This window comes from Papio anubis, chromosome 14 (genome assembly GCF_008728515.1).
Source record: "Papio anubis isolate 15944 chromosome 14, Panubis1.0, whole genome shotgun sequence".
In the NCBI taxonomy this organism is placed as follows: Eukaryota; Metazoa; Chordata; class Mammalia; order Primates; family Cercopithecidae; genus Papio; species Papio anubis.
Window position 1 is genome coordinate 43,979,100 of NC_044989.1, and position 122,904 is coordinate 44,102,003.

General features: G+C 42.7%; 4 protein-coding genes across 14 annotated transcripts in view; 3 read left to right on the forward strand and 1 right to left on the reverse strand.

The window, feature by feature from the left end:
- Positions 1-19,240, forward strand: part of PLEKHH2 (pleckstrin homology, MyTH4 and FERM domain containing H2) — a 124,969-nt gene extending 105,729 nt beyond the window's left edge. For all 3 annotated transcript variants that reach the window (XM_021924790.2, XM_021924791.2, XM_021924792.2), the window contains 6 exons: positions 3,827-3,968; positions 8,751-8,896; positions 10,252-10,381; positions 13,607-13,693; positions 15,476-15,613; positions 16,659-19,240. In XM_021924790.2, coding sequence (XP_021780482.2) covers positions 3,827-3,968; positions 8,751-8,896; positions 10,252-10,381; positions 13,607-13,693; positions 15,476-15,613; positions 16,659-16,844 — 829 coding nt within the window. In that variant the 3' untranslated portion in view covers positions 16,845-19,240. The remainder of the gene's footprint in view (positions 1-3,826; positions 3,969-8,750; positions 8,897-10,251; positions 10,382-13,606; positions 13,694-15,475; positions 15,614-16,658) is intronic.
- A 4,946-nt stretch (positions 19,241-24,186) lies between these two features.
- Positions 24,187-64,124, forward strand: DYNC2LI1 (dynein cytoplasmic 2 light intermediate chain 1). 4 transcript variants are annotated; one of them, XM_021924797.2, is made up of 14 exons: positions 24,187-24,305; positions 26,909-27,026; positions 33,644-33,678; positions 37,555-37,624; positions 40,008-40,096; positions 44,881-45,067; positions 46,310-46,378; positions 47,480-47,557; positions 51,605-51,681; positions 52,662-52,732; positions 55,670-55,767; positions 56,175-56,267; positions 61,888-62,031; positions 63,549-63,563. In XM_021924797.2, exons 1-13 carry the CDS (start codon positions 24,298-24,300, stop codon positions 62,014-62,016), a joined length of 1,122 nt encoding a protein of 373 aa, XP_021780489.2. In that variant the 5' UTR covers positions 24,187-24,297; the 3' UTR covers positions 62,017-62,031; positions 63,549-63,563. The 4 variants fall into 4 exon arrangements, with proteins under 4 accessions (XP_021780489.2, XP_031510987.1, XP_021780488.2 ...); XM_031655127.1 differs by lacking the exon at positions 61,888-62,031 and having other exon boundaries at positions 63,549-64,124; XM_021924796.2 differs by lacking the exon at positions 63,549-63,563 and having other exon boundaries at positions 61,888-63,117.
- Positions 64,125-64,246: 122 nt separating this feature from the next.
- ABCG5 (ATP binding cassette subfamily G member 5) lies at positions 64,247-90,036 on the reverse strand. 3 transcript variants are annotated; one of them, XM_021924794.2, is made up of 14 exons: positions 89,741-89,989; positions 89,036-89,157; positions 83,677-83,813; positions 83,500-83,598; positions 79,610-79,742; positions 77,996-78,135; positions 76,501-76,630; positions 75,830-76,043; positions 75,524-75,729; positions 74,073-74,211; positions 71,211-71,396; positions 66,418-66,485; positions 65,819-65,931; positions 64,247-64,716 (listed from the first exon to the last, which is right to left on the reverse strand). In XM_021924794.2, the coding sequence occupies exons 1-13, from the start codon at positions 89,881-89,883 to the stop codon at positions 65,852-65,854; spliced, it is 1,797 nt and encodes a 598-aa protein (XP_021780486.2). In that variant the 5' UTR covers positions 89,884-89,989; the 3' UTR covers positions 64,247-64,716; positions 65,819-65,851. The 3 variants fall into 3 exon arrangements, with proteins under 3 accessions (XP_021780486.2, XP_021780487.1, XP_021780485.1); XM_021924795.2 differs by lacking the exon at positions 66,418-66,485 and having other exon boundaries at positions 89,741-90,036; XM_021924793.1 differs by lacking the exons at positions 66,418-66,485; positions 83,500-83,598.
- Positions 90,014-114,109, forward strand: ABCG8 (ATP binding cassette subfamily G member 8). Of its 4 annotated transcripts, none has more exons than XM_003908572.5 (13): positions 90,014-90,307; positions 95,892-95,993; positions 97,520-97,676; positions 103,582-103,820; positions 104,349-104,481; positions 104,594-104,863; positions 108,309-108,471; positions 108,556-108,639; positions 110,113-110,312; positions 110,725-110,801; positions 111,451-111,718; positions 113,197-113,330; positions 113,415-114,109. In XM_003908572.5, exons 1-13 carry the CDS (start codon positions 90,245-90,247, stop codon positions 113,550-113,552), a joined length of 2,028 nt encoding a protein of 675 aa, XP_003908621.2. In that variant the 5' UTR covers positions 90,014-90,244; the 3' UTR covers positions 113,553-114,109. The 4 variants fall into 4 exon arrangements, with proteins under 4 accessions (XP_003908621.2, XP_009182373.2, XP_009182374.2 ...); XM_009184109.4 differs by having other exon boundaries at positions 108,559-108,639; XM_009184110.4 differs by having other exon boundaries at positions 95,892-95,972.
- The last annotated feature ends 8,795 nt before the right edge of the window (positions 114,110-122,904 follow it).

The following is a 122,904-nucleotide window of genomic DNA, read 5'->3' on the forward strand; positions in this document are numbered from 1 at the left end:
CACACAGCCAAGGACCTGATTCTTCATCTGCCAAGCATCATGGTAATAAACAAAGCTAAAATATCAATCCTCTTTATCATGGAATTTTAAATTGATACTTAGCAAGTGATAGAATTTTAATGATTTAGATTCAGGTATGAAAGATCTAATTAATCGGTTTTGAACTTGTTCTCATAGACAATCGTTGGCAACTAACATTTAAATTCTATTCACAGTTAAGCTTCTTATTTAATTTGATTTCTCACTGTGTTTTTGAAGTTGTAAGAGCCATGGCATGTTTTTAACAAAACTGGCCACAGCCAAGAAGTTTAAGCCAAGAAATGGAGTTTATCCCATTTCTCCTAGCTATGTTCACACTAAAAAAAATTGCAGGATCAAGAGACTTTCATGTGGACTGGGCATGGTGACTCACGCCTGTAATCCCAGCACTTTGGGATCCGAGGTGGGCGGATCACCTGAGGTCAGGAGTTCAAGACCAGCCTGGTCAACATGGTGAAACCTTGTCTCTACTAAAAATACAAAAATTAGCTGGGCGTGGTGGCATGTGCCTGTAGTCCCAGCTACATGGCAGGCTGGGGCAGGAGAATCGCAGGAACCCAGGAGGCAGAGGTTGCGGTGAGCCAAGATCATGCCACTGCACTCCAGTCTGGGTTGTAACAGAGCAGGACTCCATCTCAAAAAAGAAAAGAGACTCTCGTGATTCCAGAGAACTCTGGAGAATACTACTACTAGTACTACTAGTACTACTAACCTGCATTTGTTGAACATTTACCTAACATCAGGCCCTATTCTGAACTCTTTGTATGCATTCTTATATAATCCTTACAACTCTTTGAGGTTCTATTATTATTTCCATCTCACAGATGAGGTAACTGAAGCTTTAGAGAGTTAAGTCACTTGCCTAAGACTATGAAAGGGAATTCTTCAGGCTTTTTTGGCAAATTCCTGTACTTAGCAATTCTCACATACCATTTATTTGTCCATTCGTGCCATCTACCAGTGCCAAGCCTTGTTTGAAGCCTTGGGAATTCCAAGGTGAATAGAGTTTCCTTACCCTTTAGAATCTTCCAGTTTATAGGGAGAGGCAGACATGAACTCTTAGAAGTGCAATCAATGCTATAACAGGAAGAATGTAGCACAGGAGTGAAGAACATGGGCTGGAGACAGGCTGCCTGGGTTAGAATCCTGGCTCTACCACTTACTATGTGGCCCTGAGCAAGTCACTTAACATCTCTGTGCCTCAGGTACCCTGTATGTGAAATGGAGGTCAAAATGATTCCCACCTCTAGGGTTGTCTGAAGGATTAAATGTTGGCAATTGTAAAGCACTTGGTTCAGAGCCTGCCACATAGTAAATGCTTTGTAGATATTTGTCATTACCATGAATATGACGTGCATGTACAAGAGGTTGTAGGGACATAGAGGAAGACTGCAGAGTGGTGACTTCTGAGCAGATGACTGGAGGTTGGATGCCACTGAGGCAGGAAGAGAACAATTGCAGTTTTACTAGAGTATAACCAGTAGACATGGTGGACTGAGGAGTGAAGGAAGGGTGAACGGAGAGAGATTGCAGGCTGTCCCCACAGTAAGTTTACAAGAGGATGGGAAGGGGAACAGTAGGAAATAAATGCTCTGAAGAATGAATATGGATCCAGTTGAGGGCAAACAAAAGGATTACCCAGCGGCGCTGAGAGTCCTGCTGAATTTGGAAGCAGTGTGTTTGTTTAATGGTACTGGTCCACAGTGATGTGATTTCCATCCCACAGTATTCAGCTTTCTGGGTGTGCAGTGAGGAGGTGGAGATTTGGGAATACCCCTGCGAGCTAATCCAAGCCTTGCCTGCTGTCATAGAAGCCCATTCTGTCTGCTCCAAGCCTCTTTAGGATTTGGAAGCAGCTGAAAGCTGGCCATACTGTGAGAGGCTTAGATCACATTCCTGTAGTGCCTTTCCTATTCAAGCTCCACGGATTTGATATTTATGACTTCTTGGTCATTTTTGTTCCTCTTCAAATTCTCCCCAAATCCCTGGATAGCTGTTGGAGCCCAAACTGTTTCATTAGGGATTTGAGTCAATGGTTCATGTCCAATATAGTTTTTCTCTGTTTTTTTATTGTTATTATATTTATTTATTATTTATTTATTTATTTTTGCTAATAACGCTTCCTTTTTCCCTCTCAGGCTCAATCGTGTTGCCTGCCGGGAATAACAGAAAATGCACTTAAGCTCTTCTTGCCTGTAGCCATTTGGTTCTTTTTCTCCCCTTAGCTGTATTATGAAACCTTCCAGTGCTAACACTTAGCTAAACTCTAGTGGGTTACAGTGATGAGTATGATATACTTCCTAACTTCCAGTAGGGAAAATAAGCTATGCATACCAATGTAAGCATGCCAGAAGGGAAGGCTTTCATCTTAAATGTTCTTCTCTTTGTTTTATATGACTTTTCTGATATCACTTTGGATTTGGCATCTGTTTCTGTTGCCCAGCCGTATTCTACTACCAGTTTAACAATATAATCCTGCATTATTTGTCATGGTGTAGTCATCGTAGATTAAAATGGAGCTTAGGATGTTTCTGATTTGTAAACCGGGTAGAGAGGAAAGAATGAATAGCGTCATGGGGTAGGAGGAGCTTTACAAAGTACACCCACCCATGCTTGCCCAGAGATTCAGACCTGCTGCCCTCCCCTTCCCTGCTATTTGAGAGAATTACTGGGAGAGATATTGTAAATGATAGGGGTGTGTCCTCTCCCCTAAGTGTGTAGGGGGAAAAAAGGCTGAAAATGCAAAGTTATAGCCAATTGAGCACACACCTAACAGCTAGTGTATCTAAATCTCTCTTTTCCAGCCTCTGTGTTGTCATGGCAGGATTCAGGTATGTCAAGATGTTGCTCACCCACCCCAATGTCACAGCGTTTAGAGCCCTTACAGCACCTGTGCCTGATCTGCAGCCTGAAGTCAGAGCCCCACAAATCTCACATATGAACAAATGACACAGTCAATATATCGAGTTACTGATTGGATGAAGACCTCCCTAGGCAGACAAAGCCATGTTGTGTTTCAGCGAGTCATAGTGATAACATGTAAACTATTTTTGAGCCCCTAAAGCTGCTTATCAGATTGTGGCCAGAAAGTCAAAACACATTTACATATATAAATATTATCTTTTAGATTCCCAGAGAAAACTCGCCTTTTCCCCTCCCCTTGTTTGATGTTGATTTGGGGGTGATTTTGAGTTGAAACCTTCACTTCCTTTTCCGTGCTGTGTCCAAGGTATTCAGGAAGGATCATGAGGGTTTTGAAGACTGGGTTTACACAGCCCATTGAAATAAAGGCCTGTATCATACATTCCTTGCAAGAGAGGGCATATTTAATTTCGCTTGATGCCTTAGGTCCTTCCTCAGGAACATTTAAGGATTTGGTATTTCAAGGCCTAAAAAATTGCTTCATCCCTTTACTTCTACTTATGTATTTTTATTAAATTTAAAGTGGATTTCTTATAAGCACCATATAGTTGGGTTTTATATTTTATCCACTCTGACAATCTCTGTCTTTTCATTGGTATATTTAGACAATTGACATTTAACGTGATTCAACCTCACCTCCAGCAGTTCCTCAACCTCAACCTCAAAGCAGTTTTTTCTTATTTTGCTGGAAGTACTAAATAGAACAGAAACAGAAGTCAGTGACAGGAATAGTCTAAGTTCATACCACTTACAGTACTGTGTTAAAACAACCCCATCTCAGTCCCCTGGATTTATCTTTACTTTATTCCTTTGTAAGAATATAATTTAATGAGAAATTTACTCTTTTTTTTTTTTTTTTTTACAGACTATATTTCTCAGTGCAAGCTCGTGGAGAGACTGATAGAGAAAAGTTGCTGTTAATGTATCAGACAAATGATCAAATCATAAATGGACTTTTTCCTCTGAACAAGGATCTGGCATTAGAAATGGCAGCTCTTTTAGCTCAGGTAACTTCCATGTTATATAGAGTTATATATTGAAATAATAAGATACTAATTTCTACATTGAATTAAATGTAAAACAATACACTTCGGTAACTCTTTACATTCATTTTGCTATGATTAGCACCTTAAAAATTACAGGCACTATAATTACAGTTAGCCTCTAAAGTGCTGACGGTTGCAATGACATAGAATGAGACAGTATTCCATAAAGAGAACCCAGTTTCTTAATTATGTTGAAAATATATCTCTAGGCTTTGTATTTAATAAAGGAATTGGAATGTAGAGCTGTGGGCTTGAAGATGTCATGCTGAAATCGCTTGGTAATCTAACAGGAATAAGACCTTGAAAAGGCTAGAGCACTTTCTTTTATTTACCTATTATATTAGTTATGATTAAGTTCAACCTTCTACACACACACACACACACACACACACATACACACACATATTAATACTGACTTAATCAGAAGTATATTTAGCGCTCACAGAGAGAGAGAGGCATCCTGGCACCTCTATGAAACCATTAGGGGCATGGGCTTTATCCTCTTCTCTCTTCTGCTGTCCCTAGGGTGTCATCATCATGGTCCTGGGAGTCTGCCAGAGCTCCAGCTAACGTCAGTGTTCCAGGCCTCAGGGTGGGGGAAGGGCTGAAAAGGGCATGCCCTCCCGCACTTGAGAAAACTTCTCAGCAGTTGCATAGAACCCTTCCATTCATGTCTCTCCCATCAGAATTTAGTCACATGGCCTTGCCTACTACCTACCAGGGAGTCTGGGGAATGTGGTCTCAGCGGGGTGGCAGTGTGCCCAGCTAAATTTAAGGTTTTTCTTAAGAAGAAGGAGAGAACGGTCATAAGATGCAACCCATAGTCTCAACCACACCTGAGTCTTTGCCTAGGTTAATTAAGGAAAATGTTAAAGCAACTCTGTGATATGGCATCTGGACCAAAGCTTAGATTCCCCAGGGTCTTTGGTCTATGGCTCCTCACACTACACTCTGTCCCAGGACATCTCAATCATTCTTTTTATTTTAGGCACCACCTATGCCAAGGTTTCCCAGATCTTTTCTCTTTAGTTTGTAGTTCTTTTATGGTCTCCTTAAAGTCAGTATTTTTTTTTTTTTTTTTTTTGAGACGGAGTTTCCCTCTTTTGCCCAAGCTGGAGTGAAGTGGCACGATCTCGGCTCACTGTAACCTCCATCTCCCAGGTTCAAGGGATTCTCCTGCCTCAGCCTCCCTAGTAGCTGGGATTATATGTACCCACCACCATGCTCTGCTAATTTTTGTATTTTTAGTAGAGACGGAGTTTCACCGTGTTGGCCAGGCTGGTCTCGAACTCCTGACCTCAAGTGATCCACCTGCCTCGGCCTCCCAAAGTGCTAGGATTACAGGCATGAGCCACCACGCCCAGCCAAAATCAGCATATTGAAAACCAAACTAATTATCGTCCCTCCTCTGTGTTCACACTCTGTTTCCTATTTATGATACTGCCTCCACCCGGTCCCACAAGCAAACTTCAAACCCAGGAATTATCATGACTCTTCCCTCACTTTGGCCCTTTCCCACCAGTCACCACATCCTGCGAATGTGAATTCTTAGGGATGTTTTACTCGGTTCTCTCCTCTGTATGCTGACTTCTGTTGCTAAGGTTCGGATCATTGTCTCACACTGCCTGCTGTCCTACAGCAGGCTCCTAAGTAGTGTGCCTTTCTGTGGTCTCTTCCCTCACAAATTTATCCTTCACACAAATGCTAGAATTTTTTCCACTTATCTATTGCTACATAACAAATGACTCCAAAACTCAGCTACTTAAGACAGTAATTTGGGCAGGGATGTGAAGGGACATGTGTGTCTCTGCTTCAGGTGGTATCAGCTGACATAACCTGAGAGCCAGTTGTCGTTCTATGGCTGAGGGCTGGAATTATTTGAAGGCTCCTTCACTCATGTCTGGTGGCTGATTGATGCTGGCTGGTTGTGGGGACTTCTGCTGGGACTGTCAGCTGGAGCACCTTACACGTGGTCTCTTCATGTATATGACTGCTTGTGCTTCCTCCAAGAATGGTGAATGGGTGACAGTAACAACGTCCCAGAAGAAAGACAAGAAGTGGAAGCTGCTGTTTTCTTAAGGGCTGAGCCTGGAAATGGGCACAGTGTCACCTGTGCATGGAGCTTTACTAGGCAGCACTAGTAACTGGGATAGAGATACAGCAAAAATGTGAATCTAGCTCTGTCATTCCTTTTTTACATGCAAGGACTTTCACGATCTGAACTCTGCCTGCCTCTCCAACCTCAACTTTCCCTTAATACTCCCTACCTTGAGCTTCATGCTCCAGTAAAGTATAAACTGTGATTCCATACACAACTCCCTGCCTTGTGTGTGGTGCACTTTTTCTTGCCTCTTATGATTGACTAGTTTGTCTCCTTTACCTAGATCATCTCTACCCCATCCCTTCACCTGTTAACTTCACCTGTTAACTTTCTGAATCCTGTCTTGGAGGGTTAAATGTCCCTCTTGGGGTTTCTGTAATGTTCTATTGCTGTCCTGACCTCAGTGGTTTATAATCATTGATTTATCTTTCTGCTTTGCACTACTGACTGCAGCCTCCCTGAGGCCAGGGCTGTTCATGTTCATCTTTGTCGCTAGCACAGCCTTACACACAGTTCCTTCTCCATAACTGTTCTTAGAGGAATGAATACTTGATAATTTAGTTGACTTTTTTAAAAAAATTTTTTGTGGAGATGGGGTCTTGCTATGTTACCCAGGCTTGTCTTGAACTCCTGGGCTTAAGCAATCCTCCCACCTCAGCCTCCCAAAGTGTTGGGATTACAGGCATGAGCCAATGCACCCAGCTTCCTTTTTTTTTTTTTTTTTGGTAACTATTCTTTGTTAGACTGTCGTATCCTTGGAGATTGAATCCGATGTCAGGTTTCCCAGGTAGCTGTGGTGAATGCTGCTTGGTGATAGATGGGAACAATGCATAGCTTGCTCTGAGGCAAGGATTTCAGCATGGTTGAAGAGCTGGTGGACAGCTTTCATTTGGAATGAAGAAATTTGGAAGGATACTTGACTAAGTAGGAGATGATGGGGATTGATAGAAAAAAGGAAAAATGAAGAATGGGAGCTGAAAAGCAAAATCAACCCAAGTAACCAGCAAGTAAGAAACTGGGTCAAAGAACCTAGGACATTGTAAGAATAGGCTGTAAGCGCAAAGCTCAGCTGAGGACTTTAGACAGTAACTGATCAGATTAAGAACTGGAAAAGAGGAGCCCCAGGGTGGGAGTCTCAGAGGCTGGTTGTGCTAGGGAATAGGGCCCATTCGAGATGCAGACCTGGGGCTTTCTATGAGACCATTCCAGTTTTGATGGAACCTTTGATCCACTTTTTGGGGAATGCTGTAGGTAATGATGTGAATGATCAGTAGGATATTCACCTGAATGTCCCCTATCCTGTCTTCCTCCCTAACCCTCTTTGATATCTACATACCTACATGGCTCTACAAGTCACCTAACACAGTTTAGCACAAGTATTTATGCCTCAGTCTTCTCTACTAGATAATAAACTCTTTGAGGGTGGGGCTATGCTCAGCATTTTCCTTTCTCACATCACTTAGCACAGTGCGTGACTTACAGTGCGGACTCAGAATGGGTTTGTTTGAAGGGATGAATTGGTGAGTTCATGGAGAGATGGATGGGTGGATAGTTAGATGGGTGGATTGAGGATGGCATCTGTGCAGCCTATTAGTAGAAATGAAAGCTGAACATTCTTTCATTAAGGGATAAAGGGGAATGAAGGACTCTATTCCCAGGATTAATGCTAGTAGAATGACAGTATGAACACAATAACATGGAGAAAATCTAGGAACAAAGTAATGAGAATATGGTTCTTGCTCCCATTACATTCAGGAGAGACCCTCAAAAAAGTCCAACTAATAGTTTTTTGAAATTTCTTATAACTTTTTTTTTTTTTTTTTTTTTTTTTTTGAGATGGAGTCTTGCTCTGTCACCCAGGCTGGGCAGTGGCACGATCTCAGCTCACCGCAACCTCCGCCTCCTGGGTTCAAGCGATTCTTCTGCCTCAGCCTCCCGAGTAGCTGGGATTACAGGTGCCCACCACCATGCCCATCAATTGCCTTTTATTTTTAACATCCATTTCATCTTATTATCAGCAATTAAAATAGTGCCTTAAAAATGAAAAATTGTCCTTGTGTTACAGACAATAACAAAGTAGTGGCTTTTAGCAAGTACTACTAAATGGTGATAGTAAACTAGGAAGGTTAATGTAGAAATGGAAGGCAAATGTTTAAATTACAGATTTTTTTCAAAATTAGAATTCAGGCCAGGTGGTGGCTCACGCTTGTAATCTCAACACTTTGGTAAGACAAGGCAGGCGGATCACTTGAGGTCAGGAGTTCGAGACCAGCCTGGCCAACATGGTGAAACCCCGTGTCTACTAAAAGCCCCAAAATTAGCCGGGCATGGTGGTACACACCTGTAGTCCCAGCAATTCAGGAGGCTGAGGCAGGAGAATCACTTGAATCTGGGAGGAAGAGGTGGCAGTAAGCCTGGGTGACAGAGCGAGACTCCATCTCAAAAAAAAAAAAAAAATTAGAATTCAAATGTAATTTATAAAAATTCCTACATGTGATTATAAATTTCATAATCACATAATCATGACAAATAGATTTATGTATTATGTGTTAAAAAAGAATGTTTAGGAAAAATAAAACTAACTGATTTTCTGTCTTAAAACTCTTTTTGATATATTTTCACTTTTTTGGATTTCCAATTAGGTAGAGATTGGAGATTTTGAAAGACCTTTCTCAACTCCAGCAGGGCATGTTACCCATCAGTGCAAAGCGAATCAAACTCTAAAGCAAGTCATAGAGAAATTTTATCCTAAAAGGTATAGAGATGGCTGTTCTGAAGAGCAGTTAAGGTAAGGACATCTTTGTAACTCTTTAGAGGGTAGGGTCTTGCGAGTTTTTTGGTCATATTTTTCTGTTCAAATTTTAAAGGTGAAAAACATTTTGACAGTTTTCTCAAGATTTTTTTAATACTATTCAGCACAGGAGATTATAGATATTTTTATTTAAGATAAGCCCAGAAGCTTTAGAATCTATATTTAAACTTTCTTTAATTATTAAAGAAAAAAAAAGCCTTCTTTAATTATTAAAGAAAAAAAAAAAAGCCTTTAGATGTAGTTTTCAGTTGATCTTTTTCATTCTTTTCCCTGATAATGAATAAGAGAAAAAAACTGGCCAATAATATGTTTAATTTTATGAAGTGCCTACCAAAAAATCATATATTGTGTATTCTATTATGAATAAATTGAAATAAAAATAAACTATCTTCTTACATAAGACTTTTTAATATAAAAGTTTCTAATTTACCTCAATTTGGAGTTTCAGTTTCAGAGAATATATAAAGAAAAGGTGATTAGATTTAAAAATAGAGGCAAACCCAGTTTATCATGAGCTTTTCCAAAATAGGAACATTTAAGATTAGCCTTTTATCTATGTAGAATGAGTGGTTGCCTTTGTGATTTGATCTGACAAGTTTCACCTTGCATCTAACATCTCTCCAAGCCAGGGGTGGTAGGACCTAAAATTCTACCATCAGGGATTCATCTTTGGGCTCTACGAGTTGTATTTTTTTTTTTTTTTTTAGACGGAGTTTTGCTGTGTCACTCAGGCTGGAATGCAATGGGGCGATCTCGGCTCACTGCAATCTCTGCCTCCCAGGTTAAAGTAATTCTCCCTCCTCGGCCTCCCGAGTAGCTGGAATTACAGGCACCTGCCATTATGCCTGGCTTGTTTTTGTATTTTTAGTAGAGATGGGGTTTCACCATGTTGGCCAGGCTGGTCTTGAACACCTGACCCCAGGTGATCCGCCAGCCTCAGCCTCCCAATGTGCTGGTATTACAGACGTGAGCTACTGCACCTGGCCTGTACTTTTGTTTTAAAATGAAAATATTCCCATGAGAAGTTATCTTTTAAACTAATTTACACTAAGTTTTGATGGTAGATATTCAGATTTTAAAAATGGATCTGCTGGGGGTACCTAGTTCATGCTGAAAATATGGATAGTATGAGAATTTGGTGAAAGGAATATTCCAGAAAGGACAAGTGGTGGACAGTGTGTGATAAGAGCCACAAAATCTTTACCCGGGTTATGCATAGGGGTCACAGTTATGCTTAAGATTGGCTCAAGGAGAGTTTTATCTTAAGATTATGACACACTGTTTATGTTTTTGCTTTAGTGTTTTTGTTTTTGTTCTTTTCTTTTTTTTAGGCAGCTTTGCCAGCGACTCTCAACCAGATGGATGGCCCTCCGGGGACACAGTGCTGCTGACTGTGTGCGCATTTATTTGACAGTAGCCAGGAAGTGGCCGTTCTTTGGTGCCAAGTTGTTTCTTGCAAAAGTAAGAAAGAATGGGAGAGAGATTTACCCCAGACTTAGTATATTTGGCTTCTGTAAAAAATGAAGAAATATCCAATAATGTAAAGAAAACAATGAAGAGACACTAGGGAAAGGGCACAAAAGCTTCTCTATCTTTTCCTGTCTGCCCAACTTTTCCCACCCTAAATCATTTCTTGGACTCATTAGCTAATCATGAGTTCTAAACCACAGCTCAACTCTGCATTCTTCTGTTCATTCATTCATCCATGCACACCTTTACTCTGTCACTCATTTGCTCATTTATTTAGTATTTACTAAATAGTTCTGTTTGCTAAACATTGATCTAAGCTCTAGGGATACATAACCTATTGTTTCAGATGGATTGTACATGAACTTCCAGGACTATTTTACTTTGTGTAGTCTGTAGTGCAGCAGGCCTGTAAACAAACCACTGTATGGCAAATATCACGATGAGTCACATGAACAGAATGCTGCAGGAACACTGAGGAAGGAGACCCACCCTGCCCAGGGATGGCCAGCCCTTTCCCCAAGGGAAAAATTGTGCCTTTTGATTCCTTTTCTTTCTGTTGAACCATGTCTCTTTGTACTTTCTCAGGCTCTTAAGATAACATCTTGCCTTGTGTTACATTTTTCTGTGTGTTTGTTTTATCCTCACTATTAAATTGCATGCTCCTTGAAAGTATACACTCACTGATCCTAAAATCTTCCTCTGGTACCTACCGTAGTGCTTTGCACATAATTAATAATTATCACTTAATAAATATTTGCTGAATAGCTGTGCAACTTTGGGCAAGTCAGGTTACCTCTCTGGACCTCACTTTTCCTCATCTGTTAATGAAATACTTAGACTAGAAAAGTAAAATCTAAGGTATCTTCGAACTCTGATTCTATGAGTGACTATATTATTGATAGGTGAGAATTAATTTTTTTCTAGTGGAACTGAAAGCTGTATATTAATTAAGAAAAAGACGATAAAGTTAGTATTCTTAAACATCTATAAAATTAATGTTCTTATAGGGAGTTGAATATATATTTTTTAAAATTACAAGGAATAGATTTGAACTGTAGAGCAGCATGGATTTTAATTCTAACTTCAGCATTGGAAATAATATTAAATACCCTTTTCTGTTCTGATAATATGTGCTTGCTGGCACAAAATTTATTAAATAATAATATTGCTTTTCAAATTACATGACAGGCATCTTTTTTGCTCACTTTTCTTTCTTTATAACAAGCGACACTTCCTTTGTTGCTTCATGGCATCCTGTTTTCTGTGTGTGTGGTGAAATTTACCCTTTAATTTTTTTTTTTTTTTTTTTTTTTGAGACGGAGTCTCATTCTGTCACCTAGACTGGAGTGCAGTGGCACGATCTTGGCTCACTGCAACCTCTGCCTCCCAGGTTCAAGCGATTCTCGTGCCTCAGCCTCCCAAGTAGCTGGGATTACAGGTGCACACCACCACACTTAGCTAATTTTTATATTTTTGGTAGAGACAGGGTTTCACCATTTTGGCCAGACTAGTCTCGAACTCCTGATCTCAAGTGACCCACTCGCCTCAGCCTCCCAAAGTGCTGGGATTACAGGCGTGAGCCACTACACCTGGCCCATTGTAACTATTTTTAAGTGTATAGTTCTGTGGCATTAAGTACATTCTCATTGTTGTGTTGCTGTCACCACCATTCATCTCAGAACCTTTTTATTTTCCCAAACTGAAACTGTACCCATTAAATGCTAACTCTCCAGTCTTCCCTCCTCTTCCCAGCCCCTGGCAACCTCCACTCTACTTTCTGTCTCTATGCATTTGACTACTTTATGAACTTCATGTAAGAGAAATAATATAATACTTGTGCTTTTGTTATTGGCTTATTTCACTTAGTATAATGTCCTCAAGGTTCATCCATGTTGTAGCATGTGTCAAAATTTCCTTCCCTTTTGAGGCAGAATAACATTCCACTGTATGTATAGATATACCACATTTTGTTTACCATTCACCTGTCAGTGGACACTAGAGTTGAAGGGCATCCTTTTGAATTGAATTCTTCCCTATCCTTTGCAAATCAACCCTCAGTAGACAGTTTCTAACTCAGGGTTTTGTATATATGAGATGCTAACAAGTTTTATTATATAAAATAACCCAACATTCATCCCAGTTTTATATCTATAGTCTTGACATTATTTTGTAAAATTTAAGAGAAATAGTTAAGATTTTTTTTAGGATTTCATTTGTTAATGGAACCAAACAAGCATCATTAATTGCTCAAAATCATTTATGGGTTTCAGTGGTAGGAGGTTCTTTTTATTAATATAATTTCATAGCTTTTTTTTTTCTATGAGAACCAGGAGTAGCTTTTACCTTTTTTTTTTTTTTAGATGGAGTCTCACTTTGTCACACAGGCTGGAGTGCAGTGGCACTATCTCAGCTCACTGCAACCTGCGCCTCCCAGGTTCAAGCTGTTCTCCTGTCTCAGCCTCCCAAGTAGCTGGGATTACAGGCGTGCACCACTGTGCCCAGCTGATTTTTATGTCTTTGGCAGAGATGGGGTTTCGTCATGTTGCACAGGCTGGTCTCGAACTCCTGGCCTCAAATGATTCACTCACCTCGGCTTCCCAAGGTGCTAAGATTACAGGCATGCGCCACCACACCCAGCCAATTTCATAGCTTTTACAATGAAAAATTTGGTGGAAATTTTCATATTTCTCATTACTATTTATCACACAGTTTCATATTTTCTTTTTATTGTGTTTTTATTACACATTGAATATCAGATTTAATGAACTTTCAGGAAAGGTGTGCAATTATAATAATAATCCTTTACCTTGTAATAGCACTACACAATTTATCAAGCACAGCAGTATATTTTGCTTCATTAGGATTTTGGTCATCATGGACACCCTAAAAGCCTTGTTGACTATTAATGTCTTAACGCAGAAGAAAATTAAAATATGAACATTATTGTTCCTGTGCTAAAGATGAGGAAATTGAGCCACAAAGAGATTCAGTAGTTTGTCCAAAGGCACACATTAATGGCCGGTTTGGGTCTCAAAGCTAGGTCTCCTAATACCACATTCACTCTTTGCTCCAGTATACCACCCTGCCTCTTTCCTAGGAGAGATTTTTAATAAGTTTTTGTTGTTTAATGGCAAATGTTACATGACATTTAGACTGAAAAAAAATCTGTAATTTTGCTTAGCATTTATAATATAGTGTATTTTCACCTCTTCATAGCCCATAACTCCATCATCACTTGGAAGTACTTTCATGTGGCTGGCTGTAAATGAGGATGGTTTAAACCTCTTAGAATACAACTCCATGGTAAGTTTAAACGCTCAAGTTTTGCATTAAGTCAACTGTTTCCATTGCTCAGTGTACCATAAACAGAAGGTAATGATATCTTAATCTGATTTTTCTCTTACACAGAAAACATTCTTCCTAATACTATGTCATGAACAGTCATTTTACAAATACAGCTATGATTGTAATTTAACCTTTTAAAACAAGATAAGACAGTGTATGAGAAAAATCTTGATAGCGTGACTATATTGTGATCATGGTTATATTCGTGAAATGATTATATTTTTAAAAGTGTTAAGAAGATTGTTTCCTGTGTAAAATAAAAATCTGTAAGAAATCATTAAAGTGGGAACTTTAATAACCAAAGTTTAAGTTCACTTTCACTAAGGCTTCTTTAATAATTTGTATAATTTTCCATAATGTCATATACATAGCGTCTTAGCACTTTCCACATAGTTTAAAGTCAAACTATGATTTCTATATATGTTCATTTATTTACCTGAATTTTACATTTTTTATCATATTTCATGTGTCTAATTGTTTAATACAATTTTATTCTCTTTTTTGTTTAATCTGGTGGGCAGGAATTACTACATTCACCAGGCAGGTCTAATCATGTGGCTATAATCAGAGATCACTGAAAATTTTCTGGAAACCAAACTATCCTTTTGTGTTATAGTTACTGTTTCCCCTTATAATTGCTTAAAAAACAAACACACACACATTTTTTTTCAAAGGGTTATATTTTCTGAGTGCCTTTTAGTTCTTGAATGGATAACTTGAAGGTATTATAAAACCAGTGACTTAAAGTAAAAAAAAAAAAACCTATACACCGGTATTGAGTTACCTTAGTTCAGGAAACCAGCTCCCTAGCTCGCAGGAGGTAGCCAGACAGGCCGGGAAGCACACACAGGTAGGTTGCAGGTCCGAGGCATTCAGTCCTGGAATGGTCTGCTCAGTCTTGCAAGGTAATCATTAGATATGCAGAATCCTTTCAGGCTGTATATTAGTTACATTTTATTGATTTATTGATTTTTTTTTTGAGGCAGGGTCTCATTCTGTCGCCCAGACTGAAGTGCAGTGGTGTGATCACCGCTCCCTGCAACCTTGACCTCCTGGGCTCAAGCAGTTCTACTGCCTCAGCCTCACAAGTGGCTAGGACCACAGGCATGCACCACCATGCCCGGCTAATATTTTTTATTTTTTCATAGAAACAAGGTCTCCCTATGTTGCCCAGGCTGAGCTCAAGTGATCCTCGCACCTCAGCCTCAGGTGTGAGCCATCAGGCCCAGCCTAAGTTACATTTTTACATTGTTTTGGAAACACATTAGAAAAAAATATTTGCTGCATATGTGACAAAGGGTTAATATATGATACTGTTTCTGTTTATAGATTTCAAAATCCATCTATCAGGGTAGATTTACCAATATTTGACCGTTTTGACCATGAAAAGTATCAGTAATATGGCTTAACCTAACATATATATAAGAGATATATGAAAGGGCATGTAAAAAATATTAACAGTGGCTTTCCACTAGATGCTGGAGTATAGATGCTTTTTTTTTTTTCTTATATTTTCTCATTTTTCTTCAGTGACTTGTTTCGGACTCAACATTGTAAAGGTAGATGATGCCTAAATAAAATTAGTACCACTACTATCTATTTTGGATCATAATAGATTTTATTTTAGAAATAATTTTGTATTATACCATAATTGATGAATATCTGCATTTTAATGGAGCTATATTATTATTTTTCGTCTCTCTTTGGAAGTAACATATTTACTTTTTCTTCTCTTTAAAGAGGTTAATAGTCAGCTATGTGTACAAGAGTCTAATGACCTTTGGAGGCTATCAAGATGATTTTATGGTAGTCATTAACAATACACATTCAAAGGACACACCAACAGAGAAATTACTTTTTGCCATGGCAAAACCCAAGGTGAGTAGGAGCCTTTTTGCCAACTTTTTTGTGCTAGTTGTTTTCACTTAATCTTAGCCAAAAGTCCAAAAAGCAATGCTAGTTGTTTTCATACTAAAACATTTATTCAGCAAAGACTACGTTCCAGATGGGAAAACAGACGTTATTTATAGTCAAACAAACATGGGTCCAACTTACATCATCTTTCCGAGCCCTGGTTTCTTTGTCTAAAAATATGGTAACATACTCCCTCCTTCTTTTGGCTTAGAAATTAAATGAAGGAAGTTTGTAGAGTACTTAGCCCAGTGCCAGGTATATAGAAGATTCCAAATAAATGGTTGTGGCATTAAGTTATCGCTGTCTGGTACTTTATGCACATTATCTTATTCACTTGTGGTTGTTTGCTTTATGGACTCATTAGAGGAAAGACCGGGGTTTTATAATTAAAACATACTTGCTCCTTTATGACTTTTAACAAACTATGTAGTTTTAACATCTCTAAGTAAAAGCAATAAATAAATGGATTACATTCTAACATGCAATTCTAATTGAAAGTGATTTTCCTAAAACTTTAACTGTCTTAATGTTATCCAATAAAAGAAATTACTTCTTCAGAATCTGAAGCTTTTTTAAAAAAATAGATGTCTTTCTTAATTAAGCCTATACTTAAGTGAAAGCAGCTAACCAGTAAGTGCAGATCAGGGAACTCAGTCTTTAGTGAAAATAGAGAGTTCCTATGACACTAACTTTCTTAATTCATATATTCACGAACGTGGCTTTATGATAATTTGATAGAGCTGTACTACTGACTGTCACATTTCCTAAGATTGCCACTCAATGTGGTTGTTTTTGAGATTCACTCTTTCTGCTGGTTTAAGTGATGAAAAAATGTGTGGCTGCCTTGATGGTGCTGGACATGTAAGCACTTCATTGTTTGATCTAGAGAGAAGGGAATTCTGGTAGCCTGGGCACTTGCAAATGGAGCTCACCTGTGGCCAACACTGTGCTCTTCTGGAAGTGATGAGAACTTCTCAGGAGCATAACAATTCTGTTTTCCTTGTTTTAGATTCTTGAAATTACTCTTTTGATCGCCAGTTACATAAACAACTTCCATCAGCAAAAGGCAGCATTTCACCACCTCTCTGCTCCAGCACTGCTCTCAGCCCAGACCCGGGGACCCCAAGCCAGAATGATGGGAAGCCAGCCTCTTCTGTCAAGCAGCAGACCGACCAAAGGCCCCACCTTACTCTGAAAGCCAGGGAGCCTGAACGTTCACTCCTTGTCCTCCATGCTGTGGCTGTATCAGCTCCCTACAAGTTCCTTTACACCTGGCAGCATGGCAGCCACACACCGGTATTCCAAACTTTAACAATGAAGGGGGTTAGTCTCTTTTATTTGATTCTTAAATATTCAAATAAATATTAACAGTAAAACATAAACACAAAATTTGCCAACACACTGATTTTCTCATAGAGTAAATGAGTAAGAATTCATCATTTTTTCCATCTCCCTTCTCCCTTGTCATCAGACACATTGTGCAATGTGGCTTTTCTTTTCTTTTCTTTTCTTCCCCTTTTTAATATTCTGGCAATCTTTAGAAAGGGAGATTCCAAACTCTCATCTGGTAAACCAGTTGATTATTTGGAAATGTTCACTGCCAAAATAGTAAGTACTATAATTAAATGTGCTTTTAATTAGTGATATAGTGTTTGGAAAGGAGTAGAACATGCAGAATAAGAAACAGCTGCAGAGTGGTGTGAGGCGTCCATTTTCAGAACAGGTGCAATACATCTTCCGGCTCTATGAATCATTATATGAGAAAGCAGGGTAACGTTAGGTAACCTGAGCCTCCTGTGTGGTATTAGAAAGTATACCCTGTCACCTTTTCAGATCACTGGAGTGTAAAATTTAAAACAAGGTGGTGATTCCTGACATTCCTTGACTGTTCGTGCTGCCCAGGTTCACAAGAATATTGCCCACATTTCACTGTATTTGGTGCTGGGTCATCTTGACCTTGCTTTATTAATAATATCTTTAAAAACAAAGACAATCCTTAAAGCTTTCCCCCTCACACATTACCTTCTAATTATAGTTTGAAAATAGATTCCCCACACATACATACATATGTATATACAGATAGGGTCTTGCTATGTTGCCCAGACTGGCTTTGAACTTCTGGCCTCAAGCAATCCTGTCTCCTCAGCCTCCCAAAGTACTAGGATTACAAGTGTGAGCCACCACACCTGGCTCCAGAAATATTTCATTTTATTTTTTTGAGGCAGGGTCTCACTCTGGTTGCCCAGGCTGGAGTGCAGTGGGGCCATCATAGCTCACTGCAGCCTCGACCTTCCGGGATCAAGCAATCCCACTTCAGCCTCTTGAATAGCTGGGACTAGAAGCATGCACCACCATGCCCAGCTAATTTTTGTATTTTTAGTAGAGACAGGATCTCCCTATGTTGTCCGGGCTGGGTCTCAAACTCCTGGGTTCAAGCAATCCTCCCACCTCAGCCTCCCAAAGTGCTGGGATTACAGGCATGAGCCACCGTGCCCAGCCTCAAAAATATTTTTTAAAAGAAAAGAGAAAATAATTCTTCTGTCAAAGGAGGTTAAATTTTAGTTGATAGAGTACTTAAGTGCATTACTTTATTAGGTTATGTAAGTGGTCAGTGTATTCCAGTATGTGTCACAACAATGTAGTTCATATTCGAGATAAAAATGAAACTGTGATAAGACATGAAAATTATATTATTAAAATGTTCAATTGTAATGGTAATCATGAGTATACTTAATTTTATTTATGTATAGAATATTTGTATTTATTTTTTGGACATATATTTATCACTTTGTCATTTTTTTAAACCAATTTGAGAAATGTTAGCTGCTGAATTAATTTGTTGGCCAAGACGTCATATTTTCTTCTTTGCTGCTTTCTCCCTGTGGCAATGTACTGTTCTCACATTAAGTCTTTAAAAAATGTTCCATACTGTATTAGCATCCTTAGAAAGGACAGAGCTAAGAAGTACATTGCTCAAAAAAATATTGTACTTTATTGATAATGACCAAAAAGAATATTTTTTAAACCCCATCAAAATAGATTTCCATTGACTGTTTCCCCTACATCTTTTGAGCCACAGTCACCCATTGAATAAGCACATTTGTTTTTGAGAATAAACTGGTAACCAATTTATGATGACTCTCAGAAACCTTTTGGCTGGGATACAGTAGAGTATCTAAGTTCCCAGACAGCCATCTCATAATTAGTTGGTGAGCCAGAGGCTCGACAGAGCTGTTACTTATGTGTGAGGGCTTTATTCTCATGCAGTAGTTTATTCATCATTTGGTAAGCCCCTCCCCACAATCTTCTAATTTAAACAGGTAGTGAAGGCTTAGCTTAAACTGAGTAGTACTTTAGACTAGGCATTTATTTTTGATAGAGCAGAGATAAAATATTTTGATGGAAGGAAATCAATTTTCTGTAACTGATGATGTGAAAATTTTATTTTCTGGGAAATTATATAGCCATTCAAAAATTCAAAGTATGTTATTATGATTGGTTACAAGAGAATAATGTTACACGTTTAATTGTAATATTTGTCTCCTATCATTTTCTTCCCTTTCAATCATAATAAATGATTTACAAAACCCATTTTGAGCATTACCTTTTGAATAATCTTCAAGAAATACCTAATGTTTTCATTGTCAAAGCTGAGGTGTAGTACTAGTGAAAATGGTAGTTATTACCTCCTTCTCTTGCATTCATGCTTTGTCTTCAGTGTTGCTGTGTTTTATCCATATAAAAGAAAGCTGTTTTGGCAAATTGTAATTTTAATCCATATGTGTGCATATTGATACACAATATATAAATAGGTAAATAGATAGAAATATTGGTTCTCCCATGATTTCATATTTCATATAGGTGAGTTGAATGGACTATGTTCCAAAAATTTGTTTTAAATGTTCTGGACTGTGTGTGTGTGTGTGTGTGTGTGTGTGCCCTTAAAATCAAATACTATCATAGCTTAGAAATGAATTTAACTCTCAATTTACAAGAGAAGTTAGTCACAACTTATAAAGACCCTCTATTTCAAAAATGTGTTTAATAGTTTGCTGTTTGGATTTTTTTTTTCATAAAAGAAATACATGTGCTTACCTGCCAATTTAATAAAAATACACAGTGGTTAAGTTCCTAGAACAATACATTTAACCCTTAATTGCACCTGAAGCATGATCCTGAAGAAGTAACCACCATGGATAACCATGTTTCTCTAGAAAAAGGCTTTACCTGTTGGTGGGATGCCAAGAACATATTTCCCCCACCCACTCCCCCGCCCCGAGCAGCTGATTTCTAGGAAGGGGAGGCTCCAGTAATTTGAAAATTGAGGAAGAGAAGTGACAAGCAGGAAGAAGTGGACAGAGCAGTTTCCCTGCTGCCCACCTGATTTATGCAGAAATGACATCTCCTCTCACATTTCCCCCCAATCTCTTTTCCCTAAAAGAAGAAAGGGATGGCCGGGCATGGTGGCTCATGCCTGTAATCCCAGCACTTTGGGAGGCCGAGGCGGGTGGATCACAAGGTCAGGATCTGGTCAAAAAAAAAAAAAGAAAATGATGTTGGCAAAGCACAGGAGTATCTGAGATTACAGGCACCTGCCACCACGCCCCCCTAATTTTTTTTTTTTTTTCTTTTTTTTGAGACACAGTCTTGCTTTGTCGCCCAGGCTGGAGTGCAGTGGCGCCATCTCGGCTCACTGTAAGCTCCACCTCCCGGGTTCACCCCATTCTCCTGCCTCAGCCTCCCAAGTAGCTGGGACTACAGGCTCCCGCCACCTTGCCCCGCTAATTTTTTGTAGTTTTAGTAGAGATGGGGTTTCACCATGTTGGTCAGGCTGGTCTCCTGACTTCAGATGATCTGCCTACCTTGGCCTCCCAAAGTGCTGGGATTACAGGCATGAGCCACCGTGCCCGGCCTGCCAACATCATTTTCTAATAAACAGAGTAGGGGTGGGAGAGGAAGGGCATCTCTTTCTGAACGTGCTGCTAGGTTATATTGTGGTTTTATGAAAATCAAATTACTCTTCTTTAACAGTGGCAGTGGCAAGAGAAGGCTAATTCCCTCTCTCACTATGTGGCTCTAATGAATTCCCAGGAGTTCCTAGGAACTGAATATTGGGTAATACCAGAGGAAATGGCTTAGAGGTTATTCTTGAGTTTCTAGAAAATGCTATCAAACTCCAATAAGAGTTGCCTTTTATGAGAGAAAAGTTAACAGAAAGTGTAACCTTAGAAAAGCTTGTGGAGAGTTCTTAGGTTTTGGATCATGTACAGATTATAAGATGTTCCCCTCAGGGATAGGGTATCATCAACACCGCTTTCATGTTCTGACTATTCTACCGAAACTTCTTCACATGAGGTTGTCACTGACCACTTAACTGCCAAGTCCAGCAGACCCCAAATGGTCCAACTATCTGCTGGGTGATATCTCAAACTCACCATGTCCTCTAAACCTGCTTCTCCTGCTCTGTGCCCCTCAAAATTGGTTAAGAGGATCACCAGTTCATCAATCAAGAAAGAAACATTGACTTTTCTCCCTCTTACCAACGTCTTATTCTCTACTGCCTAGTAATTGTATTAGATAGAACTCTTTTTGCTGTAAATTCCAAAATTCAACTTGAACCAGCTTAGACAAAAATGAGAAGTTGTATTACAAGGATATTAGGATGTCTCATATAATCAAAGAGTAAGCTGAACAACCAAGCCATAAGAAAGGTGAGGACACAGGTAAGCCTTAGGGACAACTAGAACCATGAGACATATGCCAGCGCTTTCTCTTCATATTGATGTGTGTCTGCTACTGTGTGCTCACTAACTACAAAATAATTAATTTAGCACAAAATATGCTAATTTCTTCTAGAGGTGGAGTGACTTGCTTTTCCCAATTCTAGTTTGAAAAATTTCAGGGAAGGACTGGGATTAACCCAGCTCATGTTAGGTGTTTACTCTGAACCACCCCAAACGTACTCATCATTAGGAGAATGCTTAAGTAAATTATGAAAAATCTATGTAGTAAAATATTCTGCAACAATCAAAGTTATGTTTATGATGCATTTTAAAAATTTGATATGGTGCATTTTTAAAATTTGATATGGGGAAATACATGTTAAAATCAGGATGTTAATTAACTTTACAATTGATCTCAACTTTGTAAGGAAAAAGATTAGAATGAAACATATCAAATGTATTTCCAAAATACCTAACAATGATTACTTCCGGCTTATGCTTATTTTACCCTCTTAATTTTCTGTGCATACCTTTTTTCCCCTACAATTAGCTGATATAACTTTGAAAACAAGGGAAAAAAAATTCAAACTCTGCCTGTCACTTTCCTAGCTATTGTTAATAGCCTCCACATGGTCTTTACATGCCAAAATATCCTTCACGCAGCTGCAAAAAATTATCTCATGAAACTCATGTCTAATCATGGCACACTCCTATTTTTCAACCCTATTTGGTTTCTCATAACCAACACAGTAAAGTTTAGACTACAGTATCCTTCACAGTAGCCCCATCTACCTGCCCAGTTTGCTTTTCCACTGTAGCTCCACCACGTACTTTATATGATCTCACCCCAAACTATTCAGTTTCCCAGATACATCCTGCACACTCCTTTACCCTTCTGCACTGTTGCTCATTCCAACCAGAAAGGAGCATAAAATGGTCTCCTTCTCCTTCCATTCTTACCTTAAGAACAATCTTCACCTACCCAGGAAGGTCACTTTCTTTGCCCGAGTATGAAGGCCTCAAGAGGAATGAGGGAAGAAAGGGGAACTCACCTGCTCAGTCAGACCAACTGAATCAACCCTGAATCAGTGCTGCTGATCAGGGCCCAGCCAGATCACCTTCACTTTCCTTGTTACCAAGCTCCCTCCTTCAAACACCTCTCCCAGTTATTCAAACAAGTGTAATTTTGAAGTGCTAGTACTGAGTACTGTGCCCAGTACATAGCAAGCACTTGGCAAAAATGTTAGCTGTCGTTATTGCTATCAATATCAACAGGGCTTTCTAACTAGCATGCAAAAGTATTCTGAAGTTCTAGAACCCAAATCATTACAATTCATTACAATCTGTCCCATATCAGTTTGTGAGCTTAAAGGCTGGCTTAGCACCAGGCTATAGCTGCTGATTCAATGACAGATGTATAAGCCTCCTTTGAAAAAATCATCCTTTCTTCGGTGAGCTCTACTCCCATTAATTCCCTTCCTATGTGCAACTTAGTGTTCTTTGTATCTCCAAAATATACCTAGATGTTGGGAAGATTTTGTTCCTAATGACTCTATCTGAAATAAACACCCTTTTATCAATGATCAGCCTGGTTTCCAGGAATGTGTTCCTTGTGTTTCTTTGTTCAAAGTTACTGACCAGCAGCTTATCACACAATAATAACAAGCATTAAGCAGTTACAATGTGTCAGACACACACGTAAGTTATGTTTTACCTATATTTATCTCATTTAAGATTCACAATCTTTCCCACTTTACAGGATCAGAAATTCAGTGATTTACCTGATGTGGCAATGTGGCAACTTAGCCAGCGTGGCTGAGTCGGAACTTGAACCTAGGTCCATCTCACTCCAAAGCCCATGTGCTTGAACACCACACCATAGAAATCAAGCTGAATAGCAGAGGATTGGAGGGAGGGTATCTCCTTCAAATATTCAGGGTGTCTTAGGCTAGAAAGCGTAGGTCTACTCAGCATTCAACACAGACCAAATACTATCAGTGCCATGAATATTTCACCATTTCCTTCAGGCATAATTAGTCACTTGCCCTAATGCAATTTTTGTACCGCTATACAATAGCTTAGATCACTCGCTTCCTTGGGTGCTTATAATTAGCAGAGTATGTCTTTCTTAAAGGTAGCGATCTTTTCTTACTCATCTCTTTATTCCTTATTCTGTGTAGCATAGGGCCTTGCATATTCAGTGATTGTTATTTATTTCAATGTTCGTTATTTATTTGGACACTCCTGGAGATCTATATAGAGACCACAAAGTTCCAAAAGAAAATAATCTACATTCATAAAGTAAACGAAGTATGTAGGAGATGCACTTGCTTCATTAATTTTTAATAAATACACAATGTGCTATTGAATAAAACTTGAAACAACTAAGCATCTAGAAAGTTGGAAAATATTAAAATTACAGGCTTTATTTTAAATTTTAAAGTGCGAATGTTCCTTGCTTCTAGTAAATTACTAGAAAACAGCTCAAGAGATTGTTACTCCTCTATTCCTAAATCATGGGGATTGGGAAGAAAAAGGTGAAAGATGAGAGAGAGCAAAAACCCCTGGCATATAGTTGATACTCAGTAAAAAAATTTTAAAATAAAAGAACATTTCCCGCCCAGAAACAATTGCTTTTAGATCCCAGGCTTGTGACCCCTTATCATCTCGTTCTGGGAGGTAACAAGGGGTTACTAACTTGGGATCTAAAAGCAGTCCTAAGGCTTGAGCCTGAGAATGAGATGGAACAGGACTCCTGAGAACTACATTTCCCATGATGCCCCTCTCCCCCACGCAACCGCGGCCGCGACGCAGCTCCCATGGCAACCCAGAAGGCCTCACTCACAGACTCCTTGCGTAGCTCGCCGCCTGATTCTAGGCCGGTTTCTCCTCCGAGCCCGTGACGTTTGCTGCAGCCCGGCCACGATGCCCAGGTATTCCCTGAACTCGGCTTGCGAGGGAAGGCTGCTGAGAGTATTCCTGGCGAGAGAAGCCCAGGCGGGACCAGCTGTTGGAAGACTGAGGGGGTGGCCTGCTTGCCACCCGGGTCTGCGTGGTCGGGGACCTAGGAACCAGCCTTGAGCATAAAGATTCTGCCGCAAACAGGAAAGAAAGTTCCCGAGGTAGAAAAGTAAGAGATTTGGAAAGATCAGCAACTCCACCCATTCAATGATTGAATAAAAGTTTCTTGCAGGCCAGAGACTACTTCCGGAGCAGGACATTCGGAGATGAGCTAGACCGCAAGGGCCTCCCCTCCGTTGCGGGGCTTCGCAGTAATAAGCAAGGGGAAACTTGGAAGGCATTGTGGAAAGTATAACATCACATTGAAGGGGGGAAACGGGAGAGGGTTTGTAAATTATATTCTAGCTCTTCAATTCTATGATATTCATTTTAATTACCCGTTCTCAAGATATTCCTAAACCTTCTCTCAGCAATTTATAAGCACGTCAGGGAGAGGGGTCAGGGAGTGCATCACAGAGCAGGATAAATCTTTTTCTCTCCTTGGGATAGTGTGGAAAATTGTCAGCTTTCCATCACGGGATAATTGGTTACAGTTATAAAGCTATGGTTATACTTAGGATTTCCGCAGGTGACATGGCTGACTGCAGCACCTCCGTCTCTCCTGTCTGCTGGGTATTTGGAAAGCAGATCCTCACGTTTTGAAAGAATGTTGTGTAAATGAAGAGCAAACAGGCCCAAACTGAATTCTGAAGGCTCACCTGTGAAATAAATGCATGAATTTTAGTGCAAACATTTAAGGACTCCTGTTTTGACCCTTTTTCTTTATTACTGGTTCTTGAATAGTAATAATTACAAGCCCTCAATAATTTTTGTAATTGTATAGGCCATGCCCTAAACAAATACATATTTTAACAATTATGACAATCTTATAAAACTGGTATTCTTATTTATTGGCATTTTAGCGATAGAGAAACAATTGAGCTTGGGGAATAGTACAGAGGATTGCATATATTAGGTTCTCAATAAATATTTCTTTAATTAATAAAGGAATGAAGGACTTAAAGAGGTTAGGTAATTTTCCCAAGTTCACATACATAGGAAGTAGCAGAATCAGGCTAGGACCCATCAGGTCTTGCCCATGGTTAGTTTTTAGTTTTAATATTCCATTTTCACTTAGGCTTTAATATATATATGATTTTATTGTGTAAAGTTATATGTCTGTGTAAAGAAATGAATGAAAGGATGGTTTTCAAAATGTTTGTGGTTTTAGGGGTTTTTTTTCCTTTAGAGTTTTTTTTTGTTTGTTTGTTTGTTTTTTTTTTTTTTTTTTGAGACACGGTCTTGCTGTGTCACCCAGGCTGGAGTGCAGTGATGTGATCATGCTCGCTGCAGCCTCGACCTCCGGGTCTCAGGCAGTCCTCCTGCCTCAGCGTCCCTAGTAGCTGGGACCACGAGTGTCTGTCGCCACACCCAGCTAATTTCTTTTCTTTTTTTTTTTTGAGACAGAGTCTTGCTCTGTTGCCCAGGCTGGAGTGCAGTGGCACGATCTTAGCTCACTACAACATCCACCTCCCGGGTTCAAGTGATTCTCATGCCTCAGCCTCCTGAGTAGCTGGAATTACAGGCACCCGCCACCATACCTGGCTAATTTTTTTTTTTTTTTTTTTTGTATTTTTAGTAGAGATGGGGTTTTACCATGTTGGCCAGGCTGGTCTTGAACTCCTGACCTCAAGTGATCCACCCACCTTGGCCTCCTAAAGTGCTGGATTACAGTTGTGAACCACCGCTCCCAGCCGCAGTCAATTTTTTTTGTTTTCTTTTGTTTTCTTTTTTTATACTTTAAGTTCTAGGGTGCATGTGCACAACATGCAGGTTTGTTACATATATATACGTGTGCCATGTTGGTTTGCTGCACCCATTAATTAATCATTTACATTAGGTATTTCTCCTAATGCTATCTGTCCCCCATGCTAATTATTATTATTATTATTATTATTATTATTATTATTATTTGTAGAGATGGGGTCTCCCTATATTGCCTGGGCTGATCTCAAGTGATCCTCCTGCCTCAGCCTCCCATATACTTTTATATTAAAAAAAAAAAGATTTTTTACCCCAAAACATAATTTAAAAAACAAAAAAGAAATGTTTCAGGGAGAAAAGATTATTTGATACACTGGTTTTGTACTTTTCTCATCTTCCTAGGTGACTTAAATGTTTGTGGTTTTCAAGTTGTATGTTCCCAAAAGTCTTTGTACTTCCATGTGTGTCTGAGAAGCTAACATACACAGCTATGAACCTTAGGGGAAGCCCCAAATAAGACAGCCTCAAATCCTGGAGATAAAGGCTCTGCTTATCAGTTTCAGCATTTTTCAAAGAACTAGTTCAAAGCAACAAAAGAAAAACAAAATCATAGCATGACTAATCCTCAGATGTTTTACCAGATTATTGTTCCTCAGAAAATAATGTTCATTTATTTCATAAATTATACTGAAATAAAATTTCTCTGAGCTTGAAATAAATATTTGAAAGAATTCTTTTTCCCTCAGTTTTGTTTTTTCTGCCTCTCATGTAGTGAAACTCTCTGGGAAATTGCAAAAGCTGAAGTGGAAAAAAGAGGAATCAATGGAAGTGAAGGTGATGGAGCTGAAATTGGAGAAAAATCTGTTTTCTTCATTGGCAGTAAAAATGGGGTAATGCTTTCTTTTTTTCAATTATTGTGATGATTTAACAACCATTGGTAAAACATCTTTTAATACTTTGATTAAAATGTAGATACTTCAACCAGATGACCAATCTGGTTTAGCATGAATTAGAAAGTGCTTGTTATTAATCTAGGAAAAACTATAATAGTAAACAAAATTTTAGAAAAATATATTTAAACTATTTTTTATTTCATGATTTGAAAATATTCAGATCTTCTACCATAATTGAGTATAAAAGCTTGGATTCATTTAAATATCTAAGTCAGTCTCTAAATCAGTAAGTCAGTATCTTAATAATTTTATATTTTAGATTGTTACTTTTAGAAATCTCATTAAAGGAATAATTGAACTATGTCAGTGATATTTGTTACAGGGTTATTAATTGTTTTGAAAAATGTGGGGAAAATATGGCAGCATTTCCATTGGCCTCTGATTGGTAGGAAGAGACCCTCCCCACTTGCTATAAGTCTCTGTTTTCCTTCGCCAAGCGTACAGAAGGGCTTGCAAGTGGCCCCACAGAGCAGGAACGTATGCATCATATCTTCATGCAACTTTGCCTGGCCCACAAAGTTCCTGCCAGGAAGGCAAAATGGCTGGTGACACAAAAAGGTCAAGACTTGCCAGATGCAAGATGCTGAAATTCATGTAGTGCCCTAGCTCATTTCTGTGTGGGTTTCAAATTCCTGTTCATTTTCTGTGCTACATGCTTCCACTTAAGCGCATTGACAAATACGAAACTTTCAGAAACTAAACTCTGTATCAGCAAGGTTACATGTTCACTGGGTAACATCAGTTCCCAGGCAGCCTGAGCACCCATCTTGTCTCCAGATGAGTCCCAGAAGGCCCTCCCTGCACAACTGGACACCCTCCATTGGGGGGTTTTATATACGACGTTAAGATCACATTTATTGGGAGAAATACTTACACAACCATGAAAAAGGTTTTAGTGATATAAGAATATAATCTGAACTGAAAAAGCAGGACATAAATGTCATACATAATATGATCCCAATTATACAAATATGTAAATAAAAAATTCTAATAAAAGTTAGAAATATGGATAGTAAAATTTTAATCACTTAATGTTTTTATTTTGTTTTTAATTTCTTTATTTTCCAGAGTTTTCATATTGGCCCACTTTTTAAAATTCCAACTTAATTCTTTAAAATAAAATTATCATAGAGCATTTCTATTTTAAAATTTTAATCCAACTATATAAGTATATAGTACATAACACATATTATTTCTTTTTTTTGAGACAGGGTCTTGCTCTGGTTGCCCAGGCTGGAGTGCAGTGGCGCGATCTCCGTGCACTGCAGCTTTGACTTCCCTGGCTCAGGTGATTTTCCCTCAAACAACTGGGATTACAGGCATGCGCCACCATGCCCGGCTAATTTTTCATATTTTTAATAGAGATGGGGTTTCACTACGTTGCCCAGGCTGATCTCGAACTCCTGGACTCAAGCAATCCGCCCATCTCAGCCTCCCAGAGTGCTGGGATTACAGGTGTGAGCCACCGTGCCCAGCTACGTGTTATTCCATGAGTTTACTATTACGATGTGTGTGCTTTTCATATTAGGCGTAGTATTAACAGTTTCCTACATTTTATCTTACTCTGCCATGTAGATACATACATGGATTTAAATAAATGAGTAAATAACTAGTACTAGTCTTACGGTACAAATAAATTTCTATTACAGAAAACATTCTGTACACAGAATATTAGATAGAATGGCTTCTACTAATGGTACTGGTTACTGACTCCAGCATACAAATGTTCACATACAAAATACCACTACTAGTATCCTCTTAGCGCTCTCTATAACAGTTATCCTTAACTCCTTTGTAGTCATGATACCCTGTTTTTGTCTTGTTTTGTTTGTTTTTTTGTTACTTGTGAAACCACCCCTTTTTTTTGATGGCAATATGCGGCATATACAAGCTGTTTTTCATTTTTAGTAACAAAAGTAATTTTGTGTCTGATGATTTGGGAACTCCCTTAGGATACCTAAAACTTTTGAGGATATTGTTCTTTAAAAAGTTTGTGATTCTGCTGAGTGTGGTAGCTAATGGTTGTAATCCCAGGACTTTTGGGAGGCTGAGGCAGATGGATTGCTTGAGCCCAGGAGTTCGAGACCAACCTGGGCAACATGGCAAAACCCAGTGTCTACAGAAATAAAAATAAAAAAATTAGCCAGGTGTGGTGGCGCTCACCTGTATGTAGTCCCAGCTACTCGGAAGGCTGAGGCAAGAGGATCACTTGAGCCCAGGAGGTCAAGGCTGCAGTGAGCCACTGTGATTGTGCCACTGCACTCTAGCCTGAGCAACAGAGGGAGACCTTGTTTCAAAAAAGAAAGAAAAAAGTATCTGATTCTGCTTCATGGAGAACGTTATTTTGGAAGATAAAGAGAAGCAATTAATGCTTCTGTTGTTCAATTAATAGTAATCACCCTTTACCAAAGAAGCCAGCTGTCCTGCTGCCTTATCTTTACTCCTTCCAACCAGCTGTTCGTCCATTCGGTTGACGTTGAACGAACATCTTTTATATCTAAGCATCCTGCTAGACACTGTGGAAACAGGAATGAAAGGCATTCTCTACTGGGAAGGAACTTGTGTATCAGGACTTGTACACCAACAATGACAATACCATGAGACAAATGCTACGGTGGAAAACAGAGAGGGCACTTTACTCACCCCAGAAAGTTGGGAGACTAGGAAATTCTCCTGAAGAGAGTGGTGGCTAAAGCTTGAAGGGTGAGAAGTAAGGAAAGAGAAGTAATTCAGGTGAAGAGTGTGGAGTATTCTAAGATGATCAAGAAAAATGTATGAAACAGATATTCCAACAAATGGGAGAGAGATCATACTAGAGGAATGTAACAGCATTGCCAGTCATTGTTGACTGCCATTTTCATGATGGGTGTTAGTTTGATACTAGTCTGCCCAGCGTACATGGATTTTCTCCACCATCACTCACTTGCATGGGTGCAGGCATGGAGGAGGAAGGTGATTACCTGGGGCTGTCTTTGCTGACTGGGTACAATGCAAAGTGAGGGAGCTCAGGGGATGGCTGATAATTACCAGAGATGGTTATGATGGTAAACTATGGGCTCTGAGATGGAAAAGGAGAAAAGCGAAGGTAGGAAGAGGCTGATGGAGTAGGAGCGACTGTTGGTTGGGGGAAGAGGGGTATCAATGGACATTTGAAACCTTTCACTAAGGCCAAGGAATTATTACTGTGGGGATTCCTGAAGTAGTGGTTAGAGAATGTGGTGTTTGTATATGTGATTTTGGAAGCAGTGCAGTTTCCAGTGAAACTGGAAAGCTTCAAGATGTAACCTTGGAAGTGACTGTGGCAGAAATAGAGTGAGGGAAAAGGCCTCCATTGGGAGGCAAATGCACTGAGAGGTCCGGATGTCAGGTGGATTGCCAAGACCCATGTGGATGTGAAGAAGATTCATGACAGTAGCTGAGAAGGCAAGGGAGATTGTGAGCCAGAAGAGATGACAGCAACCCTGGTGGTAAACTGATAGGAGCCTCTGAGGTTTTTGCAAGAGGAAGGAGGTGGAGTAGTTGTTTGTAGGTGGCACTGGGGAACAAGGAGGACCCTAAAGTATGTAAGGTTGTGAGAATAAATAGCCTCGTTTAACAAGGCTGCAGAGGAAGGGGTCCAAGGTAAGTCATATTTTAGTTAAGGCCAACAGGTGGAGAGAATATTCTGAAAAGGCTGAGATATCAGGGAGTTTGCCAGTCATGGAGTTGAAATCATAGAGTGGAAGGATTTTAGAGGAAGGGAGGACAGAAGGGGATTATTGGGCAAGATTAAGGGATGTGTAGAGAGTTAGGAAATTCAGAGTTCCAGGGATAATGGGTCGTCAGTGGAGAGGGCTGGACATCTGGGGTGATTGAGACAATGGGAGGGAAGATGGGATTCATTTTGATGGTCTCTAAGCGAACTTGTACTAGGTCATTGTTTCTTGAATTAGGAAACCTACAAGACTATGGCGACATTCTCAGGGGACTACAGTGTACTAATGAGTTTTTAAATCTTGGGTTGTAATTTTGATGATAATCTTAAACTTGATTTCAGTTCCCAGATTAGTTTATGTTAATTTGGAATTGTTACCATATAGTACTATACATTTATATGAAATTATAATAAAGGTGATTTAAGGCCAGGCATGGTGGCTCAAGCCTATAATCCCAGCACCTTGGGAGGCCAAGGTGTTCAAGACCAGCCTGGTCAACATAGTGAAACCCCGTCTCTGCTAAAAATATAAAAAATTAGCTGCACATGGTGGTGCATACTGGTAATCCCAACTACTCTGGAGGCTAAGGCATGAGTATCACTTGAACCCAGAGGGGGAGGTTGCAGTAAGCCAATATGGCACCACTGCACTCCAGCCTAAGCAACAGAGGGAGACTCTGTCTCAAAAAAAAAGAGGGAGGAGTGATTTAAATCAGTACTAGTGTACCATGAAAATTTGAGGAAATTGGCTAGATATTATTTAAAATTCCTTCCAATTCTTATTCTACTTTCTTGTAGAGTACATTACTTTTTAGGTAATGTAGCCCTTATTAATTTAAAACTTTTACAGCATACTACATATGATACAAGTATAGGAAAATTAGAAAATCTTGATTTTCTTCTTTTTTTTTGGTTTTGAGATAGAGTCTTGCTCTGTTGCCCAGACTCAAGTGCAGTGGTGTGATCTCAGCTCACTGCAAGCTCCGCCTCCTGGGTTCACGCCATTTGCCCAGACTCAAGTGCAGTGGTGTGATCTCAGCTCACTGCAAGCTCCGCCTCCCGGGTTCACGCCATTCTCCTGCCTCAGTCTCCAGAGTAGCTGGGACTACAGGTGCCCACCATCACACCCAGCTAACTTTTTTGTATTTTAAGTAGAGATGGGTTTCACCATGTTAGCCAGGATCTCCTGACCTCGTGATCCACCCATCTTGGCCTTCCAAAGTGTTGGGATTACAGGCGTGAGCCACCACGCCTGGCAGAAAATCCTGATTTTCTTAAAAACATTAATTACCTGCAAATCCATCAGCTAGAAGTAATCATTATTAACATAGTGATGTCCCTCTACATTTATTTGTGTGTTTCTTTCTCTGTGTGTGTGTGTGTGTGTGTGTGTGTGTACTTCAAGGAAGCAGGAAAAGTATTTTTTAATTGAAAACAGAGTCATGCTGATCTATTATGAATGTCTTACTATGTCAGTAAGTATATTTCTACATTGTCATTCCTAATAGCTGTATATTATTCTATTATATGGATTACCATAATTAATTTAGCCAGTCCCCTAACTGGGGACATGTAGGTTGTTTTTAGTTTTTCAGTTTGATGTAACACTAGCCAATAAACATCCTTCAATAATAGCATTTTTATATTGTACAATTCCAGTTATTTTTTAATATATCTCATTACAAAAAAATTTATTCAATTTGATCATATTCCAGATATAATGTGGAATAATTATCTTTTTTGTCAAAAACTATGGGTTTTTTAGTAAAAACAAAAACACATATAATAAGTGTTCTGTGTTTTTGGCAATCCAGAGTTTTCCAAATTATTTTCTTGGGTGGAGCTCTCCCTGCTGTTTCTCTTTTATCTGTTTCCTTGCAAGGGGTATTTTGTTTAAAAAAAAAAAAAAAAAAGGGTTTTACTGTTTTTAAAAAATGATATAAACCACTGAGCTAGTCCCTGGCTAAGCTGTGAAGTTAAGTTGCATGACTAGTGGTAGGAATTAGGCCAGAACCTGTATTTCCTTACTCCTAAAAAGAAACTTGGGACCGGGCGTGGTCGCTCACGCCTGTAATCCCAGCACTTTGGGAGGCTGAGGTGGGCAGATCAGATGAGGCCAGGAGTTCAAGACCAGCCTGGCCACCATGGCAAAACCCTGTCTCTACTAAAAATACAAAAATTACCCAGGCATGGTGGCGTGCACCTGTAATCCCAGCTACTCGAGAGTGTGAGGCACGAGAATCACTGGAGCCCAGGAGGCAGAGGTTGCAGTGAGCCAAGATCATGCCACTGCACTCCAGCCTCGGCAACAGAGTGAGACTCTGTCTCAAAAATAAAATAAAATAAAATAAAAATAAACAGAACTTGTAATAAGTACATCCTCTGGACTTAAATTACTCTAATGCAGTATCTGAATTGCTTACTTTGAACATATTTACAATGTATCCTTTATTTGTATGTTACCTTTTTCTTTATTTCCACTTCAACAATTGGAATTAAAACATTTTGAAAGACACTAAACATCAGCTTAACCAGTAATTAACATTGATGAGTAGAGAAAAATTTTAAGACAGTTGCCAAGTTGACCACTTAAGTGAGGTATGATTTGCTAGTGTTTGTCATCTGTGGGACTTTATAATTATAATAATAGCAGTGTAGTTACACTGTGATGGAAAGTTGACAGTTAACTTTTTCCACTTATCAAACTTCAGAACAATTCTGAAAGTTTCTAGTTTTTAGTTTCCAGGTAATTTATCATTCAATTGATTAAAAATCTATTTTGGGTCACAATTATGAACAATAATACAATTTTTACATATGAATGACATTAACACAGTATTCCTTCTTCTTTAATTTCCAGGGAAAGACTACTATTATTCTAAGGTGTCTTGACAGGTAAGTGTCATGTTAACCTCTAAACTACGGTTATGCTTATTCTAGTTGTACAGGGCAAGTTAGATCTAAAAGACATAAGGAAGGGGAACGATTTTAAGACCCAAATAAAATATTTAATTCTTAGCAAATCCTTAGTATAACCTTTAAGCGTGCCTTTAAAGATAAAACTGCCGGGCGCAGTGGCTCAAGCCTGTAATCCCAGCACTTTGGGAGGCTGAGACGGGCGGATCACGAGGTCAGGAGATCGAGACCATCCTGGCTAACTTGGTGAAACCCCGTCTCTACTAAAAAATACAAAAAACTAGCCGGGCGAGGTGGCGGGCGCCTGTAGTCCCAGCTACTCGGGAGGCTGAGGCAGGAGAATGGCGTGAACCCGGGAGGCGGAGCTTGCAGTGAGCTGAGATCCGGCCACTGCACTCCAGCCTGGGTGACAGAGCGAGACTCTGTCTCAAAAAAAAAAAAAAAAAGATAAAACTAACAATAAGCCAAAAATTATTTGAGACTAATACTGGATTTCCCTATTTGAGGGAGAAATGCTACTGTAATGACCCAGCCTATAATAGTATTTACCCTCTTTTTGGCTATGCTACTCTGGTATTTAAATTATTTTTATTCTACCTAATCTACAGTTATTTGAACATTCATTGTAAGCTTTAGTTGCTCAGGGGTACATTTTTGAAGCATAGTGTTGGTCCTCAAACTGGATATTTTATCATTTCTTTTATATATTTGCTAACGTATGCTGTAGAAGCAGGCCATCAGATTAAGATTTAGGATTATGATTGGTAGATGTTGCAGGAAGCTGATGAGGAAAGCCTTCAATCATTTTTGGAAGATATTTCTCTGTTCCCTTCATTTGAATACATATATCTTATAACTTCTCCAAAAATCATCAAAAGAGATGGAATTTGGTGTTAAGGTCGCATTAAAGAAACATCACTCATTTGAAAAATATTATTAAAGGATACAAATAATAAATTCCTGCTTTGGTGTAATTCCTTTCACCAACAATATTGTTTCTCGGAGGAACTATCAACAGTAACACCTGTTTTATCTTTCCATCTCCAGGAATCATGGGTCTTTTTAGACCACATTTAGATGTTTCCTGTCATAAACAGATCATCTAATACAACACCAGCTTAGGATAAAATACTACAAAATAGTACATTGAGTTGAAAAGTATTAATTTCTTTCTTTTTTTTTTTTTTTTTTGAGACGGAGTTTCGCTCTTGTTGCCCAGGCTGGAGTGCAATGGTGCCATCTCGGCTCACTGCGACGTCTGCCTCCTGGGTTCAAGTGATTTTCCTGCCTCAGCCTCTCGAGTAGCTGGGATTACAAGCATGTGCCACCACACCCAGCTAATTTTATATTTTTAGTAGAGACAGGGTTTATCCATGTTGGTCAGGCTGGTCTTGAACTCACAACCTCAGGTGATCCACCTGCCTCGGCCTCCCAAAGTACTGGGATTACAGGCGTGAGCCACCACGCCCAGCCCTGAAAAGTATTAATTTCAATTCCTCAGTAGTCTACTTAGGAAAAGGTTAATTTTCTAAACTATAGGTTAAATATCAGATCTTATAAATTTTGTCTTAAAAGTAGCATTTTGCTTGATAAAATTTCTATCTTTCAGAAAATATAACCAAACATTACTCTCTATATAATGTATTCAAAAGATATATGCAGGGGTGATATTCAAAATATTTAATAAACATAATTATGTAAGTCACAAATTTAAAAATCATTTCTCTTTCTTCTCCAATCTGAGGATAGATATGGGGTCGGGCGCAGTGGCTCATGCCTGTAATCCTAGCACTTTGGGAGGGCAAGGCAAGCAGATCTCGAACTCAGGAGTTCAAGACCAGCCTGGCCAACATAGTGAGAACTCGTCTGTACCGAAAGATACAAAAATTAGCTGGGCGTGGTGGTGCACACCTGTAGTCTCAGCTCCTCAGGAAGCTGAGGTGGGAGGATTACTTGAGCCTGAGAGGTTGAGGCTGCAGTGAGCTGTGATCACGCCACTGCATTCTAGCCTGCATGACAGAGTGAGACCCTGTCTCAATAAAATAAAATAAGAAAGTAAAATAAAGATATGTACCAATATAATTTGGCCTTAAAAAGGAAGGAAATTCTGTCACATGCTACAACTTGGATGAAGCTTGAGGGCATTATGCTAAGTGAAATAAGCCAGAAACAGAAAAAACAAATATTGGGCTGGGTGTGGTGGCTAACACCTGTAATCCCAGCATTCTGAGAGGCCAAGGCGGGCAGATCACTTGAGGTCAGGAGTTCGAGATCAGCCTGACCAACGTAGTGAAACCTCATCTCTACTAAAAATAAAAAAATTAGGCAAGCATGGTGGTGGGCCCCTGTAATCCCAGCTCCTTGGGAGACTGAGGCACGGGAATCACTTGAACCTGGGAGGGGGAGGTTGCAGTGAGCCAAGATCGTGCCACTGCAAAAAAAAAAAAAACAAAACAAAAATACATATGTGTGTGTGTGTGTATATATATATAGTATGATTCCACTTATATATCTAGAATAATCAAACTCATAGAAACAAAAAGAATGGTGGTTACCAAGAACTGGGGGAAGGGAAAACGAGAAGTTGTTTAATGGGTATGGAGTTTCAGTTTTGTGAGATGGAAAAGTTCTCAATATTACTGAATTGTACACTTAAAAATAGGTAAGATAAATTTTATTTTATGTGTTATTTACCATAATAAAAAGTTAAATATATATATATACACCATAAAACTGCTTACCAGCAATATAAGCTATAGTATAAATAATTCAACAAATTGTTTTAATATTTTCCTAATCATTACTGATTTTAAGGACTTGTTGATATAATTTATTAACTATCACTATCTAAATGATGCCTATATTTGAGCTGTGATTTAAGATAAAGAACTGCTAGAGAACTGCATTAAAGTCTTGCATTGTTTTTGTTTTCTTGAGACAGGGTCTTTCTCTGTCACCCAGGCTGGAGTGCAGTGGCATGATCTTGGCTTATTGCAGCCTCAACCTCCCAGGCTCAAGTGATTCTCTCACCTCAGCCTCCTGAGTAGTTGGGACTACAGGCATGTACTACCCTTTTTTGTAGAGACAGAGTTTTGCCATGTTGCCCAGGCTAGTCTTGAACTTGTGGACTAAAGCAATTTACCTGCCTCAGCCTCCCAAAGTGCTAGGGTTACAGGCATGAGCCACCATGCCTGGCCAAGTCTTGCATTGATGTTGTAATGTGACAGTCATTAGATTCCTAGCTCCTCACATCATGGCTGAATATAAACCCAGTGTCACTTTGGGAGGCCAAACAGATGGATCATGAGGTCAGGAGATCGAGGGCATCCTAGCTAACATAGTGAAACCCCGTCTCTACTAAAAAAATACAAAAAAGCAGGAGAATGACGTGCACCTGGGAGGCAGAGCTTGCAGTGAGCCGAGATCACGCCCCTGCACTCCAGCCTGGGCGACAAAGCGAGACTCCGTCTCAAAAAAAAAAAAAAACAAAAAACCCAGTGTCAGTACTTCCTGCATGGCCTGGATGTGGAGATCTTGTGCCCTTCCTGCATGGCCTGGATGTGGAGATCTTGTGCCCAGCATGGCCATCCACACTGCTAGCCTCAACTCATTCTCTACGTGCCCCAGCAGTGCCTTTAGGGGCTACCACATTATGCATGCGCCGTTAAAATCCACTAAGATGGTGTTTTGCAGGTTTATTTCTTTTGTATATATAATTTATCTCAATGCTATTATACAAGGTAACTTCTCTACTAATAAAGTTTTTAAGAGGAAAGAAAAATGAATCAGGTAAGATGGTAGCATAAGAAACTAATACCACCTACAATGATGATACTATCTGCCTTTATTTTACAGAGATGAGCCACCAAAACCAACCTTAGCTTTGGAATATACATATGGAAGAAGAGCAAAAGGGCACAACACAGTAAGTGTCTTTTAAAGTGACATTGCTGTGCCCATAGATGGGAAAGTAATACTGCTAACTTTGTTTTACATTTTCCATCTTATCTGTAATCAATAAACATATCCAGTTGTACACTTCATAGCTGTCTGCCATTAAACTTGAAATGCAGTGTGGCAGATAGAAGCCAACCCAAACTGTGAAAAGATTTTAGCCTTCTCATGTATTATGTCTTAAAATGCTATAATAAGATACCTTTTTAACTTTATTGTACAGTTCATGAGAATAGTGTTGTGAGTTACTTTCGGTCTCTCAAAAATCTGCTAAAATATAGGTTTGACCTGTGGAATATTTATGAAACTATACTGTTTAAAATCTAAATTACTAGCACTTAAAAATGCATCTTGAAGTTGATAGTACCAGTTGAGATCGTATGCCCTACTTGATTATAATCCTATTTTCACTTGTTTTAATGTCTCTTTAGAGGAACATTATAAACTCTTCAGGATAGAAGGAGGGTTTATAGTATATGTTGGCAGGGGGAGGGGTGGGGAATTCCTAAATAGAATCTTTTTGGAGTTGTCACCTGAAAAGAGGTCATTTCTTAAATAAAGTTAAGTGTGTAGAAGGACAATCTAGAATGGAGCATCCCGCTACTCCCCTAACAAAGGCACATTTTTATACACTGACTTAGTCCAAATGTTTGCTCATTAGTAGACAGTATATAAAGAGATAAAACTTCCTATCGTTGCTTCCAGGATTCACCAACGAAAGTGGGTTATTAAAACTGAAATTTAAAGAAAAAAACATAATATATGGAGGTACAGGAGAACTTCATTTTTGTGACTCACTTGAATTTTGACACGAGTAATAAGCCTAGAAATGTAATTATGCTTTTCATTGGAAACTTGGAGACAGCTCTCATAAGCTTAACCATTGAGAAGAGCTCTAAAAACTTCCCTTTATCAAATTGTGAATTGAGGGAGATTTTCCAGTGAATAATTATTTTCCCCACAAAAATTAATGATTCAGATATGAACAGCCAAACAATTGTAGAGATTGCAAAATGAAATTTTGTCAAAAATCCAAAATAATATATATTCATCTAAAACTTATTTTATTGACATTCTGTCTCTTCCAGGTTCATGGGAGTAGATACATAAAAACTTGTGTGATTTTTTTTTTCCTAAACTTTGTACTGTCAAGTGGGATATTTCCATATTCATTCTGGAAGCATCATATCTTTCTCAGATTTAATTCCCTAAGAGTCCTAAATAGAAGTATTTTGTCAGCTCCTCACACAATTTCAGTGACCTGAAGGGTCTTCAGTGTCAGGACAGAAGCAGAAATGCCATTAGCCAACAATCTAGGAACGTCTTATGGAATAGATGGTCCTATTTCTTTTCTTTTCTTTTTCTTTCTGAGACAAGGTCTCACTCTGTCACCCAGGCTGGAGTACAGTGGCAGGATCATAGCTCATGGCAGCCTCAAACTCCTGGGCTCAAAGAATCCTCCCGCATTAACCTCCCAAGTAAACTGTCCCCACAAATTCACTACAAGCATGCACCACCACACTCAGCTAATTTAAAAAGATTGTTTATAGTGATGGAGTCTCACTGTGTTGGCCAGACTGACCTTGAACTCCTGGCTTCAAGTGATCCTCCAGCCTTGGTCTCCCAAAGTGTTGGGGTTTACAGGTGTGAACCACTGCACCCAACCCTAGATGATCTTATTTCTGAACTTCTTGGCTGCCTAGCCCTGTCAGTTTCCTATTATTTTGAGGGTCCTATAAAAAAGAGAAGCTATTGTTTGATCTCTTGTTCCCCCACCTACCATGTATTATTGTCAGTGGTAGCCTGTCAGATTCTCCACAGGAATCAGGAACAAATCGTCTGCTTATACTTTTGCTCAAGTAATCTTGATCCGCAGCCAGGACTGCCATTTGTTCGTCCCTTTTCTTTATGCCTTACGTGTGTCTAATTCATTCTGCGAGCTTCTGTCTTCCTAAACAGGAATGTTTTCCTATTCACCTGTTTTATTTCTGTCTAGAATTATAAATGTTTTCCAAAAAATAATACCAAATTTGCTCAACGGGTTAATTTTTATCTAAAATCTGTGTAAGTGTATGCCACATATGTTATTTACAAGATTGACACACTGTTTATTGTATTACTAGAATTAAGGCATTTGTGTACACATATAGACAATTCTGAATATTTCATCATTTTTCTTTAAAAATAGGTGCTTTGGTGCATTTTGAGGGATGGAATAAAGGAAAAAATTTTGACTGCCAAGAAAGGGTTGATTAAAGACTACAATATTTTATATGTATAATTATTACTGGCAAGTGCTAATGACATGTAAGAAGTACTTAAAATTCAAAAAATCAAAAATTTTTGTTTTTCAGCCAAAAGATATTGCTCACTTTTGGGAACTGGGTGGAGGAACCTCTTTATTGGACTTAATCAGCGTACCCATCACAAGTGACACCTTACGGTAAGTGAGCCAGCTCCAGGAAAAGCTGTAAGTACACAGGAGTGTCCCTAGGAGAAATATGAGTTGGCTTTTCTCAGTCAGAATTTTGGGGCACAGTTTTATGTTGCTGACGGCTTATGCCCACTTCCTTTCTAAATGCCTAAATTGTAATGCTTTCAAAGAAGTTTTAAAAGAACCAAGATTTTGACCTGTGCTGAACTGAGATAGCTGACATTCCTCCTAGTAACATATTTTCCAAGCTGAAAACAGACAAAAAAAAAAAAAAATACATCAAATTACACTTGGGCAATGAATTCATTTTGTAAAAATAAATTTGAAAAGCTTAATTCTTTTCATTATCCATCTCAGTATGAGTTAATTCGGCTCTGAGTTTTTTTCTTCAGCTGAGTATTATAAGCTACCTTTGAATTTAATGCTAATTTACATCCTTGAAGCTTCATTTAAAGGAAGACTATATGTCGGAGAAGAGAGAAAGTCTCTCCGTTTGCTGACCTTAGAGAAATAGAACTTAGGGGAAACCTCAAAATGCTTGAGTGATGTTTTCCTGACAGTGACTCCCACGTGTTGGCCAAATGTGTGGAAAATTGTGACATTTCTTACAATGTTCCTGGGAACTGGTCTTAGCTAAGAAAAACATATTTTTTTAATCTGAAGTATTTTGTTCTTAGAGTTTAACATAAAACATTGCTGCTGCCTGGATCAAATACAAAGGGCTTGACAATTAGTTGTTACATGTTGGTCATTAAGCTCCTTGGAGGATGGAATTATTTCTTGTTAATGGGACTGTTGTTTTTCTAGAACTGGCTGGATACAGTTGGCTTTATTTTGTCTTTTTTTCCCTTTTAATGAAATATGATTTACTTTCTTTCACTTATTACAAAAGTAATATATGCTCATATAGAAAACTTGTAAAAATACTGAAAGATACAAAGAAAGTAAAAGGAACCAGAATCACATTAAAAAATAACCACTTTAACATGTTGAGGTATTTCTTTCAGCCTTTTCAATGTCTGTAAATAGACTTTGTACAGGTGTGGGATATTTTATATACATATTTAGATCTTGCTTTTCCACTTTTAAACACTTTTCCCTATGATATTATTTTTCAGAAACATGGAATTTTACAGTTAGATAGTTTTTCATTTGTCTCTCTTTAATGGAGACAAATAAGTGAAGCTGCGTGGGAATAGTGCTTAGTGGTGTGGTTGAGAAGAGATGGTGAGGGGCCAGGTGCGGTGACTCAGGCCTGTAATCTCAGCACTTTGAGAGGCCAAAGCTAGAGGATCACTTGAGGTCTGGAGTTCAAGACCAGCCTGGGCAACATAGTGAGACCCCATCTCTACAAAAAAAGTTAAAAAATAAAATTAGCTAGGCATCATAGCATGCCTCTGTAGTCCCAGCTACACAGGCGGCTGAGGCAGGAGGATTGCATGAGTCAGGGAGTTTGAGGCTGCAGTAAGCTATGATCATACCACTGTACTCCAGCCTGAGTGACAGAGTGAGACATTGTCTCTTTAAAAAAGAGAGAGAGAGAGAGGGAGATAGTAAGGGGAGGAGGAGCTTCCAGTTAGAGTGGCCAGAGGCTGAAAGGGTGAAAATACAGTAGCTGGCTCTTACCTGGGTCGGAAGTTGGCTCCTATTCAGCTGATTTGTTATATTACCTCTCTCCCCTTCTCAAAGCCCAAAAGGTTTTGGCCTGCTGGGATTGTGGAAATTCTAGGTTCTGCAGGAAGCCAGATCATCCCGAGGGTTAATACCTCATTTGTGAGGTCTTGGTCTTCCTTTCCCTGGAGCCCCAGGACAGCTGGGACCTGCTTTAGGAAAGAGGAAGGGTCAGGGTTATGATCAACAGAGGGAAAGGGAGCCGTAGGCTTGGGTCTAAAGTAGGTTGCTGAGTGGTTAAATAATTCATGGAAAACATTTCATTCTTCATGTGGTTGCTAATCTCAAAGTGTTTTTGACTGGAATTCGTTTGACACATAATTTCCTTGTGTTGGATGAAGTCCCACAACTTGAGAAAACAATATTGCCAAATACTGTTAGATACTGTTTATCTCTGAAATAATCGCTTATAGAATTATAAATGCATTGAACATTTCCACAGACTTCAGACAATTGGTAATAGAACATTTCCTGTAGTCTGAATCTCTGTTTTAAGAGTTTATTAAAAAAAATTTGGGGCTATCATTTGCTATGAAATAGGTAAAAAGTAACAAAAGTATTTCCAAATATACTGTAAACAAAAATTTTAATCTTAGAAAAATTTGAGTAATTTAGTTTTCTTTCACTTAAAATAATTTTTCACTTGAAAAAAATAATAAATTTTACGTTATATCCATTTCATCACAATGAAAAAATGTTAAATCATAGTTGAAACATAACCATACCAAAACCCTAAAAATAAAATTAGTACAATTAAAAATGTATATGTTATTTTTACAGTTAAGCAAAACTGTTTATGAGCTTATTAAAATGACATAAATATAATTGCCTAGACCATGTAATAACGCAATTAATTTTTAGAAAATTTGATAATTAATGTATAAAAGACCACTTTCTGAATTTAGACCAACAGAATTGTTACTGTTTTGCTTGAATTATACAAAATAGCCTGTTTACTTGAACTAAACAAAATAATTAAATAACATTATAATTTTGTGCTATGTCTTCTAGTAGAATGTTTGCTGTGTTGATCAAGGATATATTGGTTATATTGGAGATAATCCTAAACCATCAAGGATTATGGTTCTACATACTTACTGTAACCATTTTTTAAAATACTCCTAGATTTATATATGTTTAGTTTTTATTGTGGTAAAATATACATAGCATAAAATTTTAGTCATTTTTAACTGTGCAGTTCAGTAACATTAAGTATATTCTCATCACCATCCATCTCCAGAACTTTTTAATCTTCTCGAACTGAAACTCTTTACCTATTAAACAATAACTCCTTATTTTTCCCTCCCCAGCTCCTGGCAACCCTCGTCCCTACTGCCTGTCTCTATGAATTTGACCACTCCAGTACCTCATATAAATGAAATCATTCATTATTTGTCCTTTTGTTATTTATTTGTATCGTATAGCATAATGTCTTCAGGGTTCATCCATGTTGTAGTATGTGTTAGGATTTCCCTCACTTCTAAGGCTAAATAATGTTCCATTGTGTAAACAAATAACCACAGGTTAGTTATCCATTAATCCATGCAGGAACATTTGGGTTGTTTCCATCTTTTGACTATTGTGAGTAATGCTGGTATGAACACTGTGTACACTATCTGTTTAAATCTCTTCCTTCAGTTCTTTTGGGTATAGACTCAGAAGTGGAATTGCTGGATCATCTGGTAATTCTATGGTGAATTTTTTGAGGAATCACTATACTATTTTCCACAGCGGCTGCACCATTTTACATTCCCATAAGCAATGTACAGGGGTTCTAATTTCTCTGTATCCTCACTAATACTTGTTATTTTCTCATTTAAAAAAATGTTTTAGGCCAGGAGCGGTGGTTCACACCTGTAATCCCAACACTTTGGGAGGCTCCGGTGAGTGGATCACCTGAGGTCAGGAGTTCGACACCAGCCTGGGCAACATGGTGAAACCCCGTCCCTACTAAAAATATGAAAATTAACTGGACGTGGTAGTGCACACCTGTAACCCCAGCTACTCGAGAGGCAGAGGCAGGAGAATCGCTTGAACCCAGGAGGCAGAGGTTGCAGTGAGCTGAAATTATACCAATGTACTCCAGCCTGGACGATAGAGACTCCTCCACCAAAAAAAAAAAAAAAAAAGTTTTGATAGTAGCTAGCCTAATGGATAGGAAGTTGGACATCTTTTCATGTGTTAATTGGCCATCTGTATACCTTCTCTGGAGAAATGTCTGTTTGAGTCTTTTGTCTTTTTTTTTTTTTTTTTTTTTTTTTTTTAATGTAGTTGAGATGGGGGTCTCGCTATGTTGCCCAGGCTGGTCTTGAACTCCTGGCCTCAAGCGATCCTCCTGCCTTAGCTTTCCAAAGCTCTAGAATTACAGACATGAGCCACCATCCCTGGCCTCTTTGCCCATTTTTGAACGGGAATGTTTGTTTTCGTTGCTGAGTTTAGGTTTATGTTTGATGTGCATGAACAGAATACAAGTGCATATGGTGATGGTGGTGGTGTATCTGGTGGTCAGGAGTGTGCTTTCAGAGAGACAGAATGTTATTGCAGAAAAACATGTAACTTTGGATCTAAATACCAGTTCTACAATTTACTAATTATGTAAATCTGCACCTTAGACTTCTTCTAATCTATGAAATGGACATTATAACATCTTCTGGAGAGGGTTATTGTGGAGATTAACTAGGTAGTTCCCTAGCAAGGTCCACCCATAAATCTATTTTCTTCTCCTTTACCTGATTATTGTGTTATTGTTTTTACTTCTTTTATTATTTTTGCTTCCCTTTTTTGGAGCACACAGTAAAACTGGATGTAAACATGGCATTGTCGGCTCAAATGCTTGCAGCTTCTCTCTTTGAACTAAACTACTTTTAGTTCGAACAGAAACTTAGTTCCACTATTGTAGCACTTAAATATCACTAGAGGAAAGTATTGGAATAAATAAGGCTATGACTTTGGTTTTTTGTTTTTTGTTTTGTTTTGTGTTTTGGGGTCTTAGAATAATGCTATGGGGTTTTTTTCCCCCTTTAAGGTATATTTTCGTTATTCTTTGATAAATTTCAGTACATTAGGGTTTCAAAATGGTAATTATTTTGAGTCTTTTTTGAAAAATGTTTTTATTTCTTTAGGACGTTTTCTCTTGTTCTCGTTCTGGATCTTTCAAAACCTAATGATCTTTGGCCCACCATGGAAAATCTCTTGCAAGCCACAAAAAGCCATGTAGACAAAGTGATAATGAAACTGGGAAAGACAAATCCTAAAGCAGTTTCTGAAATGAGACAGAAGATCTGGAATAATATGCAGAAGGATCATCCTGTGAGTTGCTGTTTGGGATTATTACTGGACTCCTTAGTCCCGTATATAGTTAATGATAACATCACAAACAACTTCTTTAGATTTTTATGCATGGCTTGAAATTCATTTGATGTAGATGAACCTGCTTACTGGAAAATTACAGCAATTTATTAAAACCTCAGTAAGAGCAAAACAAGAAAGAAGATTCCTTATATCTTCTTGTTAGACATCTTCTGTGATTGTTATGGCGTATTACACCAATCAGAGAAATAGAATTTTAAAGTAGTGGTTTGATATTGATTTTATAATCTCTGTAAAAATGAAGATAAAAAGCCAGATTGTACAAAAGTCACCTGAGAAAGACTAGATGAAGCTACAACTTTAAGCAAGAGGTAGAGTTTTAATAGCCTTCACCATCACTCTGTATTTTACATTCATTTGTTTCTGTCACTTATTCAGGATCTTTTTATCATCTGACAGCTAATTATATTATAAAGTTGCTATGATAGTAACACAGGTTCCTCAAATACAATCATAAATATCAGCATCTGGAAAACTAAGAGCAGCATTTTATATTATCCAGAGTTTATAAGAAAGTGTAGCCAGGTGCGGTGGCTCATGCTTACAATCCCAGCACTTTGGGAGGCTGAGGCGGGCAGATCACGACGTCAAGAGATCAAGGCCATCCTGGCCAACATGGTGAAACCCCATCTCTGCTAAAAATACTAAAATTAGCCGGGTGTGGTGGTGTGTGCCTATAGTCCCAGCTACTCAGGAGGCTGAGGCATGAGAATCGCTTGAACCTGGGAAGCGGAAGTTGCAGTGAGCCAAGATCGCACCACTGCACTCCAGCCTGACGACAGAGTGAGACTCCTCCTCAAAAAAAAAAAAAAGGAAGAAAGTGTTTTACATAGGAAATAATGAAACAAAACAAATCTATGATGAATAAATGCTATTCCAACAAACAGTTAACATAAAATAGAAAAAAAAACCAGGAAGGTAATATATAAGGAAATAAAAGGGTAGAAAAAGGAAAATAATAAATATCATAGTAATTTAGGGAATTGCCATTTCTAGTTTTACACTTATGAAATATAGCTTAGGAAGTGAAAGTTAAATATTGGAACAAATTCTATGTCAAGCAAATTAAGTAAACATCTATGAAGAGACTGAAAATGGAATGGTTTTGGAAGTAAATAGAAATTGCTAAGCACCTAGCATTAAAGAATTATAATAAATCAATGAAATATGTTTATTAAACAGGATCGTGAATTAATTGACCCATTTCCAGTACCTCTGGTCATAATTGGAAGTAAATATGATATTTTTCAGGTAAGCTCTTCCACTTCTAGCTGAGTTTGTTGTACATACATGGCTGTGCTTTTTATGAGGGAGGTACAAAAATGATGTCAACATAAGAAAAATAATTATTGAAGGAATAGATTAGTAAATCATACATCTTAAAGATTTTGGAAAAGAAGACATAGTTGGGACAGAAAAACATAGGTAAAGAAAATAAATGCAGTGATTAGAATGGGGATAAGGCAGATTTAAAAAACGAATCCTGCCGTGCACAGTGGTTTATGCCAGTAGTCCCAGCACTTTGGGAGGCTGAAGGGGGAGGATCACTTGAGCCCAGGAATTTGAGGTTACAGTGAGCTGTAGTCACACCACTGTACGTCCAGCCTGGGTTACACAGTGAGACACTGTCTCTTTTTTTTTTTTTTTTTTTCTTTTCTTTTTTTTTGAGACGGAGTCTCGCTCTGCCGCCCGGGCTGGAGTGCAGTGGCAGGATCTCGGCTCACTGCAAGCTCCGCCTCCCGGGTTCACGCCATTCTCCTGCCTCAGCCTCAGGAGTAGCTGGGACTACAGGCGTCCGCCACCTCGCCCGGCTAGTTTTTTGTATTTTTTTTAGTAGAGACGGGGTTTCACCGTGTTCGCCAGGATGGTCTCGATCTCCTGACCTCGTGATCCGCCCGCCTCGGCCTCCCAAAGTGCTGGGATTACAGGCTTGAGCCACCGCGCCCGGCCGACACTGTCTCTTAAAAAAAAAAAAAAAAAAGTCTTCAACCCAGTCACTGGGGAATAGGACTTACTTCTCAACTTTTAAATTGAAGAAAGTAGAAAATTAGTTCCTTCTTATCTTTGCTTGTCAGAGAATCATTAGGGTATTCCACACTATGAAATGTGCTCTTATATCTAAATTCTGTTGAGCTAAGTATTTAAACAAAGAAAGATCTGATAGCTGAAGCTTTAAGAAGGCTGCAGCTATTGTTCAACTCTCTATGAAACAAATATCAAGGTAATGGAATACTATTCCTGAAGGTGAGTTTAAAAAAATAAGAAATAATCTATTTCTACATTTAATAATTTGAATCTTCCTGCTATAGATATTTGGTTATCTTGACTTTTTTTAATAACATATTTCTACAGGATTTTGAGTCTGAGAAGAGAAAAGTAATATGCAAGACACTTCGATTTGTTGCACATTATTATGGAGCATCATTAATGGTTTGTACATTTCTTGTCCTTTGGGCTTGGACAGTACCAAATTTGAGGAAATTAGCAACTTGATGCACAACTACGAGGAATAAATGCTTTTGCTAATGCACATGGTCCCATTGCTCTCCCACTGCTGAAGACCTCTCCTTACAGAGCGTTTGATAGTGCATCTGTTGAACATGTGCTACTAGTTGGTCTCCCCCTTCTTTGGAACAAAAGTTCTAAATTGTTTATATCCATAAATCCCAACCAAGTTTAAAGAGACAAGTTGATTATCTATTTATTCGTTTTTGGTATCCCCTTAAGAATTAGAATCTGTATTCCCTTAAAAGAAAAACAAAAAATAACTCTAACAGTGTGTGTACGGGGGATGAGGGCTCTTTTAAAAAGTACTGTTTGTTGTAAAAGTTAAAAACATGAAATCTGAAGTCATGTGCCCTGGGTTCGAATCTCAGGGTGACCATTTATTAGACGTGTGATCTTAGGCAAGTCACTTAATTTCACTTAAGCCTCATTGTCCTCCAGGGTAAAATGGAGGAAAATAGTATCTTCTTCATAGGGTTGTGAGGATTCAAAGAGGGAGTACGTGTGAAATGCTTAGCACAGGGCCTAGAACAGAATATTACTCAATAAATGTTGGTTTTTATAATCACTGTTATTATCTCCCATAGCAGGACTAAACTTCACTAAATGTCCTTTAATGCTATAAAATATAACAACTTTTTTTTTTTTTTTTTTTTTTGAGACAGTCTCACTCCGTCACCCAGGCTGGAGTGCAATAGTGTGGTCTTGGCTCTCTGCCTCCCGGGTTCAAGCGATTCTCCTGCCTCAGCCTCCTGAGTAGCTGGGACTACGGGCGTGTGCCACCATGCCCGGCTAATTTTTTGTATATTTAGTAGAGACGGGGTTTCACTGTGTTGGCCAGGCTGGTCTCGAACTTGTGACCTCGTGATCTGCCCTCCTCAGCCTCCCGAAGTGCTGAGATTACAAGCGTGAGCCACCGTGCCTGGCCAAAACATTTTTATTTAAACAATTTCCAGCTGGGTGCAGTGGCTCACGCCTGTAATCCCAACACTTTGGGAGGCTGAGGCGAGAGGATCATTTGAGCTCAGGAGTTTGAGACCAGCCTGGGCAACATGGCAAGAACCTGTGTCTACAAAAAATTTTAAAAATTAGCTGGCCATGGTGGCACACACCGGTTGTCTCAGCTACTTGGGAGGCTGAGGTGGGAGGATCATGTGAGCTCGGGAGGTCAAAGCTGCAGTGAACCATTATCACACCACTGCACTCCAGACTGGGCTTGTCTCAAAAAAAAAAAATTTCCTTTACATTTGAATAATTATTTAATGGTCTCTTTTTTCCTCCAAATTAAAGCACTCAGAGGAACCTAGAGACAACATGGTCTAGCCCCTTGCCTTCATGGCTAGACTATTTTGACTGAAAGTAATATTTACAAAGTATGTATTCTCAGCTTTTATACCTTTCAAAACATTATACATACATTTCATTACGTATTTTCTTAAAAATGATCACCTTTTATGTTTGAATTGTATTTGCTTACGTATTAGGTTGACACGGTACTTTGGGAAATGTTCTTCTTTACTATTTTGAGAGGATATGGGGAATTTAAAGTGAATGACTCATCCAGGGTACAGAGGTAAAGATCTTGCAGTTACTTATTTTTGCCACTAGAGAGGGTCACACATTTACTTCTGGCTATCAAGTTAGCTGAGGGAAATCCCTATATTTCTTTAGGAACAGATTACATTTGATGGAGGGCCCAGTCTGGTCTCACGGGTACAAATTTAGATGAAGTCAGGTCATTGCAGGCCACAGCAAGCCTGGGATTCACTGTGGCCCAGGAGATGGAACAAGATCAGGGACCAGGGAATGACTTTGAGAAGGGCTTCATCTCAGCTTTCAGTAAGCCCAAAGGAACAGGGTTTGGGTTAGTGGAGTACTTCTGGACCACCAAAGGAACCATAAGGCCTTTCAGGAAGAATGTAGCCAAAGTGATCAAAGCCCCATCTTTCAGTTTCACGTCTCCTCTTACCCTCTGCCCCATTTAAGGAAGAAAGTTGGGTACTGCTTTGCAAAATTCCATGATATTTAGCAGGGTTTTTTTCCCAACACTATAGTTGATCCTATACAGTGCAGTTGAGAATATTGATTCAACATTATGAACAACCTAATTAAGTTAATAAAAACAAAACACAGGCCAGGCGTGGTAGCTCTTGCCTCTAATCTCAGCACTTGGAGGGTGAGGTGGAAAGACCACTTGAGGCCAGGAGTTCAAGACCAGCCTGGGCAACAAAATGAGACCTTGTCTTGACCAAAAAAAAAAAAAAAAAATTTAATTAGCCAGTCATTAGCATCATAGTGCATGCCTGTGGTCCTAGCTACTCAGGAGGCTGAGGCAGGAGGATTGCCTGAGCCTGGCAGTTCAAGGCTGCAGTGAGTTGTCATCACACTGCTGCACTCTAGCCCGGGCAACAGAGCAAGACCCCATCTCTTAAAAAACCAATATGCTCCTCACCCCCCAAAGAGAACAGGAGAAGACTGGTAAGTAGAACCAGATTCAGAGGAGAGCCATCAGGATGGCAGGGACTTAAAATTATTATATATGAGGACCAGTAGAATATCACCTAAAATGCGATAACTCTCTTATATAGTTGAAGGAATGTTCCATAGAAAAGTGACTAACTTCATTCTTTGCTATTCTAAAGTCCATAAAAAGGAATCAATAGAGTTTACTCAAAATATGAAAGCACTTTCTAATACTACCATTTTCTGAAAACAGAATGAATTATTTGGGGAGATGAGTTCCCAGGTATTGAGTTTGTTTAAGCAGAAGGCTTACAGGTCTTTGTGAAGGGTGTTTCAGAAGTGGTTGATGCAGCAGATGGAGGAGTTGGGTTAGAAAACTTCTAATGTTCTCCCAGCCCTATGTTCTGTGAAATATGTTTGTGATTAGGTTTTTCCTTTCTCATAAAGAAAATAAAATTAAACAGAGCAGTTATATTTCTAAAATTCAGTTAAAGTTTTCTATATGTATTTTTAAACATGGCCTCAGTAGAAGCATTACAATTATTTCAATGCTTTCGTTTAAATAAATGTATCAGATCTTATATATACACATGAGTATTCTCATTTGAATACTTTCTCTGAGAGCATTAAGAACTTTCTGTTCTTAATCCAGAATGAGGCTTATCTTGTGGAATTGCCATTGGAACCATAACGCTGATGTCTTTGCTTCATAATTAGATTTCATTTCAGTTCAAAATTGTTCTTCTCATTTCCATACCTCTTAGTCATTTTGACTTGGCTGTGAATGACTTTTGGTATCTACAGAAATCCAATCTAGTTTTTAAAGATTTGTAGAGTAACCATATGTCCTGGTATTCATCTGATGTCACAGCTTAATGATTAATAGTACCCAACCCTTTTCATTCTCTGAAATGTTCTGGTTATGGTTTCCCTAGTTATATGCCAGCATTGAAAATATTCAGTAGCTTAGGCACCAAAAGCAATTTAAAAAGAAGTTTAAAAATTACTTTAGTGAGTATCAGCATCATTAGACCAGTCTGCAGTCCCACAGTGACTGTTTGGAAGGCAGCAATACACCCTTGGATGTGAAAGCTACTTTTGAGGTATACCTCTCGTTTTCTAACCAACCCAACTGCATTTTGGAAAATTTTCTTTTAGACCATAATGAGTATGTTTACACACATACAGCCCATAAACATACATTCATATATACATTTTAAAGAAATTATTTGACAGTGATTTTGATCCATTTGTGTGAGTAGCTGAAATGATTAGTACATAAACACAAATCCTTTCCACATCATGTACTCATTAAGTTTGAAGAACAAGTTAAAGTTACCAAGATTTCTTTATTCAGGTTTTGTTTTGTCTACTCAAACAAAAGTATTTGTTGGGCAACTAAAGAGTGATTCTCTTTGCAATCTGTATTTGTTCAAAGCCATATTTATTTTACCTGTTTCTGTGATTGGAAAATAGAGCATATAATTTGTTCTCCTGATTTGTTTAAAGTTTACCAGTAAATCAGAAGCTCTATTACTAAAAATACGTGGAGTTATCAACCAGTTGGCATTTGGCATTGACAAAAGGTACTGCTAAGATACTTTTTATATCATTTATTGAGTGATTGATTTAGCCAATGTTGTCTCATCTGATTATTGTTCTACTCAGTCTGTTGTGTCTTGACCAGGAAAGTGACCTCGATGGCTAGTCTTAAAGGGATAATTTCTTTTTTTTTTTTTTTTTTTTGAGACAGAGTCTCGCTGTGTCACCCAGGCTGGAGTGCAGTGGCGTGATCTCGGCTCACTGCAAGCTCCGCCTCCCGGGTTTACGCCATTCTCCTGCCTCAGCCTCCGAGTAGCTGGGACTACAGGCGCACGCCACCATGCCTGGCTAGTTTTTTGTATTTTTAGTAGAGACGGGGTTTCACCATTTTAGCCATGATGGTCTCGATCTCCTGACCTCGTGATCCACCCGCCTCAGCCTCCCAAAGTGCTGGGATTACAGGCTTGAGCCACCGCACCCGGCCAGGGATAATTTCTTTTTAAAATTATTTTTATTATTATTTATTTTGTCATGATTCAACATAAAGGGGATAATTTCATATTATTTCCTGCTTCTTATATTCTTTAAATATTTCTCAAATTTTGCAACCAAAATGTTACATAACATTTAGTTTGAGGCTGGAATAAAATAATGATAATATTATACTTGCTCCCTGATTTATTTTACTTCCTTTCCCACACTTTGGTAGCTTCCCTCTATTATTACTTTCTTTTATTGATTTGAAATGGAATTGAAAATTTTGGTATGTATCTTCTTAGCCTTGCTACTTCTCTTAGTTTCAATTTAAGGTAATAGGGTCTGTCACTTTTTTCCTATAAAATGTTTATTTATGCTATATTTTAATTTTTGAAATCACTTAAATTGATAGTCATTCACTTGGGGCAATGCTCTCAGTAGTGGCTAAATGTAAAACTAGTCCATAATATTGCTGTCATGTTTATGGGAGAGCGTGGCAGCAAATTTAATGGCTAAACTAATTTAGAATCTTTTTTTCTCTACGTAGCAAATCAATATGTGTGGATCAGAATAAACCACTGTTTATCACAGCAGGATTGGATTCTTTCAGTCAAATAGGTTAGTGAACTTATTAAGGTTGTTCAATCTTTTTTTAATTGCTTATTGATTTTATCCTACTCCATGTTCACTTTGTCTCCAACATACTCCTATTTCTGGTTTCATTATCATTGCTGTTATTTCCTGTGTGTTTGTTTATATGCCCAGTATTAATGTAACATGCATCACATTGACATGTTTGTGATGGAAGGGATGTCACCACATAAGAGACTGATTTCTCATTTCTGATCTCTATTCCACTGAAAAACAAATTGCATGTATTTTCTTTCCCCCACTGATTTCCAGGTACTTTTAAATTTTAGCTCCTTGGATTTAAGGAAGCTAGGAGCATAGAGTAGTGAGGAAATTCAAAGCTACATATTACGGGCAATTAGCAAGTATATGAGAGATTGAAAAGTAAGTCAAAAAGAACACGTTTGTAACAATTAGGTATGATTTGATTTTTTGTTATGAAATAGCATGCCTCATCTAATGGAATGTATTTCGTAAACTCATAGACTCTACAGGCTTCTGAATCAAAAGGAAGTTTAAGAGTTTATATCTCAAGCCCCTTACCTTCCCACAGAAACTGTTTTCATTGTGAAGCTCTTTGAATCTCACACTTCTTTATCCTCTGCAGGTGGCATAGTTTGCTTTTAACACTCTAATGGGCAGTAGGGGTTTTGTTTTGTTTTGTTTTGTTTGTATTCCCCATCCTCTATTAGTCTTACAAGCTAAAGGTGACTTGACTTCAAATATAGAATCTTTGTAATGAGATTATAGATTAATTGGAATGGAAGGAATGGAGGTGATTTTGCTTAATGAATGGTCATGGAGTCTGATGTTTATGATTATCATTAATGCCAACTTAATTCCAGTAGCAGTGAGAATCACTATTGTACTGATAGATAATGCTGATGGAATTCTTTTGCCTCTATGAATAGTTGGAGGCCAGAAGAGAGTTCATAATTACTGAATTTTGAAATCATGGAGCTTAGATCTCATCAGAATTAAAAACTTTTGCTCTGTGAAAGCCCATGTGAAGAAGATGAATAGACATGCCACAGTCTGGGAGAAAAGAATTTCAAACCACATACATAACAGAGGACTAGTGTTTAGAATATATGAACTCAACGGAAAAATAAACAATCCATTTAGAAAGTGGGCAAAAGACATAAGCAGACATTTCATTTCAGAGAGGACATAAAAATAGCAAAGCAGCACATAAAAAAGTGTTTAATATCGTTAGTTGTTAGGGAAATGCAAATTGAAATCACAATGAAATATCAGTATACACTTAACAGAATACCTTAAATAAAAAACAGTGACACCACCAAATACTGGCAAAGATGCAGAGAAACCAGATCTCTCATACATTGCTGGTGGGAGTGTAAAATGGTACAGCCACTCTAGAAAACAGTTTAACAGTTTCTTATGAAACTAAACCTGCAACTACCATATGACCTAAATATTGTGCTGTTGGGCGTTTATCCAGGATAAATGAAAACTTAAATTTCACACAAAAAATCTCTAGGCATATGTTCACAGCAGCTTTATGTGTAGTAGTCAAAACCTAGAAACAGCCCAGAAGTTGTTCAGCAGGTGAATGACTAAACAAACCGTGGTACATCTGTACCAGAGAAAACTGCTCAGCCACACAAAGGAACAAATGACTGATACACATAGCCTGGGTGAATCTCCAGGGAATCATGCTGAGTGAAAAGCAGCCAATTATAAAAGATTACATACAGTGTGATTCTATTTATAAAAAATTTTGAAATGAAAAACATTTTAGAAATGGAGGCAGATTAGTGGTGGTCAGAGGGTAGGGATAGGACTATGGATGGGGAGACGAGGGGAGGGCTCAGGAAGGAGGAGGTTATGTCTATAAAAGGGCAACACAGGATCCTTGTGCTAGTGGAATTAAGTTGGCATCTTGACTGTGGTAGCAAATACATGAACCTATGCAGGTGATAAAATTGTATAGAACTTAATATACACACAGACACACAAAGGAATACAAGTAAAACTTGGCAAAGCTGAATAACATCAGTGGAGCGTATCAATGCTTTTCCCACCAAAGTGGCAAGGATGTCCTGGAAGATTACCAGCAAAACAGTTTTGGTGAACAATAGATGTTGGAAATAGAAAGAATGGGAAATATCCAGTTACAAATTGTAAATGGCAGCAAAGTTTTAAATTTTTCAAATTAAATTGTACAAGTAATACATAAAGATATCTCCTTGTAAAAAGGTAAAAGAGTATATACAAGGAGCAAATCTGTGTTCTTTCCAATTTCCTGTGCCTTTACACATGTGTATATAGTGTAGAAAAAACTGTTTGCTTTAAACATAATTATATGTTCAGTCTATATCATTTTGGAATTTCCCTTTTTTATTAAATATACTTTATTATTCAATACCTTTTTATTCAATATACCAATATACCTTAGTAGTTTTTCCATGTTAATGCTACATATGGATCTATTTCTTATTTTAACTGTTGGATAGTGTTACAGAGCATGGGTGTGCATAGTAATTAATGCACTATTCACCACTGATGAATATTTTGGTTGTAGGTCAATTTATTCAGTGATAACAAATGATGCTGCAGTGTGAAATCCTTAATACAGTACCAGTTTGCAGGTGTTTCTAGGGCAAACACTACCAAGAACTGGAATTACTGGTTAATAGGATGTAGATACAGGTATAGATACAGGGTGTGGAGAATGAGAGTTACAGTTTACCAATTACTCTTTGACTCCTCTTCTTTCAGTATTAGAATCTGTCCCAGTGACCTTGCTGTGCTGGGTAGGGTAAATTTTAATGGTGACTATATTAAGGAGAGGGAAAATGAGTGATCTGAGATGTATACCTTTGTTAGTGTCATTTCTTTTATTGGCAGAATTTGTAATATTTTAATCAATGCAGTCATTTGAAGTAAAACTTGCTATTTTAGGATCTCCTCCTATTCCTGAAAATGACATTGGAAAGCTTCATGCCCACTCACCAATGGAGTTGTGGAAAAAAGTGTATGAAAAGCTCTTTCCACCAAAGGTACATATTTCTAATTTTTTAAAAGCAAGATTTTTAGCACCATCTAACAGTTATAGGAAATGTGCCAAAGGGCCTATTATGATAACTTTCTTTTTATCTCTTCTGCTCAAAAATCAATTAAACATTGCTGAAAATGTAAATAGGCACTATGGTGATTAAAAAAAAAGTCAGACATGGTTCCTGCTCCACTTTCAAAGATAGTTATCTGGTTGTTAGAGAAGGGAGAGACAACTGAAAGGGGACCTGGTGGAATTGGAAGCGGGCCTCAGTGGTGATGAAAAAAGCTTGAAAGATCATAGAGAGCCTTTGTGGTAGGCTGAGGAATGGGAGCTTGGTTTATTAGGCAGATGGTAGCCATTGAATTTTGGGTTATGGGCATGAAGTGATTTGGAGATTTGTAATTTCAGAGTATTAACACACTGAAAAATATCAAGGACCCTGCAAGAGATCCTCAGTATGCTGAAAGTGAAGTCGATGAGATGAGAATTCAGAAGGATCAGGTATTATCTTAAACATTTACTTAATTTCATCTGAAGGTTTTTCTTGTTGTTGTGGTTGTTGTTTTGAGATGGAGTCTCACTCTGTTGCCCAGCATGGAGTGCAGTGGCGCAATCTTGGCTCACTGCAAGCTCCACCTGCCGGGTTCATGCCATTCTCCTGCCTCAGTCTCCCGAGTAGCTGGGACTACAGGTGCCCACCAGCATGCCTGGCTAATTTTTTTTTTTTTTTGTATTTTTAGTAGAGACGGGGTTTCACCATGTTAGCCAGGATGGTCTCAATCTCTTGACCTCGTGATCCGCCCACCTTGGCCTCCCAAAGTGCTGGGGTTACAAGTGTGAGCCACCGCACCCGGCCTTATCTGAAGTTTTATCACAAAACCTGGAGTGCCTTGGGAATTCCTTACATTTTTCTCAATGTATTTACTTAGTGTTTCTTTTTTACTGTTAAAATTATTTAAGTAGTACATCTATTTAAATAACACACTAATAGTATACTGTAGAAAAAAATAAAAATTTGATATGAATAAAGAAAAATTTTTAAATCACCTGTCATCCCACCACCCAGACGTGACTTGATGTTCACATAAACCTTTTTGATTTTCTAGTTTACATTATATTAAAGATGAGTAGTGATTCTTACCTTGCTGCTGGAGAGACATTTTCTTAATACTCTTTGGTTTGTGGAATTACATAAAAAGTTTTGTTTTTGATTAGGAAATTCAGACATATCTATACTTTCCTTGTACCAGAAAACGTATCTCGCCCAGTTAAGGACTGAAAGCACAGTCTGAAATCACACAGACATACCTGACAGAACCCAGGATCTCTCAGGAAAATGCTTAAAAGTGAACACTACCATCCCATGTATTCCTAGATAGCCCCATTTGAACACACAAATCTGATGTAAGAATGTTAAGAGTTGGTAAACTCACCATGACCCAAATACTTAGAGTTTTATTTTCTTTTTTTTTTTTTTGAGATGAGTCTCACACTGTCACCCAGGCTGAAGTGCAGTGGCGTGACCTCAGCTCACTGCAACCTCTGCCTCCCGGGTTCAAGCAGTTCTCTGCTTCAGCCTCCTGAGTGGCTGGGATTACAGGCACCCGCCACCATGCCCAGCTAATTTTTTTGGGTTTTTTTTAGTAGAGACAGGGTTTCACCATCTTGACCAGGCTGTCTTGAACTCCTGATCTCGTGATCCACCCACCTTGGCCTCCCAAAGTGCTGGGATTACAGGCGTGAACCACCACGCCCAGCCTAGATTTTTCTAAAAACAAACAAGCAAACTTAAGTTTTAGTTTGATTTGATAAAATGAGGTACAGAATCTGTCCTTCTATGAGTAAACTTACGTATGGTAAGCACTAGATTGAAAGCCCTGGCAGCTTCTCAGGCGGCAGCCACATTTTTTCGAGGGTAACCTGAAAGCAGCTATCAGCTGGGAGCAGGAGCCAGGGCATTTTTCTCAGCATTCACCTGCAGGGGGCCCTTGGAGAAGTAAGCGAAACATTTTATGTGAACGGTCCAGAAGACTTTTGAAAAATATGCCATGAATATTTAGAGGTTTTGTAGCTGTAGCAAAGTGAGAGGCATGTTGTAGAAACAGTAAAATGACCTCAAGTAACCCTTATAAATTATGTTTCCAGCTTGGATGTAAGGATTAGTTGGAAGTCATCCCTGATTAATATTTATCTAGGGGTCAATGATTAACTATTGTTGTTGATAAGAATATCTGTTTATATTGCATAATGATCACTTTGATTAAGTTCATATACATCAGTATTATTAAAGGATTAGGGTATTTGTGAGCATCATGAATTTTCACATTCAAATCTGCCTTCTCTAAATGACTTAAAACCGTAAGAATTCTGTGTGGAAAAGGAAGGCAGCCCCACAGTACCCATATCACCCTTCATTCATCTCTTGTGTCTCACTGCCAGCAGATCACCAATTCCTATCATCTCTTGGTTCAAGATGTTTTTTAACCTACCTGAAAAGTTATGCTATCCTAAGTTTGCCTCTGAACCACTTTTATTCGTGTGGTTTTAGATGAATTGCATTGATTCCAGATTGCACACATAGGACCTTAGCATAATTTTATGCTTTAGCTTTAAAGATACCCTAATGATTATCAGTGTTGTTGCTGTTATTTCATTGATAATCTGAATCTAAATTTTGACATTCTACTATACAGCATTTTTAATTTGAATATTATTTCATACTCTTTCACACGTAGTTGTGAGACCTTAAGTTGTTTCCAGTTGTGTGCTGTGAGGTCAATCCTCAAGGATCTGAGGATTGGTAGGAAGACCCCTTTCATCTTTCCTGCAGACTTAGGGTCTTTCGTGATTAGCCCTCTTTAATTAAAGTTCTGTCTTTGCCAGACTTCACATGGGCACCAGAAAATACTTTAGTAGTATTTTCTACTTTTTAAAAGCCCTCTAGCTTTAAAGCAGTCCCGATTTTAAGGGATTGTCAATGTGGAAAGAACTTGCTGAGCCCTTCTACCTCTTTTGTGTTTTTTTCTTTGTCTTTGATACTGCGTCTTGCTCTGGCATCCAGGCTGGAGTGCAATCGTGAGATCATGGCTCACTGCAGCCTTGAACTCCAGGGCTCAAGCGATCCTCCCGTCTCAGCCTCTCAAGTAGCTGGGACTACGGGCACACATCACCATGTCCGGGTAATTTTTTCCTTTTTTGTTGCCCAGGCTGGTCTTGAACTCCTCTCCTAAAGCAGTCCTCCTGAGTTGGCCTCCCAAAGTGCTGGGATCACAGGCGTGAGCCACTGTACCCAGCTTCTTTTCTATATTTTTGTTAAGGCAAAAAAAAAAAAAAAAAAAGTTACAGTTAACATTTATTTTTAAGGTCTTCTTGGCCAACCACAGATATCTTTTGAAAATTTTTCTTACTTGCTATCCCTTTAAAACATCAATGTATTATTTTGAGGCCATATCATTGTCATATTGAAGATCTAGTGGACTTGGTGGGTTCTGTCTCACATTGGTTATTCCTTTTCCTCCCTCTGGCGTGGCCTGTGTGATAGCCCTAGTTTTCTCACAGTCTGCTGTCTGCAAAAGGGGGATACTACTAGCAAAGAATCTCAAAACAACGTTTTCACCTTTGTCCTTGGTAAAAATAATTTCACTTCCAGTTAAAGACAAAGTTTGCAGTAAACAATTTGTTTATTCTTTATGAGTTAATCTTTAAAACCACAGTGGTAGATAACTGGTGAACTGAATTAACTTTATTAGGAAAAAATAAAACAAGCTGTAAAGAGTACATATGATTATTGCCATGAAAATTCTTCTGAGAATCCAGTGAGGAAGTTAAAAAAAAACAAGGAAAAATTCTTCCAAAGTCTGTATACCATTTTGAAACATTTAACGTTCAAATTTTAGTAACTTAGAGTATAGGTATGAAAGGGACAATCTGCAATTTTTCTGAAAATTAGAATGGATTTTCTTTTCATAGCAACTGTGAACTTCAGTTATGTTAGCCAAAGGGCAGTGATTGCCTTATCTTGCAGAGTAACCACATTTTGTTTATTTGAAGTGGTGATAACCTTTGTACAGTTATTTAGACATTGAACAACATGTAGGAGGCCAAGAGGCATCCCCTTAGATGGCCCCTTTTACATGTCAGTTGCCTTGTGCAGGATAGCCACCTCCACTAAAATTTATTTGTGAATTGTAAAGGTAACATATACTCATTGTGAAAAAATTCAAAAGATATAGATAGATGTATATAAAATAGAAAATGGAAGTATCCTGCCCTCTCCCTAGCTGTGTGCTTTTTTCATGTGGCACATACTATTTTTTCATGTGGCCACTTTTGTTTTTGCTGGCTGCCTTGGAAGCCACCTGTGAATGAACACTAATTATTTCATCAGTCCTTACTGGGGGACATCAAAGTTGTTTCCAGTTGTGCTCAGATAGAGCAGTGAGCATCCTTGTGCATTGCTCTATTGTTATGTATGATAGATTTCTAAAAGTAAAATCACTGGGACAAAGGATACACACACACACAAACATACACACACACACACACATTTTTTTGTGGAATTACATAAAGAGTTTTGTTTTTGATTAGGACATTCAGACATACCTGTACTTTCCTTGTACCAGAAAATGTATCTCACCCAGTTAAGGGCTGAAAGCACACAGACATACCTGACAGAACCCAGGATCTCTCAGGAAAATGCTTAAAAGTGGACACTACCATCCCGCGTATCCCTAGATAGCCCCATTTGAACACGCAAGTCTCACTCTGTCACCCAGGCTGGAGCGCAGTGGCGCAATCACAGTTTACTGCAGCCTTGACCTCCCAGGTTCAAGCAATCCTCCCACCTCAGACTTCCAAGTAGCTGGGACCACCACACACACCACCATGCCTGGATAATTAGTTTTCTCAGTTTTTGTAGAGACACGGTCTCCCTATGTTGCCCAGGCTGGTCTGAAATTCCTGGACTCAAGCAATTCTCCTGCCCCAGCCTCCCAAAGTGCTGGGATTATAGGCATGAGCCACCGCACCCAGCCTGGGTATATGTTTTTAAAATATTTTTCTAATTTCAACCAAGTTTTTGATAAGAACTGAACAGCAAACAATTAAAAATAAGAGCACTTTTGAATACTTGAAGGATGACAAATGTCTAGTTCATTAGTTGAAAGACGATTCATATGTGTTATGTAGTTTATGTACATAATTTTGTCTGAAAGTTTAATAAATTCATCTCTGAGTGCCGCTTAGCAGCACAGAAACTCTGAAGACTGTATTTCTAGAAAATAAGTCCTAAGCATAATCATTTACAAAACAATTGTCAAGAAATCTTTACAATGATAATGCTACTAAGGATACATTGTTATATCTAAAAAATGAGAAAGCAGTTTTAACGTGCCTCCTTGAATTCTTAAGTTGATTTTTCTTAAAGTAATACATATTTTTGTTTTAGGAACTGGAACAGTACAAAAGAAGTTCTTCCAAGTCTTGGAAACAAATCGAGCTTGATTCTTGAACCTAATTCAATTGTTGTATATTTATTTCTTCTTTTCTAAATACAAATAAGATTATATTATGAATTAACTATTGTGGCAATATGTGAAGAAAGTTAAACTGTATAATTTGTGAAAGAACAAGCTGGATTTCTTGGACTAGTGCTCTCCCTGTATATTTTGAAGCTTTTTAAAAGGAAAAAATATTGTAGAACCATGTGTAATTTTTTTTTAAATAAAAGAATCTTCTACTCCTTACCTCTAACATGTTTAAGTGGTATATACTCAATTCAGCATGTATAAGTTTCTGCTTATATGTTTTTAGGAATATAAAAGTAAGAGTATTTGGTTACAGTTTTAAATGCAAGGTTAAGTGCCCATGTTAGACACATTCTTTCTAAGAGGCGTTCTCAGCTGTAGCTGGGAGGAAACCGGAATTGGGTTCACAGATGTCAAAACTTTACTCTGAATAGTGAGGCGCAAGAAGCACCTGAAATAGGAGATGCACATTCCTGGGTCCCCACACCTAGAGAGTCACCATCCGTGGTCTGGAATGGGGTGTTTTTAATCAGCACCCATTTCACCCCTCTGTGAGACTGACACATTTATTTTAAATACCACTTTTTGAAGAACAGGCACATTTAACGAGATACCCTATCAAGAAGCAGGACAAAACATCACGTGTTGGGGATAACCAGGATTATTTCCAAGGTGGGATAGCCTTTAAGAAGCCGTTCCCATCTGTAGATCTGTGTACCTGCTAGCCAAGTTCATTCTGAGTAAGTATAATTGCTGTGATTAAAAATGATTTATTCTGTGTTCTTCCATATCCACACGTCAAATATGTTGACTCCCAGCTTCAGATAAACACATTTACTACCCCAAGGGAGTGGTGTCTGAGCAGATAGCAAGCCATCTGCTTATTGCAACGAACCAGGACTTCATAAATTATTTGCAGTATGTACGGTTCTCACACCCTTGAGAACAGAGTTTACAGCATGTTTCCAAGGAACCTCAGTCTTAAGCACAGGTTTCTTGCTGAGTGCTATGGAAAAAGAGATCCCTTTAAATTTACAGTGAACATTATGATCTCAGAAACATCACTGACTTGGTGGGAAGAAACAGCCTGTTCCACAAGAGTAATAGGAATTGCTGTTATATACTTTGATTTTCTTACACATCACTGTCCATTTTTGACTTGAGACACAAACTGTCACATGTTGAAAGCCATTGTGTTTTTCTAAGGTGCTATCACTAACATTTAATAGCTTGAAGTCACGTGTGATGTCAGTTTTCCAAATGTTTCTGAGCTAGAATGAAATTCATCTGCATATGAATAGTAGAAAATGTTTCCACTTATGTTGTACACCCATATCTTTAGTAAGTTGAAATCAGTGATTTCAAAAGAGGTTCCTGTGGGACTCTCTTTGAACTACTGTAATAGATTATCATCTCCAGAATTGTCTATAACTGATGTGACATATATAATCTGTAAGACATTGTGTAACTATTACACCATAATCATCCATGTCAAAGACCTTTTATAAAAATTGACAATACTAGTCTGATAATTTACCAATGCCTCCACATCCTTAAATACTGTTCTGAGAAATAGAATTTTACTGTGGTTTCCTTAATGAAATGATCTTTCCTACTTCAGTGTGAGACATTTCAAATGCTATAATTTATCTTTCTTCACAAGTTAGGTCATAGTCAGTGAACAAGTTCATGCGCTCTCTACCATATTCTCACCCAAAGTTACCATAGTAACACTGAGACGGTTTCATTTCGGGTTCTTACATGGAATTACTTGAAGATCAATCAGAAACAGAATCAGATCAGTCATTTTAATACAGAACCCTTTTTTTTTTTTTTTTTTTTTTTTTTTGAGACAGAGTCTTACTCTGTTGCCAGGCTGGAGAGCAGTGGCACAATCTCAGCTCACTGCAACCTCCACCTCCCAGGTTCAAGCGATTCTCCTGCCTCAGCCTCCCAAGTAGCTCCTGCCACCACGCCCAGCCAATTTTTGTATTTTCAGTAGAGACAGGGTTTCGTCATGCTGGCAAGGATGGTCTCGATCTCTTGACCTCAAGATCCACTTACCTCGGCCTCCCAAAGTGCTGGGATTACAGGCATGAGCCACTGCGCCTGGCCAGAACCCATTTTTAGTAACCTATTTATATTATTTTATCCTTGAAAATATCAGCACCCTTTACAGTTCAAGAATGTGAAATTTCTAGGGTGTACCCTGTTCTTTGTAAATAATATGTCAGCACTTTTTTTCTTTCTTTTTTAGAGACAGAGTCTCCCTCTCTCTGTTGCCCAGGCTGGAGTGCAGTGGTTCCATCATAGCTCACTGCAGCCCCTACCTCCTGGGTTCAAGCGATCCTCCCACATCAGCCTCCTGAGCAGCTGGGATTACAGAGGTGAGACACCATGTCTAGCTATGTCAGCATTTTTTCTATATGGACTTTAACAGCTGATCTCCAAACTTAACAAGGTTATTTCTCAGTGTATACACTTCAGTAACGTTTACTTGTAATTCTATAAGTAAACTCAGCTGAAAGTGAAAAGTAGCAAACGAATCTTTAAAAACATAACCAGAGGTTTGTCTGGTGTGCTTTGTTCACTGTTGAGCCCATTCCTACAGTTTTTTATTTGAATCCTCAGTAAAATTACTGGGTGCTCTGTAGCAGTGTTGCTCGCCATTCATCTGCCCAGCATTCTCTCGATGTGATCAGGTAACTCCGACCCCTCGTGTGGAGGGGTCTTTTAACTCTGGGTCTTCCAGGAACAGAAGCATTCTTACCCAATTCTGCATGATAACCTTGCTTCATCTAAGCCCACAACTCTTTTTTTCTGTCACTTACAGTCAGTAATCCATCAAGCCTTTTACTTTTGCCTAATCCTTTATCAAATGTAAACATATTTTTAAGATGACCTATTTTTTTCTGTGCCTAGAACAAGGAAAAAAATAGTCACACGAGTCTCCCATAGCTTTATGAATGATTATTATTTAATTCTTGGGCCAGCTCAGTCACAATTTCCAAATACCACATGTCCCTGCAAGTTGTAACAGGAAGGGACTATGAACCACTTCCATTGCATTCAAGGCCTGCCTGGATCCAAGAGGCACAAATAGAGTCTTAATGGTTAAAAGACCTGAGATGTCCTATCAAGAAAGAAATACATGGCACTCTCATTTCAGACATTCAGAGCAGTCATGCACAGTCAGCAGCTTCACTTCCATTTTCCCAGCCATGGTTTTCACTATCTGCTAATGAGATGATCCCTTATTTTGAAAACAACTATTCCTAGGATGACAAGAGCTGGAATAAATGAATACAAAATCAGAAAGTTCATTGTGAATCTAGATGTTGCACCTGGGCTGGTTTCCTCAATGAATTGAATTCCTTGAGTGAAGGCACACATTGGATTAGTCATCACAGAAACATTTGAGCTGCCTGTCAAGGAAAAGATTGACAGTATCAGGTGTGGTTTATCTCAGGTAATTTAATCAACAAGTATTTACCAAATGCTTGCTAAGTACCCTTATTAATGAAAAATACAGGACACTTTAGCAAGCACAGAGTTTACAATTTGAAGAAGCAAGAGTGAGCAGTTCTGGCCTTTGGCCTCATTTGAAGATGGACATGCTTTTGTTTCTATTTTGAGTATAGATTAATTACCACATTTGTGATAAAAATCATGGTCCCTTAGCACAGGCTATCCTAAAGTTACTGACATTATCACTTAAAATTATTTAAAACACTACTGAATTCAGCCATATTATTTGGTTGTCTTTGGAGTGGCCCTGAGATTTTTTTGGTGGGTTTTTTTTTTTTTTGAGACACAGTTTCACTCTGCTGCCCAGGCTGGAGTGCAGTGGCTCAATCTTGGCTCACTGCAACCTCACCCTCCTGGGTTCAAGTGATTCTCATGCTTCAACCTCCTGAGTAGCTGGGATTACAGGCATGCACCACCACGCCCAGCTAATTTTTGTATTTTTAGTAGAGACGGGGGTTTGCCATGTTGGCCAGGCTGGTCTCGAACTCTTGACCTCAAGTGATCCACCCACCTCGGCCTCCCAAAGTGCTGGGATTACAGGCGTGAGCCACTGTGCCCAGCCACCGTGAGATTTCTAATGGCCATGAGGTCCTTGTCCTGGTCCTACTTCTGACTTTTGCCAAAAGTGGCTTTACTTAGCTGTGTACGATGTACATTTTGGGGAAAAAGAAGCCACTTCAGCCTGCTTGAATGTGTTCAGTAGATACAGAAACTGAGTCTATCCCGAATATACTAGAGTTTACCTCGGTGTACATAAGGTCTGTCATTTTCTAACAACATCCGAATGTCCCTTACCTATTGACCTTTGACAGGAGACTAACTTGACTACTGCTTATTTTCTTTCATTTTAAAAATCAGAGAAAATGGACCGTATTTCAAGACAGAGTTTTAACTTGAATTATTATGAAACACAGCTTTTATTTCAAAAATACATTTCCTCCAATAAATTGCTTCCTCAGAGTAACATGCAAAAATAATATCCCCAAATAGAATACTTACCACAAGTGAAATTCAGTCCGTAGAACTCATTGACTAAAAGAATCTCACTGCAATATTTTTGGAATGTAAAATAACTGATGATTTTAAAAGGAATGGGCATTTCTTGTATGTTTCTTAAGAAAAAGAAAACAAAAATGAAATTCAGTGGGCTCTGGCAATAGTCCTACCAAATAAAAAGAAAGGCAATCCTTATGTTTTCCAACATGAATATAGTTTTCTATCTCTTTATAGTAAAAATGATGCTCACTATAAAAAAAACCTTCAAACAACATTGAAAAATATAAAGAAATACCATTGCCTAGAAATAACTATTGTTAACATTTTGATAATATATATAACATATGTGTTTATAAAGTTTTATATAAGTGGAATTAAACTCTTCATGCTCTTTCCCAACCTACTCTTTCTGCCAAACATATGTCTCAGACATCCTTCCAAGTCAGTAAGCATAGTACTTTGTCATTTTTAGTCACAGCTTGGTAGCCTGTTATAGTGAAGACCTTAATTTAACAGTTCTCTCAAGTAGACAGTTACTGTCTAATTATTTTGGTAAGCACTATTGATATAAACATACAAGAAAATACAGACCTAACACATACCAGTTGGAGGAGGAGATTTGTGATTACACAGAAAGTTGAAGGTACCAGTGTAGAAAGTTAGAACTAACCTAGAATACAAAGGAAAGAGGAAGGAGAGACCGAGCCAGCATTCATTGTGAAAATGTAATATGTCTCCACTCCAATCTATGTCAGGTGAAACTTTATGCTGACACTGTGGTCTTTTTAGTCCACCATATATTTCCTGTCAATCAAAAGATTTAAAATTCTTTCTGGTTGCAAGACACTAGTTCTAGGAGCTTGAGAACTTCAAAAGATGTATCCTATCCCTAAAGAACCCGTAATGTAGTTGGAGATATAGACTATATCCTTAAAACTATAAAAATACACAGTAGTGAACTATTTGTGCCAAGAAAGTATTAAAATAAAATGTGTACCACACATCTGTGCTGTTCTTGTATTTAGTATTTATGGTTTCACTTATTTCCAAGTGGTCCTCAAACTTTCAGTTATTGTCAGTTTCCTAAGGCACAACATTGAATTAACCACATTGAGAGGTTACTAATTGAAAAGGATACGTGGGACTCTGGGAAGGAATTAGGGGAACAGAAAGGAAATTCTAGGAAGGCAGAAATGGTATGAGTACAGGCATACCAAGGGCTGCATATTGGACTGACTGGACCAGAAAGACTGGAGGAGAGGATGTGAAGGAACAGTGGGAGGGGAGCTCGGAACAATAGCCTGAGACAGCTATTTCAGGGCCTTGCTGTGAGTTGAGGTTGAATGACCATGAATGAGAAAGGTCACGTTGAAATCAGCATTCTGAGAAAATTAACGTGACTTCAGCAAGAAGGATGGCCAGAATGAGGGCAGAGTAAGAACAGAAAAAAAAAAAAAAAAAAGCAGACTCCAACAAAAGTTCAAGTTTGAGATGACAAAGGCCTGGAGTAGGATGATGGCCATGAGAGGGTGGCTGTCTAGTGGCTAGGGTGGTATCTTTTTGAGGTAGGAACCGTGCACCTTTGTTTCTGCCTATACCACATGGAGTCAAACAAAAATGTTCCAAATGCACCTATGGTTTGATATCAGAAAAGAAAACCAACATGATTTGGTGAGTGATGCAGTGTGTATACAGTTCAAAGACAGAGTCATTCACTTATTCACTCAACAAATAATGTTTGCAGGCCTGATGGTCCAAGGCCTAATTGGGCTAGCTGCTGAGAAGGTCTAAAATGATGAATGAGACACAGCTGCTGCCTTCAAGAGGCGGATAATCTATTACTGCAAAGGAAAACCATGACAGGAGGTAGCGTGTGATAGGCTGAGAGAGAAAACAAAGGGGGCCTTCAGAGAGAGTGCGCCTCTAGCCTTGGGAACAACCAACAAACTTTGTGCAGGTGGCAGAGAGAGACAAATGGATCAGTGAAAGGCACAGACAGAAGGAGAAGCAGCGGGAGGAACCACAGATCTAGATGTATTGACATGACATTGTCCACATTATGTTGGTTTCTGCTTTTTTGGTCTCTTTTTTGGAAACTGAGTCTTGCTCTGTCACATAGGCTGGAGTGCAGTGGCGCGATTTTGGCTCACTGCAGCCTCTGCCTCCTGGGTTCAGGTGATTCTCCTGCCTCAGTCTCCTGAGTAACTGGAATTACACGCACGTGACACCACACCCAGCTAATTCATATTATGTTGTTAAATGGGAAAAAAACGTATGCATATTTTATATCTTATACAACAGGATGATTTCATCTTTGTTAAATTTTATATCAAATTCTAGCAAGAACTACATCAAAATTTAACTCTGGGCTCTGATACTTCAGGTAACTTTTACTTTCTTCCTCATCCATATTTATATTGTGAGCATTTCTTCCCCCAAGAACTTCATGATTTTGTAAGCAGAAAAAACAGCAAAGCTAATTTCCTTCGTGTTTAAAGGAGAAGGGAGCCAACAGCACAAATGCCACAGGCAGTTCACCTAGAAAGATGATGACTGGGCAGGAAAATGGGTAAACGGAATGACTAGCAGGTTGATGTGGCCTTTAAGAGCAGAGTTTTAATTCAGTGATGGAAGTGGAATTCATGTGAAGCCTTGGGATGTTAAGATTTTGCAACTAATCTGAGAGCATTTAGTATTCTTTGCCACTGCCTACCTTTTAAGAGCAAATTAACCACCAGGCGCAGTGGCTCACACCTGTAATCCCAGCACCTTGGGAGACCGAGGCAGGGAAATCACTTGAGGTTAGGAGTTTGTGACCAGCCTGGCCAACTTGGTGAAACCTCATCTCTACTAAAAATACAAAAATTAGCCGGGTGTGGTGGCACGCACCTCTAATCCCAGCTATTCAGGAGGCTGAGGCAGGAGAATTGCTTGAACCCAAGAGACGGAGGTTGCAGTGAACCGAGATCGTGCCACTGCACTGCAGCCTGGGTGACACAGTGAGTGAGACTCTATTTCAAGAAACAAAAAAATAAATAAAGAGCAACTAACCTCCTTTTCCTAAAAACCCAATACAAATGCTGCTTATGATGGCATTACTTCCAGATAAATCCATCATAAGTTGAAAATATTATAAGTTAAAAATGCATTTAAGGCCAGACGCGGTGGCTCACGTCTGTAATCCCAGCACTTTGGGAGGCCGAGGTGAGCGGATCACCTGAGGGCAGGAGTTCAAGACCAACCTGGCCAAAATGGTGAAACCCCATCTCTACTAAAAATACAAAAATTAGCCAGGCATAATGGTATGTCCTGTAATCCCAGCTACTTGGGAGGCTGAGGCAGGAAAATCACTTGAACATGGGAGGCAGAGGTTACAGTGAGCCAAGATCATGCCACTGTACTCCAGCCTGGGTGACAGAGTGAGATTCACTCTCAAAACAAACAAAAAACAAAACAAAAACACATTTAGGACACCTAGCCTACCAAACATTACAGCTTAGCCTGGTCTGCCTTAAATGTGCTCAGAACACTTAACATTAACCTACAGTTGGGAAAATTCGTCTAACACAAAGCTTATTTTATAATAAATTGTTGAATATTTAATGTAATTTATTGAATCCTGTTCTGAAAGTAAAAAACAGAATGATTGTATGCCTACTCAAAATACAGTTTCTAGGCCTGTTGCGGTGGCTCATGCCTGTAATCCCAGCACTTTGGGAGGCCGAGGTGGGCAAATCACTTGAGGTCAGGAGTTCGAGACCAGCCTGGCCAACATGGCAAAACCCCATCTCTACTAAAAATACAAAAATTAGCCAAGCATGGTGGCACACACCTGTAATCCCAGCTATTCAGGAGACTGTGGCACGAGAATCGCTTGGACCTGGGAGGCGGAGTTGCAGTGAGCTGAGATAGCGCCACTGCACTTCAGCCTGGGTGTAGAGTGAGACTCCGTCTCAAAAAACACAGAAACAAAATACGGTTTCTACAGAACGAGTATCACTTTCTCAAAAAATCGTAAGTCAGGGATTATCTGTACATGAAATGGCACCAGATTAACTGAAACAATGATTCAAATAATATAAAAGAGGAGATGCTGCCCAAGGTTGGCTCTGTACATTGCTGGCTTGACTCTTGGCGTGATTTGATTTCTGCATTTTTCATAAATATTAACAATCCACTTAAGCAACATGGACAAATACAATGTAATGGTCTTAGTGTGAAAAAAATCCTCCTTGATTGATCAAAGCCTAGTTCACTTTGCTTTATATAATATCTCACCTTCATATAACTCACTACAATTTATAATGTGTTTTCACATTGATTATTTTCTTTCCTTCTCATGATCCCTTGAGGTATCATGGTGAGGCTGAAATAGTGATCTCTTTTTTGTAAATGAGGAAACTAATTTAGGTAGAAAAGAGACTGGCAAGTGGTAGAGGAAGTTTCTGGCTCAGGTCAGCCTCTCTCAGGAAGTCACATGCATCACAGCCTTCATAGTGGTGTGACTTGAGCAAAGTCAAGTCTGAGCTTCATTTTCTTTTCTGAAAATGGATTGCTCTGAGAGTTAAATAATTAAACACACACACATATAATTTTATATAGTAGACACTCAGTAATGTTTTTGCTTTTTGACTTGAGTTCTAAAAGTTTAAGTCAAAGAAACAGCCTTCATGTTTCCTTGGGGACCCAGGGATTACTTACTAGATCCCACTCATACCACCTGCCTGGGATCGTTTTTTAGCCTTTTAAAATTTTCTGCCCTTTTTGCTGCTGCTTTTTAAAAACGTGTGTGGATGCATTTTTTCCTGGTTATAAAATGATACTTGTCCATTATAGAACATTGATAAAATACGGAAATATGAAGAAAAAATTAAAATCAATATCACCTAGAGATAATTACTGCTATCATTTGGTGCATGTTAAGCCTTGATACTGTTTGGAGCAGTCTTTTATCCTGCAGGCTCTTTTTTTATCTGACTAGTCTTAATTCCTAAGAATAACTGGGAATTGAGAACTGCAGTACAAAATCAACAGTACCAGGTCAGAAATGAACTAATATATGCAATTTATTTAGCCTGTCACGTGGGCTGTGAGTTTTTCCTGGAACATCTGGACTGGTTTTCTTCTCTTGGTATAATGGCTTATTACATGTGAATCATATCATAACATAAACTTGTCAGTTCCTGATTCCCAATAAAAAAGACATTTTATTGGACAAATGAACAGTTCAAGGTCTAGGGCAATAATGATTAACGAGCAGTACAAATGCTCCAGACTATAAGGTAATATCCATAACCACTATCAGTTCTCTGGTATTCCTTTACTTCAGTCATTATTAGGTGATCATTAATAACAGGTTATCCCAATCTACATTTTTTGAATTATGATATCTTACCTGACAAATCCAGATCCAATAAGCACCCCCGCAATGGACAGCAGAGCCACTACACTGTTGACTATATTTGGATTTTGGATGATACCAAGTAGCACAAGAGTTAGAAATTCACCAATTAAGTGGGGGGCCAAGAGAGCAGCAGAGAAATATCCAAATCTGGCAACCTCAGGATGTAAGCCCAGCGTCCTAGAAAAGCATAAGCTCTTCAGTTTCCTCTCCAAGGGCTATCATTTAAGAAAAATACTGTGCTTGCCTCTATGAATAAACCCTTGGTAGTGAGTGGGTGGGAGGCGTTTGCAGGGCAAGCCACACTCCCCTTTGAAAGGTCTTTTCAGAACAGAGCCAACATGAGACTATTTATTACATCAAATTGTTCCCATTGGCTGCAATTCATTGGGAGCCACCTTTTCCCTTTCACAGCTCCTTCAGCTCTCATAGGAAAACATTAAATTATTTAGACAATGGTCACAACTCACTGCAGGAAGCAGGCTTGTTGAACTCTACAGGCTTCTTCATAAATAACCATGTTCTGCCTAGCCAGCACCACACCTACCTTAATGTTAACGGGCTCACCCAACCCGCCTCCCAGCACCCCTTGCCTGAACTTCATCTCTGTTCTGTGGGATTATTGCCTGTGTGAAAACCCCTCACTTCTTGTGTCCTCGATCAGGTTAGCCCTCCCCAGGCCTACTCCATTCCATTCTTGTCTTTTATTCTACCAACCCCTTCCACTGATTTGACCTTCTTTTTCTTTTTTGAGACAGAGTTGCACTCTGTTGCTCAAACTGGAGTACATTGGCTCATTGCAACCTCTGCTTCCCGGGTTCCAGTGATTCTCCTGCCTCAGCCTCCCAAGTAACTGGGATTACAGGTGTGCGCCACCACACCCGGCTAATTTTTTTGTGTTTAGTAGAGATGGGGTTTCGCCATGTTGGCCAGGCTGGTCTCGAACTCCTGGCCTCAAGTGATCCACCCACCTCAGCCTCCCAAAGTGCTAGGATTACAGGCATGAGCCACCGTGCCTGGCCTGACCTTCGTTTTCTGGCAAACAAACCACCCTATATCCATGCACCTTTCCTCTTCTTTTCCTTTCTCCAAATTACATTTCCCTGGTGATAGCATGTCTTCAATGACCATTAGGCATGGCTGCTCTTTATCCCATTTGTAGAGTAAGCAGAAAAGGTTGGTGTGTCTTATACTCACCCCTCCTTACCACCTCCTCTTCAAGGCCATCTACTTTTCCTCTGTACAAATCATGAAGTTTGCCTATGCTATCAATGCCATTCCTCGTTGTTGTCTTCTGTGATGTTTAAAACATCCTCTCACCTTTGATTATTTTATAGCATCTGGACCAGAGTCATTCTTTCTGCTCCTCTCCACTATCATTTTCCTCAAGCTCTTTAACCTTCTTGATGAGCCATCCACATCAGTGGTTCCTAATTAGCTAATCTCAATTCCAGTGGCTCCAGCAACCTAATCTTCATCACTCACCGTGTCTTGGACTTAAATATCACTCAAAACGGTTCCACTCCCAGGATTTCAGAGTCTGAGGACACCCTCTCTGATGATGGCCTCGGGCCTCTCACTTCCCCAGTGCCCTCACTGCCACAGATGCTGGGCCGCTTCTGCCATTCTTTGCCTTATCAGTTCCCACATCTGGGGACCCTATTCTCCCTTAAGCAATGGAAGGTATGCTGGACAATGCCTATTGCCGCACTAACTGGATCCCCTCTGCCATCTTGCCTCAGCTGGCCCCTGGACCCCTAAGATTTCCTCATTGTGTCTTGAGTTCTAATAGCACGTCCCATTATGACTGATATAAACCTCTACTTTAAAATTTCCCCTCCCCAATTGCAATCTCTCTCCCCAGTGCTCAGCAGCTGAATCCACCTTCCATTTTATGAATTTCTTGATATCTTCATCATCTCTATTTTTCATTCTCTCTCTCCCCCTCTCTCTTCCCGCACCCCATCTTTGAAAGTGTGACCCTAGCTGCTTGCATCCTTGATCCCATGTTACTGATTCCCCTATCCCTACCTTGGTCTACTCTGGAAACTTCCTCTTTGACTTATCCAAATTTTGACTGCATTTTCATCTACTCTCAATCTGATGTTTTTTGATGGTCTTACCTACCACATGCTAAAACAACCATTTTTTGAACTTGATCATGATTAAAGTAACTGCCCCTTTCATCCTACCCTGTAACGCCAAGTTTCTCAAAACAGTATCTGCTTCCTCCATCTTACACCTTACCTTCTTGTAAACCTGACTTACACCCCCATGACTCTACCAAAGCTCTTTTTTGGAAAATTGCAATGGCCTCCTCCCCTTATGCCTCACCTCCTTTAACCCCTGCAATATCGAAGTGTTTACAACACTTCCTTGAAACTCTCTCCCTCCTCCTCCTCTCTGATGCTGCCCAATCCTGCTTCTCTTTCTGCCTCTCTGATCACCCTCTGCCGCCTCTATTGGCTTGCTGTCCTCTTCCCACCCTCGAATGTGTCAGTTTTAAGGTTTTACACTCAGGCTGTTTTCTCCCTGCCCTTGGGCCCCCCATGCACCTGGGTCCCAGCCACTTCAGAGCCCTCTTCTCTGGCCCAAGCCCTGCCATGAATGCGGGACAGGCCATTCCCAGGCATGTGTCGTCTTGTTGGTTTGTTCTCAGGTCTCCCCCAGCCCACAGTTGGGCTATTTACAATAACATTAATGTCCTGGAAGATAGGACATTGCACTAGACACTGATGGGCAAAGTGTAGATCCTCCGGAGCAGAGAACTTCACCCTGGAGCTCTCCCTGCAGAAGTCCCACTAGCTCTATGACTCCATGGGAGCCCGGCCCTGGGTGAACAGAACAACCCCTCACCAGTAGCACACACTGCTGAAAATCATCGTGGCAATGACACTGAAGGGGAGGACGTGCAGCACGTAGGCCAGCAGCATCTGCCACTTCTGGTAGAGGCCATCCTGACTCTCCTGGTCGCTGACAGCTCGCAGCACAGGAACTGGGAATGGAAGGCAGGTTTCAGAAGTCAGTCACCACCCAGCTGAAAGAGGGAGGGCTAGCCCAAGCTGAACGTGAGGTCTGTCAGGGCTGGATGGTGAGGACCAGCTAGGGGGAGTTCCCTAGTCATAGAAGGAGGGGACCTGCCATCCACAGGACAATAAATTTCCACCCCAGAAATCTACACTCTACCTGAATTGCAATACAATTGCAAAAGATGTCATTTATTTCCTTCTCTCTAAAGTGAGGAGTTGTCACCAATTCAAGAAAAGTACATGCAAAAGGGGCATGAATAAGTGATTTGAAGCATTTTGTCTCCTTTCTGTGCAGGACTCCCTCCGGCCCGCCCCGCCCTGCCCCTGCCACCAGCAGCTTGCATTTTAGACTTGCTCTCAGAAGGCCAGGCAAACCCCACAGATGCAGACACTTAGCATTGCCCCTTATGTCAAGCTGTCAAGCTCTAGGGCAACTTCACAATAGCAAAGTCCTTCCGTCTTTTTTTTTTTTTTTTTTTTTTTTTTTTTTGAGACAGAGTCGCTCTGTCGCCCAAACTGGAGTGCAGTGGTCGGATCTTCGGATCTCAGCTCACTGCAAGCTCCGCCTCTCGGGTTTACGCCATTCTCCTGCCTCAGCCTCCCCAGTAGCTGGGACTATAGGCATCCGCCACCTCACCCGGCTAGTTTTTTGTATTTTTTAGTAGAGACGGGGTTTCTCCGGGTTAGCCAGGATGGTCTCGATCTCCTGACCTCATGATCCGCCCGTCTCGGCCTCCCAAAGTGCTGGGATTACAGGTTTGAGCCACTGCGCCCGGCCAAGTCCTTCCGTCTTATTCCCTAACAGTGTTGCCTTTGAGGAATCCCTCTAACGCCAGCTTCCTGCAACGTTAGGCAACCAGGTGTTATCTCTGGAATTCCACTGAATTTGAAAATTAGGTGCTGGCTGTCCTAAAACCAGCTCCAAAAAGAAGCTAATGGCACACAGTTGGCCTGGTCGCTGAGCCCCCATGGGCCGTGCATTCGAGGTGGCCAAGATGAGATAGGAGGAATGATCTTTTGAAAAACTCCTCAAACTCTCCCCACCAGTGCATTGTCACTTCATGTTTCCCTGGATCCTCAGAGAGATCCACCTGGTGAGCTCATTCATATTAATGTGTTGGTAACTCAATAGTTGCCTTTCCCCAGAGAGGGAATCCGGAGAGGGCCGGGTTGAGCTCAGAGAAATACCCTTATAATGGTGGACTTTTGTAAGGTTACAGCTGGAGAAGGGAGGTGTTTAGGGGGAAAGAGGTGCACCTCCAGCACGTGGGCACTTACACAGATTCACAGCGTTGAGCATGCCTGTGTACGGGGTGGAGCCCACAAACATGTAAAGGAGACCCACGCGGTCCTGGATAGCACCATTTAGCACATTGTTCTGGACCCGCAGAACGAAGAAGAGGAGAAACAAACCCATGGTCAGATTCTGAAGGAGACGCATCATCACTGCCAGCTTATTTCTCACCAAGTTTCTTGTCACTCTCCTGAAAATAAACAACCCTGTTTTAATTCCTTTTCAGAACTGTTATTGGGGGATGGCTAAAGACCTCCAACGGGCATTGCTCACATTTGTGAGCCTCTTACCTCAGGAGAACGCCCAGTTTGGAGAAAACTCCGGGAGAATCTTTGGTTTTGAAAGGAACCATCGGTAATGTTTTCAGGTGTTTCGTTCTTTCAATATTCTCCAAAGTTTTATGACAAATTGCTGATTTCTTGTAGGCAGATTCTATCATCTGGACTCTCTTGTAGGTTTCTATTTCCCTTTCCTTGCTTTGGGTATCCACTGACGTCAGGTCCACTAAAAGTTTTTCCCAAAAGATGTCACCCATGTGTTTTTAAATGCATGCATGCACATGGATATACAATTAGTACAGGAGTACTGGCCATAATACCTCATCCCATCAAGGTAAAATTTGTGGTTAATGCCCACCTATAAAATCAGAATACTTTAAAGCATCCCAGCAGGGCCTTGAGGATCCCACTGGGATTATCTGGGAGAATTCCCAAGCTCAGCTCATTATGCTCTGATAAAGTAGTAGCAGTGCGCCAATTTGTTTGAGAGAGATCCCCGACCTCATTCTGATAGTCATCTTTGGCAAGTTAATTGACCCGGCCAAATTAATTCCTTGAAGAGTATAAAGCACAGAAACAAAAGCAAAAATCAAACCCACTAGAGCTCGTGTCATCCAGGCAGAAGTCTGAGATGAGACAGTTTAAAAAACATTCATGATGGGGAATGTGAAAGAAAAACTTACTATAGAAGTCAAAAGGGTTTGAATGTTCAGGACAAGGGTAACCGCAGTCACTGAAGAAATCAAGCATTTCCACAGGTGTGCCACAGAAAATCAGCTCTCCGAAGCTCAGGATGGCAATTTTGTCAAAGAGCTGATCAGACAACAGACGAAGTTAGTGTGTGATCACAAGGGTAGCGATGCACTTCAAATGTCTCCAGGAACACTGACGCAGGCCCAAGGTCAAGTATTCCTTACAGTCGCCATGTCCTTATAGGAAATGCATTTCTAAGCCGTCAGTCCTTCGATGACCTTGGCCCTGCATCAGTATTCTTGGAGACATTCGAAGTGCATCGCTACCCTTGTGAGCCTAGGCTACCACTGTGGGTCACGCTGCCTCCCATCCTGAGATCCAGCTTCATATCTGGGAGAGACAAGCATGACTGAACCTGCGGTTAAGTCCCAGCCAAGCCAAGTGAGTGACCTCGGGCGAGCTGGGGTGGGTCTTAGTTTGTTGTTTTGTTTTCATTTTAAATCTCGGCTCCTCCTCTATAAAAAGCAAATAAAAGCTAACTAAAGGGATACTGGGCAGAGAAAGTGAGATTTTTTTGGAAGGAAATCTGTATGATTTCATGGAAAAACACAGCCTTTGAAGCCAACTTGGCTGTGAAAGCCTAATGCTAGCTTTTTACTATTAATAACTGTGTGATCTTGGCTCAATTAGTTGTTGTTGTTTTGTTGTTGTTGTTTTTGAGACGGAATCTCACTCTGTCACCCAGGCTGGAATGCAGTGGCATGATCCCGGCTCTCTGCAACCTCCTGGGTTCAAGTGATTCTCCTGCCTCAGCCTCCCGAATAGCTGGGATTACAGGCGCACACTACCACGCCCAACTATGAAGTTTGAATCATTGCTAAGTTTCACTCTTTTCCTCCGTAAGGTGAATATCCTGAAACACACCTCATGGGAGTGTTGTGGAGATGAAATGAGCTATGTATAGAAAGTATCTGGAACATGGTAGGTGCTGAAAGAAGTGAATTTTCATCCTTTGCTCTTTCCCTTTCAGGAGCTGTTGTCTCCAATTGCTCTAGTACTAATTTTGTTTGTTTGTTTGTTGGTTGGTTGGTTTGAGATGAGGTCTTGCTCTGTCACCCAAGCTAGAGTGCAATGGCATGATCATGACTCACTGCAGCCTTAACCTACTGGGCTCAAGTGATCCTCTCACCTCAGCCTCCCAAATAGCTGGGACCACAGGTGTGCACCACCATGCCTGGCTAATCTTTCTTTTTCTGTCTTTTTTTTTTTTTTTTTTTTTTTAAGAGATGAGGGGGGTCTCACTTTATTGCCCAGCCTGGACTCAAACTCCTGGCCTCAAGTGCTCCTCCTGCCTCAGCCTCCCAAAGTGCTGGAATTACAAGTGTGAGCCACCGTGCCTGGCCACTGGTACAAATCTTACCCCTGCCCCTGCGATTCCCAGCTCAATACACCATAGACCCGGCCTTTACGAGTTGAATCCCTTACCTGAAAAAGCTCAGAACGGGGCTGGTGAATGGTGAGAACCACAATTCGGTTCCTGCGAGCCAGTTCCACCAGGAGGATGACAATCTGATTAGCAGTCATGCAGTCCAGGCCTGTGGTCGGCTCATCAAACAGCATGACCTCTGCCAGCAAAGAAGGGCCAGACTTCTGAGGCACTGCAGAGCCCAGGCTCTGTGCTTAAAACTCGGAATTCTGAACTGTTCCTTATTGAGCTTGCACCACATCCAAACAGTGTGCAGTGGGAAGGAAACATGTAAACTAGCTTTCAGCCTGAGCTCAGGAGAAAGCACCTGCTGTGGAGGGGCCTAGTTCCCAGCTCTGGAGCACATGTGGGGCTCAAATCCTCGAGGGTACAGGGAGTAAGGAGATCAGGCCTCTTATAGGGTACTATGGGCCATCTGCGCTCTGCTCAGGGCACCCTGCCAGAGAACAACGGCTGGCAGGCTGGCATCAAGTTGTTTTAAAACAAGACTGAGAGGAGGCTGGTCAAAAAGACAACCCCATTTCATGTCTGTAACACTTTCCAACACCAGCAGGGTCTTTGCACAGAAAAGAAAAAAAATCTGACCAATAAAACAAGGTCTGAAGTGTGGCAGGCATTTGGGTTCTTTAGAGGGTTTAAAGTAACTTATTTCTACCTATACAGTGACAAGGGGGCCAGGCGCAGTGGCTCACGCCTGTAATGCCAACACTTTGGGAGGCCGAGGCGGGCAGATCACCTGAGGTCAGGAGTTCGAGACCACCCTGGCCAACATGGTGAAACCCTGTCTCTAGTAAAAGTACAAAAATTAGCCGGGTGTGGTGGCGGGCGCCTGTCATCCCAACTACTCAGGAGGCTGAGGCAGGAGAATCACTTGAACCCGGGAGGTGGAGGTTGCAGTGAGCCGAGATTGCACCACTGCACTCCAGCCTGGGTGACAAGAACAAGACTGTCTCAAAAACAAAAACAAAAAAGTGACAAGGGCTCTTAAAAACATCTCTCTTGTTTGCCTTCTAGTGACCAAGCACCATCTGAAGAACAGGCAGTCCTGGTCTACCACAGTGCAAAGAAAGGATCCAGATGCAGTTTGTCCTCTCCAGCTGCATATGAGTGGCGAGGTTTCCCCAGGTGATGGGGAAAATGACCAAACCAGGCAGAGGATCGACTACTCTGTTTTGATACTCCCTTCCCCACAACATACACACTTTTGAGTTTATCGTTCAAATTCCTATTTTAATCCCTGCCATTTCATGAACACCTGCGGTCATACCAAAACTCACTGGCTCTCCCCAGCCCACACAGTGGTATTCCCCTGGTGAGGAGAAATGATTGACAGGGCAAGGCTCCGTGTTCATGGAAAATCCCAATGGAACACTCCAACACCAATGCAACGCTTCCGGGTCCAGGAGCTGTTTTGTTTGGATGATGGAATCACATCAGGAAATGAACTATACAGCATTTCTGAAAAAACTGGGTCCCCAATTTGAAAAATCTATGATTTCAGTTGCACACAAACCCCTTTCCAAATGAGGACTGTGAAGACAGGGCCCAAAGTATCTGCAGACACACAGAAGATGTCCAGACAGCAACTAGTAACAGTTCTGGGTGCCACTTACTGGGATCCTGGAGCAGCTGGGCTGCGATGGAGACCCGGCGCCGCTCACCAGTGGAAATGCCCCCCAAGTTGTAGTTGCCAATCAGTCGGTCTGCCACATGACTCAGACTCAGCTCTGCCATGATGGCCTCCACCTGCAGGAGACACAAATTACAGGAAGGCTGGGCGTGGCTGTGGGTGCTATTTCAATTCACGGGCTGGGGAGGACATGAAAGAGGCAACACCCCCCCCCCCCAAGAATCCAAGGGCCACTTCCAGACTCACCACACCCTGGAGAAAGCACGTCTTTGATAATAATATGATCCAATTTGACTTAAATCGTAATATAATACATGTGTCAGATTTAAATAAATAATATGCATTTTTTAAAACGTTCCCAGAGGCTGGGTGCAGTGGCTCATGCCTGTAATCCCAACACTTTGGAAGGCTGAGGAGGGGGAATTGCTTGAGGACAGGAGTTTGAGACCAGCTGGGGGAACAAAGAGAGACCCCGTCTCTACAAAAAAAGAAACAATAAATTAGCCAGGTGTGCTGGCACGTGCCTGTAGTCCCAGCTACTCGGGATGCTTAGACAGGAGGATGGCTTGATCCCAGGAGGTTGAGACCACAGTTAGCCATGATGGCACCGCTGCACTCCAGCCTAGGCGACAGAGCAAGACCCTGTCTCCAAAATAAAATAAAATAAAATATAAAATAAAATAAAATATAAAAAGAATAAATAAAATAGGCCTGGCATAGCGGCTCATACCTGTAATCCCAGCACTTTGGGAGGTCGAGGTTGGTGGATCACTTGAGGTCAGGAGTTCGAGACTAGCCTAGCCAACATAGTGAAACCCCGTCTGTTCTAAAAATACAGAAATTAGCTGGGTGTGGCGGCGGGCACCAGTAATCTCAGCTACTCGGGAGGCTGAGGCAGAGGAATTGCTTGAACCCAGGAGGCCAAGGTTGCAGTGAGGCAAGATGGCGCCACTGCACTCCAACCTGGGTGACAGAGCAAGACTCCGACTCAAAAAATAATAATAAACAAATAAAATAAAATAAGATTCCCTAGAACAAAAACTGCCTACACTTGCTTAGGAAAATTAGCCAGGAAACAACGGATACTTCATTAAACTCCTATTTGCAGGAGCCACAGTCACTGCAGCCCATACAGAAAAATCCCCCAAAGTCATGATTACAATATCACTTACTTTAAGTGTTTGGGTTTAGAAACTTTATTATAATAAATGCTTTATATGTTTAAAAAAATCCAACCTGATTTGAACTAAATCTGTTTCCCACTGTATAACCCAAATAAGTGCTGGGGTCCGTGTGGTACAATCTCCGTGTGATTTCGCATCAGAGACATATAATCCAGCCTTCAGAAGCAATTAAAAATAATTCCAATCTTTATTTGAATGTATTTAAGGACTTTAAGGGGAACCCAATTTATAACCCCCAGCCACATCTAAAATCCCCTTTCTTCCAATTCTCTTCACTCTACTTAAACCCTGCAGCTCCCTGAAACCCTTTTTCCTCCTCATTCTCAACGCCCCCAAAACAATAACAACTAAAAAAAATTCTTTACTGACTTTCTAATCAAGAAGCTTGGCTTTTTTCCTCCCTCTCTGTCTTTCTTTCCCCAGCTTATCTCCTCTCCAGAGACCTGTTCACAAATCTGTTTCTGTCCTCCCGTACTGATTACCTCTATCTGCAGAAACCCCAGGGGGAAAGCAGAAAGAGACGGAAGGTACTCATATGGTAATGAGTTTTGTTTCCAGACACCCCTAATAAGGCCGTGTTATGAAAACGGAAACAAAACCATTGCATTAAAAAACAATAAGCTAGATTGCAGAAGAAGAGGGAATGACTTGGGGACCTACATTCAAGAGGAGTCAGGGAGTGGGGTTGACAGCATAGATGTAGCTTTGACCCGCCCAAAGAATGGACATGTCTGAAATAGGTACAAAGGAATAACGAGAAGGTAAAAAATGCATAAATAAACTAGCATGATATATTCTGGAAAAAAAGAAAGGTCTTCTCTTGCCATCAGGGTAGCAGGATCCTGGAATTAAGCTTTGCTTGACACTGTGAGATTTCTGTGCTCACCAGCCAGGGTAGATTTCTGAGCCTCCTTCTAGAATGTCTCTATAACATCATAAGGAGTAAGCTTGCCCCTCCTGGCTTGGAAGGGATGGACAGAGAAGCCATTTACTTAATTTGTCTCGGAGGTTTCACACCCCAGCAGCAATGCTCTCCCATATTTTGGAAACACTGTTGGAAATGGAATTCAGAGTCCTTGTAAGGAATATTGTAAGGACCTTGTAAGGATCATTGGGATGATCAAGTCCAACCCTCCATGCTCTGTGCTTTCACATAATCTGATGTATTCCTCACATCAAACCCAGGAGAAATGCATTCTTACTGTATTTTTATAGAGGAGAAAACAGAGAGAGGTCCATAACTTGCCCAAGATAATGCCACTAGCAAATGGCAGGGCCAGGATTGAGAGGACTGTCTGGGCTCTCCAAGCAGTCCAGGAAGCCTGAGCCTTAGTCAACAGCCCCGCAGACACAGCCTGCTCACATTGGCCATGCTTTATTTCCAGGTTCTTCCATGGACAGAAGCAGATCTGCCATGCTGTCTCCTTTATTATAATCAGCACTTCCTTCCCACTGAATTACTTGTCAGGATTTTACACGCTGTGGGCTGGATTTGCTCAGAAAAGACTCACAATTGGGGAGAACTCTGCTATCAGGAGTTCTCCTGCTCCCAGGGAGCTGTGCCCCTTGAAGGAGGCAAGTCCACCTGTCATTGGTTCCCTGGGTGCTTGTGGGCCTTTCCAGTCTAGAGAGAAATGAAGCAGTTTCCAGGTAAGGTCCCCGGTGGGTTTACTTGTGACTGCTTCCAAACTGGAGACCATTAAGAAAGAGATTGGAACCTAGAAGGAGTTGACAATTCATTCGTTTCTTCCTTCATTAACTCAGTCCAGTTTGGATGAGGCACGTTCAAGATGTCTCCAAGCAAGCTGAGAAAAATCAGTGGCAAAAATAACTATATCTATTCAAAAAAAAAACAAGGAAAAAAACCAAAAAACTATATCTGCTCAAACAGGGAACTTGTAGAACAGCATGGTCCCAGAGAAGGGTAGTGCAAGCCACAGACAGAAGTGAAATATTTTAGTAGCCATATTTTGAAAAGTAAAAAGAAACAGGTGAAATTTTAATAACATATTATTTACAGCCAAAAATACCATTTCAACCTGTAATCAATACTTTTTGAAATTTATTTATTTATTTATTTATTTGGTTGGTTGGTAAAGACAGGGTCTCCTTTTGTCCTTCAGGCTGGAGTGCAATGGTGCAATCATAGCTCACTGCAGCCTCTACCTCCTGGGTTCAAGAGATCCTCCTGCCTTAGCCTCTTGAGCAGCTGGGAGTGCAGGCGCACAACACCACGCCCAACTAATTTTTGTATTTTTTGTAGAGACTGAATCTCGCTATGTTGCCCAGGCTGGTCTCAAACTTCTAGACTCAAGAAATCCTCCCGTCTTGGCCTCCCAAAGTGCTGGGATTACAGGTGTGAGCCCACCCTGCCAGACCTAAAAATTCTTAATGGGCTTTTTCACATTCTGTTTTTCTCAGACTCAGAGTCTGAAATCTGATGTGTATTTTGCGCTCAGAGCACGTTTCAGTCTGGACTAGTGACATTTCAAGTCTTCCAAAAGCACATGTGACTAGGGGCTGCCTTCTCAGGCAGCACAGGGTACACGGTGCAAGGCGCAGGGCGCGCTCTAGAGTGAAGGAGTGACGAGCAAAGGGGAGTAATGGGCAAGCGTAGGCGAAGAGGGGAGGGCAGCGGGGGGTGCAAAGGTACTCAGTTTGCCTGCTGTGAGCGGGGGGCTGCACCCACCTTCTGCTGGAAGAAGCCGGGGTTGCCGCGGCGGATGGCCAGCAGCGCGGTGTAGCGCAGCGTCTCGCGCACGGTGAGGCTGCTCAGCAGGGTGTCGCTCTGCAGGAGACTCGGGCGTCAGTGTAGCCCGAGCCCCCGGGGCGGGCGGGTGGTCAGGGGTGTGGGGGACGCGCCCACCTGCAGGACGTAGGAGAAGCAGTCCTGGAACTGCTCCCGGCGCAGCGTCCGGCCGTTCACATACACCTCCCCCAGGAAGGTCCCCGTGCGCCGCAGCCTCCCGGACATGGCGTCCAGCAGCGTGGTTTTCCCGGAGCCTGTGGGGCGACAACAGAAGGCCCTGGGGGAACCCCTCTACGCCGGCCTTGGAGGAGCTTCCCGAGACCCTCTGTGTGGGCATGACCCCGCGTGCCAGGAGTGCTACGTGAGGGATCCTGTTCTAGGTATTAAGGATACAACAGGATACAGGCCCTGCCCTGTAGAACGCGCACTGTGCAGGCAGCAGTCTCACGCGCAAATGAGTCTCTGGATTGTCCCCTGAGTGAGAGGGGACATGCCATTTCTTTCATCTGGGTCAAGACCGAAGGTGCTTTCTCTGCTTGTTTGTTTGCCTTTAAAACTGTTTTGGATTGAAAACAAAATACCTATAGGTATCAGAATAAGAGGAAAGCCAAGACTCTTGGAAACGTTTGGATCCTAGGACGGATTTCTTTTTGTGGCCCCCCTGGGGCGGTCTGGTTGTACCTGGATGTAGGTGACATTATGTAGAGCCTTGCTCACAAAGCAAGGAGCATCAGCAACCCCTGAGAGCTTGCCAGAAATGCAGAGCCCCAGGCCCCACCCGCGACCTGCTGAGTCAGATCTGCTTCAGTCGAGGTTGAGAAGCACTGGCTTGGTAAGTCCTTTGGTAAAACCAAGTTGGCCACAGCCTACACTAGAGCCTGGGGCACAGCCTAGCTGGATGTCACTAGGAAGGTTCCCACAGAGGGGTTGTGGTGAACTGCCTGCCTGCTGGAGGTGACTGCGGGATAATGCTTGCCTTGGTTTGCTTTTTTCTTTCTTTTTTTTTTTTTTTTTTCTTTTTGAGTGAGACTGAGTCTCGCTCTGTCACCTAGACTGGAGTCCAGTGGCACCGTCTCGGCTCACTACAACCTCCACTTCTCAGGTTCAACCCATTCTCCTGCCTCAGCCCCCTGAGTAGCTGGGATTACAGGCATGCACCGCCACGCCCGGCTAATTTTTGTATTTTTAGTAGAGACGAGGTTTCACCATGTTGGCCAGGCTGGTCTCGAACTCCTGACCTCAGGTGATCCTCCTGCCTCAGCCTCCCAAAGTGCTAGGATTACAGGTGTGAGCCACTGCTTTGTTCTAAGGTTAAAGGTTAGGTGATGCCTTTAGACAACAGTCTGATGGCCCCTCAGTCATACTGGACACAAGTTTACCACAGACCCAGAGTTCATGGAGACAGAACAGACCTCCCAGGCCTTTCCTATCCAAGGAGGCTGAGAAGTTGGGATTCATAACAGAGAAATAGGCAGGAAGTTCTGAACTATCTGGGAAGATAGCAAGAGAAATCTGCTGATGAGATGGCTGTGCAGAGTCAAAGAGATCTTTTGTTGAAATATTATTATTATTATTATTATTATTATTATTATTATTTTGAGACAGAGTCTTGCTCTGTTGCCCAGGCTGGAGTGCAGTGGCACAATCTCAGCTCACGGCAACCTCCGCCTCCCAGGTTCACGCCATTATTCTGCCTCAGCCTCCTGAGTAGCTGGGACTACAGGCGCAAACCACCACGCCCAGCTAAGTTTTTTGTATTTTTAGTACAGATGGGGTTTCACTGCATTAGCCAGGATGGTCTCAATCTCCTGACGTGATCTGCCCACCTCGGCCTCCCAAAGTGCTGGGATTACAGGCATGAGCCACTGCACCCGGCCCTTTATTTATTTATTTATTTATTTATTTATTTATTGAGATGGAGTCTCACTCTATCGCCCAGGCTGGAGTGCAGTGGCAAGATCCCAGCTCACTGCAACTGCCATCTCCCAGGTTCAAACAATTCTCCTGCCTCAGCCTCCCGAGTAGCTAGGATTACAGGCATCTGCCACCACACCTGGCTAATTTTTGTATTTTTGTAGAGACAGGGTTTCACCACGTCGCTCAGGCTGGTCTTGAACTCCTGACCTCAGGTAATCCGCCTGCCTCGGCCTCCCAAAGTGCCGGGATTACAGGTATGAGCAACTGCACCTGGCCCTCGTTGAAATATTTTGAAGAAACTTGCTTGTTGCTATGAGAGGTACAAAGATGAATCAACTCCCTTAGCAGCTGTCTTCTTTTCTAATGCATAACTGACAAAACTCAGAATTAGCCCCAGCGTGTTCAGGGGGTGGTCAGAGTGGGGAAAGAGAGGAAAACCCATTACAAAGAAACAAAATGTGACTTCATTGGGATTGTCTTTCAAAATGTGCCCTGCAATTTCCCAGTCGTGCGGTTCTTCTAACCAGAGCCACCCTGGCTTTACATTTTTCGATCCAATCTGAACTCTGACAGAAGCTGCAGATATCCTGCAGCCTGAGTCCCACCCCACCACTTCATCAAAACTGGCCTCCCCAGGGATATAAAATCCACTTTATTGTTGCCACATCCAGCGTATACTTCTCTGGGAGGGATCCCAAGACAGAACTACCCAACCAAGCCACTTCCAGAGTTCTGATTCATAGACATTCTGAGAGATCATGAATGGTGTTGTTTTAAGCCACTAAACTGTGGGATACTTTTTTTTTTTTTACAATAGATAATGAATTTAGTTTTTTAAAAAACATGTCAAATATTTATTAACTCATTAATTAGGGAATCAGCAAGATGGCAAAGCTCATTCAAAAGAGGATATGAGAAGCTGGGCGTGGTGGCTCATGCCTGTAATCCCAGCACTTTGGGAGGCTGAGGCAGGCAGCCTGAGGTCAGGAGTTCACGACCAGCCTGGCCAACATGGTGAAAACCGGTCTGGACTAAAAATACAAAAATTAACTGAGTGTGGCGGCGGGCGCCTGTAATCCCAGCTACTCAGGAGATGAGGCAGGAGAATTGCTTGAACCTGGGAGGTGGAGGTCGCAGTGAGCCGAGATCGCACCACGGCACTCCTGGGTGACAGGGTGAGTGAGATTCCATCTCAAAAAGAAAAGAATATGAGAAATTGAGATGTATAGACAGTGGGGAAAAGAAGGTTGGAATAAGATAACAAAGTTAGATACAAAAATGGTTAATGCCCTAAAGGGCAATAAAACTATGACATTTGTAGTTTTCTTTTCTAACAGGACAGAAATCATTTGCAACTAAATAATCTGCAAAGAAGCATCCAATTCAGAGTCTACGCCCCCCTCAACAGCAAATAACAATTCAAATGAGTTTCAGTTGGAGTTCCCCTGGAGTCAGATGGCTCTAGGCAGGCTTGCTTTAGACTATGCTCTAGTGAGACTTTGAACATATATGTCATCATCTTTGGCCTCGCTAATAAAGATTTGATAGATAACACTGCTTGAGATAAGACACCAATGGGATTGTCATTTTATGCAATACTATGGAGTAATTCATAAAATTATTTTACACCTTTATTCAACAAATATTTATTAAGCACCCACTATGTGACCGACCCTGTTCTAGGTGATAAGGATACAGCAGAATACAGTCCCTGCCCTTGTAGAACTTGCAGCCCACTGTGGATTCATTTCAGTATAAAGGGTAGGCATTGTCCGAAAGCCATGATTAGGCATCTCATCAGAAACCAGCCCACACCCCCACCCCAGTCAAGAGCCCCTCCCGCTGTCCTGCTGTATGTGCGTGAAACACAACATTGGCCTTTGGAGTGCACTTCTGAGATGGGGGGTTCCATCTCTTGTTGTTCTTAGAAGTGGGACACACTTCTGAGAAGGGTGCTAAATGTCACCCTGTTTAATTCTTTATAGGACGACAACAGGTGACAGTTTGTTAAAGGAGAAGAGGCAGTTTTTTTTTCTTTTTAAAGAAGCGCACTGTATTTATCAAGAGGAAGCTGAGAATGACCCTGAATGTTACAGTACATGTGTACAGCTCGATATTGGTTAAAAATGGAAATGAGAACTGACAGAAAGTCTTTGAAAAGTGTAACAGCTTTAGTCACTGCTATGGTCTGACTGTTTATGTCTCCCTAAAATTCATATGTTGAAATCTTACCCAAGATGATGGTATTAGGAGGTGGGGCATGCAAGGAGGTGATATTGGGAGATGATTAGGTTATGGAGAGCTCTTACAATTGGGATGAATGCCTCAGAGACCCCTCCCCACTTCTGCCACGCAAGGTTAGGGTGAGAAAATGGCTGTCTAGGAGGAAGTCTTCCTCACCAGACACCGAATCTGTTGACTCCTTGATCTTAGACTTTCCAGCCCCTAGAACTGTGAGAAAAAAATTTATGCTTTTTATAAGCCACCCAGTCTATGGTATTTTGTTTTAGCAGCCTGAATGGACTGAGACAGTCTGGGAATTCCTCTCTTTTTTTTTTTTTTTTTTTTTTTGAGGCGGGTCTCTTGTCCTTAGACTGGAGTGTGGCGGGATCTCAGCTCACTGCAAGCTCCGCCTCCTGGGTTTACGCCATTCTCCTGCCTCAGCCTCCCGAGTAGCTGGGACTACAGAGCCCACCACCTGCGCCCGGCTTGTTTTGTGATCACCCCGAAGTAGAGAGCGGGGTTTCCACCATGAGTAGCCAAGGATGGTCGATCTCCTGACATTGTGATCCGCCGATCTCGGCCTCCCAAAGATGCTGGGATTACAGGCTTGAGCCACCCGGCGCCCGGCCTTTTTTTTTTGAGACAGGGTCTTGCTCTGTTTCCCAGGTAACAGAGTGCAGTGGCACTATCTCAGCTCACTGCAGTCTTAACCTCCTGGGCTCAAGCAATTCTCCCACCTCAGCCTCCCGAGTAGCTGGGACCACAGACATGCACCACCATGCCCGGCTAACTTTTGTATTTTTTTGTAGAGATGGGGTCCCACTATGTTGCTTAGGTTGGTCTCAAACTCCTGGGCTCAAGCGATCCTCCCACCTCAGCCTCCCAAGCTGCTGGGATTACAGTCATGAGCCACTGTGCCCAGCCTATTCTCTATTCTTGATTGTATGTCCAAAATATACCATCATAAAACAGGACCAGTGGAATCAAAGATAGGGGCTTAATGGGCATTTTTGTGCTTATTTAATCCTTTTCCTTTCTCTAGGCAGTGTACAGATAGGGGAAATTGTGTTTTCTGAGTACTTTTATATGCTGTGGAACTGTGGGGCCTTTTTATATTTTGAAATATGAATTCACGTATATGTTAGGCAGGATTTTATCCTTTCAAGGATCTTTCTAAAGATTTCACGTTGGTAGCAGGTTCCATTCACAGTCAGACATCATTAGATTTCATTCTAATATCAAACCTGTGGCTTTCTTGCTACAACTTAATCTGTTTCTTCAATGTGGAGTTTAACTCAAGCCAAAGCCTTTTTAGAATCTTCCTTCCCCAGCTTACCTGAGCTTCCTAGGATGCACATAATCTGCCCGCTCTCCACGTACAAGGAGACATCTTTGAGGATCTGCCTGGTCCACTGCTGCCGGCAAGATGTGACGTCCCACCAGGGCCTCACGCGGTGGCTTTAAAGGAAACCCCAGGAAGGCAAAGGCAGCTTGGGGCCCTGGAAGGGACTACACCTGGGTCCCCAGCATTGATCCCACCTGTGCCCCACCCCAGTTGTCTCCGGACAGGCTCCTAACGTGTTTCAGCCTCAGCGCCCTCCTCTGCAGAACCTGGCAGATAGCGACTGAGGCTGTCTGTCACATAGGGAGGGGGCCTGTGCTGGAGTTGCTCCGAATGTCCTGTCCGTTTGGCTGGGAGGTGGCTGTCCCTGCATTCCTTCACCAGGTTTCAAGATTCCTTGCATTCCCAGTACCCCTGTTCCCATCCACAGAGGGCAGGCCGTAGACACTGGGGTAGGCAGGGCACTGCTGCCACTTTGTTTATGCCCAGGCCCTTCCCTGGGCAGGGGGAGGGGCCATTCACTGTCGCTCCACGTTTCCCAGCACAGCCCTTCTCCCTCTCCTCTCTCCACCCGATCCACTAAAGAGGGAACCCAAAGTCCCCAGGCAGACACCTAAAGCGTGAAGAAAGGCAGCAGAGGGTTGAGTGCAGAGCCCCCGTGCTCCTGGGGGAGCAGCAGCAGCAAGGGCTCTGCCTTACCTGACACTGTAGGAGGCATGGAGGATGCCCAGGCTGTGAGGCTCCAGGGCAGTGGCAGGAGCCCCCTCCAGGGAGCTCTGGGAGCCCCTATTTACTTGGAGACCCGTGGACCCTCCGGGGCTCAAAAATGAGAGGTCACCCATGGCCAACAGGCAGCAAAGCTGGGCAAATTTTCTGGTGGCCTGACCCTGCCAGAGTGGCTTCAGTTGGGGAGCCTGGGGCAGACTGCCCTGCCTGCTCCACCTGACCCCGGAGTCCCTCGGGATGGCAGGACTGGGACTTGGCCACGGAGACCATTATCTGATGTACCTTTAGCCAGCGCGTCCTTATCTTGACAGTGGGCAGAACATACACATGTTTGTAGGTGGGCTTGCCAGAGAGGAATGCTGGGAGAGACGGGCCCAGGGCAGGAGGCTCCAGGAAACAGAGTGAAGACACTGGCCCTGGCAGGCAGCAGCTGGGTCTAAGAGAGCTGCAGCCCAGGGGCACAGACCTGTGGGCCCCATGGCTGGGAAGGTGGCAGAGGAGAGAGGGCTGCCAAAAGGAACCGCTGCCCAGGATGCCTCGGTGAGTGAGCGATGGGGAGTCAGCCCAGGCCCGGCGGGCGGGCAGGAGAAATCGAACCTTTCTCTCTTCCCTCAGAAGCCTTCTGTCTTAGCACCACCCGGACAGCAAGCAGTGTGAGGACATGGCCACAGGACTGTTTCCTGCATGGCAAAGGGCTGAGGGGAACAGATTCAGGGTCCCAGAGGCCTCTGAGGTCACTTCCTGCCCTAAGAAATGCTCCTTTAGGGAAATCATGTCCTTATGTGTGATGTGGGACAATTTCACTGTTTCTACTTTTTTTTTTTTTTTTTTTTTTGAGACAGAGTCTTGCTCTGTTGCCCAGGCTGGAGAGCAGTGGCACGATCTCGGCTCACTGCAAGCTCTGCCTCCCGGGTTCAAGTGATTCTCCTGCCTCAGCCTCCCAAGTAGCTGGGATTACAGGCACCTGCCACCATACCGGGCAAATTTTGTATTTTTCAGTAGAGACAGGGTTTCACCATGTTGGTCAGGCTCAAACTCCTGACCTCAGGTTACCCACCCTCCGCAGCCTCCCAAAGTGCTGGGATTACAGGCATGAGCCGCTTACCTGGCCAGTTTTGCTTTTTCCAAATGAGACTCCATCACAGAAATGTGCCCACACATGCTGGGGACTCCACTGGTGTCTCCTCTGCCCATGTGGCTGTCAGGTTGGTCTCAGTAGTAAGTGATGGGTGAGACAGGGTGACAGACGGCTTTTGTGGGAACATCAGCATGTGTGGCTCTAGCAGGCAATCGTAAGGTCTGGGAGAAAGCTGGAAGGAGTAGAAGCAGCCAGGTGGCAGGAGGTGGAGGTACGTTTCCTTCCTCATTTTACCTGAGAAGTGTTTACTCAAGAAATAGCCTTTGACTGAAATCGGGGTGTGGCAGGATTTGAAGCAGGAGGCTAAACTGGAAGACAGGCAAGAAGCTGATCCCCACTCCCACCACCTCACCCCATCCCACCTTTCCATCTTTGCCTGTTGTGGGTAGGAGGGAGGAGAGAAAGATAAGCATGATTGAGGACTCCACACCCAATGGGGAAAACCATCTGGACTGGCCTTGAGTTTCCAGAACTTGACTCGGCCAGACCCAAGGAGCCCACCATTTCTAGTCGGTTCTGCAACCACCACACCTGAGCAGCTCTGCTCTCTGAATACCCTGTGGGGCCCACCACTTTGGGGAATGGTTAAAGCCTGAATAGAATAGAAAGCTAGCAGGGCTTTGGGAACACTTTCTGCCTGGGAGGGCTGACGATTCAGCCACCACAGCTTGAGAGGCAAAGAAATGCTAGGACCGCACCAGAAATGCACTCCAGCCCTGCCATTTCTGCTTCCCTTCTGTCCAATCCTGTCACTCCAGGTGCTGAGCGAGGGTCTGCCCCTAACACGTGTGGGGCTTGGAACAAGAGAATGAGGGTCACATTTCCTATGTCTAGATATATAAAAGTCATCAGTCAAGCTATAAGAACAGTCAAAGATACCCACACTCCTCAGCCTCCCAAAGTGCTGAGATTACAGGTATGAGCCAGCGCTCCTGGCCAGTTTTGCTTTTTCCCAATGAGACTCCATCATAGAAACGTGTCCACCCGTGCTGGGGACTCCACTGGTGTCTCCTCCGCCCATGTGGCTGTCGGGTTGGTCTCAGTAGTGAAGTGATGGGTGAGACAGGGTGACAGACGGCTTTTGTGGGAACATCAGCGTGTGTTCTCTAGTTTCTATCCTCTTGTCTCGACATATCTTCCTCACAACCTGAAAGGTCAGGTGTAAACTGAGAAATTCTAAGGCGTCTTGGGTAGAATGCACTGGTACGGGGGAACCACTTCTAGCCCAAGCCACAACCTGTCCCCCTTTTCTGCCCCCTCTCAGCTCCATCCCACTCCATGGGGCCCTCAACACCCTGGGTGGTCACCCTCCTGCCTACCTGCATTGCAGCCCTGCCCTGCACAGACATATATACCTCTCTGGCCTAAAGGTCCTCAGGAGGTTGGGCCGGGGAGGAAGTGCACAGACCCTGGGGATGGACTTGGGGCCATTTGCACAGAGAATTCTGGCAGCTTAGGCACCTGGAGTGGTAAGTGCCCTTAACCCACGCACTCTTCATGCCATGGGCAGGAGAAGCAACAGAGAAGGACAAGAGAGACCCTGCAGCAGGCGGAGCTGTGTGTGACCTAGGCTGAATGTTTCGATAAAATTCCTTCAGCCAAAAACAAGTCCTGCGTGTCCCCTCGGCAACCCTCCAGCCGCCAGCGTCAGTACATCACTCCCCGCGAGGCACAGGCTCCTCATCTCAGAACTAGAAACATGTACGCTGTGAGTTTCCTTCTTGCCTAGGCATCTGACTCAGGAATTCGATCAGAAGTTAATACGGGGAGAAATTACAATGTAGCCCAGCAGGAGCAGAGCTGGTTACCTACAAATAAACCTGCTTTTGCTTTTTTGGGTGTCGCCTGTCGGAAATTCAAGTGATGTTCTGACAGGCGTACTGATTAAGATGTCAGCCGAATAGATATTTAAGTATTTGAAAAATACAGAGAGTTTGTCAAAACCTCAGGAAGAGTCTAACAAATCCTTCCTGGGAGCCAAGGAAAATATTTTAAAATGGAACAGAGGTCGTCCCCAACCCAGGCACTAATTTTCTTCCTCCGAAAGACGAGCTGCCTATGCCTCCTGGAAGGCACAATCCCTCAGTGGTGGTTGGAGTCCAGGCTGGCCCACACCTGCCTTCCCAGCCCACAGTGAAGGGGCTTGGGGCGAGCCTTGGAACAAGGAACCAGGCACCTTTCCCCTTCCTCTTATCCAGTGTCTGCTCTGCCTCCTCTTTCTGTCAGCTCCCTCCCCTTCTCAAAGTACCGCACAGCGGAACCCAGTTGGGCTGCAGGTCACCTCCACACATCGCTCCAGACTCCAAATGTCTGACCTTCCTTCCTCAGCCCCTCCTCCATGCCTAAATCTGACCTGGGGGTGTTTGGGCCAGCAGAAGTAATTTCCCAGCTCATTTACATTGTCTAATATCCCTCCTGCAGATATTTGTTTTAAAAACAACAGCAAGATGCATGTTAGCCCACGTGAGTCTCTTAGCAATGGATAAGATTTTTTTTTTTTTTTTACAAAGTCTCACGCTGTGGCCCAGGCTGGAGTGCAGAGGCATGATCTCAGCTCCCTGCACCTCCACCTGCCCAGTTCAAGCGATTCTCCTGCCTCAGCCTCTCGAGTAGGGTAGCTGGGACTATAGGGGTGCTTCACCATGCCTGGCTAATTTTTTTTTTTATTTTTAGCAGACACAGGGTTTCACTGCGTTGGCCAGGCTGGTCTTGAACTCCTGGCCTCAGGTGATCTGCCCGCCTCAGCCTCCCAAAGTGCTGGGATTATAGGCATGAGCCACCACGCACAGCTGGCAATGGCTAAGAGTTTTTGATGATTCAACAACAAACAAAAATGGGACAACGAAGCAATGTGTACAGTGACAGTGGAGAGGGCGAGTGAGGGGCAAGGCCAAAGCGCTGATCTGCCAGGAGTCCAGCATCTGTCTGAGCTGTTTTCAATCTCCCCAGGAGCTTGGGTCACAGACCTTCTTACCTCCTCTCCCCCAACCTCCCTCCTGCTTTGGGGCTTTGGCAGCTGGGGTTGAGGTGGGAACGGAACTCTGGAGCTCTACTCACTGGCTTGCTCTCTCAATTTGACAACATATTGTGAAATATTATACCCAAATCAGCTTAAAGAACTCTCATGTACACGCCACCAATTACCAAAAGCTTTGAAGCCTGATCCTGCACTCCTACTGTGTCCCCTTTCTCCTTTCATCTCTTCCCGCTCCCCAGAGATAACCCCTCTCCTGAATTAGGTGTTTCTCTTTCCCATTTTTTTCTGTATAATTTTGGGTCTTTATGGTGATAATTCAAACATTAAGCAATGGAAGTCACTTTGGTCTGCTGCTTTTCACGCTGTCCCAGAACTCTGGGGGTTCCCCATAGCATGCCTGCAGCATACTGTCACCGAATTTCTTTCCCTCCGCCTCCACTGACCTGGAATGTTCTTTCCAAGGACTTCTGGCCCCCATCGTTGCAGGGGTACTTTGACAAGAACACTGCTGTATGGCATTTGTTATTTTCACGTAAAGCATACTCATGTTATTTTCACCTACAGCATGTGTGTGCGTTGTGTACACAGTGAAAATAAACCCACCAGCCTCCCTCTCTGCCTGATCTGTCTCGCTCCATCCTAATCACCTGTCTCACCTGCCGAAATCTAAGCTTTTCAACGGCCTTTTCATTGTCACATCCCAAATTCCAAGCCTGAAGGGTGTTCTGGACTCTCCTTAAGTGTTTGCTGGGTGCATGGTTGATTGAAGGAATGTATAGTGTGAGAATGGTGGCTTGAGGAGGAAAGTCTGTGGGAACTTGTTAATGAAAATGTACTTGTTCCTGCCTGACAGAAATGTAAGAAAAATTGAATGCAATAAAAAATGGACGTCAGGCGAGGTGGTTCACGCCTGTAATCACAGCACTTTGGGAGGCTGAGGTGGGTGGATCACTTGAGCCCAGGAGTTTGCGACCAACATGGCAAAACCCTGTCTCTACGAAAAATAAAAAAATTAGCTGGGTGTGGTGGCGCATGCCGGTAGTCCCAGCTGCTTAGGAGGCTGAGGTGGGAGGATTGCTCGAGCCTGAGAGGTCGAGGATGCAGTGAGCTCTGATCGTGTCACTGCACTCCATCCTGGGTGATACAGCAAGACCCAATCCAAAGAAAAAGAAATGGTGGGGGACTTCCTAGTTGCTTCTTTGTTTGGGCCTCAATGATTTAAATGATAGAATTGTCAGAATAGGAGGAATTCAGGTCTGCAGATGGTTAATACCTTTCAAAGGTATCAGCTGACACCATGAAATGCTGATTTTTTAATGTACATTCAAATATACCACCACTTCAACAATAACAACAACATGATGACGACGATGAGAGGCACTACCTCTCAAAGCTCCCAGCAGCATTTTCAGTTGCTTCGTTCCACGAACTCCTCATCAAAATCAGATGTGAGAAGTATGCCAGATGTTAGTGAGGACTAAGAAGTTGGTTAGGACTTTTCTCAGGATGGTGTCTTCACGAGTATTGGGCATTAACTCTCGACAGCTACTTCACTCTCATATGCTGCATGTGTCATGTCTGTTTGGCATTAGGAGATATGAAGCCAGCTGCAGGGAAAGTTAAAGGCAAAGGGTCTGCCCGCTCCAGTCAGATCTTCTCGGAGCACAGAGGTTTGTTTATAGAACTCTCTCCAGTCCAGAGTCTGGGTCTCTTTACCGTAAGCTGCTTGGCTTCAGGCTCCACCAGCCTGAGGTTGAGGTTCTCTGGGGCAGGTGCCCCAGGAGAAGCCCCGAAGCTCTCTCTGAAGGGAAGAGGAGATGGGCCCTTGTCAGCGCTCCTATTTTCCCAAAGCGCCAAGGCTCCACCTGTGCAATCCCATCTCTTGCCAATTTGAGATTTCAACTACGTCGGCTCTAAGAAGTTGCTCTCACCTGTCGGTTTCCTCCTTGTCTTCTCCTATGTTCTCAGCGGCTTCCAAAGGAGCCCCTCACCTGTCCTGTCTCCCACAGGGCCTCCAGGATAGATTGTTCTCCTCTGAAACTGACAACAGCCTGTACTTCACCTACAGTGGCCAGCCCAACACCCTGGAGGTCAGAGACCTCAACTACCAGGTAGAGGCACGCCTGGGTTCAAGGGGAGAGGAGCAGGCAGGGACAGCCAGGAAATTCCCCAGGTGGAATAAAAGGGTGGGCCCACCTTACAGGCCCTCCACCCCCAAGGACAGAGTCCAGTCCACATTCATGCCTCATGTGTCAGGTGCAATAGGTGTCATCAATGGCATATATCAGAGCTGGAGGTTGAGAGGCTTGAAAAGAGAATGAAATTGTTGTATAAACATAAAGCAAAATGTGTGAATCTATAGAAAAATGTCTCTGGGACTCTTTTTAAGCTATATTTTGAAATAACTTTAGATTTTGGAAAAAATTGCAAAAATAATACAGTGTTTCCATATACCCATTGTCCAGCTTCCCCGAATGTTAACATCTTGCATACCCATAGTATAATTATGAACACTAAGAAATTAAAATGTACAATGCTATTAACTACAGACTTTATTCAGATTTCATCAGTTTATATATATATGTGTGTGTGTGTGTATGTGTGTGTATATATATATATTTATTCTTTTTTTGTAAAATGTACTATCCCTGGACCTTATAAAACATCCAGAGTGCAAAGACAACCACTGACCTTTCAGAGGCACCCAGGAACCCCCTGGTCAGATTCAAGGATCCATATTCCCTCACCTTCCCAAGGACCCAGATGGAACATGGTGGGGCCTGGGATGGTGAACTTCGGAGGCCTGAGTCTGGCTTCCTGTGGGTGTGAGTTGGGACAAGCCAATGAGCCTTTCTCTGCTCTGCCACTTACCAGCTGTGTGACCTTGAGCAAGTTACTTAACTGCTCTGAGCCTCATCTGTAAAACAAAGATTCTGATCGTGTCTGTGTTATAGGTTTGCAATGAGGATTGAATAAGGTGATGGATGTTAAGTGATTAACACAATGTCTTGCACATAGTAAACATTTGATAAATTATTAGTAAAGACATTTTGCTTCATGTTTTATTTTTATTTCTGTACCACTATTGCACATGCCTTTCTTTTTTCCTTTTTTTTTTTTTTTTTGAGAGTCTCACTCTGTTGCCCCAGGCTGGGATGCAGTGGCGCAACCTTGGCTCACTGCAATCTCTGCCTCCCAAATTCAAGTGATTCTCCTGCCTCAACCTCCCAAGTAGCTGGGATTACAGGCACCCACCACCACACACGGATAATTTTTGTATTTTTAGTAGAGACAGGGTTTTACCATGTTGGCTAGGCTGGTCTAGAACTCCTGACCTCAGGTGATCCACCTGCCTCAGCCTCCTAAAGCGCTGAGATTACAGGCGTGAGCCACCACGCCTGGCTTGTACATGCTTTTCATTCCTCTTATCTTCAGACCTGGAAATAGCAGCTACAGGTTCTCAGCATGGATCCCGCTTCCGTGTTTGGTAAAACCTGGGTTGGGGCCTATTGTGTGTAGGTGAGGACGCATCCTCTGTGGAGAGGGGCCACCTGGGGAACGACGATGCTAAACAGAAGTTGCTGAAGCCCTCTGAACCATTCAGCTCTCTAAGGAACCTTCTGATGTCTCCCCACAGGTGGACCTGGCTTCTCAGGTCCCTTGGTTTGAGCACCTGGCTCAGTTCAAGATGCCCTGGACATCTGCCAGCCGCCGGAATTCTTGTGAGCTGGGCATCCAAAACCTAAGCTTCAAAGTCAGAAGTGGGCAGATGCTGGCCATCATAGGGAGCTCAGGTACCGGAAAGGCAAATCGCTGGGCAATGGTTTCTCTCCTGGGATGCAGAATGGTCCTTTGGATAAATGGATGCTTCTTGTGGAGCTCTTTGCTGACTAGTAGAATAATACAGCAGAATGGTTGAGAGCACAGGTTCTGGGTCAGACAGACCTCGGCTCAAATCCTGGCTCCTCCATTTGCTGGCTTTTGTGGGTAGGTGCTGTTGTTAAGAGTCATGAGTGTGCCTCTTGTCCACCCGGGGCTGTGGCCAGAGCATCTGACTTTGGCTGACACCTGGACTGAAAGATCAGCAAACAGCTTCAGCACGTGATGTTCTTTTCAGACTCCTCCAGCTACGAGGGGCATTGGTTCAGGTTGTTCCTCCGCAATCACATTCTGATTATGGCCAGAAGCCGCTGCCACACTCTCACCTCTCAGCCTCTCCAGCGTCTTACTTAGCACAACCTTCACTCGTCTGCAAAGAGCCACGTTCTTGGAGTGCCTCAAATTGTCATTTCCACAGCCAGTTTTAAAATGAGAGAATGTCTGAGCTGAAAGGGGGCTTGGGGAACAGAGTTCATTCTCATTATGTTCCACCTTTCTTTCCCCTAACAGTTTGGAAGCATTTTCAGAGGAAGGTGTTCAAACTCCCTACTCCTCAGTGTGTCTAGAGTATTCTCTTGCGCGGGATCACGCGCGCGCGCACACACACACACACACACACACACTTCCCTCCATTTGACAGATGAGGAGCCTCAAATCCAGAGAAATTGAGGGATTCTCGTAAGGACACATATTTAATGCAGAGCTAGAACTACAACTTTGGTTTCATGATTCTCGGATCAACGCATTTCTCCTTGGGATACACTTACATAATGTTAGAGAGAGAATTTTATATCTTTTAATTAATCATTTCCAGAGGTAGAGATTACTCAATTTTTTAAACATCCGCTCCAAACTTTTACACCCGTCTGGTAGATAAGTTCTGTTTACTGTATAACCAAAGATCAAATGAAATCTTATGTATAAATGCACTTTGTAACTGAAACAGCATCACAGTCATGAAGTCCCTCTCACTTTGTCCCTGTCCCTGCAATCGTGACCTAAATAAGAAAAAAGTAGATCCCAGCCGGGCGCGGTGGCTCACGCCTGTAATCCCAGCACTTTGGGAGGCCAAGGCAGGTGGATCACGAGGTCAGGAGATCGAGACCATCCTGGCTAACATGGTAAAACCCCATCTCTACTAAAAAATACAAAAAATTGGCCAGGCATGGTGGCAGGCGCCTGTAGTCCCAGCCACTCAGGAGGCTGAGGCAGGAGAATGGCGTGAACCTGGGAGGCAGAGCTTGCAGTGAGCCGAGATCGTGCCACTGCACTCCAGCCTGGGCAACAGAGTGAGACTCCGTCTCAAAAAAAAAAGGAAAAGAAAAAGAAAAAAGAGGATCCCTCATGGGCCTACTATTGTATTTTTATTTATAACATCTAGTAGTGTTTCTTGTTGTATCTACTTTCTCTTCCTGAATCCAGCATCTAGGGGACACATGGGTCTTTACTTAGGGTCATATCATGGTTAATACTTCGCACATACAACCCTCTAGCTGTCAGTATCCCTAATTTGTGGTTGAGGAAAGTTCAGAAAAGCAGAGCAAGAATTATATTGAATATTTGGGAGGTTGAGGCAGGAGGACTGCTTGAGGCCAGGAGTTCAAGACTAGCCTGAGCAACATAGGGAGGAGACTCCCTCAATAAAATAGTTTTTTTTTAATTTAAAAAATTAGCTGGGCAGCGTGCCATGCGCCTGTAATCCCAGCTACTCAGGAGGAGTGCTTGAGCCAGGAGTTCAAAACTCAAGTGAGCTATGATTGTGTCACTGCATTCCAGCCTGGGCAATAGAGCAAGATCTCATCTCTTAGAAAGGAATGAATAAATTACATTGAATAGTCTTCTAGTTTTTTGTTTTTGTTTTTTAATTGGTTTTGTTTTGTTTTGTTTTTCTGAGAGTCTCGCTTTGTCACCTAGGCTGGAGTGCAGTATGTGATCTCAGCTCACTGCAACCCCTGCCTCCTGGGTTCAAATGATTCTCATGTCTCAGCCTCCTGAGTAGCTGTGATTACAGGTGGGTGCCACTATGCCTGGCTAATTGCTTTTGTATTTTTTGTAGAGATGTGGTTTCGCCATGGTGGCCAGGCTGATCTCCAACTCCTGGCCTCAGGTGATCTGCTTGCCTTGGCCTCCCAAAGTGCTGGGATTACAGGCGTGAGCCCTGGTTGTTTAACTATAGATTCAGTGTTGTTTGACTTCAGGTTTACTTGCCTGTGTAAAACAAAAAACAAAACAACAACAACAAAAAAAACTTTAGACAAATAAACAGTAGAGTTATTTGAGCAAATAGTGATTAATGAATCTGGCAGCACTCAAAAACAGGACCAGTTCAGAGAGCTCCCCCAAGCAATTTGGTCAGGTGATATTTGTAGACAGAAAAAGCAAGTGCTCTACAGAAATAGCTGATTGGTTACAGTTGGGTGTTCACCTTATTTATTTGAGGGTGATGTGATCAGGTGTTGGGTATGGACAGGATCTCATCAGTCGGTAGGTTGAGGCGGTGATTGTGATTGGCTGATGCTTGGCTGCCATGATTGGCTGAGACTCAGCAACTTGTCTCAGCCAATCTCTGTCTTAAGGGAATATACTGCTAAGAGAAGTTGCAGTTTGTTTACATATTAAGTTTGCTTGCAGTTTGCTCTGTGGGAACTCAAAGTATGCAGGCAGTCTCAGGCCAGATTTAGTTTAACTGAGCAACTGAAATTATTAAAATGATTTATTAGAAAGGTTTATCAACTACACTTCCTGTGACTTTTACTGCCATCCCCTCCTCCACCTGCCCAACACACACACAAAAGAACGCTGGCCATAATTTTTTAAATATAAAGAAAACAGCCTGGCTGGGCATGGTGGCTCATGCCTGTAATCCCAGCACTTTGGGAGGCTGAGGCAGGTGGATCACCTGAGGTCAGGAGTTTGAGACCAGCCTGGCCAATATGGTAAAACCCTGTCTCTACTGGAAAAAAAAAAAAAAAAAAATTAGCTGGGTGTGGTGGCACATGCCTGTAATCCCAGCTACTCGGGAGGCTGAGGTGGGAGAATTGCTTGAACCTGGGAGGTGGAGGTTGCAGTGAGCTGAGATTGTGCCATTGCATTCCAGCCTGGGCAGCAAGAGCAAAATACTATCTCAAAAAAGAAAAAAAGAAAGAACAAAACAAAAGAAAAGAAAACAGCCCTAGGCATTTTAGTTTCTTTTATCGATTCAGCAATGCCAAAAGTGGTTTCCAATTGATGAGTTTACTGATTCGGAGATTCCAGCCATTCAATAAGGGTCTTGAATGCCAGTGGGTGTTTTGTCTTAGTTCATGCAGGGTGTGTTAGTCCGTTTTCACTCTGCTCTAAAGAACTACCTGAGACTGGGTAACTTATAAAGAAAACAGGTTTAATTGACTCACAGTTCCTCATGACTGGGGAGGCCTCAGGAAACTTACAATCATGGTGGAAGGCAAAGGGGAAGCAAGGCACATTTTACATGGTGGCAGGAGAGGAGAGTGAGGGGAGGAACTGCCAAACACTTTTAAAACATCAGATCTCATAAGAATTCACTCACTATCATGAGAACAGCATGGGGGAAATTTGCCTTCATGATCCAATCACCTCCCACCAGGTCCCTCCCTCGACAAGCGGGGATTACAATTTTGGATGAGATTTGGGTGAGCCATACTATACAGAGTCTCCCCAGATACCACAGGCATCCTCCATTGGAAAGGCTCCCCACTGCTCTCACAAAGTTTTGCTCAGAAAACTTGGACTTCCTGCTTTCTGAGTGGGAATCCGTGGTCCCTGTGAATATTGGTGAAGTCCCCGGTGCCCCTGGAGCCTGGCTCTGAAGCTTCTCTCCCAGGTTTCTCTCCTGGCTATTTTGCTCCACTTATGTTCTCAGGGATCTTAAATGAGGTACACCCAGAGGTAGCACACAGGCCCCTTCTACCCTGAGATCCTCTGCACAGTAACCAGAGAGATCATGTGGGGAAGCTTCTTGGTTTTTGAGGTTTGCACTGGGTGCTGTGGGGCTTCCTGCAAGAAGCACATAGTGTGTGGCAGGAAGGACTTGTCACATATGTATTGGCTCAACATGTGACAAGTCTGTTTGAACACAACTTGGAAAACTTGCTCTCCAGTAAGGAAATCAAAACTCCGTCTGGGGCCGGGCACGGTGGCTCACGTCTGTAATCCCAGAACTTTGGGAGGCTGAGGCAGGCAGATCACCTGAGGCCAAGGTTCGAGACCAGCCTGGCCAACATGGTGAAACCCTGTCTCTGCTAAAAACACAAAAATTAGCCAGGTGTGGTGGCAGGAGCCTGTATTCCCAGTTACTCGGGAGGCTGAGGCAGGGGAATCTCTTGAACTGGCATGGCAGAGGCTGCGGTGAGCTGAGATCACGCCACCGCACTCCAGTCTGGGCCACAGAGTGAGACCCCGTCTCCAAAACAAACACGCAAACAAGCAGAAAACATTCCATCTGAGTGAGTGGAAAGAGCTCATTCCTAGCTCCACGGTAGGAAGATGTTCGGAGCCTGAGCCCAATCCGCACTCACATCTTAAACAGCTGTCACAGAAAGAGCCTCATCGAAAGTCTTTGGAAACTAGATCCAATCTGATGCTGACTTTCTCAAATCAATAATAATTAGTACATCATTCGGAAGAGGGTGGTGTTAACTCAAGTGCAATGAATCTTTTTTTAACCGTTTTTTTAGGTTTGGGGATACACAAGTAGGTTTGTTATATAGGTAAACTAGTATAATGGGGTTTTGTTGTATAGACTACTTAATCACCCAGGTACTAAGCTTAGTATCCAAGGGATTTTTCCTGCTCCTCTCCCTCCTCCCATCCTCCACCCTCAGTTAGGTGAATCTTTTTTTAAAAAAAGAGAATTAAAAATACCACTGATGCACTTTGAGAGGCCTAGGCTGGTGGATCACTTGAGGTCAGGAGTTCAAGACCAGCCTGACCAACATGGTGAAACCCCATCTCTACTAAAAATACAAAAATTAGCCAGGCGTGGTGGCAGATGCCTGTAATCCCAGCTACTCAGGAGGCTGAGGCAGGGAGAACTGCTTGAACTCGGGAGGCAGAGATTGCAATGAACTGAGATCACGCCATTGCACTTCAGCCTGGGCAACAGAGTGGGACTCTGTCTCAAAAAAAAAAAAAAAAGAAAGAAAGAAAGAAAAAGTACCACTGATGGAAAGAAGAGAGAGATGGGTATGGATACAGTCAGAACATATGTGTACACTGTGCTGTAGTTTTAAAATCGTTTCTACTTCTATTATTTCTCTATCTTTTCCTCCATTATTTCTCAAAATAGATTTGGTTTTGCATTTTTAAAAGACACTCTATAAATGCTCCAAATTAGTCCTCACAAAACCAGCTTCTGAGCCAACCGACATTGAATAATGAGAGATTGCTGGCATGTTTGCCAGCCAAAAATAGTTACGTTAACACTAGCCTTGCTTGGGGAGAAAGGGCCTTGGTTGGTGGCAGGAGGGGACAGATGCTCCAGGCACCACCTGGCCCTGTGGCATCTAGGACTCTAGCCTTCTCCTGTCAGGCCACCACTGGCTGGCCTGGCCTGAACCCCCAGCGCCATCAGGCCTCACAGCCCCACAGGGGTGCTCACATTGGCTGCAGACAGAAGGCTTGGAGCTCCATGTCCTGGGCCCACCCCATCTAGGTCCAGGGACTATGCCGCCTCTCTAGGGGCTGGTCACATCTGCACGGACAGAGTAGTCCAGGGTCCTGGAGAGTGTGTGGGGAGCAGTGGCTGCCAGGCTGGCCCCCACAGAAGCTCTGCTCTCAGGGATGTCTCTGGTGGCTTTGCAGGTTGTGGGAGAGCCTCGTTGCTGGACGTGATCACCAGCCGAGGTCACGGTGGCAAGATCAAGTCAGGCCAGATCTGGATCAACGGGCAGCCCAGCTCGCCTCAGCTAGTGAGGAAGTGCGTGGCCCACGTGCGCCAGCACGACCAGCTGCTCCCCAACCTGACTGTGCGAGAGACCCTGGCCTTCATTGCCCAGATGCGGCTGCCCAGAACCTTCTCCCAGGCCCAGCGTGACAAAAGGGTAACTGGCCCCAGTGGTGACCCCCAGGGTCCAAGAAGCCACAGTGTCCATGACCCCCCCTTCCCCTGCTGCCCTGCCTCAGGACCCAGCCACAGGTTGAGTTTGAACAACTCAGCTTGCGGTCCACCCGCCCTGGGCTGCAGCCTGCCCTGCACCCTCCTTTCAAACCCCACAGCTTGCCAGAAGCTAGCTCAGTCCATTGGTTCCCTTCATTGCACTTTTTAAGATGTGGGATGAGTGTATTTGTTTGTGTGTTTTCTGGGCCTCCATGTGGGTAAACAGCCGTGGTCCCCAGTACACGGCCATGTTCCTAGCACAGAGCACAATGCCCAGCACGTCGAGGCTGCTTGGGACCTGTGGAAAGAATAGGGGGAACCAATGTTGCAGCTTGGAACTCAAGTGCGGGAGCTGTCTCCCTTCACTTTCAAACCCAGCCAGAGGAGCAGTTGCCTTTATCCTTGGGGTCACAATGTGTCCAGCCCTGAAGGAGGCCCCTGGGGTGGTCTCAAAGCTCCTTCTGGCCCACAGGTGGAGGATGTGATCGCGGAGCTGCGGCTTCGGCAGTGCGCTGACACCCGCGTGGGCAACACGTATGTGCGAGGGGTGTCGGGGGGCGAGCGCAGGAGAGTCAGCATTGGGGTGCAGCTCCTGTGGAACCCAGGTGAGGGCCTAGGGGGCAGATGGGGGCAGAGGGACCTGTGTGGTCCCCTCAGGCTTGGCTTGGTCTGGCCAGAGCCCCACCGACTCACCAGGCTCCTCGCTGTGTTGGGAAGGCATCCTCATTCTCGACGAACCCACCTCTGGGCTTGACAGCTTCACGGCACACAACCTGGTGAAGACATTGTCCAGACTGGCCAAAGGCAACCGGCTGGTGCTCATCTCCCTCCACCAGCCTCGCTCCGACATCTTCAGGCTGTTTGATCTGGTCCTTCTGATGACGTCTGGTACCCCCATCTACTTAGGGGCGGCCCAGCACATGGTCCAGTATTTCACAGCCATTGGCTACCCCTGTCCTCGCTACAGCAACCCCGCTGACTTCTATGGTGAGTCCCCAAGGCCAGCAGCCAGGGCCCTGGCACATAGGGCCTCCCAGATGCTTAAACCCTGCCCAAGCTTGCTGAAAAGATTCAGGGGGGAAACTCCCAGAGGCTTCAGGAGAGGAGAAGCAAGGATGGAGAAGAACAGGGGGTGGTTTGCCAGCTATCAAATGCTAGATATGAGGGCCTGGAAATAGAAGCTTCTGACAAATAGCCACCCTTCTGTGCATGATAGATTAGAAACTTGCAAGCTCCAAAGATGGGGAGGGGGGGCATGGAATCCAAGAGGGTGGGGATCAATAAAGATCAGAGTCTTTATTCAGACTCGGTAGGGAAACAACCTTTAAGGTCAAGAAGTCACCAGATCTTAAAACATGTCCTGGTGTTCAAACAGTGGCAGGGAGCCTGAAGGTGCAGGGTGGCAGAGAGGGGCCCAGGGTGGTGGCCTTGGCCAGAGAATCTCTAGATATGAAAATTGCTCTGGCAGCCCCAGACTTGCCCTTTGCTTGGCTCCTGAACCCTCAGCATATTACACTCAGGGAGCGTGAGCCACTGCCTTCATTCTGCAGGGGACAGTTGCCTTCCCAGGTACCTGGCCTGAAATCCTGAGTGCTGAGGAAGGGCTTGGCTGCTGGACAGGCGGCATTGTTGTACCAGGTCCCGGGGAGGCAGCTGTCATGGCTTGTCCTGTAGGTCACCTGAGCCCCCAGCTTCCACCCAGGCTGGCAAGCTGTAGCAAAGACCCCACCAGTAAACAGGACAACAGTGATCATCTTGAAGGCAAACATGGGGCCCAAACATGCCAGGCCCATAGGGTCTCCTGTTTGACTCTCAAACCCCTGCCAGGCCAAGGCCATCTCCATCTTTACAGATGAGAAGCCTGGCGCCTGCAGAGCTAAACACCTGCTCCAGCACAGCTGTAAGGCACAGAACTGGGACTGGTGCCCAGCCCTGGCCCTGACTCCTCATCCAGCTGCCCACACCCTCCTCCTAGTGTCCCAAGTTCTCCACCATCCTTACCCCAGGAGGACAGGCCGCCACTCACCCTATGTACTCACATTCTGCACAAACTCACAGAAAGGTCACCTCCCTCCCTATGCTCAGGTGGCAGCCTGGCTTCCTGACGATGTGTCATTCTCAGGCCAGCTATCCCCAGAATAGGGGCCAAAGGGCACCTGCCAACCTGGCCACCAGGGAATAATTTTAAGTAACCCTGGAGAGGGGTTACCAGAAGTCAAGTGTCCACAGCAGACCTGAAAACTCTTTTTTACATTTTATATTGTTATTGGAGGGGGCTCTGGCCTACAAGCCCTGGGGCAGGAACCCCTCACCAACCTGGGATGCAAGAGCTACACGGGGCCTGGGGTGCCCAAAAATCTGATGTTTTGAGCCACAGTGCTGCACACTGGGGGGCCACATGGTTTATAAGATCCCACCTAGACATTATCTTGTCTTGAGATGTGTTATGAAAAGGGGAGGAAGGGCCGGGCGCGGTGGCTTACGCCTGTAATCCCAGCACTTTGAGAGGCTGAGGCAGGCAGATCACCTGAGGTCAGGAGTTTGAGACCAGCCTGGTCAACATGGCGAAACCCTGTCTCTACTAAAAATATAAAAATTAACTGGGTACAGTGGCTCATGCCTATAGTACCAGCTACTTGGGAGGCTGAGGCATGAGAATTGCTTGAACCTGAGAGGTGGAGGTTGCAGTGAGCTGAGATCGCGCCACTGCACCCCAGCCTGGGCGATAGAGTGAGACTCCATCTCGAAAAAAAAAAAAAAAAAAAAAAAAAAAGAGGATATGGGAGGAGGGAAGGGGGAGAGAGAGGAGTAGGTCACCTCTAGCCAAGCCAAGGCTCTGGGAAAGGAATGGAGGGAGGGTGGGCAGGCATGCATGGGTCTAGACTGAGCTGGGTATAGGGAGATCCTGGCTGTGGCTGGGCTCAGTTTGCCTTTTGTGGCATTGCCAGGGCCTTGGAGATAGAAGGCAGAGGCACTGCAAGAGGATGGCTGTGGTGTGGGGCTGCCTGGTGCTCCCCACAGGTTAGCATCCCTTGGATTTAGGAGGCAGGGCTGATCAGATTGGGTCTCCAGCCGAGTGTGCTGTCTCCCTCCTGGGGCAGAGCAGCCAACAAAGGGGGCAGTGAGAAGTCTACCTGAAGTTGGCCAGTCCCTGGAACCCTCCAGCCAGACATCCTCCTGCTTTGGGCAGGCTGCCTGGGAGGCCAAGTTGTTAATTTTCAGTGAGAGCGAGAACTCTCACTATCTGGATAGAACTCTCACCATATGGATAGAACTCTCATTATCTGGATAGAACTCTCTCTGGATAGAACTCTTACTAACTGGATAGAACTTTCACCATCTGGATAGAACTCTCACTCTCTGTCTGGATAGAACTCTCATTATCTATCTGTATAGAACTCTCACGATCTATCTGGATAGAACTCTCACCATCTGGCTTGAACTCTCACTCTCTGGATATAATTCTCACTCTCTGGATAGAACTCTCACCATCTGGATAGAACGCTCACTATCTGGATAGAATTTCCCCCATCTGGATAGAACTCTCACTATCTATCTGGATAGAACTCTCACTATCTATCTGGATAGAACTCTCACCATCTGGATAGAACTCTCACTATCTGGATAGAATTTCCCCCATCTGGATAGAACTCTCACTATCTATCTGGATAGAACTCTCACTATCTATCTGGATAGAACTCTCACCATCTGGATAGAACTCTCACTCATCTGGATAGAACTCTCACTATCTGGATAGAATTTTCCCCATCTGGATAGAACTCTCACTATCTATCTGGATAGAACTCTCACTCTCTGGATAGAACTCTTACCATCTGGATAGAACTCTCACTATCTGGATAGAATTTTTCCCATCTGGACAGAACTCTCACTATCTATCTGGATAGAACTGTCACTATCTACCTGGATAGAAGTCTCACCATCTGGATAGAACTCTCACTCTCTGGATAGAACTCTCACTAACTGTGAACCCAACTACTCAGCCTCCCCTTGACCAGCCCAACTTCTCCCCATGAAGGGGCACTGAGTCCTCATCAAAAGCTTCCTGGACAGCTAGAGTTGGAGCCAGAGCCTGACTGTGATGAAGGCTCTTGCTCTGTCCTAAGATATCCTCAAAATGAGCCTGGGTAGTAAGACTTGGGTGGGGCCTCTACTGTTGCCCATTTTTTGATCCACTGCCCTTCCCCTGAGGCTTCTGCAGATGTGGTCAGGCCTGGCAGGGTGAAGGCCCAGCCCTTGGGGTCCCTCTGCCTCCCTCTGCTCTGCCCCTTGCTTCGTGGCTGAAGGTGGAGAGCATGTCCCAGAGCCCCACGAGGGGTGATCAGCATTGTGAGCTGGGCGTGCACCAAGCTCCTCACCTGGGAGCAGGTGCCAGGGAACAGGCCACCCATGACTCCACATCCCCTGCTTGCAGTGGACCTGACCGGCATTGACAGGCGCAGCAGAGAGCAGGAAGTGGCCACCAGGGAGAAGGCTCAGTCACTTGCAGCCCTGTTTCTAGAAAAAGTGCGTGACTTAGATGACTTCCTGTGGAAAGCAGAGACGAAGGATCTTGATGAGGACACCTGTGTGGAAAGGTAATCTGGCGGGCGGCTCTGAGAGGAGAGCTCCCTGCAGAAGGTGGCTGCCCCCATGACCTGGCCACATCTTCTGCCTCCCAGCAGCCTGACCCCACTAGACACCAACTGCCTCTCGAGTCCTACGAAGATGCCTGGGGCGGTGCAGCAGTTTACCACGCTGATCCGGTAATTATCTGTCTTTTTATTACTGACCCCTGCCCCCACCAAGTCTTTGTATATCACATTAAGCCTTTTCTATTTAAGTGAATTTAAAGGAGAAAATGAGAGACAGAGTTATTTGAAAAAACAGCATCCAGCGGGGCGTGGTGGCTTATGCCTGTAATCCCAGGACTCTGGGAGGCTGTGGCAGGTGGATCACTTAAGTTCAGGAGTTCGAGACCAGCCTGGCAACATGGTGAAAGCCCGTCTCTACAAAAAAGTACAGAAATTAGCCAGTTATGGTGGCGTGGGCCTACCTGGTAGGCTGAGGTGGGAGGATTGCTTGATTCCTGGAGGTGGAGGCTGCACTGAGCCGTAATTGCATCTTCACTCCAGCCTGGGCAGCAGAGCAAGACCCCATCTCAAAAAAAAAAAGAAAACAGCATTGTTGGGACCAGCACTAATCTTCAAGGGACACAGAACACCCCTATTGCTTTTATTCTTTAAACAAAATTAAGATAACCTCACCAGCTGGAAGATCGTATAAATAGCATAGGGTCATTGAGAAAAATGTAGACAATAGGAGAGAATCTCTAGTAAAAAGGGAAGTCCCAGTCACACCAGCCCTCAAAGAAAACCAGACGGCACTGTGTGGCGTGTGTCTTTCCTGATGTTTCCATGCACACACGTGTTTTTAAACGTAGTGGGATCATACTCTGCATGCTGGTTCGTAGCTGGTTTCTTTTCAGTGAGGGCAGCGCCTCTACCTCTTGTCTGATTGGGTCTTCCTCGGCATTCCCGTCAGTGTAGCCATAATCACCCACCCGTTAAGTCCATCTTGATGGCCAGATTATCTTCCGGCTTTTACTACTACAAGCAATGAGGCAGCAGACATCATTGAGCACACACCTTTTTTTTTTTTTTTTTAAACACAGAGTCTATCTCTGTCACCCAGGCTAGAGTGCACTAGGGTGATCTCGGCTCACTGCAGCCTCCACCTCCCAGGTTCAAGTGATTCTCCTGCCTCAGCCTCCCAAGTAGGTAGGATTACAGGTGTGCGCCACCATGCCCGACTAATTTTTTTGTGTGTTTTAGAGATGGAGTTTCTTCACATTGGCCAGGCTGGTCTTGATCTCCTGGCCTCAAGTGATCCACCTGCCTCAGCCTCCCAAAATGCTGGGATTACAAGCATGAGCCACCATGCCCAGCCTATCTGTACATCTTCACAGACTGAATTGATTTTTTCCTGAGGATCATTTCTTTAACATTGCCAAGCTGATACATTATGATAAAAGTAACAACCATTTATTGAGTACCTACAGTGGGACAGATGCTGCCACCAGTTTTCTGATTTAATCCTCAGAGCAGCTCTAGGAGGCAGGTATTACCGTCCCCATTTTGCATACGAGAAAAACGAGGCGTACGGAGACTGTGACATTCCCAAGGTCACAGGGCTGGTGTATGTCGTTGCCTGAGCATCTCTTCCTTTTGGTTTTTAAGTCGTCAGATTTCCAACGACTTCCGAGACCTGCCCACCCTCCTCATCCACGGGGCAGAGGCCTGTCTGATGTCGCTGACCATCGGTTTCCTCTATTTTGGCCACGGGAACATCCAGCTCTCCTTCATGGATACAGCCGCCCTCTTGTTCATGATCGGCGCTCTCATCCCTTTCAATGTCATTCTGGATGTCATCTCCAAATGTGAGTGTGGCCACTGGCGTGGCCACGCAGGACCTCAGCCACCTCTGAGCTGTGTTCCTCTGAGCTTTGGGTTTGATTTCATTGTGATTATGATATACAAGACAATAATGTTTTTAAAGTTTGCATGTTAATGTTAGTATGCAAATGAAAGCAAATTACCGAGTCTTAGCTGTTCCTATCCTAGCAGGATTTATATTTGACAGCAGAACACGAGCTACAGACTTGCAAAACCTGAAGAGCCTCATCAGCCATCTAAATTAGGATGGCTTTACTGTGCCTATTTTGTAAAAAAACCTAAGAGACTTGGGCAATATGATAACTGCTTTGAATTGTATTAAGAGAATCTCCAAAACAGAAACACTGTAGATTTATTCTACTTTTTCATTCTCTTTTCCTTTCCCTTATTTTTTAGGTTACTCGGAGAGGGCAATGCTTTACTATGAACTGGAAGACGGGCTGTACACCACTAGTCCATATTTCTTTGCCAAGGTGACTGGGCAGGGTTGAGAGCAAGTGCCCCCCGCCCACCAGGGTGGGCGTAAGTGTGGAGAAAACACTGCCACCAGGAAGCCTTTTCTGAACCATGGGGCTATGGGTCTTGTGAAGTCGCAGATGCCACCAGATGTCACATTTTCTAGGGGAGTTTCGGAGACTTGAACTTTTAAACATTTACCAAAACACCAGGACTGTGGACCAGGAATGATAGTTTTCTGGTCAGAAGGAGTCTAAAAAAAAGAAATCCTCTTTGTATTTTACCTCTTCGGAGCCTCACTGTGGCCCCGAGCGGCCAGGCAGGCGTTTCCAGGAAGCAGAGGTTCGGAGAGGCTGCTCGGCTCTCCAAGGCCACACAGCTACTTGTCTGGTCAGGGGGAGTAGGGACTTGAAACCAGGTCTTAGGACAGCAGGTGCCCAGTGCTGCCCCGGGGGAAACAGGCTGAACTGCCCTAGAGGGAACACTTGGCATCTGCAAGGGGGAAGCCAGCACTGAGTGTACCGGGTCCCAGCACACCCTCCTGCTACAGCCTCATCATCACCAGGAGGGAAGGTTGCCACTGGAGGGCACAGATACTTTTAAACGTTTATTATAATGGCAGTGAAGGTGCTGGCTTCACATCCTTGCAAGGGCTGTTCTTTGCAGATCCTCGGCGAGCTTCCGGAGCACTGTGCCTACATCATCATCTACGGGATGCCCACCTACTGGCTGGCCAACCTGAGGCCGGGCCTCCAGCCCTTCCTGCTGCACTTCCTGCTGGTGTGGCTGGTGGTCTTCTGTTGCAGGATTATGGCCCTGGCCACCGCGGCCCTGCTCCCCACCTTCCACATGGCCTCCTTCCTCAGCAACGCCCTCTACAACTCCTTCTACCTCACCGCGGGCTACATGATAAACTTGAGCAGCCTGTGGACAGGTGAGGCCTGCACCCCGGGCCTGGGCCAGCTTTGTTAGGCCTCATGCGGCTGGATGAAGCCTGCTTTCATCCGGAGATGGACACTCGTTACTTGGGTCCAACTTAAGGCTGGCCCTTCTGGAAGCAGAGGCCTTTGCCCGCTGTCCTGGAGGCCAAAGGAACAATTTCATTAGAGATTCCAGATGCACCTCCTCCTATCCCATAGTCAATACCCAGAAGTCACCCTTGACTCTTTCCCTCCCTCTCCACATCTACCTGTGAGCCAGGTTGATTCTGCCTTGGGTTTCTCTGAAATGTCTGCTTGGCTGTGTCCCCATCCCTGGCTGCCATCGTTTAAGCCTGGGCCACTGCCATAGCCTGGTCTGTGTGACCTGGGCCCCTCCACATCCCTCTCAACTCAGCCATGCAGAGTGAGCTTTCCAAGGTGCAAACCCATGCCCCTCTTTGTTCAAATCCTCCCAGGGCTGCTCAATCCTGCAGCCTCCCCAGCTTTTTGGAGCCCTCAGCACACCCCACCCTCTCACCTCTGAGCCTGCCCAGCTGCTGTCTCCGGGAATGTCATGCCCTACCTTCCACGGGGCCTCGCTTCTGCCAGGGCTTTCCTGACGCATCCAGGCAGGGCTCACTGCCTCCTTCCCCTCCCCATACCATGCCACCTCCATAGGATCAGGGCACAGGCTCCATCGTCTCTGGTGTGGGGCCGCTGAGTCTCCTCAGCCCGCACGGTCCATGAAGCTGAGCACATGCAGGGGTGCCTCATCAAATCCCTCTCAAGAATTGCTATGGATCAAACGTGTGGGTGACCCCGTGGCCTCTCAGCTCCCTCAGCCCCAGTCTGTGTCCCCAGCAGCCCCTCTGCCCTTTTGCCCCTTGGCCTCTCTCCCCTCCTTGCTCATCAGAGAACTTGGGCCAGAGCCACCACAGCCCTGTCTCAGAGAGTGGAATGTGCCCTTGTGCAGGTGGGAGAGACTGTGGGAATGTGGGGAGACCATGGGAACATGGGGAGACTGTGTGAATATGCAGGAGACTGTGTCAATATAAAGGAGACCATGGGAATACGGGGAGACCGTGAGAATATGAGGAGACTGTGGGAATATGGGGAGACGGTGAGAATATGGGGAGACTGCAAGAATATAGGGAGACCATGGGAATATGGGGAGACCATGGGAATATGTGGGAGGCTGTGGGAATATGGGGAGATCATGTGAATATGGGGAGACCATGGGAATATGGGGAGACTGTGGGAATATGGGGAGATCATGTGACTATGCAGGAGACCATGTCAATATAGACAGTGGGAATATGGGGAGACTGTGAGAATATAGGGAGATCATGGGAATATGGGGAGATAGTGCGAATATGTGGGGAGACCATGGGAATATGGGGAGACTGTGTGAGTATGGGGGAGACCATGCGAATATGGGGAAACCGTGAGAATATGAGGGAGACCTGTGAGTAACGAGGCTCTCTGTTTCCAGTGCCCGCGTGGATTTCCAAAGTGTCCTTCCTGCGGTGGTGTTTTGAAGGGCTGATGAAGATTCAGTTCAGCGGAAGAAATTATAAAATGCCTCTCGGGAACTTCGGGAGCACCATCGCGGTCTCAGGAGATAAAGTAAGTGGGGAGGCCTCAGGTTCTAAATTATTGGACGTCCGGCTGCCCATCATTCTAGTAAGCCCACTGCATGTCTGTCTCCAGATCCTCAGTGCCATGGAGCTGAACTTGTACCCTCTCTACGCCATCTACCTCATCGTCATTGGCCTCAGCGGTGGCTTCATGGTCCTGTACTACGTGTCCTTAAGGTTCATCAAACAGAAGCCAAGTCAAGACTGGTGATTCACGCCAGGCGCCTGCCCGCTGGTGAGGGACCTGAGCAGACCCTTCAACTGCACTCCCTCCTCAGGACCCCCTTCCTGGGGACCATGAAGACAATGACCCTACAGATGCTCAGCTACATCCGGCCCACGGTGCTGCAGTGGCACAGACCAGCCACAGGATGGCAGTAGAATAAAGACAGTCGAAAGGGATTTCTGCTCACTGGCAGGAGACTGCGATGACTGGGAGTGAGAAAACCTGCACTCGGTGGCACCTACAACGTTGCTAATTTATTTCCTTTTGATATGCATTTATATAGGCAACTTGATATAGGATGGGAGCAAACTAGGAATGAATTGAGTAGCTAGACTGTGCAGGAATTGTTGGAACCTGGAGGGAACAGTAACAGTAGCTAGCAGATATGGCTTCATCTTCCAGGGGCCCCACACTCCGTGGTGAGCCACCATCAATACAGAAAGTGACCTAAGATGTACCAGCAAGATGCCATCCCTTCTTTTTGTGTGGGGTCATGGGCTCCAAAAGCCAACGTGAACAATTAAAAATTTATTGAGCATCTACTCTGTGGCAGGTCCTGTGCAAAAACACTTTAGGTGGACAATCCTTTGAGGTAAGTGGTATCCCATTTTATAGGTGTGAAAACTGAAGCAAAAATTCATTTTCCTAAGGGCACATGGATACTTTGTGGTGGAGTCATGTGGGGGTCAGAAAAGCCTTGGAAGCCTTTGGAGTTAGAGGGCAGAAGGCAAGGCCTGAGCTGCTGTAAGGCTTAGGAGTTCAGGAAGGCTCCAGAAGATAAATGGGGTCTGCAGAGGCTGTGTTAACTCAGCCAGGCTTGTTCGAGTTACATTTCACTGACTGATATGGTTTGGCTCTGCATCCTCACCCAAATCTCACCTTGAATTGTAATAATCCCCACGTGTCAAGGGCGGGATCAGATGGAGATAATTGAATCACAGGGGTGATTTCTCCAATGTTGTTCTCCTGAGAGTGAGTTCGGCTGAGATCTGATGGTTTTATAAGGGGCTTCCCTCTTCGCTCAGCTCTCATTCTCTCTCCTGCTACCCTGTGAGGAGGTGCCTCCCACCATGACTGTTAAGTTTCCTGAGACCGCCCCAGCCATGCTGAACTGTGAGTCAATTAAACCTCTTTTCTTTATAAATTACCCAGTCTTGGGTATTTCTTCATAGCAGTGTGAGAGCAGATGAATACACTGACCCTGCCTGGGTTTCAGGGCCAGCCTTGAACCTTTCACAGTGGCCAGAGGATGGGATGGCAGAGGCCCAGGTTGCATACTTCAAGCCTGAGTGTTGGGGACTATCTGACTCAAAACAGGTGCACAGAGGGCAGGAGAGAATGTTCTCAAAGGAAAATTAGAGTTTAGAATCAAAAGAAGGGGAAGGCGGGTGTTTGGAAGGCAAATAGAAAGTACTCTTCATAGGTTCACTAGAGCCGCGTTACTCCAAGTATCGTCCCTGGGCCAGCAGAAAGGGCACAGCTGGAGCTGATTGGATAGGTCCCATGAGCCTCAGGCCCCACCCAGGCTCAATGAGTCTGCATCTTAAGAACCCCTGGTGATCTGTGCAGATTCAAGTACGCTGCCCTTTTCCAAAGCACCTGCCACACTCAGGATGCTTGCACGGTCACGCTGCCACCATCCAACCCGCAGACCCCATTCCTGAGATTCACTGGGTGTTCCTATCATGTCCTCCATAGCAAGAGGATCTAGATCAGAATCAAGCCTTGGATCTAGTTCTCAAGTCTCTTTGGTCTCTTTCAGTTTAGAACAGTTAGTCAACTTTCCTTGACTTTCGTGACCCTGATACTTAATTTTGAAGGCTGTCTCTCAATTTGGGCTTATCTGGTGTATTTTCATGATTAAGCTCAGATCACACACTTTGGGCAGGAATGTCACAGAAGTGATGTTGTGTTCTGCCCAGTGCATCCTATCAGGAGGCACGTGATTTCAACCTGTCCTATACCAACAACGTTCACTTTGATCACTTGATTAAAGGGGTGTCTGCTAGGCTTCTCCACAGCCAAGTTACTATTTTCCCTCCCTTTATAATTAATAAGCATTTTGTAAGTGGGTACTTTGAAACTATGTAAACTTTCCATATATTCATTTTAAAATTTCCATCAATGTAAACTTGTGGTTTCCCATTATATCCAATGGATTACAACCCTTTACTATTGTGATTAATTCTGATGCTCAACTTGTCCCTCATTTGGCCAGTGGGAACCCTGTCGAGCTGGCTTCTGCATCCTTTTGACATTTCCTCATCATCCTTTGAGGGCTGAAACAACCAAGAGTTTCAGGCTCATTTTTTTTTGAGGCAGAGTCTCACTCTGTGGCCTAGGTTGGAGTGCAGTGGCGCAATCTCGGCTCACTGCAACCTCTGCCTCCCAGGTTCAAGTGATTGCCTTGCCTCAGCCTCCCAAGTGGTTGGGATTAACGATGGCCACCACCACACCTGGCTAAGTTTTGTATTTTTAGTAAAGACAGTGTTTCACCATATTGGCCAGACTGGTCTTGAACTCCTGACCTCAAGTGATCCACCTGCTTCGGCCTCCCAAAGTGTTGGGATTACAGGCGTGAACCACGGCACCCGGCGTCACAGGTTCATCTTGTATTTTCCTATCCCAGCCCTGGAATCAGATGTTTCTCCAGAGAATCTGGGTTCCTCTTAGTGGAAAATGGTATTTAGGAGCTAAGGTTTTAGCGATAAGTAAGCTCATTGCTTTTGGAACATCTCTGCTCCCAGGCTCTCTCAGTGAATAGAGTTGGGGAGTGTGTGTGTGTGTGTACACGTATGTGCGCGCATACATACATACCTAACTACACATGAGTTTACTCTGATAAAATCCAATTCTAATCCAGCAACACAGAGCTGATCCTTGGTTCTTCCCTCTTCTCTAATTGTGAGAAACCTGGCCTCCATTACCCTTAGGTTATTTACTCATTTGATTAACCGCCTGCATGTAAGTGATCTCCCATCTACACTGCCATGCTTTGCCCTGTGTGGACATCCTGCCTACCCTGCTCAGGCTCCAACTCCCATGTCCAGCTTTCCCTGAGTCTGCAGCTGTCTCCTTCGCCCTCCCCTGGCCCACCACAGCTTCCCCCCACCTCCCTGTCACTGTGGTCCCCTAATGGCGTTAGGCCTGACTGAAGAAGGGGAAGGATGAAGAGGACATTGGTATCCTTCCTTAACTCCCCCAGGTAATTCTAATGTGCAGTGATTGACAGCCACTAAGATACATCACCTGACTTTGTAAGTTCACTATTCAGTCTGCAAATGGCTTTGGTAACCCAGTGGCTCTGTCTGCCGGGCTGCAGGGGAAAAGGGCAAAGTGCAAAGGCAAGAGAGATGGAGAAACTACAGCAGCTGCCATTTATTTGTGTTTTTACTACAGCGGTGGTTCTCCACCCTGGTTGCCCATGCTGGAGCTTTAACAAGGCCAATGTGGACCCATTGCCCAGAGATTCTGATCCCATGGGTCTGTTTTGTTTAAAATGCTCTTCAAGGCATTGTGAGGCCAGGGAAACAAAGAACCAAGGCTCAGCCAGGTGCGGTGGCTCACACCTGTAATCCCAGAAGTCTGGGAGGCCGAGGTAGGCAGATCACAAGGTCAGGAGATTGAGACCATCCTGGCCAACATGGCAAAACCCTGTCTCTACTAAAAATACAAAAATTAGCTGGGCGTGGTGGTGTGTGCTGGTAGTCCCAGCTACGGGCTGTTGAGGCAGGAGAATCGCTTGAATCCGGGAGGCAGAGCCTCTGCAGTGAGCTGAGATTGAGCCACTGCACTCCAGCCTGGTGACAGAGTGACTCTGTCTCAAAAAAAAAACCAAAACAAGCAAAAAAACCAAAAAACACCCAAGGCTCTCAAGGCACGCATGCTGTTTAGCGAGCCCTGCCCTGCATTGCAAAAGGGTAGAGATTTATTTGTCATTACTGAAAGCATGGCTTGCAAAGTTTTCCTGTTAAGTCAGATAGTAAATATTTGGGACTTTGTGGGCCATATAGGCTCTGCTGCAATTACTTAACTCTGGTGTTACAGTGTGAGAGCAGCTGTGGACTATAGTAACGTACAGCCTGTGTGGCTGTCTTCTAAGAAAATATTATTTACAAAAACGGGCATGCTGCTAGATTTGACCTGAGGCTGTAGTTTGCAGAGCCTTGGCAAAGGTTTTCAAATTTGCATTTTAAGCCCTCCAATTTCAAGTTATGCTATTGGTGGGGAATTTTAATTAAACAGAAAATAATCAATACTGGCTCAAATATTTCCTGATTTTTTTTTAAAAAAAAATCTGCTCTTGTTCCTATAAATAGTATATAAGATGTAATCTTGCCCTGGGTTAAACCAGTCTACAAAGGTAGATCTTGCATTTGCTTTTGTTTTTTTCTACTTCTCTTCAATTCTTGTCTTCATCCCAAATTAAACAACTAGCAACAGAAATGTTTAAATCTATGTCAAATCCACGTGTTAACAGACCTGGGACCGGGGGTTCTACATAGTGGCTTAGCACAGCATACAAACCACTTTCCTTTGGCCCGACTGGCCTTGGGGTCTGCAGCACTAACCAGGCCCTGAGGAAGCGTGCAAGGGACTGGAATGCAGGGAAAGTGATGAAATATTTTGTTGGTTGGCCTTTGCTTGTTTGCAAAATATATCCAATGCTCACATCTGAGAGACAACAGACATCCTTATTTGCAAATAGTCTGCACTAGATAATTCAGATTGCAAATCATCTGTCATTTATACTTGATAATGATTTGTTCTTGATTTAAAGTGGCCTGGGTACAGAGCAACATCCCCTGTCTTTATCACATGAGCTCTGCCTGAGGCAGCTTCAGCAGGGTAGGCAGGCAGGCAGGCAGATGGAGCATAGCCCATTTTCTGCTGGTGCTCTAGGAAGAGCAGCACATGTGGTGTTAGCAGCTAATAATTAAAACAATAATGTCTAAGCAGTGGGTTGAGATTTTCAAACACATACCAACTCAAAAACACTTCTCTGCTTTCCATGGAATAGTGCTCACATCATTTGTATGATTGTCTTTTCTCTTTAAAATTGGAAATACTCTTGTTTCCCCCAAACTGCTAATAAACTCTACTGACCCATGCTAAAAAAACAAAGCTCTTTCGGCCGGGCGCAGTGGCTCACACTTGTAATCCCAGCACTTTGGGAGGCTGAAGCGGGTGGATCACTTGAGGTCAGGAGTTCAAGACCAGCCTGGGCAATATAGTGAAACCCCATCTCTATTCCAAATACAGAATTAGCCAGGCACAGTGGCAAGTGCCTGTAGTCCCAGCTACTTAGGAGGCTGAGGCAGCAGAATCACTGGAACCCGGGAGGTGGAAGTTGCAGTGAGCCAAAATCGTGCCATTGTACTCCAGCCTAGGCAACAGAGCAAGACTATCTCAAAAAAGAAAAAAAGAAAAAAAAGTTCATGCCTGTAACCCCAGCACTTTGGGAGGCCAAGGTGGGTGAATCACCTGAGGTCAGGAGTTCGAGACCAGCCTGGACAACACAGTGAAACCCCATCTCTACTAAAATTACAAAATTAGCCAAGTCTGGTGGCGCATGCCTGTAATTCCAGCTACTTGGGAGGCTGAGGCAGGAGAATCACTTGAACTTGGGAGATGGAGGTTGCAGTGAGCCGAGATCACACCACTGTACTCCAGCCTGGGCAACAAGAGTGAAACTCCATCTCAAAATGAAAAGCTTTATTTTTGTTGATTCCATTATTCCACTATTGTACAGAAACCCTGCACTGTGCTTGGACTCGGCTTGAATTTGTCTGACTTTCACAGGCCTCCTCTTCTTGACAGTAAACTTGAAAATATTTTTATGTGGGCACTCGGGTTGTGAAGGACTCCTTGGGCCTCAACCCCCAGTGTCCTAACTCTGAGCTACCAAGTTGACTAGAAATCCTGTAAGACCACCATGTGGGAGGAAACCCTCCGAAGCACACAAACCATCCATCTCAGAAGGAACACGACTTGGAAAGCGGAAGGACATGGTGGTGTGCCCATTGATTCATTCAGCGGTGCCTACCGGGTGCCCAACATGCCAAGCTCTGCTAATTGGCAGGTCTGCAGAGTGCTGGAAGAGCTCACCTCCTCAGGGAGGAAACAAAAAAACAAGCAAATAATGGGAATGTTACAGCAAGTGCACATCCAGGCGTGGGTTGGTAAAGACGCTACTTCATCATGGTGGCTCATGCCTATAATCCTAGCACTTTGGGAGGCCGAGCGGGCAATCACCTGAGGTCGGGAGTTTGAGACCAACCTGACCAACATGGCAAAAACCTGTCTCTACTAAAAATACAAAAATTAGCCAGGCATGGTGGTGGGCGCCTGTAATCCCAGCTACTTGGGAGGCTGAGACATGAGAATAGCTTGAACCCGGGAGGCGGAGGTTGCAGTGAGCTGAGATCATTCCATTGCACCCTAGTCTGGGCAACAGTGAGATATTCCGTCTCAAAAAACAAAAAACAAAACAAAACAAAAGAACAAGATGCGACTTTAGAGAACTCTGAGGATAGATCTCAACAGCCAACCATTGTCCAAACAACTGCAAGGGCAGGAAGACTGAAGCTGGTCGAATACTTTTGCTTTACCTGGACCTGATGTTTTGGGTTGTTTTTTTTTCCCCCTCCATGCAGAAAAGAAAAAGATAAGTGCCTATCTTTGATTTGCTAATGCAGCTTCTTTATTTGTACTAAGGCTGCATAATGTGGGCTTTGTAAAGTCTGTCGGCCTGAAAGCAGGATACATTTCCAATGGAAACACTCCCATGCATGATTGTACAACAGCAAAGCGATAAATTACCGTGATTTTGTACTCCCTGCAGCTATTAGTTCAGCCCTCCTTCAGGAATGTTGCTTTCAGTTATAGAAATTCTATAAATATTCGTTCATCAGAAAGACAAATATTAAATGAAAATTATGCTGAAGGACATGAGAAAAAGTATGCAGAGTACACACATTGCAGACTTGAGACAGAAATTGTCCCGAGAACAATTTGCAATACAAAGCTTGCTTAATAATTTACTGGAACTCGTAAACTCAGCGATTATGCCGGGCACTGGATATTTGATTAAATAGAAGAAAACAGGCTTACAGTGTGAGGTGTCTGGAAACTGGGAGCACTTGTATTAATGTGAATGTGAAGGGTTTTTTTTTCTTTTTTTTAATGCAGAATATTCTTATAGTTTCAATTCCAATTTGACTTTTAACTGACTTTAAACCGGACTGCTTTCATTTTGTATTCTCATAGGAAGTAAATGATTTTATTTATTTATTTATTTTTTTTTTTTTGAGACGGAGTCTCGCTCTGTCGCCCAGGCTGGAGTGCAGTGGCCGGATCTCAGCTCACTGCAAGCTCCACCTCCCGGGTTCACGCCATTCTCCTGCCTCAGCCTCCCGAGTAGCTGGGACTACAGGCGCCCGCCACCGCGCCCGGCTAGTTTTTTTGTATTTTTTTTAGTAGAGACGGGGTTTCACCGCGTTAGCCAGGATGGTCTCGATCTCCTGACCTCGTGATCCGCCCGTCTCGGCCTCCCAAAGTGCTGGGATTACAGGCTTGAGCCACCGCGCCCGGCCGGAAGTAAATGATTTTAGTTAGAGTCCTAGCCATGCGACTTATCAAGTTGATTCTGGGCAAATTCACTGCTGTAAGCCTAGGTTTCTCATGGTGAATTCTCATTGCAAAAGGGCAGCCTGACCCATAGTAGCAGGTGCAGAGTTTAGAACCCACAGAACTGACTACAGACAGCTTGATTTACTGTGACAGGATTATGCTAGGTCTGGGGACACACAACGAGACCAAGAACTGGTCCTTGCGAAGTTCAGAATCTGTGTGGAAGACAGTAAGACAGTATGTGTGATACCTGCTCTGCTCAAGCAGCTGTGGAAGACCTGGAAAGGGAACAATATGTTGGGTGAGGGGCCCAAGAGGCAGAGGTGACACTGATGGTGATCTCAGCATTCTCAAAAAAGGGTGCAGGTGCTGAAGGCGGCCTGTCCATGAGGTGGGTGGGCCCCAGCCATCTATGGGGACGTAAAATGCTCTGATAGATAGAACCTCCTTCATTTTAGGTATCAATTTACTCTACCTTCTAATTTTTGCCAACTTTGTCCCACAGAGGTCTCAAATTATCTGCTTGTCCTTAAAACAGATAAGCAGTGACTCTGTTGGTTGTCCACATACAACCTACAGGCCATTTAACAAGGAAATTCTGGTCCTAACAGAGGTCCCCGCCTCAGTTTTAATTTATAATTCTAAGACTGAAGTCTTTTGAAATGGCTTAAAGTACTTGTGCAAACATTTGATAAGATAAAAACGAAGGTGCCAGTTGGGTGCAGGACCTCATGCCTGTAATGTCAACATTTTGGGAGGCTGAGGTGGGTGAATTTCTTGAGCCCACAAGTTCACGACCAACCTGGGTAACTGGACAAAACCCCGTTTATTCAAATTAATACAAAAAATTAGCTGGCTGTGGCGGCATGCACCTGTAGCCCCAGTTACTTGGGAATCTGAGGTGGGAGGATCATCTGAGCCTGGGAGGTCAACACTGCAGTGAGCTGTGATCATGCCACTGCTCTCCAGGCTGGGCCACAGAGTGAGACTATTTTTTAATTAAAAAAAAAAAAAAAAAAGCAGCAGCAGCCCACATTTAGAGTATACTTTATTCAAAGCATTTCAGTTAAAATTATATTGCGTTCAAATACATGAACATATAATTATATATAAAATACTATAGTTTTCAATAGTTGATAATGACATCTTTTTAGAATTAGCTGCTTATAATTTGAGTGTAAATGTATTACAGAAAGCTGCTAAATTTTGTTTATATTTCTACTTATTTCAATTTAGCTATTAGATATTTAGAACACTCAAAAGCCCACCTATAGTATACAGTTATTATACTTTAAATATTTATGTTCAATAGGGGAACCAATACAGTGCAAAAGATATCTGAATAGCTAGTCCTTTGTAACACTCCCCGCTGCTGTTTAGAGTTCTCGATAAGGGGGTCTTACCTATTTCCTCTGTATTACACTCACATTTTACCAGAGTCAACGTACAGGGCCAGTGTGGAGTCACTTCATGCACATGAGATGATACTTTCAGTTTCCCCAAAGATTGTGAAATCCAGATTACACCCCAAGGTTATGCCTCACCTTGGAGACCTATTTTAATGTCAATTAGTGAATGTTGACTAACTTGTCGTTAGCATGACTGCAAAAAATAAGGCCTACTTCAGTGCAATCACTAAAGATGTACACAGGAGTAAGGCTCTTGGCCAGGTGTGTAATACCAGTACTTTGGGAGGCTGAAGCGA

Bases quoted from the DNA above. Each gene is read 5' to 3' on its own strand.
- DYNC2LI1 (XM_031655127.1), top strand. The intron at 27,027-33,643 runs GTAATGCTTTCT...TTTAATTTCCAG, and splicing joins TCATTGGCAGTAAAAATGGG to GGAAAGACTACTATTATTCT. The intron at 47,558-51,604 runs GTTTGTACATTT...ATTTGTTTAAAG, and splicing joins ATTATGGAGCATCATTAATG to TTTACCAGTAAATCAGAAGC.
- ABCG5 (XM_021924795.2), bottom strand. From the start codon at position 89,883: ATGGGTGACCTCTCATTTTTGAGCCCCGGAGGGTCCACGGGTCTCCAA. The intron at 83,814-89,035 runs GTAAGCTGGGGA...GTCGCCCCACAG, and splicing joins GTGCATCCTAGGAAGCTCAG to GCTCCGGGAAAACCACGCTG. The intron at 79,743-83,499 runs GTGGGTGCAGCC...TGTCTCCTGCAG, and splicing joins CCGGCTTCTTCCAGCAGAAG to GTGGAGGCCATCATGGCAGA.
- ABCG8 (XM_003908572.5), top strand. From the start codon at position 90,245: ATGGCTGGGAAGGTGGCAGAGGAGAGAGGGCTGCCAAAAGGAACCGCT. The intron at 104,864-108,308 runs GTGAGTCCCCAA...CCCTGCTTGCAG, and splicing joins CAACCCCGCTGACTTCTATG to TGGACCTGACCGGCATTGAC. The intron at 110,313-110,724 runs GTGAGTGTGGCC...CTTATTTTTTAG, and splicing joins TCTGGATGTCATCTCCAAAT to GTTACTCGGAGAGGGCAATG.